This window comes from Sus scrofa, chromosome X (assembly GCF_000003025.6).
Source record: "Sus scrofa isolate TJ Tabasco breed Duroc chromosome X, Sscrofa11.1, whole genome shotgun sequence".
Taxonomy (NCBI): Eukaryota; Metazoa; Chordata; class Mammalia; order Artiodactyla; family Suidae; genus Sus; species Sus scrofa.
The window spans coordinates 37,791,450-37,935,628 of record NC_010461.5 but is presented as its reverse complement, the minus strand read 5'-3'; the positions used below and the strand labels follow the sequence as shown (position 1 = coordinate 37,935,628).

Genomic DNA, 144,179 nt, shown 5'->3' with positions numbered 1-144,179 from the left:
ATTTTGGAAATGCTAAAAAAGAGCATCTGTTGGTTAACATAGAGGAAAAACATGTTTGCATAAAATAAAAATGGCCACTTGCCACTTGCTAGCACTGACACCAACCTCCAGGGTAGGGATATAGCTCAGTAATCACTTCTCTATATAAGATATAGACTGATGGACAACTAAAAATTGAAATATGATAAACTACTATGGATATTAACTAGAATAAAGTATATATGTCATTGAACAGTGGTCTAGAAATTCGTACCAAGGATTTTTACTTGAAGAGAAAGACAAATGTTTTATTCATTGCCAGAGTATTACTTAAAATAATTTTAATAATATATATATGGGAGGCTTTCTAAGTTATTAAAATATGTATATATTAAGTAAATCATTCATTTAACAAATATTTATTGAGCACCAAGTGCCAGGGCATCATAATTTTTATTTCGTAATGGGAAAAATAAAAGAATATATGACACGACACATTAAATATCACAATTCAAATGCTACCTCAAATCCTTTTCAAAAGGAGGTTGTGAATAAGTACACATCTTAAGAGATCATTTTTAATGACAGCAGGTTTCTGTTTGGTATAAGGTCAAAATCAGACAACTTTCATAAAAGTGCCCAGGAAAATGCCCATGGCATCACATCACTGAAATGGTACCTTCTCTAAGCTACCAGGACAATGTGTCATTTCCTTTATATTTATGTTGTGCTTTGAGTTCCACCCTGAAGCAGACCCTGAGACAAGCATTCAAGTAGAAGGAGTATATCTGAGAGATGATCTCAGCAAAAACTGATCTGGAGTAGACAACTGAAACTGGGGAAGGGAAGGACGCCAGTACCAAGTTCGTCACACTAGTTACCACTGTGCAGAGCTGGAGTTAAATTCTAGGAGACAGCATAAGACACACACCTCGAAGTCACCGCACCCAAGGAGTGAGGGGGCTGGTGTCTTCATACATTCACTCCCATCAGTCCTGACTTAACAATGAGGATGAGAAAGGAATTTTGACAACTCTAAAAAAAGAGCATCTGATTGTTAGCACAGATGTTCCTTATCTCTTCCCAAGCACGACTGGCCTAGCCTGCTCAACAAGTGGACAAAAGTAGGTCTTGGCAGCCAGAGGAAGCCTTCTGGGAAAGAAATACAGATTTTTGGCAGCTGGAAGTCCTGCCCACCAGCATGCACTGGGGTGCAATATTATTCTCCTAGAGCTTTCATAACAACGTATCACAAACCATGTGGCTTAAACACAGCAGAGGTTGATTCTCTTCACAGTTTGGAAGTCCAAAAGTCTGAAATCAAGGTGTTACCAAGGTCACACTCCTTCTGAAGGTTCTGGAGAGAATCCTTACCTCTTCCAGGTTCTGAGGGCTCCAAGTGTTCCTCAGTGTTCCTTGGCTTCTGTCCTTTTTTTTTTTTTTTTTTTTTTTTTAAATGGCTGCACCCACAGCATGTGGAAATGCCCAGGCCAGAGCACGAATCTGGGCTGAAGCTGTGATGTACACCACAGCTGCGGCAATCCAGATCCTTTAACCCACTGCACCAGGCTGGGGATAGAACCTACACCTCTGCAGCAACCTGAGCCTCTGCAGTCAGATTCTTAATCCACTGCACCACAGCACCACAGCGCCACAGCGGGACCTTCTCTTCCCTGTGTCTCTGTCTTCTCTCCTCTTCTAAGGACATTTATCTTTGGATTTAGGACCCACACTAAATCCAAGATGATCTCATCTCAAGATCCTTAACTTAATTACATTTGCAACGACTACTTCCAAACAAGGTTGTGATGCCTCATCCTTGCGTCTTTTCCTTCACACATTCTATGGGCTAGGACATGAGCATATCTTTTAGGGGGCCACTATTCAACCCTCCACAGGTGGTATGGGTGAGGGGACATGAGCAGGACCTCAATGGTGTCTGCTGCAATCTAGTCATTCTTAACAATCACCATCAACCTATTCTGTAGCCTCTCATTCCTGGCCCACTAGCACAAACCACACACCTCAGATCAGCTTTCAGCTACTATATGTGCTAACTGTCAATTTGTTTCCTCTTCCTCTATATATTTATATAATGTGAATGCCTGTCTTACACAGAACTGTGGATTTGTTGGTTATTTATCAGACATAAATTGATCTTTAAGTGCCATAACCACAATCAACAGGGAAGGGATGCCCCTTACACTTAAAACAAATCTTTCTGTGAACAAAACATGGTGTGATTATATATATATATAGATAGATAGATAGATAGATAGATAGATAGTCACTGTATAAAGGCAAAACCCTAAAATTCTTTCAATAAAAGATAATTTCATTTTGGGAATGAAAAAATTAGGCTGCATGTCACAAAATAACTTAACTGAAACCCCCAGAGTTTCACAGTTATGACTGCAGCAAGTCAGGAGAACTGTGAAGCCACATGCAATGGGTTAAACATTAATTGGGGCCCATGCCTTGAATATTAGAGTATGTTTCTCCAGGTTTACCACAGACTGCAAAATTAAAACAATTCCCTCAGCAAGTGAAACAGCTAGCAAGCAAATCCACAACACCGCCCCTGCTGTTCATGAGCAAGTGTCTATCAGTTTTTGACGGGTGCTGGATTTATTTTTTTCCATATCAAAAGGGTTTGTTTCATGGTTACAGTTTCTCCTCCTCACTTGTCTGGTAAGATTTTCAGAAAGGTCCCTTTACAGAGTGGTAGGGAAGGATCCTGAGTTGAGTGGCACTCTGGGAGGCAATAGGGATGAGGATGCTGAGAAAACCAGGGAAAATTCTGAGAAGTGTGTTGTGGGATAAAGGGTGGGATAGAGAGGAGCAGGCTCACAGAGGAAGCCACAGGCAGGGACCCACTGATATGTCATCCCTGACCCTGTCCCAGCCTGGCAGCCCATTCAGCAGCTTCTGCAACTGGCATTTGTCCAAGTCTTTCCATTCCAGCACATTTGGTTGAAAGCAGAGAAGCTGAGAGGGGAAGACTTTCATAAGACAGAATGTACCATTTAACCACTCAAAAGTGGGACTCCCTCAATTCCAAACACAAAAGCACATGACGTGCATTCATTTATTCATTCATGCACTCAATCTCTAGTGAGTGTCTGGTGAGCGACAGACAATATACTAGGTAACTAAGACTTACCCTTGTGATGCCTTATCCTTGCGTCTTTTCCCTCCGAATTTGGTGACATTATCTCAGTCTTTTTATTTGCTGAATGAAGATAGAAACTCCTGTTTTCTTTCCAAAATATTCTATTTTAAAAAACATAATTGGAGTTCTCTTGTGGCACAGTGGGTTAAGGATCCAGTGTTGTCACTGCAGTGGCTTGAGTCACTGCTGTGGTTCAGGTCCCACCCCTGGCCCAGGAATTTCCACAAACCATTGGCATGGCCAGAAAAATAAAATAAAAGGTAAATAAAAATAAAAACTCTGATCACACAATACTTGTACCTAAGATCTCATAATTACCCTATATGGTGTTAAGTCTAGATACAACATTAAGTAGATTGTAGAACCCGGCCACAATTCAACAATAAAAAAGAAATGAAAATTACAAGCCAAAATTTGTTTTTAACATGTTTGTTGAAAGCAAGAGAAATGAAGGATTAAAAATATATCTATTCTAGGAAGCTGAGACTTCCATTTAGTAAAAGATGATTTAAGAGCTACGGAGTACTTCACAGGTGAAAAGTTATGCAGCAGAATGCCTTTAACCATGAATTTGAAAGATGAATTATAACCTCTTTTGGTTTAATCACTCTGCCGATTGCCCTCCAGCTAGACACTTAAGGATGACTAAAACTTTTCAGTCTCCATCTAAAGTAATAAGTGTATAGACATCAATGCCAGAAAAGCAATAAAATCTAGACTTCTGGAAGGTGAGGCAGGAGTGCAAAGTCTTGCAGTCTCTCCAATCCCCACCCCCAGAAGTTTCTCTTTGTCTCTGAATTATCTAGTAGTTTTTTTTAATGTAGTGAGCATTTGCAGAGCTGACTAGAAGCATATCCTTAGGATCTCCCTCCCGCCCCCCGCCGCCAATTTTGGTTTAGTAGTTCTGAGATAGGAGCCAGGAAATCTACCTTATAAACAAGCAATCTCAGATAATTCTGTTGCAGGGGGACTGCTGATCACATTCTGAGAAACAGTAACCCAAGGAAAATTCATCCTAAATCTGCTACTTTTGCCCTCTCTAACAGCAAGGTGATAGCAAAGATATTTTCTTGACTTTTCAAATTTTTAATGATTTAATGAACACTTACTTTATGCCAGGCACTGTGCTAAGAGATTTTATACATATATAAAATATATGTATTTTATATATGTATATCTGATATATATCTGTATGTCTAATTCTCACAAAGACTCTGTGAGGTAATATCCCCATTTTACAATGAGAGAATGGAGATTCATGGAAGCTACGCAAATTGCTCAAAATCAAACCTATGACATCTGACACTGAAGCATTTATTCCAAATTGTTACACTTTTCTGGCTTCCCAAAGAGTTCCATGAGAGTATAGTATATTTCTGATGCTCACCCAGTTAACCTCATGACGGTTGATCAATACTTATAATAATTCACATTACTTTAAAAACATCATTCCCTTAAGCTCATATTGTGCTGAAATAGTTACTGTAGGTAGGCAGATAAGATGGGCAGGAAATAGCTGGCGACTGAAGACCAATGGCCATGGTCAAGCATTCAAATACAACTCCAGCTTCTATCTTAGAAAATGTACTAATAGGCAATGAAAGTTTCATGCATAACCACTATAGGAATAGTTTACAACATCAAAGAGGAGGATCAGGACTCTTGGCAATAGTAGTGTAGATGATGTTGGACTAACCCTTTTGCTAATAACTATAAACTCTGAACAACATACAAAATGATGGTTTGGAGACACTGGAAGGTGACCTAAAGTAGGAAGACAAAGAAATTTGACCTATGAAACAGGGGGATCACACTAGATGAGATTCACATCAGTGTGTCTTCTTTTGGGGCACCCTTTAGTCTTCACAAATATCTTGGATAAGGCTAAAGAAGAAATCTGGAGTTTTATTGATCTGAAGATTTAGAGGACAAAGTTTGGACCTGACAGGGCTATTGGGAATTGAGGAGGGAGAAATTCCAGAAAAGAAGGAGATGCTGAGAGGGAAGCACAAAATCTGCATACAAACACTCCTCAAATCTATGACTGACTTCTGAGTTGTAACACATGGAATAAGAGTCCAATAAGCCTAAAACAGAAATGATAGCTAGAGAGCTGAAAATCTGAATAGCAATTTTAACAATTGTTCATTGAAGAGGAGAGTTTGGAGTTAGAAGGGCTTGGTAAACACCTCAAACTTTCCATTGTAATTTCATCAGGGCCACATCTTTGAAAGAAATGACACATGTTAGGATTAAGGGATTCATCCAAGGGCAATAGGCAAAACTAAACCAGACCTGTGTTAAACCAAATCTCCAAAAGATCAAGGTGATCCACCAATAATTTAAAACAAACTCAACACTCCTCAGAGGAACATAAGAGAATCCAGAATCTTTATAATGTATCATGCATTATATAGGAAAAATAACTAGACTTGTGAGGATAAAAACCAAGCATGAATATGTGAAAAAAAAATCAGTCAGTATAAACAGACCTATTCATGATGCAGATGTAATTGACATGAAAGAGTTTTTAAGTTACTGTGATAAATGCGTTAAAGAATTTACAGGGGAAAACATAGGTAAATGGTAGAGGAATAGGGGACTTTGAGAGATTCTCAAACTGTAGAGAGAGAGAGAAATAAAAATTCCAGGACTGAAAATATATAATACCTAAATTGAAAAGTCACTCAATGGCCTCGATAGTAAATTATATCCAACAGAATAAAGAATCAGTAAACTTGAGAACAGGACAATAAAACCACCTAAACTGAAGCACAGAGTGAGCAAAATTTTTTAAAAAGAATGAAATTAACCACAGTAACATGTGGAATGGTATCCAACAGTCTAACAGAAGTTTAATGAGTCTCAGATTGAGATACAATGGTAGGCAAAAATTATTTGAATAAATATTGACTAAATTTACCTATATTTAATAAAAATCAAAACCCCACATATTCAGGAAGCACAGAGACACCCCCCCAGCAGCATAAATACAAAGGAAGCCAAATATATGCACATCATAGTCTAAATGCTGAAAACCAGAAATAAAAAGAAAAAATTTTAAATAGCCAGAAGAAAAAAGCATATGTACATGTATGTATGTATGTGTATATATATAGGGAAAGAGAGAGAGAAAGGGACATATATATATATAGGAACAAAAAAAAAGAATGGCATCTAACTTCTCATAAAAAGCAGTGGAGGTCAGAAGACAATAGAAACAAAATGCTCCAAAATTCTGGGCCTTAAATTAAAAGGAATGAAACAATAATGATAACGTTTCTGATAGTTAGGCAGTCAGGATGGGATAAAATATTGTTGGGTGGGGATCTTTTATATTCTCCTTCAAATTCTTTTGGAGAGAAATAGTAGTTTCTTGAGTAGGTGACATGATAAAAGGCTAATTTGAGGGAAGAAGCATTTGCAGTTAGGTACAGGATGGATTAGATGGGAAAGAAACAAGACACAGGAAAATGGGAAATTAAGAAGGTGATGTCACAATCTAGGCAAGAGGTTATTTTTTTGTTAAAGTTAACAAGCATTGAGTAATAGTGTCATCAAATAAGGCCTAGGCCTTAGGTAACAGACCCAGGAACCGCATTTGTCTGGACTTTTGTCATGGCCCCCACTCTAAGATGCATCTTCATACTCATTGAGCTCATGAAACTAAAATAACAGACCTAACAATTTGCTGACTAATTCATTTACCATGAAAAATACAAATATCAAGAGTAACAAAAGACTCAAAGTGGCAGATCAGCACATTCCCTCTCTGTATGGGAGGCCAGAGATCTTGATGACTATGGATTCAATGCAAAAGAATTTTAGGTGGATCCTAGGAAATACTCCTCAGCTGAAGCAGCCTGAGTTTCCTCATCAAGCACAAGGAGTCTTGCTAAGGAATCTCTACCTGCCCCTCTATTCGACCCAGATTCCCTCTCTACTGTACTGTGCTTGGAAGGATCCTAAATGGTGTGAGACTCCCTTTCTACCACTATCCAGGCTGTTTTGTTCTTCATACATCTTAACAAGGTAGTTCTGTTTGCTGTCCAGCCTTGCTGGTCTGAGAGACACGCTGCCTCTTTAAGGAACTAATTATCTTCTCTGATCTAGTGCATAAGACCTTTAAAGCCTAACTCTCAAATAAAAATCTTGATTCAACTTTTTAAGTTTCTAAACTTTTTAAGTTTCTAAACTGGCATCTCATCATGGCCTCCAGGAATGACAACAATGTGGATCTGCATTATAGTGGATACAGGAACAATTGAGAAGAAGGAGCTAAAGAAGCTATTAACAGAGAGTTAAATGCATAATGCAGAGTCAGGAAGGGCTGACCAAGAGTAACAGGACAGTGAACAGATTTTAGAACCAAAAATTGCTTTTGCCAGCACTAAAGTCCAATTCAGCGCCAAAACGCCTTGCCTTCCACAAATACTTAGAAAATATTTGTGGAATGACAATGGAGTGGGAGCTAAAGCTCCATCAAAGCTCAGGTCTTGTAAACCCTCTGCAAATTCCAGGAAGTACTCAAGTCGCTCATCATCTTCATGGCAGGAAGCACAGACTAAAGGTAAACAAAGCCCATAGATTGCACTGGAGTAAAGAGATTTGGGGTAAAGCAGAAATAATGTAGATTAAAATCTTTGGAGGCTCAGAGTCATCTCCCAAGGGGATTTTTATCAAAAGGCTAGTTATTACTTAGATTTAACAAGGACAGTATGAACTATTTTGCTAGTCATTCTAAACGGTTTTTTTTTTTTTTTTTTTTTTTTTTTGTCTTTTCTAGGGCATATGGAAGTTCCCAGGCTAGGGGTCTAATCGGAGCTGTAGCCACCGCCCTATGCCAGAGCCACAGCAATTCGGGATACGAGCCGTATCTGCAACCTACACCACAGCTCATGGCAACACTGGATCCTTAACCCACTGAGCGAGGCCAGGGATCGAACCCGTAACCTCATGGTTCCTAGTCAGATTTGTTAACCACTGAGCCACGACGGGAACCCTCATTCTAAACAGTTCTAAGAGCACATATTTCCAGATTGCATATAGTGCCTTTACACATCTTGTTCATTAATGTCCAATTCTGAAATAATTATTTCTATTTTACAAATGAGGAAATAAAGACTCAGAGAGATTAAGTAACCTTCCCAATATTATCTTGTGTTTCCCAAGTAACACAGTTACTGGCAGAGCCAAGCACCTGAACTGTGGCAATCTGGCTGCAGTGCTCATACTCCAATCCGCTACACTATACCTTTCTCACATTTTTGCCATATCCAAGACCTCCAATCCATCAACATCAGGTCCCCCTGGAGCAACAGAGAAAGCTCTAAAGAAACGTTAAAGGAGAGCCATTGTCTAGTTTGGTCTGAGGCTCTTTTTCAAAGTCGACCAAATGGCCTCTGCCTCCAGAACTGACTCCTGACCCAGGACCAACACCATCTTGATATGTGTTCTGCACACAGCATGACCAGAGCCACACTATGTGCAGGAGCAATGGAGGAAAGATGCAGCTCATCTGTTTTTGGCATTATGCTAGCTTGTGGATTTGAGGTCCCTGAACCAGTAAGATAAAGTTCTTTTTTTCTTAGCATACCTAACTTGGCAGATGCTAGCATTATAACTGAGCAGATGTTTTCCCTAGAGAATCTGTTTCCAATACCTTATGATGAAGAATCACCTTCAGAGAATAAACAAATGTACATATGTGTAAGCTCCAGCAAGACAAAACCATCTATTTCAGATGAGAGACAACAAATGCTCTGTGCTTTGGGAAATAGATATCAGACAGGCTGGGAGTCACTCAAGGATTTATTTTTTGGTGTCATTTCTATTTCGGTTTTTTCACTGTCCTTCCCTGCTTCCAGCAATTGCAATTTGGAACATTAATTCTAGATTTTATTGTTTATTTCCCCCAATGTACTTTGCATCACACTGACAAAAGGCATTTTTATAAACCAAGTATGCTAAATGTGCTTATTTAACATATTTCTGCAGTGCTTGAATCTAAACCACAGAGGAAGTAGGTAACCAATATATCACAATGCTTCTTTTTCTAAACATTTTGTAAGTTTTTCTATTGGTTTATTGTTTCGCTATCTTCTTTTAATGGCCAAATTATTCCCAGAGGTGCTAAGACGCTTATGCAATTCCTTTCAATGTTTACAAAGGGTTATAACTGATCAAGCTTATCTGTCTCAGAAGCATATTGCATAGTTAGTAACATCATTTTATTGAATAATTACATTTCATTGTTTACTTACATTGTCCAATCAGCTGATATTTACATGTTAAATCATTCTTAGTTTCACGAGCTTCTATGAATAAAGAAAAGGCAAGTAGGATGGAGACATTACATAATTAATATCAAATTTAAATTAGCTATGTGTGGTAGGCTAAATAATCATCCCAAAGATAGGTCCATGTCCTACACCCCAGAACCTGTGAATGTTATCTTATATGGCAAAGACTTTGCAGATGATATTGTTATAGATCTTGAGATGAGGAGGTGATCCTGGATTATCTTCAGGTATTATAAGAAAGAACCAGAGGGAAATTTGACACACATGGAAAAGGAGAAGGCAATGTGACCATAAAAGCAGAGAATGGAGTGGTAAGTTACAAGCCAAGGAAGGCAGGCAGCCCCCAGAAGCTGGAATGAAGTCTTCCCGAGAGGTTCTAGAGCCTCAGGCTGGCCCTGCCAGCACCTTGATTTCAGACCAGTAAAACTGATTTTGAACTTCTGGCTTCCAGAAATGTGAGAGAATACATTTCTGTTGTTTTAAACCACAAAACTCATTGCAGCAGCCCCAGGAAATTAATACACTATATTTCTATGTGTTACCTATAAGCTAATTCTTTGGACCATAACGCATTTATTGATAAATACAATATTATGGAATAAGTTAGATCACTATATTAGAGCACCCATGGCATATGGAGGTTCCCAGGCTTGGGGTCCAATCAGAGCTACAATTGCCGGTCTGTGCCACAGCCGCAGCAACGCCAGATACAAGCCGTGCTACAAAAGCCTTTTTTAACACTCATATATTGAATTATACCATGCAGTGGGGATTTGAAGGACTTTTTTTTTTTCATTTTTCTAGCAAGAGAAATGTCAAAAATCACTTTGGTGTATCCCTGAAGATGGTATTTCCCCTTCAGGAGGGGAGGAGGTGTCCAGGAGCTCAGAGGCCAGAGGCCAGAGAAAATGTATATCATCATATACTGTGTTTTGAGACCTTAATAGTAAAAGACACCCAACTTCTAGGCAACAGATTCTCCAAGGAACAAAACAGAATTGTAGTACAGGTTTCACTAGGTAATGGATGGCTAAAGCAATCCTAACCCTCTAGGGATCGATTTGAACTTTGGGGAGGACAGGACTATGAATGTGTGTGCAGTGTGACCAGTCATCATAGGGTGGGCGCACTTGGTTGGCTCCACATTGTGATAATGGCATGGTCTCCCCAGAAAGGACTGGGCGTCCATTTCCCAGATCCGCTCATCAAGGCCTCATTGCATCAGGGGACAAGCATCTGCCATGGACTTTGCAGGATGAGTGTTCAACAACATGCCATAGCTTCCAGAAGCATGGCTGGTAGTAGATGGATCACGCCCAGCTCCTTTTCCACTTGGGCATGAAAGCCAGGCTGACTCCCACTTGGACTGTGTAAGCCCTTGCATTCTGAGAGTACTTGGGTTCAGGCAGGGTGGTGGGGGAAGAGATGGAGAAATAGAAGGAGTCTTGAGAGTAAGAGAAAGAAACTGGATTTCTCAGAAATGTGTTCTTGAGCAGTTAAATGGAGATATACAAGGGATACATCATTTATACCATGTTTGTGGAGTACATCACATGAGTTGCAGCCACTAACAGGAACAGTGAAGTCTACTGAGGGTAACAGCTATTGAAATAGTATTAGGGGTAAATGCATTCTAATTTCTGGTAAGATCCCTGGAAATACGGCTTTCTTTTAGTAAGTGATGGAATAGGGAAAAGGGCTGACCTTTCCTATTAGTCTTGGCACTAATGTCTTGTTCACTCTTATCATCCTCCTAAGAGTTGTATGCACCTTTCTAGATCACTCACTGTCTACCAAGGTAAGGGGCTCCAGGCATCTTTGTCATATATTTATACATACAAATTATCTGCAAAACAAATGGTGATGAGTTGGGAACTTTCTGTAAAGCTTACCCCTTCTTTTCTGGCCAGCCAACTTGTTAACGGTTGGTGCGGATATAGAAGGCACTCAGCAGCCTTATGTTTGGCAATTCTTCACCCCTCTCCAGATGTTCCTCACTCTCTTTGCTACAAGCTGAGGCACGTCCATTCCAGAAGTGTTGAACAAGAGAGAATCCAATAGAGAAAACTTAACTTTGGACAGGTAGGATGAGAAGGAGTATGGGGCATACATAACACAGACAGCTTTCAGTAAGGTTAGATACAATTATTGACAGCATCAAGAGTAGCTTCTTTTCCATAGGAAACTCAGTAAGAGTAGCATTGTCAGTCAGGTTGCTACCTTTACAAGAAAATCATGTTAATATTAAAAATAGTAAGAAGCTCATAAACATCTACTCTCCCTTACACTTTATATCAGCAATTACTGCACAACAACTTTATAGAATTAATCAAATGTATCTGCCTAAGGCCATCTAGTTTCTCTTTTATTGTAATCACTTTCACCATTTTTTTTTTTTTTTTTTTTTTTTTTTTTTGCTATTTCTTGGGCCGCTCCCACGGCATACGGAGGTTCCCAGGCTAGGGGTCTAATCGGAGCTGTAGCCACCGGCCTACGCCAGAACCACAGCAACTCGGGATCCCAGCCGCGTCTGCAACCTACACCACAGCTCACGGCAACGCCGGATCCTTAACCCACTGAGCGAGGCCAGGGATCGAACCCGCAACCTCATGGTTCCTAGTTGGATTCATTAACCACCGAGCCACGACAGGAACTCCTTTCACTGGTTTTTAACCTGACTTTTCTGTAAAAATGTTTCTAATTCATCTTTGAAAATTACCATGACCTGGATAGAGAGGGATAAAGGGAGACAGACCATGAACAGAGAAGCTGAAATTCTGAAAAATATATAAAGATAAATGAAAACATGAATGATATCATAATTCAAAAAGCAACTAGCTCAAAGGAGAGATGGTTCTGAGAAGCAGAAAGCATATAGCAAGCTTGAGTTCTCATTTGTAAGCATGAGAATTACCCATGCTTGGGGACCACTGCAGCAGAGGAAGCCAGAGATAGCTCTTGGAACCCATACTTTTCAGGACCTGGGAAGCCCTGCCCCATGGATGAGGAAATCTCCATCTATGCAGATAACCCCAGTTTTCAAGGGCTGACAAGGCTAGTCTGGGTTTGGCTGCTGGGTTATGGTTCAGGTTCAGGCTAAATTTACTATGGGAATGGGCAAGCTCCTGGTTAAGAATTTTGTCACAAATGACCAGAGGTTGAGGCTCTATTGTGAGCCAAGTGACTGTGACATCTAGAGAGGCTGCAGAAATCTTCAGTCAAAGACTCACACCACAGGCGACCACGAGGTTACCTAACCCTAACCCTATTCTTAAATTGGAACACCGCAAATAAGGCCTTTTGTTCTGGAAGAAGTCTCATACTATTTGAGTCTCTCTGTCTCTGAGGTCATGATTGATGGGTATAAAAGAGCCACATCCTTTTTATTATCCACAGAGTCTTATTGACATAAGGGTAAGTCAATCTCTAGGTAATTATTCTTAGCAGTTGTGTTTTGCATGGTTAGTTGTCTGTGTTTTGGTAAAGTTGATGTGGTTTAAGTGCCCTTCAAGTGGATGGAGTGGTCATCCATTCCTTCAATTTGGCTTATCTTAGCCAAAATATATCTCAGTTGAGTTATTTACCCCAGGCTTTCCATTCTGTGAATTTTTATAAACGGATTTTTCTCCACTCATTGGCTATGAAGCTTCTCCCAATGGAAAATTTTTATAACAAACCAGATCCAACTATCACAAGTATCCATTTTTACTCATTTTTTTCTCCTCAATTGCCTTGTGGTTCAAACATCCAAGGTTGCCTTAATGAGCCTGGCCTCTAATAGTGGTAAAATATTTCCTATTAACACAAAATAAGGCACACATGGTGAAAATAATGGACAACAAAAAACAAACTGCATACAGAGTGTTAGCTAAGCTTCAGTTTTCTCATCTATAAATCAGATGAGAAATAGTAGGTCTATAACATGATTCTTCCTTTAGAATCACACAAGGATATTTCATAAATTCAGATTTTCAGTCTACCCCCAGAATATTCTGGTGTATCTTGTCTAGGAATAGGGCCTGAGGTTCTACAATTTAAATAACACCTTTTTTCTCTCTCTTTCTCCCCATCTAGATATTTTTCTTTTTGTCTGGTTCCTTTCTATCTTCTATATCCTGACTTGAGCTCTGTAACAGTGCAAAACCAAAACTGCTAGTAGGCATAAATAAAATCAGATCCAGGCATTCTCTCTAGCCAGAGAAGCAGGAGTGGGGGTCATTGTAGCACCAAGCCTTTTTGACTTTCCAGCATAAGAAATAAAACAGGAGTAGGGGACAGCTGGCAAGATGCATATGGCCCTAAGTCATTTTGAGTGCCAGCAAAGAAAAGGCAGCCCCATCCCCCACTAGTATGGCAGAGAGTGGCCCTGTGGAATAGAGGAGCTCTTTTTGACTCTCATTACACTACAATGAGCAAAAGCGGTGGCAACAGGGGTGTGGGGCCAGCAGCGGCAGCTCCACAGGCTCTTTGCTTCAAGTACTTTGCCCCGACTTAGGCCTAGTCACAAAAAGAACATGAAAGTGCAGAGACATTAAAGTTCTGGCTTTCTAACCACTAGGAAAAGGATCTCTGGGAGTCAGAGAGAACTTTTGAGATGACAAAGCTAGAAAAAGAGATTTTAAAATTTCTGTATGAAATACTAGCTCAGTCCCAAACTGCTCATGTGTAAAACCAGCTATAATGAACACAGCAAAGGTTTTTAATACTCGACTATGGCACATATCGCTGCCCAGGTCCAAGATTGACACTAAGAACGTGTTAAGGGATACAAACTGGAAGAGCACTGCAATGGCTATGAATATTAAACTGACATTGAAACCATATCCCACAGAAGCTAGTTCAGGACTTGTACTCTAGATGCAACAGGGGAAATAAAATTTTAAAATGACATTCTCTGGAAGATATTTTATAGGAATCAGAGTCTCGTGGTATTCAAAATGTCCAAATACTGTCCAAAATCACTCAGCATACAAAGAATCAGACAAATCTAAAAAGAAAAGGAAAAGGCAATCAGGAGATGCCAACCTTGAGATAACCACATAGTGCAATTACCAGACAAGATTTTAGAACAGCTATTATAGCCATGCTACAAAAAGTAAGGGTGAATAGTACTGAAAGAAATAGAAAGATACAAGTTCCCATCTGGGAAAGTGAAGCAATAAATTTTAACCCAATGGAAATCCTAAATTGAAGGCTGCAATAACAGAAGTAAAAAACTGGAAGGGCTTAATAAAAGAATGGAAATAATTAGTAAATTTAAAGATACATCAATAAAAATTATACAATCTGAAAAATAGATATTAAAAAAAACAGAGCCTCAGAGGATAATATTAATGTGTAAAATAAGTGTACATCATTATCAGATGGGATTTATTCCAGGAATGCAAGGCTGGTTCAATATTCAAAAGTCAATCAACATAATCCATAACATCAGCAAACTGAAACAAAATCATACAATCAAATCAACAGATGCAGAAAAAGCACTTGACAAATCCAGCGCGCATCTGTAATAAAAACTCTCAGCAAACTAGAAATAGAGGGGAACATTCTCAACTTGATAAAGAACATATACAAGGTATCTACAGCTACCATCATACTTAAGGCTAATCTTAAGTATGGACACTTTCCCACCAAATCAGGAACAAGGAAAGGATGTCCTCTCTCACCACTCCCATTAAAGAAACTAGTGAAAGTCCTAGGTAGTGCAAGAAGACAAGAATAAGAGATAAATGTATACAGATTGGGAAAGAAGACATTCTTTGCATATGACATGATTATCTATGCATAAAATCCCAAAGAATCTACCAAAAAAAAATATCCTGGCAATAAGAAGCAAGCACAGAAAAGTCACAGGATAGAAAGTTAATATAAAAGACAGTCGCAGTCCCATATACCAGAAACAGTCATCTAGAATTTTAAATTTAAAGAAAAATACATTGTCTCTGTGGCAGAGTGGCTTTGATCCCCGGCCTGGCACAGTAAGTTAAGGATTTGGTGTTGTCACAGGTGTGGCGTAGGTCACAGCTGCAGCTCGGGTCCAATTCCTGGCCTAGAAACTTCCATTGGCCATGAGTGCAGCCATAAAAAGAGAGAAAGAAAAATACCATTTATAATAGCACTAAAAATATTAAATACTTAAGTATAAATCTCTAAAAAAGGTATAGGATCTGTATATGGAAAACTACAAATCACTAATGAAAGAATTCAAAGAAGAGCTAAATAATGAAGAGACATACCATGTTCATATATCAGTAGAGTCAATATATGAAAATGTCAATTCTCCCCCAAATGGTCTTAATATTTTAAACAATCCCAATGAAAATGCCATTAGGATTCTTTATATATAGACAAGCTGACTCAAAATTTTAATGGAAAAGGAAAAGAAGTAGAATAACCAAAACAATTTTTAAAAAGAATAAATGTAAAGGACTCACACTACTCAATATTAAAACACTCTAGTAGTTCCCTTGAGGTGCAGCAGGTTAAGGATCTGGTATTGTCACTGCAGCAGCTCGAGTAGTTGCTGTGGCAAGGGTTTGATCCCTGGTCCAGGACGTTCCACATGCCACAGGTGCAGCCAAAAAAAAAAAAATTAGAATAAAATAAAATAATTTTTAAAATAAAACTCACTCTAAAGCTACAGTAATTAAGACAGATTGATATAGACCAAAAGGATAGATAAAGCATAGACATATAGGTCAATGGGAAAAACAGTAAGTCCTAAAATAGATCCATATAAATGTGGTTAATTGACTTTTGACAAAACTACAAAGGCAATTCAGGAGAGAAACAACAATCTTCAACAAATGGTGCTGGACCAATTACACATCCATATGAAAAAAATGAACCCTGACCTGTACAAAAAATAAAACTAAAAAACTCAAATTGGATCAAATATCCAAAACTCTTAGAAGAAAACATAGGAAAAATTTCTCGTGGCCTTAGGTTACACAAAGATTTCTTAGATATGACACCAGAGGCATAATCCATAAAAGAAAACATTGAAAAAAACTGATATCTTCCAAATTTAAGAATTTTGCTCTGTGAAATAGAATATAAAGTAAATGAAAAGACAAGCCACAGACTGAGAGAAACAGTTGAAAGTCACATATCTGACAAAAGACTTATATCTCAAAACTCTGTAAGAAAGTAAATAACCCAATTTTTAAAACTGGACAAAATATTTGAATAGACATTTCACCACAGAAGATACATGGACAATAACTAAACACAGGAAAAGATGCTCAACACCTGTAATCATTAAAGATATGCAAATTAAAATGAGATACTATTATACCCCATCAGAGCATGTAAAATAAAAATACTGATGATACCTAGTGCCAGTGAGATTGCAAAGCAACTGAATCCCTCATGTTGCTGGTAGGAATGCAAAATGGCACAGCCAACTCTAGAAAACAGCTCGGCAAATTCTTATAAATTTAAATATATACTTAACAAATGACCCAGTATTCCCATTCCTAGGTATTTACTCTAGAGAAATGAAATTTATGTTCACACAAAAGCCTGTACATGAACATTTATAGCAGCATTATTTGTAGTTGCCAAAATCTGGAAGCAGTTCAAATACCCCTCATTAAGTGAATGGATAAACATACCATAGTCAGCAATAAAAAGGAACAAACTACTGATAGCTGCAACATGAATGAACCCTCAAATACATTATGCTAATTAAAAGAAATCAGTCTCAAAAGGTTATGATTCCATTTATATGGTACTCTCTAAAAGGCAAAAATATAGGAACATAGAACCCTTCAGTGGTTGCCAGAGATGGGGGATAGAAGGAGTGTTTGAATGCAAGGGGTAGCAAAAGTAAAGTTTGGGGAGTGTTGGGATTGTTCTATATTCTGTTAGTGGTGGTTACAAAAATCTGTGCATGTGTTAAAATTCAAAAGTGAGTTTTACCATATGCAACTTACAATAATACTAAACAGTCTGAGCTACAGATATTTTAATAAATTCAATAAATTTAAAAACAAACTCAAGATAAGCAGGAAAAGGCATCATAGGAGTATATATAAAACCACGTGGTTGGTTCCAGTTGCCTCTTAAAAAGAAAAGGTCTGTCTCTTTTTGATTAACATGTCTTCCTTATTTTCAGGTAATAATAAAGTTCTAACATTGCTGTTACTGACTTGCATGTGTTCATAAATGAAGGTTACAGGCTTAGAATTCCCCTCTAAAAACTGACTCAATGTTAAGTGAATTAACTCTATTGCATGTCAATCTACTTAACTTTGCAGAAACCTATCAAGTCAACCCTAAAACCCTTGAGTCAAAAAGTGGCAAATTCAGAAGCCATGCATAGACACAGCCTAGGATTAAAGAAAAATTGTTCAGCCCGGTAGTATCTCAATTTTTTTCTTATTTGTAGGGTTAATGATATTTTCTGCACCTGTGGTCTTGATTTCAATTTCTGAAAGTAACCAAACATTGCGATTTTTTAAAGGGTTTCCAAACAACTATACGAATTCTTCCCAATCCAGAGGACGAAAATATTTGCAGTGAATCCAGTTTGAATAACGTGGTGGCCTTGTTTTTGCACTTAGTAAAGATGGTTTCATCAATCACAGGAAATGACACTTCTGACAGAAAGAAAATAAGATGTAAATTAGCTAGAGGAGAGAACAGAGCAGTGACTATTCCATTTGGAATAAGAAAGGCTCAGAAAAGCAAATTGTCATGCAGGAGTTATGATCCTATTGCAGTTTCATCACCTAATTTCCAAACGACTTACAGCCTTCCTTCCAATTATGAAATCTGCATTATTTGACTCGTTACAACTGACCTAGAGGGGAGAGAATCATTTGGCAAAGGCTGAAAGGGAGCAACCCTTTAGGAACCTTGTGCTTCTCCTTAAAGAAGTACTATCCAATAAGAATAGAACATTAGCCATGTACATAATTTAAAATTTTCTTCTAGGCATGCTAAAAACACCTAAAGAAACAGGTGGGACTAATTTTATTAATACGTTTTGCGGAACCCAATGTATCCAATATAGTATTATTTCAACATGTAATCAATATAAAAAATTGAGAGTTTACATTTTTTTCATGCTAAGTCTTCAAAATCCACTATATATTTTGCATTTGTGGTACATTTTAGTTAAGAATAGCCATGTTTCAAGTATTCAATAAATATATGTAGCTAACGGCTACCATATTGAATGGTAGAGCTCTAATGAGCTTTTACATCCATGGAAAATGTGAGACAGGATCATTTGCTTCAACTGGTCTTTGGAATTAAGAATATATATTTTAGAAAAGAAGTGAAATTGGAATCAAGTTGACCAAACTTACTTTCCTGGAGAAGATGATAAAATATATGAGTGGGCTTTAGGGCAATTAATGTTATTGTTTAACCTTATTAAGGGTCACAAGAAATAATACGGTATATGCTCTGTTTCTTTCAAGAATAAGCTAAAATTCACTTGCACTACAAACTTTTCCTGATTAGACCCATCTCTGTATACACCAATTGATCACTTGATCTTTGTCTCTTTACCTCTTCATTTTCTGCCTGCCCCATCCATGACAATGGAAAGTAACTAGGGTACGAAGGAAAAGGACTAAGAATTGCCCTTCCAGGTTTAGCCCCTGCCTAATGTCTCTTGCCCTAATTATCCCTGCCCACGGCCCTGAAAGTGCCTACCCACAGAGACAGTCAATGGAACAGAGGCAGGATACATAACGGAAGTCTCAGCATACCAATGGGTGGAACCTAGAATTAGCATCACCAATAGGCATTTCCCTGCCTCCCATGTTGGCCCAGTCCAGGGCACTGAGCTTCTACCTGGAATTCTTTTCTGAACACTCCAGAATACCTCAGTGCCTAATTATTTCCACTGCTGTGACTTATCAGCTAGAATAGCCACTCCCTTGATGCTGGTTATCACCTAAAGCATGCCCAAACTTGCTCTACCTGTCAGCTCCTGGGATCAGCCTGTCTGGGTGTTCTTACAGGGACTACTCCCAGCAGAGTTTGCCACACTTCCATTTCTTCCTCTAGGAGGTCCCAATCCCCCAACTCCACACTAGCTCTGAGCCCACTAACAATTCAAAAACTTGCAAGACATATTACATTGAGCAAAGAAGTTAGCTTCAATTTCCTCATTTGCAAAGTGAGAGTAAACTAAATAGTATTTACAAGGTTATTTTGAGGATCAATGATATAATGCGTGAGGAAATGCATTGTAAACTATAAACAGCCAAGTGTTATCTATTAAGTTTGCATAGTTTATACTATCCTCATGGCATTGAACTCAAAAGTAACAACCACCAATTTTGTAGAATATAGCACTTTAATTCCTAAAGTTTTTATATAACTTTCCTTGAATGGGAGTGTAGGGTTTTATTTAAGTAATTATTATATAGGGGATTTTAAGTAGTGTAATAGAGAGGAAGAAGAAAGATGGGAAAACAGATTATTGAAATCAAGATCAGCATATATGACTTTCATACTTGGGTATTTCTCATTTTCAAATGCTGTCCCTTTCATAATCTTCCTTGATCCAGTTTATGTTCTGTAGTCAATACTTCAGATGGCAAACCTGATAGAAAATGTCAAAATTACGTTTTTTATTCTTGGGAAAACTTTGGAGCAACCCAGGTTATTGTCAACACTGTAAAAAATTAGTTTCTTCTGTAATGTCCAGAGAAAGAAATGCCCGCAAGCACAGATGATCTGGATAGTAAGACAGGAGATTTGTAGGTCATGTCATCAAATAAAAACTGTTAAGAAGTCCGATTTAGAGTTGTCATAGCATCCCAATCCCAACCAAAACCCTACAAGTCTAAACAGAGGCTCGTTTGTGCTTCTGATAGTATGACTTCAAAGAAACTATTTCAACTCGTTTTAGAAACAATTGATCTGGACTCCAGCAGAGAAGTTAAAACCAGCTTAACTTATGGAGATTCCTAAATTCATCATATTTTACTAGAGAAAAGGATAAGATTTACTGACCTCTTGTATAATATATAAAAGACTCAGCCATTGAGCATGCTGGGACTTTGAGAATGGTTCAACAATGGAAACAGATTAGCTATTCTTAAGGACAGAACCTGGACCGGAGACACTAACTCAGCAGTGAAGATCACTGAGTTAGCCAATAGGCAAATCACCTTACCCACGGCCACGCAGCAGACTCTGGCCCAATAATAAACTAGTGTCCTTTGCCAATGGGGTCTTTTCAAGTATGTGGCCAAGGTGAAGCCTGTAGTCATGCTGCGTTAGTCAGATCCTGGCAGGAAAAAATCATCCCAGGTAGCTCAAATGAAGAGCCTTTAATTAAGGTCTACTTACAAAACTGTGAGAATTAAGGGGAAAAAACAAGGGAAACTGAGTTACCCAGAGACTAGCAACAGCAGGAAGCCACTACTATCCTTAGGCCTCTAGCTCAGGAGAGCTGGAGCCCTGGAGGAAAAGCCTTCTAGAGGAAGCTATAGTCCAGGAGAGTGCTGGTTCCAGAGTTGAGCTCCAATGGAATGCCAGAGCTTCCACTGGGCTAACCCAAAGGTCAGTAGACATTTTCCATAAAGGGCCAGAGAGTAAATATTTTAGGTTTTGGGAGCTATATAGCCTGTGTTAGAACTACACAACTCCGCCATCATAGCATGAAAATAACCATAGAAAATATGTAAGCAAAGGAGTATGGCTGTGTTTCAACAAAACTTTATTCACAAAAACAGGCAGTGGACTGGATTTGGTCTGTGGGCCAAAATCCAACACAAAGAGAGCCAAGGTGAAGCAGTCCACCAGAATCGGCCTCCTATAACACAAAACAGGGCAGACAAGTAGGTAGAGAATGGACTTAAAGGCAGGAGAAAGACACAAACAAAGAATAGGAGGCACAAGATTCTTCAGGTGGTCCATCTGGGTACAGCAAGAAGCCAGTTTTTGCATGGGATATGGAGAGTAATATCTATTGCCAATGGCAGAGGGGGTGAAGCTAGGGGGGCTGGGGCCAGGAGCGAAAGTCTAAGTCAAGGAAACTGGGGATCAGCATGGCATCTAGACCTAGAACAGTAAAGCTGGCCTAAATCAGGAATCAAGCCAGAAACTCAGCCACCCACCTGAGACCTACATGAGGGACCTGACAAGAAAGGCTAAGGATGAATGAACCCAAGGGTGCCTGGGGCTTTTGCCAGGCCAGTGTTTCTGAATTCCTAACAGTTATTAATCTTTGGGATTCTGTAATAAGAAATCAGAATTCCAGGGTATTCTCAAGAAATCTTGAAATCAAAAGCTGTTTGTAAAATACTTCCAACATGCCTTACTCTTTACTCATTATTGCTGATATCCAAAAAGAAATATTTAATAACTAAGAACTATTAAGTTCTGTAATATTTATAAAGGACTGTGGCCAATAGCAGATATTCAAACTGGAAAATGCCAGAAAACATTATTGGGTAGTATTCAAATAACATGATATTTCTATCTCCTAGCAAAGTTAACAGTGCTACATAGAATCACATGTCCAAATTGCCAATTTAAGGACTTATTTTGCTCCCCAAACTTGTTACTTCTTGGACTACAACTCGTAGGACTTGTTTAACATATACTATGCATATAATCGACTAATATTTCTTTCATTCACAAGCATGACTCACTGCTGGCAGCAGATAGGGCCACCAACACACACTTACTAGGTGATAACGGTTGCAAACAAAACCGATAAGATCATGACCACGTTTCTATGTGATCCTGCCCTCAAAATGTTGACTTAACCACCCACTCTGTATGTCAGCATTTCCTGCTCTTGCCTTTAGCTTTGACGTCAGTGGATTGCTTCCCAACAGTAGCACCTCTTTGTTGATTTGTTAAACTTTAATTCCTACAGGGGAATAATAATATCTTTTCTCATTTGCATAATATCTCAAATGACAAGGTTCTAGATTTGAAAAATACATTTCTTGGGAAATGTCAGAAAAGCATTCCCACATGGAAACTCAACCATGCCCATCATCTATTGGGCTGATGTTAACTATACTTTTATCCACCCTGCCAGCCTGTGGAACAGGTCTGAATGACTGCCAGGCTGGGCCTCCTGGGTTTAGGATCTGGGTAAGAGGTTTAAGATCCTTCTGTTTCTGTGGGGCGGGAGCAGATATGTAAGGACCTGAATCAGGTTTATTTCAGGGCGAATCACACTGAGGGCCTGGGCCTTAGATCTCGTGATGTACAGAAGCTCCTGAAAGAAGGATTACAGATTATTGAGCTTTCTGACAGTCATGATATCATAATTTCAGACAAAAATTTCCATGAGGTTTAATGCTAAGAAAGTAGAACTCTAACCAGAACATTTTTGCCACAAAAATGGCTTACGAGATCCCAAATATATGTTCGGTTCAATAATGTTGAGAAAATGAATGGTGATCTTTTAAGAATAGAATAACTTGCATTTTTAATTTCCGAATGGAAAATGTATGCTTTATTGTTGAAGAGCCAGCTGTATGTACCAATTTAACACGGTTCCATCTTTCCACCAATACCCTTCTCCTACCTCCGGGTACTTCTTTCAGTAGGAACTCAGAGCCTCCCACTGAAAATGTATGCTTTTTCAATCATAAATTTATTTATTCATTCAACAAATGGTTGTGAAGTATTTTTATATGCTAGGCATCCCACTGGTCTCTGAAAATAAACTATGCATAAACTTCCCTCGGTGAAGCTTAAGGTATAAATAGTAGGGGAGATAAGCAGAATAATTAGTCAAAAATCTATACCCCTAAAAAGTACAAATTGCAGGCTATGAAAAGTGCTATGAGAAGTTACCAGTATATAATAGGGAGGGGGAGTGTTTCAAGTACAGGAACAAAAAACACAAATGTAAGACGTGAGAAAGTGTTTTGTGAGCTTTGAGGAAGTGGGTCTTTATTCTAAGAGCATTGAAAGCCATCAAGGGTTTTAAGCAGACAGAGGTCATGATTTGATTCAAGAATTGAAAGACTGACTTTGGTTGCTATATAAAGGTTCAGTTGGAAGAGAAATAAGAGTCGATGGCAGGGAAGGGATTAAATTATGACTTCTGCATAGGACACATTGACCTTGAGGTACCTTTGTGCCATCCAAGTAGTGGTGTTGGATGGGATTTGGATCCTATCTGAAGTCCAGAGATCAGCAAAGTGCCTGTGCTACCAAAATGCTTACCTGCTAAGTTCAACTAAAGTTGAAAAACAAAAAATTAAAATGAGCAAAAGGATAGGAGGAAGAAAGACTGTAAGATAGAAGTACTTCCTATCCCTGCCTTAAAATACACCCTCTATCAGAGCTTCCTTCTTTCTTTCACCTTTGAATGCACAAATTCTCCAAAAGTAAGCTTCAAGATATTTTAATGTAGCAAAGGGGCCTAATAATACAGAAGTGGAACAATATGAGTTAACAGCCATTTCTATAGCAAGAATTGTTGCCAAAAAGGATTCTTGTTAGTTGGATGTTGGCTGTTTGAGCAACTTCCTATGTAAATAAATTCTTAAAATAAATTAGAAGCCAAAAACAATATTTAAGATGCCATTGGAAGTACTCTGCACTGTCCCTTACAGGATTGGGCTCTGTAAGACCTTCTAGAGTTTCCTTTAGGTTTTTCCAAGGTCCGGAGGCACCCTGAGCTACCACAGGGCCCCTACACTGGGCCTGCTGGAGAGGTGGCAGGAGCAAGCAGAGGGAAGCTGTGAAAGTCAGCCTGACAACCTTAAACATGCAGCAGATGCCTGATTCAGGTGGCCTTCATTAACATGTGGCACTATCAGCAAACAATTTAAGGTCATGTTAAGGCAGAACCTGTAATCTCTTGAATGTATGTCTTCAAAAAAGGACCAGATTTTTCACCACCCATTGGTCATTTTCTTCTCCTTCTGAGTCCAACATTATGGGAAACCTCTAACCTCTGAAATTCTTAATGAGAGTGTCAAATCTTGTAGCAATGACTCCCAAAATGACTTTTTGCTCACCCAAAGCAGTGATCCAGAGTTAAGAAAGCTATGAGCCTTCCCACTGTGGAGCAGACAGGAGGGCACACACTACACAGAACTCCCAGGTATCTTATGCCAGGTCTCTTGTCTTTGATGACCCACTCTGATTCTATCAAATCTTCTAAAAGTATCTCCCTGCACCATCACAGTAGTTCAGTTGTGATTCCTGAGTTGTCTCTTTTTTTTTTTTTTTATCTCAGCCATGTAGGCTGTCCATTTTCAAATGAAAAAGAATTAAGAAAAATACCCATCAATTTTAGAGTTTGCTTTTGAATTAACTTTGGGAGGACTCATTTTTCTTGGCCCATACATTTTGTAATAATCATAACAATCAGTTCTACAGTCTTTTTGATCTGGTCCATGAGGTGATGGAAAAAGCCAAATCAACCATTTTTTTCATTTCGGTGTTTTTCATCCTACTGAAATTGCTTTTTTTTGTGAGATTTCAGAGAGGGAAATACAGTAGTGTGTTACTTAAAATGAATTATCTGTACCCTTAGCCACAACTGGGATAATTACCACATCTTTCAACTCCTAAGGATTAGCTTTCTAATTTCATGATATTTTTTTTGGCTTATAAGCTTCAAGGACACGCTAACCATAATATATAGTTTGAATATAATATTCCCTTGAATCTCATTCCCCAATCTACCTTACAAATTACCATTTTTCCTCTTTTAGACTATTCATAAAAATTTTTCCTTTGGAGTTTAAAATTTCTTGTTTAGTCTTACCTTAAAGTTGCATTTTGGGCAGTGTTATCTATGTTGGTTGTGGCATAATTATATTCATGAGTGTGAGAGAAGCTTGTGGTCCCTTAAAATAATTAGGATTATTTTTCCTCATAGAAGTCCAAAATTACTTTACAAATTGACAACTTCCCACCTAAGTGGTTCTTAATAACTACTAGGATCCTAGTGTTTCACATTATTTTGGCAGTGAACCAACTCCCTTCAAAAATTGAAAATATTAAATATAGTAGGGCAGAGAGTTACTGCATCTTTCTGGTATTCTTCGTGTTTTGATTTGCTTTAAAATGTTTACTACAAGTGAAAGTCTGTACTGTGTTTTGTTTCTAGATGGTTCCTGGAAAAAAATCACCAAAGAATCAGAATCAGTATTATTTTCAGAAACCATTAGCCAGCAATGCTAATGTCCCCTAGGAAGAATTTCTACAGGAAGAGTATCAAATTTTCTCAGGGCTTTCTGTCATCTCTGTCAGATGCGGAGATCACTTGTATGCTCATCTGTTCATCCTCCATTAAAGAGAATTTAGCAAGGAGATTTTCCTAAATCATCATGACCTAATCTGAAGATCCTTTTGGCTATAAGCAGAGGAACTGAGAGTAGCACCAAAGCAGTATTCACTGAGCTGAGGTGAGTGGAACTCTCAGAGTGAGTGCTGATGGGACAATAGGCAGATGACAGCTTCATTTTGGAACAGTTGCTGCAAATGGTATAGCCTCACTTTCAGGGAAAGGGAGAACAAGGAGAATGGGGTGAATATGGGGTAAAGAGCCAGGACCAAGAGAAAAGATTAATATCTCACTGGTGGCTTGAGATAGAGACACTGAGAAGCACAAAGACGATGTATACCCAGGGTCTTTAAATAGAGCAGGTGGTACCTCAGTGACTCATGCCCTGAAAAACATCAGGTAACCTGGGGAAGGACCAACATCAAGTCTCACCCTCCCAAAGTCTCTTTACATGGATAGAACTTACAGATATGGAGAAGGTCATTGTAGAAGTTTTATTTTTATGGCCACACATTTTGTGACATTCTACCTATCAAGAAGCAGGATGTATATCTTCTTCCCTTGAACCTAGGCAGGCTTATGACTCACCTGTACACAATAGAATACAGTAGAAGTGACGTGACTCCTGAGGCTAGGTCAGAAAAGGAAGGGTGGTTTCTGCCTTGTTCACTACAACACTTCTGTGCCCCCAAGTTAGAAGTCTAATTACCCTGAGGCAGCCATATTGTTAGGGAACTCCAGCATGCTCCAGGTGATGACCTAAACTGGACTTCCAGCTTGTAACACCAACTGCCGGCCATGTGTGTGCATCGCAGACATCCAACCAAATCAGGACTTCACATGATGACTGCAACCCCAGATAACATTTGACTTTAGCTACAGACTAACAGACTTTGAAAACAAACTTATGGTTACTGAAGGGGATAGGTGGGGGTGGATTGGGGGTTTGCATATCATGCTGTGGCATATGGAATGATTGGCCAACGGGGACCTGCTGCACAGCACAGGGAACTCTATCCAGTATTCGGTGATAATCTATATGGGAAAGGATTCGGAGAGAGAATGAATATGTGTATATGTATGACTGGGTCACTTTGTTTATATAAGTAGCATGTTTACTTTTTATATAACTAAGAAAGGGTTCAAATTATTGGTTAAAATAATGCCACACTTACTTGCTGGCATTCTTATGCAACTTCTTGAGGGAAGATGAAGATTATAGTCAGTCAGCACACAGAAGGAATTCTTGGGTGAGTCCGTGGGACTGTGTTACTCTCCCATCAACATGATTCTTCATGTGTATCATGGTGAGAAAACAATATAAATCCTGCTGTCCATGGGATGTCAAAATCATTTTCAAACAGGATTCTTTTTTAAAAAAAACTTCTTCCATCTATTTATATCTAACCTAATCATCTTGGTTTAACAGCAGTAACACCAATAACAGAATTTTGACTTGTTTGGGTTTCTTTTTTTGTTTGTTTGTTTGTTTGTTTTTGTCCTTTATCGTTATAGGGCCACATCCTAGGCATAGGGAGGTTCCCAGGCTAGGGGTTGAATCAGAGCTGTAGCCACTGGCCTACACCACAGCTACAACAACGCCAGATCCAAGCCGCGTCCGTGACACACACCACAGCTCACGGCAAGGACGGATCCTTAACCCACTGAGCGAGGCCAGGGATCAAACTCGCAACCTCGAGGTTCCTAGTCAGATTCGTTTCCGCTGCGCCACGACAGGAACTCCCAGAATTTTGTTGAGATTAATGTTATCTAGGACTTTTTCAACTTAAAATTACATAGAAGGTAATAAATGCTAAATGAAAATGGAACCTTCACTACCAGTGTAAGGGCTATCTATATAATTTCAGTTGCCAAAAAAATGCCTGTCTGTACATTTTCATCCTTTTAGAGATCAAGAAGAATTGAAGAAATTGTCAGGAGGAGGCCTGATAGGAAACCCATTCAATTTTCTTTTTCTCTTCACTTTATGGTCAAATGTAAAAAGAGAGAAGCCTCTGAAGTAGCTTGTGCCCCATAAGGATCCACCACGATAAGTAAGTGGGCAAAGAGAGGTGATAATGAAGTGTAACCATTAAAATTTTGTTGGGAAAATGAGTTTTTATGTTTTTACTTCATTTTATAATAGCAATGGCTAATCTTTTTAGATGGTTAGTCTGTCCCAGGCAGTTTTCATGCTCTTCACTTTACCAGCTCATTTAATCTTCAAGCACACTCTGAGGTACTGACCATTATTATCCCCATACCTCATAGCAAGAAAACTGAACAATGCTATAAACCGATTCAACCTAAAAGGCATACATAGAACACTCCACCCCAAAATAGTAGAATACATATTTTTCTCAACTGCACATGATACATTCTTCAGGATAAGCCATATGTAGGCCAAAAAGCAAGTCTTGGTAAGTTTTAAAAGATTTTAATCACAAGAAAAAAATCTTCAAATACAATGAAATGAAACTAGAAATCACTGACATAAAGAGACTAGAAAATTAACAAATATGTGGAAATTAAACAATATATTCTTAATAAACCAATGAGTCAAAGAATAAATTATAAGGGAAGTTTGAAATACTTTGAGATAAATGAAAATGAAAGCACACAAATCAAAAATCATGGTATTCAGAAAAGGCAGTGCTCAGAAGGAAATTTATATCTGTAAACATGTACATTTTAAAAGAACAAATAAATCAATAATCCTATTTTACACCTTGAGAAACTAGAAAACAAGAAAAACTTAAACCCCAAATCAACAATAGGAAGGAAATAATAAAGTTTAGAATGAAACGGGAGTTCCCATTGTGGCTCAGCAATAACGAACCCGACTAGTATCCATAAGAATGCGGGTTCAATCCCTGGTCTTGCTCAGTGGGTTAAGGATCCAGCATTGCCATGAGCTGTGGTGTAGGTCACAGATGCTGCTTGGATCTGGTGTTCCTGTGGTTGTTGCTGTTGTGGCTGGTGGCTGCAGCTCTGATTCAATCCCTAGCCTGGGAACTTCCATATGCTGCAGGTGGCTCTAAAAGAAAAAAAAAAAAAGATTTGCGTGAAATTAAATGAGATAGAGAACAAAAAATACAGAAAATCAATAAAACTAAAAGGTCTTTAAAAAGATCAAAATTGACAAATTTTATCTAGATTGACTAGGAAAAAAGATTGAAAATACTAAAATCAGACACAAAAGAGGGACCATTACCACTGATCTAAAGAATTTTTTTTTAAATGTAAGAGAATTAATCAAGAATTAAATCAGTAATCAAAATCCTCTCAACAAAGAAAAACTCAGAACCAAATACTTTACTGGAGAATTTTACCAATGATTTAAAGAAAAATTTTCAACAATCCTTCTCACTCTTCAAGAAATAGAAGAGGAGGGAACATTTTATAACTCAGATATCAAAAGAAAAGAAAACAAAGAAGCAATATATTTTATGAATATAATGCAAAAAACTCAACAAAATACTAGCAAATCAGACCTAGCCACATATTAAAAGAATAAGATACTATGACAAAGTGGGATTCATCCCAGGAATGTAAGGGTGGTTCAACATATGGAAATCAATGTAATACACCACATTAACAGAACGATGGAAACACACACACAATCATCTCAATTATTGCAAAAAAAAAAAAAAACAAAAAAACATTTGACAAGATCCAACACACTTTCATGATAGAAAACACTTAAACTACAAATAGAAGGGAAATTCCTCAAGCTAATAAAGGGAATTTATGGAAACTCTAGAGCTAACAACATACTTTTCCCAGGTTTAAGGGATGGGAATATAGACCTCAACTCTCAGTGGAGGAATAGCAACATTGCATTCTTAGAAGAGCATGTGGGATGTGATATATATTAATACAGACATTTTTGGAAATTTTAATCTGCCACACTTGTCCAAGACTAATTCCCTGCAAATTGGCCACTTAGAAAAGTAGTTAGCCTCTAACAAAGTCCATGAAAACCAGCTATGGCCCAGGAATGAGCACAAGCAACCCTGCTCAGTTGCAGGCCTGGGCTCTAACTCCACAAATTCTTCTCTGAAATGAATATTCAAGTGGTGAACCTTAGTATTACTTTGCAATGTCTTGCACCTATAACTGTAAATATTGAACCCTAGAGCTCTTATACCAGGGGAGGGATTGATGCTTCTGTAATTGTATCAGCTAGGATTTGACCAGAGATGCAAAACCAATAGGAGATAGATGATAGATACATGATAGATGACAGATGATAGATAGATAGATAAATAGACATATAGATAGGGATATGAATTTATTACAGAGTATTCGTTTTCACAATTGTAGAGACTGGTTGAGCAATTTCTAAGATTGTCTCCACATCTGATGGTGGATCCTGACGTTCACAGGGCAAGTAGTGAGGAAGGAAAGACATAAGCAGGCTGGAACCCCATGAGCACAAGCTAGAAACTGATAAGGATGGACTAAAATTCATATCTATTCTTGTTGCCTCTGAGACCAGGGTACCCTGGAGAAAGCAGGGGCCCTCATCAAAGAGTTTAAAAACACATGTAGCCCCACCTATGTTTCACTCACCACCACCCCCATGAGGTAAGTAAGCAAATCATCAACAATGTGTGTTTGCTACAAAAGAGCAGCTGCCTCCTTTTTAGTCCTGCCAATCTCTCTGGGAATCTCTCTGTGGCCCACTCTAACTAGAAATACTCAAGAAAGGAATTCTGGGAAATGTAATTTAGCCTAGACAAGTTGACACATTACAAAGCCTTCTAAGTCTGATCATGTAGCCTAAAATCCCCACAGGCAAAAGTCAGGGCACCTCTCCCTGAATTGATGTCTGGCTCTACTAGATCACCATGCACTTCCCTAGGATAAATAAGCAGGAGAAGACTTGTACACCTGCTATTGATCCATGAGATTTTCCCAATAATTACAAACTGGAAGGTCTTAGCACATGTGTTGTTTGGATACTTGCCTTCATTTTATATGAAAGCTTCTGTAATAAATTTAATTTAAAGATTAACTGAGAGTGGATGTAAAGGGGGATACTATGAGCTTGGCATATAGTATATGCTCAACAAAAGTTAGATATAATTATTATCATTTTTATAACATCTCTAATCATCTCTACTAACATACAGTCTTAACCAGGTTATGCGGTTTCCGAAAACTCTGACTCTTTTAACAGATTTTGCCCATTTTCATCTAATAATTAATATTCTAATAAGTCTGACACCAGGCATTTAACAGGTTGGTCATAGCTAATTCCTGACAGTTAGGATCCATAATGTACATGGTATATTGGCATTTGGAATTTTACAATCTCTTGAGCTCTATAAAAATACAGGTTTTGTGGATTCTGAAATTTATGAAATTTGAGATACCACCTTTGAGAAAGAGAATACAAAATTCAGAAAATGAATTTACATGTAAAGGCAAATATTTACTTAAAATGAAAAACCCAAAATAAAGTGTATATTTTAAAGAGCTGAAAAATATCATAATTAAAACATAATCCAGAAAAATCAATATAATGGTTTTATTAATTGAAAGCCTGACCCACCTCTATAATACTTTTTCCCACATTTTTGATACACATGATCTGCCTGCCTTTTCATGTGATAATGCTTTTTAACATCATTTCAATAGAATGACAATTTAGTTTCCTAAAATGAGTGTTCAAAAATTTTATGATTAACAATTTAGGAAAGTTTTAGCTTATACTTATTAGTCATGTCATTTAATATATTTACTTTTAAGATTATTAAATATAGAGAAAATCTCTTTCAAGGAGAGAACTTCCATTTTTTGTTACTCATCACTAAGATCTGAATCCTCCACTTCAATTTTATACATTTGATGATTAGAAGAATTTTCTACTGACTGAGAGGCAGTCTCTGGTCTGCTGTGATAAATGTGAGGATCCATAGGAATCAGGCTGCCAGCCGGCCAGCCTGCCATTTCCTTGTAGTTAATGCTTATTCTACAGAATCTTGTTTTACACAGTTCACAAAGTGTCAGTACAAATGCTATTTGAGATGTAAAACGATTCTCAATTTTTCTTGTCTGGTTTTGATCATCTAATGCCTGTACTAGAAGATTATTCTTTGCCATATTCCTATTTCTTCCCTATTTCTTTCAAATCTGCAGTAAATATTTTTGTACACGTCTCCAAAAGAATCGCTGGCTTCTGGGGTACGTACACTTTCAATTCTGCTAAGTAGCCTCAAATTTCCCCAACTTCTAGTCTTCCTCACTCCACAGACTTAACTTCAAAGAATCCTAGTATTCTGGAACTTAACAAAGATTTAGCTTTGGCTTACCTACTCTCGTGCAGCCTTCTAATCCATTGAGTTCACCTGGCCATGTTTTTATAAATTTTGCAAACATAAGGCATTTGATCAAGACCTTGGTCCAATCCAACTTCAAAAAGGGGAATTCCCCGTCGTGGTGCAGCAGAAACAAATCCAACTAGGAACCATGAGGTTGCAGGTTCGATCCCTGGCCTCACTCAGTGGGGTAAGGATCTGGCGTTGCCATGAGCTGTGGTGTAGGTCACAGACTCAGCTCAGATCTGGTGTGGCTGTGGCTGTGGCATAGGCTGGCAGCTGTAGCTCCAGTTAGAACCCTAACCTGGAAACCTCCATATACCGCGGGGGCACCGCTAAAAAGCAAACTTTAAAAAGGTCTAGACAAGTTAAGGGATTTGTCCATGGTCTCAGAACTACTGATGACAAATCAAAACTGAGCCCCAGGCCTGCAGATTTCTCATGTTCCTTCTTCACACATTTCTCCTTATATCTAAATCCCATAGTGAAATTGACAGAACATTGTAAATCAACCATAATACAAAATTAAATTAAAAAATAAAATAAATAAATCCCATCATGTTATAGTTTTAGTTACAACTTCATCTTATTTTAAATTTGAGAAGACTCAAATCATTAGAACAGTACCCTCCTTGTAATAACTCAGTCATATCTTATCTTTTTGAAATTATGAAAGATTTTGAAAGATATAATACAAAAAATCTAGAAAGTAATGTAATGAATACTCATGCATAAGCCAGCCTAATTAAAACAGCAAATAAAGTTTACACCCTATGTGTCACCTCTCCCCTTAATGTTTCCTTCCCTCTGCCAACTCCACCAGAGGAACCATTCTCCAGAGTTTGAGTCACATTCTCATGAGATCTTCATACTTCAGTTATATATGTTGGTATCACTAAATAATACATAGTGTTGATTTTCATGTTTGAAAACTTCATAGAAATGTTATCATACTGTGTCTACTCTTCTGAAATGTGCTTTTTTTCTTCACAAATTTTAAAGATTAATCCAGGTAGCCATAGATACCACTGATTCATTTATTTCAACCGCTGCAGGCATTACACATTGCATGAATATACTATACATTATTCATTCTCTTGCTGATGACCCAAAGCTGCAATGTATGAGTCTCTGGGGGAATTTCTGGGTTCTAGGTATATACACTTTCAACTTTACTAGATAGGGCCAAATTTGCTCTCCAAAGCGGTTATGCCAAGTGTTGGTAGCATAAATCTCAGGTAGCATAAATCTTAGGCTTTTCAATTTTTATAAATCTAATATTTGTAAAATGGAATCTCAGTTCTCCTTGAAATTTCATTTCTAAAACTGGTAGTGAGTTGGAGGATCTTTTCATATGTTTATTGGCCATTTGGGTTTCCTCTTCTCTGAATTTCTTGTTCACACCTTTGCCCATTTTTATTGTTTTTTTTTTAATTTTTTGTTTCATTTTTATTGTTTGTACATATTATCGGTTACATGCATTGCAAATATCTTATCTTGACATGACATAACTTTGTAAGTTTTTCCATATTTATGGTAGCTTTGATGTGTAGAAGTTTTAAATTCGTTGTTTTTTTTTTTGGCTGTTTCTGTTGCAAGTAGAAGTTCCTGGGCCAGGAATTGAAACCGTGCCACAGAAGTGACAAAGCCAGATCCTAAACCTGCTGCACCACCAGGGAACTCCTAGTTTAAATTTCAACATAGTGGAATTTAATAATTTTTCCATTATGCCTGTGCTTTTGAGGCCTTGTTTAAAAAATCATTTCCTATACAGATTATAATAATATTCTATATACTTTCTTCCAAAATTAAAAAAATGTCTTTTTCATATTTGTTTATTTTATCCACATGGGGGTTTGGTTTGGATATGGTATGATTTAGGAATGTAGTTTATTCTAGATAAGTAGCCAGTTGCCTAAGAAACACTTATTGAATGGTCTCTCCTTTACCCACTATAGTGGGTTCAATTGTGCCCCCCAATATATTCAAGTCTTAACCCTCAGAACTTCTGAATGTGACCTTATTTATAAAAGTATCTTTGCCAATATAATTAAATGAAGGATCTGGAAATGAGATCCTGGATCAGGCTCTAAATTTAATGAAAAGTGTCCTTATAAAAAATGAGAAGATAGATACACAAGGAAAAGGCCATGTGAAGATGGAGGCAGAGATTGAAGTTATATTACAACAAACCAAGGACCTGAGGCCATCAGAAGCTGTTGAGAGGTAAGGAAGTTTTCTCCCCTAGACCCTTCAGAGGGAGCATAGCTTTGCCAACATCCTGATTTCAAACTCCTGAGCTCTAGATCTGTGATACTAATAATCTGTTGTTTTAAGCAGTTAAGTTTGTGGTAACTTTTTACAGGAACCCTAGGAAACTAATACAATGCCACTGACCTGTTGTGCCACCTCTGTCATAAGTCGAGTACATGGAACCTGTTTCTGTACTCTATTTCACTGGTCTATGTGTATATTTCCAAGATAATAAATACCATGTTATATAATCTAACTTTTAATAAATCATGTTATCTGATAAAACAGATTCTCCCAACTATTTCTTCCTAACATTATGTTAACTATTTTTGGCCTCTTTTTTTTTCTTCTATAGAAATTTGACAACTAAGCTGTAAATTTCCATGAAAATCATCTAGTCCATTTGAATGACATTGAATTTATCTAATAGCTTATAAAGAATTAATAGCTTTAAAATACCAAGTAGTATTATCAATACTTCTTCATTTATTTTAGTCATCTTCATTGTTTTTCACTGAAGATTTTATAATTTTATCTGAAAAATTACACATTTTGTTTGATTTTTCCTTTGATGTTTTATGTTTATTATTGCTATTTTGTAGTTTATTTTTGATGTGTAAAAATTCAATTTTTGTGTGATGATCTTACTTCAAGCAACACTGCCAAATTCTTTTAATTTTTCATAATTTGTGGATTCTCTTGGGTTATTTACACAGCAAAAAAATTTATACTATGCGATTTGTTTCTTTTGTTTTTCTTTTCCATTCCATATACAGTAGTATTAAGTTGAAGAGAGTAGTGATGGATGTTTGTCTTTTCCTTGATTTCAAAGGGGGTGCTTATGAAGCTACTACGTTTAATGTTCAATGTAAGATTTTTTTCTAATCTGCTGGGATGCTCAAGTCATCTTTTCTCTTTAGTGCACTAAGGTAAATTTATAGGTTGAGCCATATGAATTTGCTGATAGATAACTACTTTGTAATAATGAAAAGGGAAATTTCATACGGCTTCCGTAATACATTAATAGACTTGCTAATGTTAAACTCTCCTTTCATTCTATCATTTCACAAGGCTAACTTAGCCAAATTGGCTTTCTTTAACTTGGTTAGATTACTCTCATGAAAAAGTTGTGGAGCAGGTTCTTTCTTTTCTTATATCCCATATTCATTTATATAAAATAGGGGTTTTATAGTCTTTGAGTATTATGTACAAATTACTCAGTAAAATAATCTTTGATATTTCTGTGGGTGGAAGAAAGGGGTAGATTTTATCTACTGATTCAATTCCTTTAGTTTTATAGTCTTAGTCAGGCTTTTAAATTTTGTTTTGAATTAGTCTTTATAACTTATATTCTCTTAGAAATTTCCCATGTTATCTAAGCTTTCAACATCATTACCATAAAAATTTTCATAATAATCTTTTATATTTTAGCCTCTGCTTTATCCATGTATCTGTCCTTTTTTTTTTTCATTCCTACAATTATTTCTTTGCGCCTGCTTTTTACTCAACCAGCATTGCCTGAGTTTTACTTGTCTTTTCAAGAAGCAGCTATTGGTTGATAGTGCTTATTCATATCTTTGTTTTCTATTTTTTAAAGTTTCATTCTCAGGAGTTCCCATCGTGGCACAGTGGAAATGAATCCAACTAGGAACCATGAGGTTGTGAGTTCGATCCCTGGCCTCACTCAGTGTGTTAAGGATCTGGCGTTGCTGCGAGCTGTGGTGTAGGTCACAGAAGTGGCTCGAATCCTGTGTTGCTGTGGCTGCAGTGTAGGCTGGCAGCTGTAGCTCCGATTTGACCCCTAGTCTGGGAACTTCCATATGCCACAGTTACGGCCCTAAAAGACCAAAAAAAAAAATATATTAAAAGTTTTATTCTCAGAGTTCCTGTTATGCTTCAGTGGGTTAAGAACCCAAGTACTACCCATGAGGATGTAGGTTTGATCCCTGGCCTCGCTCAGTAGGTTAAGGATCCAGCATTGCTGCAAGCGACGGCATGGGTCATCCATTTTATTCCCTTACTTGTATTATCTTTGGGCTTACACTATTGTTCTTTTTAAAAACTTCTTGAGTTGGAATACATGGCCCATTAATCTTCCATCTTTACTTTTTTTTTATTTTTTTCTTTTTTTTTTATTTTCCCAGTGTACAGCAAGGGGGTCAGGTTATCCTTAGATGTATACATTGAAGTTACAGTTTTTTCCCCCACCCTTTCTTCTGTTGCGACATGAGTATCTAGACATAGTTCTCAATGCTATTCAGCAGGATCTCCTTGTAAATCTATTCTAGGTTGTGTCTGATAAGCCCAAGCTCCCGATCCCTCCCACTCCCTCCCTTTACTTTTTAACATGAGAATTTAAGGTTATAAATTTTTTCTTAAGTACTGCTAAAGACTGCATCTCACATTGTCTTTCAGCTCACATTTCTAATTTTAATTTTGATTTTTTTCTTTGACTCATGAATTATTTAGAAAGTTTTCTAATTTCCAATTATTTGATGTTTCATTAGTTATTTAATTCTATTTTACACATTTTTCCTTACTGATAGAGTAGATCTCCTAGTCTAAGGCCCCATGATAAGCACATTTCCTCTTGGGTAACATTGATCATGTTGTACTACAACTGTGCAGGTGTCTATCTGTCTCCTAAGTAGATGAAAAGTTCCTTGAGGACAGGTTTTGTGCCTTTTATCACTCTAACCCCAGTCCTATCACATGCCAGTGTAAATAGCAAGTGCTTAATAAATTCATGTTGACTGATAAAGTAATGAATGATTGAGTACATTGTTCACTAAATAACTTCAACCCAATTTTAGGTTGTCCAGCTTCTATTTTCCCCCAAAGCGAAACCTAAATTTCTCATTAAATTGTTTTATAGTAACCTAGAAAAAATGTCTTTAAAAATTAAACAAATATATTAAGTTAGTCAAGGTACAGTTAGTAAGCAAGAAATCAATGGCTGGGGAACAAAGAGTAGTGTTTCTTACGGTTCCCCACTTACATTTTTGTCAAATATTACATATACAGTCAAGTAAAACATAGTTTGATGTATCATATGCTTCTGAAAATGAAGCTTCCTCTGCTAGAATTCTCAGATTATTAGATGACACTGCCGTCAGGAATGACCCAGTAGTTTTGAAACATGAAAAGGAAAGCTACCATATCGTTAGGATATTAAAAATATTTTTTTCAATTAGTAGGTTGTTTTCCTATTCATGTATATTCATTTATTAATATATTCATATATATGTATAATTTGTTTTATATACCCTATTGAAAGATGCATATATATACAAAAAATCCTAGTGTCTAAATAGGAATGTTCTAAATAGACAGTAATTAAAGAAATATGGAATTATCTATTTAATTTTATCCTCATGATATTTTATATAATGAAGCATCTATCTTAGGTATTCAGCAAAAATAGGTACAAAGAAAAGCATTATTTTATTCATCAAATGAAGGAAAAAAGCATGATCTTTCAAATAGAGAGATCAAACACTTTTTCACCTATAAACTTCAATCTAACATATACATAAAATTTCAAAAATTCTTATTACATGCAATCATTTCCTTCCAAATTTAAAAATTCTTCCAGGCACCAGTTTCCTCTTTTATGAAGTGTCAAAGCCTTGTGAAATTATTGTGACACAAAACTATTCCCTTCTACTGCTGCAAACAATAAACAACTGTGAGACCTGAATAAGTAATATGAGTCCCTCTAATGATCCACCTCAGTTCCAAGGCAAGAAAGACAGCATGCCAGAGTCATTTGATCCTGGCTCTATTTTAAATATTTTCTGGTAAAATAAATGTTCATTTTGAAATGGGCTTAAATAATACACTAGTTATTAAAATGTGTTTGTGAATGTGTTTGTTGAGGAGACTGAAGTTTCCGTTTTGTGTGTGTGTGTGTGTGTGTGTGTGTGTGTTCTAGCTCCCTTAGTAGCATTACCAGCAGAAATTCACAAATATTTAATTTTGGCAGTTCATCAGACTCACAAGGACTATCTTCTATTATAAGCCACATGAGTACAAAACATACAACCTATCAATGAATACTTTAGTGAGTAAATGTAATGTAACTAGAATTTCCATAATGTGAATTCATAACACATTTAGTTCACTGGGCTACTCACTACACTTCCTTGTTCCTGCCCCATTGGGCTATAATCAATACTGCCAGGAAACGTAAAAAAATGAGTACAAGTCATTAATACTTTTATGAGTGGTTTAACAATGTGAATAAACTGGATAAATATTTTCAACAAGCATTTATTGAGCACTTGTGGTGTTCCCACCATGGTGAGAAAATAGAATATCTTCCCTTAAAACATTTAAGGTGCAGGTGCAGAAAAAGTCTATGGTTGGACGCCCCATGCTTTTTTGCATGTCATTCTCTTTGCCAGGAACACTTTCTCTGGAACATCCCTATTCATCCTTTAAAACAGGGGTCAAATAGTAAATATTTTAGGCTTTGTGGGCCATGTAATCTCTGTCACAACTACTCAACTCTGCCCTTGTATCTTGAAAGCTGTCATAGACAATATTAAACAAATGGATGTGGCTGGATCCCAATAAAACTATTTACACAAACATGCAGCAAGTCATATACAGCATGAGGACCACAGCTTACTGATCCATGGTTTAAAACCCCCTGTGAATATAGAGAAATGATAGAATTTAAAGGCTAAAACATGGACTCTGGAGCGAGATAGCCTGGTTTCTAATTCTGGCTCTGCCACATATAAGTTGTGTGACCTTGAGCAAGTCATATATGTGTATGGAGCTTTTGTGAGCTGTAAATGAGTTAACAGATTCTAATAAGGTTAGAAAAGTGGAGTTGCCATCATGGCACAGCAGAAATGAATCCGACTAGGAACCATAGGGTTTCGGGTTCGCTCGCTGGCCTTGCTCAGTGAGTTAAGGATCCGGCGTTGCCGTGAGCTGAGGTGTAGGTCACAGATGCAGCTCCGATCTGGTGTTGCTGTGGCTGTGGCATAGGCCGGCAGCAACAGCTCTGAATGGACCCCTAGCCTGGGAACCTCCATATACCGCGGGTGTGGCCCTAAAAAGACAAAAAAGGCAAAAAAAAAAAAAAAAAGGTTAGAAAAGCATCTGGTACATAATAAGTGCCTAAGTAAGAGTTAGCTGTTACGACTATCTGGCATTCTCTCTATAGTTTCTTATGCCAGATTTAATATATTACTTCTTTAGGCCAGAGATTCAGAAATTAAATAAGGGCTACGATAGAATCAACTTTAATAAAAGGGTTAAAGGGCTTTGGAGTGAGAATACCAATTTTATTTTTTTAACTGAAGTATAGTTGATTTGCAACGTTAATTTCTGCTATACAGCAAACTGATTCAGTTCTATACATATAAATACAATCTTTTTTAACCACTTTTTCCATTATGGTTTATCATAGGACATTGAATATATTCTCTGAGCTACACAGTAGGATCTTGTATCCCCTTCATGTGTAATAGCTTACATCTGATAACCAACCCCAAACTCCCACACCATCCCTTCCTCAGCCCCCTCCCCCTTGGCAATCACAAATTTGTTCTCTCTATCTATGAGTCTGTTTCTGTTTCAGAGATAGGTTCCTCCGTGGCATTTTTTAGGTTCCACATATAAGTGATATCATATGGTATTTGTCTTTCTCTTTCTGACTCTCTTCACTTAATATGTTAATCTCTATATCCATCCATGTTGCTGCAAATGGCATTATTTCATTCTTTTTATGGCTGAGTAGTATTCCATTGTATATATGTACCACATCTTCTTTATCCATCCGTCAATGGACATTTAGGCTGTTTCCATATCTTGGCTATTGTGAATAGTGCTGCTATGAACATAGAGGTGCGTGTATCTTTTTTAATGATACTTTTGCCTGGATATATATTCACAGGAGTGGGATTATTGGATCATATGGTAACTCTATCCTTAGTTTTCTGAGGAACTTCCATATTGTTTTCCATAGTGGCTGCACCAACTTATGTTCCCAGCAACAGTGTAGGAGGGTTCCCATTTCTACACATCCTCTTCAGCATTTATTATTTATAGGCTTAGTAATGATGATTAATGATGATTCTGACTGGTATAAGGTGGTACCTCATTGTAATTTTGGTTTGCATTTCTCTAATAATTAGTGATATTGATCACTTTTTCATATGCCTATTGGCCATCTGTATGTCTTCATTGGATAAACATCTATTTAGGTCTTCTGCCCATTTTTTGATTGGTTGTTTCTTTTTTGTTGTTGAGTTTTATGAGTCGTATGTTTTGGAAATTAAGCCCTTGTCAGTTGCGTCATTTGCAAATATTTTCTACCATTCTCTAGGTTACCTTTTCATTTTGTTTATGGTTTCCTTTGCTGTACAAAGCTTGTAAGTTTGATTAGGTCCCATTTGTTTATTTTTGTTTTTATTTCTATTGCCTTAGGAGACTGACCTAAGAAAACATTGGTACAAAAAATTTATGTCAGAAAATGTTTTGTCTGTAATCTCTTCTAGGAGTTTTAATAATGTCATGTGTTAGTTTAAGTCTTTAAGCCATTTTGAGTTTATTTTTGTGTATGGTGTGAGGGTGTATTCTACTCTAATTGATTTACATGTAGCTGCCCAATTTTCCCAACACCATTTGCTAAAGAGACTATCTTTTTCCCATTGTATATTATTGCCTCCTTTGTCAAAGATTAATTGATCGTAGGTATATGGGTTTATTTCTGGGCTCTCTATTCTGTTCCATTGATCCATATGCCTGTTTTTATGCCAATATGACACTGTTTTAATTACTATAGCTTTGTAGTATTGTCTGAAGTCTGGGAGAGTTATTCCTCCTGTTTTGTTCTTTTTCTTCAGGATTGCTTTGGCAAGAGAATACCCATTTTAATTTAAATAAGGAAAAAGGCAGTCCATTAAGAGAAAGAATGGGATAGAAGCACAGCAATAAGTAACCAGATGCCTACAGTGTGAGATATTACAAAAGGGGAGTAACGGAAAAAAGCATAAAAAGGAGAGAGAATGTTTTAAAATGACCAGGGGAAAGGAAAGGAAAGAGTAAATAACTTTAGTGAATAACGGAGGAGAGAGAAGGATCAAAATTACACCCCTGGAATCTCTTGAATTCCAGGTTTTAATGTAAGGTTGCCAGTTATTCAGGTTGCATGAAGATGCACTTGGCCTCATGGGATGAATGTTGAGTATAAATGTCAAGACTGATATTTGGGTCCTGGAAACCAAGACTTAAACTTCATCAAGATAAAGATAGCTTCAGCTTCTAAAAAGAGTGCCTGGATGGGCAAAGAACTCACAATCGGCTGGGACCAAATTAAGAAGACTAGCCTCTGTTAAGGACCTAAATAGACATTTCTCCAAAGAAGACATACAGATGGCCAGTAGGCACATTAAAAGATGCTCAACATCATAAATTATGAGAGAAATGCAAATCAAAACTAAAATAAAGTATCACCTCACACTGGTCAGGATGGCCATCATCAAAAAGTCCGCAAATAACAAATGCTAGAGAGGGTGTGGAGAAAAGGGAATCCTCCTACACTGTTGGTGGAAATGTAAATTGGTACAACCACTATGGAAAACAGTATAGTGGATTAAGAAGGTGAGATATATATATATACAATAGAATACTACTCATCCATATAAAAGGACACAATAATGCCATTTGCAGCAACATGGATGGACCTAGAGATTATCATACTAAGTGATGTAAGTCAGACAAAGACAAATACAATATGATATCACTTATATGCAGAATATAAAAAATGACACCAAAGAACCAACCTACAAAATAGAAACAGACTCACAGACATGGAGAACAGACTTGTGGTTTCCAAAGGGGAGGGGGAAGAGAGTTGGAATGGACTGGGAGTTTGGGATTAACAGATGCAAACTATTACATTCAGAATGGATAGACAATGAGGTCCTATCCTCAGCACATGAAACCGTATCCAATCTCCTGGGATAGACTGTGATAGAAAATAATATATTAAAAAAAGAACATATATAAAACATAACTCAAATTGACAGTTAATAATTGTATGAAAAACAGGCAAAATGTAAATGAAAATAGCAAAAAAAAAAAAAAGAGAGAGAGAGAGAGAGCAAGAGAGATACTAACCTCTGCCCTGAGACCCTTATATGAAGTAGATAAGAAGGAATAATGTCTTTTAGTATGATGCTAGATAGTGCCTCTAATATAGTTTCTGTATCATTAGGCTAGGTTAGGTAATGGTTCATTAATAAATAACCCTCAATAGAATCCCTGTCACGGCGCAGCAGAAACAAATCTGACTAGGAACCATGAGGTTGCAGGTTCAATCCCTGGCCTCGCTCAGTGGAATAAGTATCTGGCATTGCCATGAACTGTGGTGTAGGTCACAGATACGGCTCGGATCTGGTGTTGCTGTGGCTGTGGCATAGGCTGGCAGCTGTAGATCTGATTTGACCCCTAGCCTGGGAACCTCCATATGCCATGGGTGTGGCCCTAAAAATGAATGAATAAATAAATAAATAAATAACTCTCAAGGAGTTCTTTTGTGGTGCTGTGAGTTAAGGATCCAGCATAGTCACTGCAGTGCTCAGGACACTGCTGTGGTGTGGGTTTGAGCCCTGGCCTGGTAACTTCCACATGCCATGGGCTCAGCCAAAAAACAAACAAACAAACATCAGAAAGGAGAAATAAACAAACTCACACTGAAGTCATATTTTGACACTCCTCTCACAGTAATTGATAAAGTCATTAGACAGAATCAAGAATCAAGGATGTTGCTATGGAATAAACTGTGTATTTCCAAAATCTGTATGTTGAAGTCCTAACCTCCTTTGGAGACAGGGCTTTTAGTAGGTAATTAGGATTAAATGAGTTCATAAATATGGAGTTCATATCCAATTGAATTGGAGGCCTTTTAAGAAAAGGAACAGAGAAGGCTCTTTCTGTCTCTCTTCTCATACACCAAGGAAAGGATATGTGAGCATATAGTGAGAAGGGGGCCACGAACAAGCCAGGAAGAGAGGCTTTCCTCACGGGGAACCAAATTGGCCAGCACCTTGATCTTGGGTTTTCCAGCCTCCAGAACTATGAGAAATAAATTTCTGTTGTTTAAGACACTTAGTCCATCGTATTTTGTTACAGCAGCCTGAGCTAGCTAACATATAGAAGGCCTGAATAGCACTACCTATTCAATTCAACATGACCTAATTGACATTTTTAGAACACTTCACTCAACAGTAAAATAAACACTCTTTTCAAGTACACATGAAACATTCAAGATAGACCATATCCTGGATCAAGAAACAAAGCTTAACCAAATAAAATCAAGTGAAATTGTACAAAGCATATTATCTGACCAAAACAGAACTGAACTAGAAATGAATAACCTAATAAATGACACACTTCAAAATAACTCATGGATAGAAAACATTTTGAGTTAGTTGAAAGCAAATAAAAATACAATATATCAAAATGTGTGGCATGGAGCTGAAGCAGTCTTTAGAAGTAAATTTATAGCATTAATGCTTGTATTAGAAGATAGGTCTCAAATCAATGATCCAAGCTTCAAGCTTAAGAAATAAGAAAAGCACTGAATTCAGAGCCAACAGAAGGAAGGAAACAATAAATTTAAGATCAGTGAATTTGGAAATAGAAAAACTATTCAGAAAAATTAATGTAATCCTTGTAAGAAATGTAAAAGAAATTCTTTGGAATGAAAATTATATCAGAAACTCAGATCTATATAAATAAAGGAAGAATATGAGAAAATGAAGAAGTGAAAGTAAAAAGCAGTTGTCTATACATGTGTGAGTCCAGTTCGTAAATCTCTATTGTGTTTCATTGATCCATTTGTCTATCTTGATGCCAGTACCACACTGACTTGATAACTATAGCCTTATGGTGTCTTAAAATTAGGTAGTGTTAGTACTCCAACTCTGATCTTTTTCAAAGCCGTTTTGCCTATTCTAGGTCCTTTACATTTCTATTTGAATTTCAGAATCAGGTTATCAACATCTACCAAAAAAAACAAAAAAACAAAAAAACAAAAAAAAAACCCTGCTAAGATTTTAATTTGGATGGCATTGAATCTATTAATAAAATTGGAAAGAATTGATATCTTACCAATTTAAGCCTTACAACTCATGAACATAGTATCTCTCTCCATTTATTTAGTTCTTGAATTTCTCACAAAAATGTTTTGAAGTTTCCAGTAGAAAGGTTGTGGTTGGCAGAATTCAAAGATGGCCCCAAGATTAGCACCTCCTGGTATCCATGCTCTGTAGTTTCCTCCCTTTGAGTGTGGAATTTCACTCTTGCAATTAGATTACTAATCAGTTAATTTGGGGGTTAATCAAAAGGGAGATTATTGGGGGTGGGCCTGACTTAATTAGGGGAGTTTATAAAAGAGGATGAAGCACTAGAGAGATGGGCTCCTAATGGCCTCAAAGAAGATGAAAGGTACCATGAGTTCTACTGCTGCAATAGCATTAATTGTCTGTAAGCTGAATGAGCTTATAACAGGCCTCCAAGCATCAGATAAGACCACAGTTTCAGCTGACGCCTTGACTGCAGCCTTGTGAAACCTAAGCAGAGTATTCAGCTAAGCTGTGTCCAGACGCCACAAAAACTGTGAGATAATAAATGAATCAGTGCCTTTCCAGGCTAAAAAAAAAAATCGATGAAACCAAATCTGATTCTTTAAAAAGTGAAGAGGAGATCAAGCCTACACAATGGTTTCCTTGAGGGGAGACAGGTGGGGCTGGAGACATAGAAAAAGCATTTCTTGAGTCTAGGTTCTGTCACTAACTTTGGTAAGTCTTCTGACATGCTTAGATCAAATTTCCTAATTTCTCAAATATTTGCTTGCCTGCCTTATAAGAGAGATAACATCAATGTCAGTGGTTTGAAGATAGTAATACTTTACAAATCCAAGGCATTATTAATATCCATTAACAATATGCTTACACGTAACAAAAGAATGAAGAATAAGGTTATCAAAATTAACTCAATCTCTGTTTGAAGGGTAGCACAGATTTATCTATTAATGGCATAAATTATCACACTGAATTCAAAACCATCTAACTCCCAAGTGTGCTTGGGTCATTTTTACGCATTCATTTAATAAAATTCTAAAATGAAGTCATACACTTACGCTCTGAATTGGACACTACTGAAATCAATTCAGCAGCTACCCTGAAATAACAAAAGTAGAGACCCTTATGACAATGAAGGTAAAGGTTTCAGTGAGGCCCTCCCTTCCTGTCTTCCAGGATTTAAAATATCTATATCTCCATGGCATTCAAAGGAAAAAGAGTTTTATTTTTCTTCCTTTTCAGCAGTGGCTGGTCAGATCTGAAAACTGTAAACAGTCCTCCAGATGACCTGCAGTCATAGGCAAAGAAAGACAAACACAAAGCCTGTTTCCTGGGACCAGGGTCACGGAGTGCTAGGCTTTGTCAAGAGAGAAGCACTTCAGAAGAAATCAGGGTATTGGTAGATTCTGTCTGAGATGACAGTGAGGCAGTCAAGGAAGAGATTGCTGATGGGGACAAAGGTCCTAGGAATGTCAGGGATAAAAGAGCAGCCTTGTATGCCATCTGCACAGGAAAGTTTTGCTTAGTAAAAGATGACAAATGAGCAGTGTTTGTGCTAACACCCATCAAGACTTACAGAGAAATAAAGCACACAGTCTACAGCAAATATAAGTTATCTAAAGCCTGGGCTACTATCAACTATGCACTCTGATACAAAAGATGATATAGTACAAATGGAAATGTCACCTTTTCTAACAAGTCCAATATTTAGGATTATACTCTTCATTACCAAACAGAGTCAAAATTCATATTTCTTATGGAAGTTCTCAGTTCTAAATGGTAATTTTAATTTTTAATAGAGGCAAAAATGAAATAAACTGTATTTTAAAAATCATAATAGCATCTTAGCATCCTTACAGATTACTCATGAACTCTGAAGCAGATTGGTAAACTTTAAGGAAAGGTTTTTCTATGTTCTACTCTTTATATTTAAGAGAATTAAGCCTGCTTATCATGATTTGGTTATGCCTGTAGTCATCACATCACTTAGCTTAACAAATAAGTTGTGGACAATCTTGGTTTCTTTATCTTTTGCACTTTATTTTACTCTCTAAAATACTTATTATGAACCTTTACAAACACAGAGGAGACAGAATGGCATATAAGTTACCTTAGTATAAATGAAACAGATATTTTGCCATTGTGCCTTTCTTTTTTCCTAAAGTATATTAAGGTAAATGTAGACAACAATGACATTCAACTCTAAATATCTGAGTGAGCATCTGTAAAAAATAGGGACAATTTTCCCACATAACCACAAAACCATTGTCACAACAACAGTATCTACTTTTTGGCCGAAGCATTTTAAGGTAAACTGGAGACACTGTATTTTTTAATCCCCAAATATTTCAGTGTGCATCTCTAAATGATAAAGACATTTCCCCACATAGCCACACTACCATTATCCCTCCTCGTAAAACTAACAAAGACCCTATATTATATAATAATCAGTGAAAATTAGACAATCTTATTTCATCCCTAGTCCATTAGCTGTCCTCCCCATCTAATGCCCCTCCAGTATTTTGATTCAAATCTGAGATGTTTCTATCATGCCATTTGCAAATATCTCAGTGTTTACCTCACAAAAAGCACTGGCAATACCAATATCATATATAAAAATTAACAATAATTTCTTCATATTATCAAATAGTCAATATTAAAATTTCCCTGATTGTCTCATATTTGTATTTTTGCAGTGTGTTGACTGAATGAGAATCCAAATAAGATCTATAACTAGTAGTTGGTTTATTCATTTTAAGTTCTCTTTTATTTCTCTCACCTCTTTTTTTCTTACAATTTTTGTTGAAGAAATTAGTTTGTGAGCCCACAATATTTTCCACAGTCTAGATTTTGCTAATTGTATTTCATGATATTATTTAACTGTCCTCTATATTTCCTATAGATTGGTCGTTAAAGCTAAAGTTTTGATCATATTCAATTTCTCTTTTTTTTTTTTGCAATACTTCTTAATAGGTGGTGTTGCAGGCATCCATTAGAAGGCAAAACAAGATTAATATTTTCTTTTTGTGTGTTTTTAGTAGTCACTGATGATCACTGTCAGGATCCAGTATTTCATTAGAGGTTGCAAAATAGTAGTGTTAAAATTCTATAATTCTTCCTTCTTCAATTATTAGCTAATATGTTTCTCTAATGAAGAACCTTCCCTTATCAATTATTTGATTATTATGATATAACTTTCATGAAGAAAAGGCAAGAAAAATACAGGGTTTCCCTCCATTATATTCTAGTTTTCAAAATACCTGTTTGTTCTCTAATACAGCCAAAGGAAATCCAAAGGTGACTATGAGTTTTACTTTTTAAAAATGGGACCTAATTAAGCTTAAAAGTTTTTGCACAGCAAAGAAAATCATAAACAAAACAAAAAGACAACCCACAGAATGGGAGAAAATATTTGCAAATGAAACAATCGATGAGATTAATCTCCAAAATATATGAAAAATTCATGCAGCTCAATATCAAAAAAATAAACCTAATCAAAAATTGAGCAGAATACTTAAGTAGACATTTCTCCAAAGAAGACATATGGATGGTCAAAAAACACATGAAAAGATGCTCAACATTGCTAATTATTAGAGAAATGCAAATCAAAACTATGATGAGGTATCACCTTACACCAGTCTAAATAGCCATCATTAAAAATAATAAATGCTAGAAAGGGGAACCCTCCTACACTATGTGAGAATGCAAATTGGTACAACCACTGTGGAAAACCATATGGAAGTTCCACAAAAAAACTAAAAATGGAACTACCATATGATATAGCAATCACACTCCTGGGCATATATTTAGACAAAATTTTCATTCAAAAAGATACATGCACCCCTGTGTTCATAGTGGTATTATTTAAAATAACCAAGACAGGGAAGCAGCCTAAGTGTCTATCAACAGAAGAATGGATAAAGAAGATGTGGTACAATACCATGGAATATGACTCAGCCATAAAAAGAATGAAATAATGCCATTTGCAGCAATATAGATGGGCCTAGAGATCATCATACTAAGTGAAGTAAATCAGACAAAGAAAGACACATTTTATGGTATCACTGACATGTGGAATCTAAAAAAAACAAGAGGACACAAATGAACTTATTTGCAGAACAGAAAGAGACTCACAGACTTTGAAAACAAACTTATGGTTACCAAAGGGGACAGGTGGAGGAAGGATGGGGGGTGTGCATATGCACACTGTGGTACATGGAATTATTAGCCAACAGGGATCTGCTGTATAGCACAGGGAAGTCCACTCAACATTCTGTAATAACCTATATGGGAAACACGGAGGTATATAGAATGATTGGCCACGGGGGACCTGCCATATAGCACAAAGAACTCTATGCACTATTCTGTGACAATCTGTGTGGGAAAAGATTCTGTGAGAGAATGGATATTCATATGTGTATGACTGGGTCGCTTTGTTGCACAGCAGAAATTATCACAACCTTGTAAATTAACTACAATTCAATGAAACTTAAAAAGGAAAAAATTAATCTGAAAAAAATAGATGTGTATATATATGTACAGCTGAATCACTTTGTTGTACAGCAGAAATGAACACAACATTATAAATCAACTATACTTCACAACACTTTAAAAATAAAAAAATAAGAATTAGTACATGGATTAAATACATATAATTGTTTTGATTCATTGCAACTGTTATTCTTATTGATAATCAAATTACCCTTCTTTTAATAGTTCTTGTGTCCTTTTGACAAGCCCGCAGAAGTCTTTGAAAGATTCCTTGACTCCTACCATAACAGCAAGTTCTGGGTTTATCTTGTACATTTTCTGCTTTGGTATCAGCTATTTCCCCAACGCACCCTGGTTTCTTTTAACGGAAAATCGTACTTAAACACCACAACTTAGGACATCATTGCTACTAGCCTTTGTTTTTAGGCCAGTATTTGAATATCTTTTCAGTATTCAAAGCTTGTTAGATAGATTTTTTTAAGATGAAAAACAACACAAGTTTTTACTGATATTTACATTTCAAATTCAGGAATACAAGGTTTTTACTTAGTCTCGTCTATACTGTTATACCTAAATCTTTTTTTTTTCTTTTCTTTTTTTTTTTTTTTTTAGGGCCGCACCTGCAGCATATGGAAGTTCCCAGGCTAGGGGTCCAATCGGAGCTACAGCTGCCAACCTACACCACAGCAACAACAGATCCAAGCCACATCTGTCACCTACACCAGATCCTTAACCCACTGAGCAAGGTCAGGGATGGAACCTGCGTCCTCATGGATACTAGTCAGATTCATTTCCACTGAGCCATGACGGGGGCTCCTATACTTCCTTTTTTAATGCCAAAAATCCAGATTCCAAATACCACCAATATAAATACTCATTTGCTTTATCCCACACTAACACACAACAATGTCAAAATTACAACAACCCCACCAAGATACTTTTACAGTTCTTTCTGTCCTTAGCAATAGCCCTCTAGGAATGTAAAATCAAATTACTGTGTTTAATTGAAATCATATGGAACAGTTCCTCTCTGTATGGTTATTCCAAAACTTTGTTACATAGTTCATTTCAGCTGTTTCACATTGCCTTTCTTATTTTTAAGAATTGCCTTTTAAATTTAATTTTGTATTATAGTTGTGTGGAATAACTACATGTTTCCAAATTCAAATCTATAAAACAAGGTATACTCAGAAAAGTCTCACTTGTCTCTCTTTCATTTTTGTTTCCTGTCCTCCTTCCCCATTGGTAGTCTCTTTCTTAAAATTCTTATGTTTAGGCTTATCCTTCCTTTTTAAAATACGTAAATAAACATAGTAGGAATATACTATATGAATATATAAATTCATAATCCTCTTTTTAAAATAAATAACACACATTTCTCCACCTTGCTTTCTTTTCATAATAAGGTATACTAGGAGCCACTCCTAGCAATAAACTCATTCCTTTTTATTGCTGCATAGTGTTCCCTTGTGTAGATGTATGACAATTTTTCAATTTCCCATTGACAGAATTTGGATTGTTTCCAATCTTTTGCTGCAACGTGTTGTAATGAGTAACCTTGTGGATATGTCTTCCTATAGTTTTTGTCATCTTATTTTTGGGATGGATTCAAAAAATAAATGCAGATGTAATTTTGTTAGAAACGACCAAATTCTCCTTCATAGGTACTATTTTACATCCCCATCAGCAATGCATGAGGGCAAGAACATGTGTTTTATGTGGTAAAAATTTGTGCTAAATTTAGAGAGTAGAGGAAAGGAAAACAAGTTACTCTCTCCAGTTGGGCTCAGAGTTGGAAAATAATCTCCCTTGTTCTTTCCTACAATCCAGTTAGTTTAATACTTTCTGTTGGCAGTCTCTGGGCATTACCCACAATGCCAATAAATTGCTCCTTTTGGTTTTGTAGACAGAGAGCAGTGGGAACTAATTATTTCAAGGGGCTAGAATTGGCCCACCTCAGACCTTCCCAGTGGGACAGGATGTGATACTAGCTGCACAAGCTGCACACAACTTCAATGGCCAGACTCCGACAGGGCAGAAGCCTAGCAGGCGTGCTCTTAGAATGATCACACTAGATAACGGGAGCTGCAGATACACACAGGCAGTAAAATAATGTGCTTTAAATGTCCTCGTCTTTATGTCGCTCTCCTGCTGGGAGACCTATTCGGGACCCTTTCCATCTGTGTTGTCAAAGTCAGGCTTGTCTGCCCCGTGTCCAGGCCCTCTAAACAAATCAGCCTCCGGTCTGTTCTCCCCTGCATGGCTCCTCTGCTCTTGCCAAGCTAGCTGTTTGCCATTAAAGACGTTTTCTGCCTCTGCACATGTGAGAACAGCATTTCTTATCCTAAAGCTGAGCCCTACAGTTTGGCCAGTCCACCCCATTCACCTCTCCCCCAAAGCCAGCCAGGGCCAGACACCACCAGATCCCACTCTTTCCTCGGCAGTTGTTTCATGAACTGCTGGTTGCTGGAGGGCTAATGTCTCCCTACATCCACAAGAAGCTCTACGACAATCAGCACCATATTCTGCATGTTGCATGGGATTAATACATGTTGGAAGCCTAACTACCTAGCATTGAAGTTTATGGCCAAATACACACCAATCTTGGAATTAAATCTAAAACTGCAGAACTGGATTTGGCATCCTGTCTGGGAAGAGTAGCAAATGAAAGATCTTCATACACGCACACAGGAGAGCGTTTCGCCACACACTATAAAGCCAGACTGAAAATACTGGGCTACAGAACGCTTCCTAATCACAGCACTAAGAGGAAAAATAATAAATCTCCCCATCAACACAAGTACGCTGAATTGAGTACCATCTAGTTCATAGGATGATAGCTTACTTTCAAAAAGAAAATTCAAAATTATATGACCAATATAATGAATAATTCTTAAGGAAAATTTATATGCATATATAAGATTTACATTTATACATACTTACCAAAGATATAGATGCAGATGCTAGCTAGCAGTGTTTTCTGAGTGGAATGCTTACAATTTTTTTCTTTATTTACCCTTTTTCTGTATACAGTACAACTTTACAATAAGAATGCATCACTTTCATGATAAGAAAAAAACCTAAAGCATAAAATATTTACCTGAAAAACTGTATGGCATTTGTTTGTCAAATACACTTCAGAGACATAGGTATAATGTGGAAACTTGAACTTGATTAGCATCTAATGCATCCAAAGGAGGAAAGGGAGCTTTGGAAGTGAAAGATTCTAGAAACAACTCAAAAGCGATTGCTGTCTTAATCTTGAGCCAATATTTGAATAGGCATTATTTATAGTCATAATTTTTGAAGATCAAAGCAGCCTTTCCTTCCCCGTTGTCAAAACAAAGAGATGAACTTGCTGAATCCACATTTTAAATACACACAGAGAATGAGCACATGGTACCTTACCTCATCTGTAAGGACATGTCGTTGACTAGAAGAAAGGCGAAGGCAAAGGAGTGTCAGAAATAGAAGCACAGTGTCACTCTTTAATCTCCTGCCTCAATGCTAAGGAGGCGTATGGCCATGCAGACCCTTCCAAAAGCACTTGATGATTCCAGTGTGTTTCTACAAGAAAGAAATGGATTTGGGGAACAAAGAGATTTCAGGAGTGGGCCTTTTTGAAGAATAAACTACCTTTTCCTCTGAAGGCGATAAAGTGGAATGGTGGGAGGCACTGGAAATTACAGGGGTTTCAGTACTGTAGTCAGGTGCTTTTTAATGAGTTGCCCTGGGCAAACATACCTAATCAGCCTCCACTATTCATTCTGCTACTGCCCACATCTTTGCAAATTGGTTCGCATTTTTATGCCTTAATAAGCTAGAAGCACTGGAAACCTTTTTCCATTTTTAATTTTTCAGAACCTACCTAGCCATATGTCCTTTCTAAGGACAACTTGTTCTTGTTTGGGTTATTGGCTCCTTGAAAAGAAACAGGACAGAAACAATTCAGGAGCCATCCCAGTCTTTCCCTTCTCCTTCCACTGTTTTCCATTTCGTTGCCTATCCATCAGAATGAATATCTAGAAAACTTGATGGCTGACTCCAAAGTAGTCACATTTCCTCCTTCTCATGAAAAGATAAAATGCTCTCTAAAACTGACCCTTACCTCCTCCCACCACTGCCCCAACAGATTTCGGCTGCATCTACTCCTAAAGATATTGAATAAGATAGCAGTAGTCTGGAACTTGTTAAGGTTCTAAGAAACTGCTTCCTCTCCTTTATCTCTCATTCCCAACCTACCACTATATATAGTCAGCCCTTACTATAATAATTCTGTGTAACAAACAAGCCTCAAATGTAATCAAACCACATGCATTTATTTCTTATTTACAGTCCATGGGTTGGCTATGGCTCTGCTGGGAATAGCTGGAATAGGCTGAATTTTGCTCCAGACTGTGGGTTGGGTTTGGGTATAATCCATGAGTATCCTTATTCTAGGAGCAGCACTTACTCAAAGCACCCTCTTCTCATGGCAAATGGCAGATATAAGAGACCAGGCCAAACACACAAGCACATTTACTTTGTGTACATGTCTGTATTAGTTTGCTAGGTCTGCCATAACAAAATGCCACAAACCAGGTGACTTCAAACAATAGAAATTTACTTTTTTCATATTTCTGAAGGCTGGAAGTCCAAAATCAAGGTGTTGGCAGGGCTATCCTCTCTCTGAAGGCTCTAGGCAAAAATCCTTCCTTGCCTCTTTTGAGCTTCTGGTGGCTCCCGGTAATCTTGAGTGTTCCTTGGCTTGCAGCTGCAGCCCTCTAATCTCTGCCTCCATCATCACATGGCCTTCTTCCTTGTGTGCATCTCTGTAACCAAACCTCCCTTTCCTTTCTCTTATAAAGTCAACAAGCATTAAATTTAGGGCCCACCCTAATCCAGTATAACCTTTTCTTAATTTGACTATATCTGCAAAGATGCTGTTTCCACGAATCCGACTAGGAACCATGAGGTTGCGGGTTTGGTTCCTTCCCTTGCTCAGTGGGTTAACGATCTGGCGTTGCCATGAGCTGTGGCGTAGGTTGCAGACGCGGCTCGGATCCTGCATTGCTGTGGCTCTGGCATAGGCCAGGGGCTACAGCTCTGATTTGACCCCTAGCCTGGGAACCTGCATATGCCATGGGAGCGGCCCAAAGAAATAGCAAAAAGACCAAAATAATAATAATAATAATAATACAGTATGTTGGCTACCAAATTCCAGCTGTAGAAGAGGCTTCAGGGCTAGCTGATCAAGGATAACAGTAAAGACACATTTTACTTACATCTTTCCATTCTGATACCGACACTGCTTCATCCTAAGCCTGATTCCCATTGTGGCTATAGTACGCCCCTATAAGAACTAGGGCTAAATGGCTACTCATTCACATCCAATGAGAGGCTGACTTCCTGTAACTATGCTTCATAGCATGAAAAGTTGCATTCCCAAACACTCTCAGAGAAATTTTTTTTGTTTCTCACTGGACCAAATTGATTTGGGTCAGACTATTTACAAACTAGGGCAGAAATGACTGGATTAGACTAATTAGAACTCCAAGGCAGGGGTCAACCAGCATCCCCTAAGGCATATGGGCCATGTGTGGGAGTGAATGACACCTGAATAACATAAGGATTTAGTTAGGAATCAAAAAGGAGGGGACAGGTGCCCAGATGACAATCAACATTTCCTGCTACAACTGGTGCAGATTCTAGGAGGTGGGTACCTTGGGTGGGGATAGGGTCATTCTGCTCACCAGGGAAGAACACTTCCCACTGGAACAGAACACACTGGCATTCCATTTATGCATCTGCCTCCTGGGATTTGTTTCCTTTAATCAACTCCCATATATTAGAACCGGGTCTGACAAAGGTGAAGGCCAAACCCAAACATTGGACCAAGTTACATTCACTCAGGTTAAGCTTCTACTCCCCATTATGCTCTCTTCAGTCTACAACACCATGAATTAACTCAATCTGAATAAGAAGAAAAAGAAAATGCAAAAATCTTGATTGTGCAGTATGTATTAACAAACTGCAGCCACAAATATCCAACCACAAAATGAGAGATTCATAAGCCAACACTGATAGCAAATTCTCATGTATTTTGCTTATTCTATCAGCAACTTCTTTATACAAAATTTAAATTTCTTTCCTCCACTTTAAACTTATTTCCTCTTGCTTTTTTTCTGAAAGTATTATCAAACAGATTACGTACTGTCATCTATATCACATATGTACAAAAGTTCCCACGAAGAGAAAAGGATTCAGTCCCACATCAATAATTGGGCTCTCAAAATCCCTTCCAAGCCTAAAAGCCTATGAAACAGTGTTACCTTGATTATTAAGACAAGTAAACCTGAAATATCCTAAAGTATAAATGTCAAACATTGAGTCCATGGGCCAGCTTCAGCCTGCAGAAGGTCATCATTCAATGACACAACTCTCATTGTAAATAGCTTTACTTCGGTTGGCATTTTTTTTTGTGAGATATTAGTTCAGCCCACCAGGATTTTCATGAGGGGAAATTGGTCCATGAATAAACTTGATATGACACTCTTATCCTGAGGAAACAAAATGGCATTTTTAAGAATGCAAGATTAATGCACTAAATGACTATTATTTACCCCAAACTAAGCCTTTGGAAGTTCCAGAAAAACTGATGCATCAACTGTCAGAAGCTGCAAAATATCAAAGGCAACATACACATTGCAACTCAGTGCTGTCTGTGTGTGTGTGTGTGTGTGTGTGTGTGTGTGTGTGTGTGTGTCTTAAACATCAGAATCCTCCAAACAAATCACATTTGCACATTGAGCAACATGGTATTCTGGTCCTGAATTTCTCAATCTGCTTTTTATACACTGTTACTCATAGCTTTTCCTGAGACTCTTCTAAGTTAAGGCAAGCTTTTTCGAGAACCAATTCAAATTGAAGACTGATTTTTGCATGATGTCATCAAAAGGTGATGTCACTTTCTTTTCTTTCCCTTGTCTCAAGAAAAATGGATACTAAAGTTGGACTTATTTCACCTTTAACACACAGACAATGTCTATAGACACAATCTCTATAGACACAACCTGAAGTTACCAGTTAAACTGTCAGTAGAACCCTGGATAAACTTTGAGGGATAGGCTTCGTAACTCCCATGGGAAATTATTCATATTTTCAATTCTCTTTTAGATAATATTATAGTGATTATTATTACCAGTCATACTAAAATATGCCCTTTTACTTTATTTATAGGGAGCCAATCAAAATTTCCAAGTAAAAATTCAAAGGAAGTTTTGTTCATGATAAAATCCAAACCTTACCCCTAAACTCTTTAGTTATAAGCAGCGTCTATTTTTTATGAATAGATAGGACTGTGTCAAGATCAGGAGAAATTTTTCTGGAAAGAATTCTCCTCACCCACACCCTACAGTGAGCCTTAGAAGTATGGGGGGAAAACTTGCCCTTTCTCCCACCAAGGCCTGTATTAGTCACCTACTGCTGAAATAAAGCTACATAAGAAATCACCCCAAACTCAGTGGCTTAAAACAATAATCATATACTTCTGACTCATAGGTCTCTGGATTGTCTGTGGTTGTGCTTGTCTTTGCTGAGATTAGCTGGCCTTGGCTCCAGGCTGTGCGATGAATCAAGTCTGTTTCATCAGTATTTACACAGGCCATGTTTTTCTTGTGGCAGCAGCAGAAGCCCAAGAGGAACCAATAGAAACATGCCATATCTCTTAAGGCCTTGGCTCAGAACTGGCACATTGAAACTTCTGTCCACATTTCCTTGGGCAAAGCCAGTCACATGGCAAAGATCAACATTAACAAGATGTTTAAATGTAGTCCACTCATACTAGACCATGAAAAGGGTAGAGAGGGAAGGAAAGAGTATACCAAGGAATTTACCAAGATTGAGGGCTCTACTCCAGAGAGCCCAATGTATCCGGTCACTTCTATGCAACCTTTGGCGAATATAACCAAAATGTCTATCAACAGATGACAGATAAACCAAATGCAGTGTATATGTACAGTGTGGTATCATTAAAAAGGAAGAGAGTTCTGATACCTGTTACGACATGGATGAACCTTGACAACATTATGCTAAGTTAAAGAAGCTAGATGCAAAAGGACAAAATTATATGATTCTATTTATATGAGGTCCCTAGAATAGGCAAATTCATAGAGACAGAAAGTAAAATTGTGGTTGCCAGGGGAGATGTGAAAATGGAGAGTTATTATTCGATGAGTACACAGTTTCTGTTTAGGATGATGAAAAAGCCCTTGAGATGAGGAGTGGTGATGTTTGCACAACAATGCGAATGTAGTCAGTACCAATCAATTGTACACATAAAAAAATGGTTAAAATGGTCATTTTTTTGGCCATGCCCATGGAATGTAGAAGTTCCTGGGCCAGGGATGGAGCCCACAATGCAACAGTGACCCAAGACCCTGCAGTGACAACTCTGGATCCTTAATCCACTGCACCACAAGAGAACTCCCTTAAAATGGCAATTTTTATGTTATAAATACTTTACCACAAAAAAGAAGACTGTGAATAAGAGTAGTTAACACTCCTAGAAGAGAACATAGGCAAAACACTCTCTGACATCAACATCATGAATATTTTCTCAGGACAGTCTCCCAAAGCAATAGAAATTAGAGCAAAAATAAACCCATGGGACCTCATCAAACTGAAAAGCTTTTGCACAGCAAAGGAAACCCAAAAGAAAACAAAAAGACAACTTACAGAATGGGAGAAAATAGTTTCAAATGATGCAACGGACAAGGGCTAAATCTCTAGCATATATAAGCAACTTAGACAACTCAACAGCAAAAAAGCCAATCACCCAATGGAAAAATGGGCAAAAGACCTGAATAGACTGTTCTCCAAGGAAGATATACAGATGGCCAGCAAACACATGAGAAAATGCTCAACATTGCTGATTATGAGAGAAATGCAAATCAAAACTACCATGAGATACCACCTCACACCAGTCACAATGGCCATCTTCATAAGTCCACAAATAACAAGTGCTGGAGGGGCTGTGGAGAAAAGGGAACCCTCCTGCACTGCTGGTGGGAATGTAAACTGGTACAGCCACTATGGAGAACAGTTTGGAGATACCTCAGAAACCTATACATAGAACTTCCATATGACCCTGCAATCCCACTCTTGGGCATCTATCCGGACAAAACTCTACTTAAAAGAGACACATGCACCCGCATGTTCATTGCAGCACTATTCACAATAGCCAGGACATGGAAACAACCCAAATGTCCATCGACAGAGGATTGGATTCGGAAGAGGTGGTATATATACACAATGGAATACTACTCAGCCATAAAAAAGAACGACATAACGCCATTTGCAGCAACATGGATGGAACTAGAGACTCTCGTACTGAGTGAAATGAGTCAGAAAGACAAAGACAAATACCATATGATATCACTTATAACTGGAATCTAATATCCAGCACAAATGAACATCTCCTCAGAAAAGAAAATCATGGACTTGGAGAAGAGACTTGTGGCTGCCTGATGGGAGGGGGAGGGAGTGGGAGGGATTGGGAGCTTGGGCTTATCAGACACAACCTAGAATAGATTTACAAGGAGATCCTGCTGAGTAGCATTGAGAACTATGTCTAGATATTTATATTGCAAGAGAACAATGGGTGAGGGAAAAAATGTATACATGTAAGAATAACTTGATTCCCACGCTGTACAGTGGGAAAAAATAATAATAATAAAAAATTTTTAAAAAATAAAATAAAATTTCTCACAAGTCAAAAAAAAAAAAGAGTAGTTAACATATTTGTGGCAGCAAACAATAAGATCACAACTGAATTAGTCCATTTTATCCTCACAACTATCTTAGGGTAGGATTCATTCTCATCCAGGAAGAGACCACATGCTAAAGAGGCTGCTTGAAGGAATAGCCAAAACATAGAAAGAAGCCCACATCTTTCCCTTCACACCTGAGTAAAAAAGGTCAGAGTTGGCAATGACTTTGAGTTAAGGTGTACTTTAGTACTACTCAGCCTATAGTTACATGTCTAAGACATTCAGTGTCACCTTTGCCAATAAGGTTACATTTGCTCAAGTTCTGTATGCTAATAGACACCAGATTGACCTACACAACTCTAAGATGTTATTGTTTTACTATGTAACTCAAGTCTTAAAAAGGAATTTTACTGGAGGTATAATCAGTTGAACAAAAGACACTGTACTTTATTAATCTATTATTGTTTTGTTTTGTTTTTTCTTTTTTGGCCACCCCAAGGCATATGGAATTCCCAGGCCAAGGATCAGATGCAAGCCACAATTGCGACCTGTATCACAGCTGCAGCAATGCCAGATCCTTTTAACTCACTATTCTGGGCCAGGGATCGGATCTGAGTCCTGGTGGTGCAGAGACACAACCAATCCCATTGTGCCACAGCAGGAACTCCAGTACTTTATTAATCTAAGGATCACTTTTCAAGTCACCAAGAAATTGGCATTTTCCTCAAAAAAGAAAGAGTCCTGTTGAATTTTTCCCTCTACTTCAGTACTGAGGCTATTAGTAAGCATTTTGTGTTACCTTTTAGATCTCAGCCTCACTGATTCGCCAAAAAGCATCTTTGATACAGGAACAATGTCAGTGCTTGATGTTCTTGGGGATGGTTCTGTAGATGCTTCTCTATTTAAAGGGCTGCTGTTTAATTCTAAGAGACTATAATTCAAGGCCAGAAAGTGTAACTCCATCCTTAGTGATACTTGAAGGAAATGGAAGACATTCTTAAGCAAAAGGAAAGTAAGAAAAGAGGGGAAAATCACTTGGATTTTCACATGAGCTCGACCTCATTCAGCCGTCGCTTGAGAGCTTTCCGCTAAGAAACAGCAGGGCAATCTTTCTATCCTCTGTCTTTTTCATAACAAACACTGATGAAACTTTAAACTAATTCCTAAATACACTGTACTGCAGGTCTGCAAATTGAATGAGTGCTTCATTATTCAGTTATGTAAACCAATATGCCAACAGATACCTGAAAAACACAATAGCAGTATAAATCATAAGTAGATTTGATGCTATCTTATGAATGCCTGGAATAGATTTTATTTAGTATACTATGAAAGAGTACCTGTCTTCATTAGAGAGAGAGAGAGGTCCTGGCACTGATATCTTGATGCACTGCTAAATGCTCTCCGCTTTCCTTACCTTCCATCTCCACCCTTCTCTACTCAGACTGCAGCATGAAACCTTAAAAGATCCCAGGGTTTCCTCCCATAACAACAATCAACAAATTCCAAATATTTCTGTAGTTGCATTCAACATTATAGTTCAAATGTAAATGCCACAGGGTAAGAGAGAAGCTGTATATAGGAGGACATGATCTTAGTAATAGCATTTGACTGCTTACTATGTCAAGTACTGTTCTAAGTACTTGAAAGCTGCTAAGTCACTGAATCATCACAAAGGTAGATACTACTCCTACCTGGATTGTACAAAGAAACCAAGGTATAGAGAAGTTAGGTAGCTTGCCTAAGGCCACAGGGCTACTAAGAGCACAGCTGGAATGCAAACCCAGGCAGTCTGGAGCCCTGTTCTAACCTCCATGCCACACTTCATGTCTAAGGAGCACAGTATTCTATAAGCTACCCACCCTGTCTGTTCAGCCGTGAAGCACAGCTTTATCCAGTGGGAGGAATTATTACACAGTCAGCATTCTCAAACCAATAATTCCTGTTACCATTATATCCCAAGTCAGCACTTTAGAATTACATATATAAAACACTTCATCACCCATAAAATGGAGGAGAAATCCATGACAACATCAGTAACTTGGTTTGTGGTCAACTACCTTATGAACATGGCCATTCACTCTGAGTATTAACTGAAATAGGAGGAAAACACTTAAAAGGGAGCTATGGTTTCTTAATGTTTTCATGAAATCTCTCAAATTCTCTTTTAATTAACAGTCTCAGACCAAACATGAATATGAAAAACACCTATTTGAGTTCTTCCATAGTCAATAATTCCTTTGATTCACTGAACATAGAGAAAGCTGGAATGGTTGAATAAAGGATAAATAACTTTATAAAGCAACTTTTAACCATTAAACAGCTTAAATTTAAAGCAAATGTCCAGTAGATCATATTTCTATAAGATTTCAAAATCCCCAGTAATACTCTTTGAATTCACATTACTCAACTTCAAATTGTAATCTATGTAAAACTTTCAGTGTTATCCTTATGTTTCTTTCTTTTTGTAGGGGGGTATTGGTCACACCCACGGCATGTGAAAGTTCCCAGGCCAGGATTGCACCCACACCACAGCAGCGACCCGAGCAGTGACAATGCTGGATCCTTAATCCACTATGCCACAAGACAACCCCCAACTCATTATGTTTTAAATAAAGATTTATATTTTTAATTTTACATTTATGGAAAAGAAAATATATATGAATATTTTAACAAAGTTTTACTAGAAAGATCCTTTATAACATAATACTAATATTTATTCTTATACTAGTAACTAAAATTTAGTGAGCATTAGTGTGCCTGCCAGTCATTGGGCTAAATACATTTTTTTTTTTTAAAGATATTTATTTATTTTTTTTTTTAATTTTTTTTTTTTTGTCTTTTTTGTTGTTGTTGTTGTTGTTGCTGCTATTTCTTGGGCCGCTCCCGCGGCATATGGAGGTTCCCAGGCCAGGGGTTGAATCGGAGCTGGAGCCACCGGCCTGCGCCAGAACCACAGCAACGCGGGATCCGAGCCGCGTCTGCAACCTACACCACAGCTCACGGCAACGCCGGATCGTTAACCCACTGAGCAAGGCAGGGACCGAACCCGCAACCTCATGGTTCCTAGTCGGATTCGTTAACCACTGCGCCACGACGGGAACTCCGCTAAATACATTTTGTACATGATTCACATATACTTTTGAATGAGGCATTATTTTCTTCATTTTATATATGGAGGAACAACGTGTTTGAAAAGTTGAGTCATTTTCTCAAAGGTCTTTGCAATCACATCATGGAAAGAGCCAGGATTCAATTCTATGTCTAGTACCTCCAAAGACCCAGATATTAAACACTAGTTATACTACCTCAGAAGCCATAAGAGAAAGATGTGATTAATTTATGTAAAAATTAAATATTTCTACAGACTCCCATAAATCAATAACAAAATGAAAAAAGAAAACACAAGCTGAAAAAAACCGTGAAACATATATATCAAAGAATCGATGTCCTTTACATATAAAGGGATTCACACAAATCAACTTTAAAAATAAGCAAAAGGAAAAAAAAGTTCAAATGGCAACAATGGCAAATTTATTCATGGAAAATTTTTCACCTAAAATAAAGGTATAAATTATACTAATTTATCACTTTTATCTCATAAGATTACCAAAGATTCCAAGGATTGATATACCAAGTATTGTTACAGATATGAAGAAATGAACATTCTTGAACACTGCTAAAATAGTATATGGAACAACCATGAACATACGAGAAACAAACAATTTATCTAGATCTAGTTTATGGTTTTAGCATGTCATTTAAAGCATATGCTTCATGTGAAAAACAGCAAATTATGTCATAGACACAGTATGATTCTCTATCAATTTTGAGAGTGGGGAAAAAAAGCTATTTTTTAAGCATAGAAAAATTCTGAAATGCTCTAAGTCAAAATGTTAATAAACATTGTGGAGTTCCCATCATGGCTCACTGGAAACGAATGTGACTAGCACCATGAGGACACAGGTTAGATCTCTGGCCTCACTCCGTGGGTTAAGGATTCAGTGTGGCCCTGAGCTGTGGTGTAGGTTGCAGGTGCAGCTCAGATCCCATGTTGCTATGGCTGTGGCGCAGGCCAGCGGCTACAGCTCTGATTCGACCCCTAGCCAGGGAACCTCCATAGACCACGGGTGCAGCCCTAAAATAATGTTTTTTAAGTTGTTTATTTGGGGGTTAATGGGATGACATTTTATTTTATTTATTTTTCAATGTTATGTAAATTTTTTAATATTATGAACTAATTTTATAATTACACACACACACACCCCCAGTCAATTTAGCTACTGAGGCATTTTTCATTTTACCCACTCTTGGAGCTGTCAGTTCAAACTAATTCCACATTCTTTCTTGCCCTGATGCTTTTGGGTGGCAATGTGCCCAGTCCCAGGGATGAAAAATGATGAATCCAGGCCATCCATGGAAATTCATTTCCCTTTGCTAGTAATTGATGTAGGGGTAGTCATGTGACCCAGTTCTGGCCAATGAGACATAGATGAAGTTTGTTGATAGCTATGTAGGTTAAGATTTCTCCCTACAAGAGAATGGCAAACACAGAAAGCACTTTAGTTACTTGTACCTCCCCCACTTGCCTTTCTACTTGGAATGCTGTTTATAAGGATGAGAATTTAGAGCTGTGGCAGGAGGAGACCAGGAGGAGAGATGTCACTGACACACTAAGGAGGCAGAATGTAAAAGAAAGAACTCAGCTCAGGTGTTTGGTGATGTATGTGAGCCATTAAAACAATTCTAGAAGTGTCAACTTCTGAGTTTTGTAATGATGTCGATTAATTAAATATCCTTATTGTTTCATATTCTGTTGGTGACACATTTTGTTCCTTGCAACCAAATATGTCTTGCTTCAAGATTTCACATAAAATAGAGATATATAAACGTGTAGGTTTTAACTACATAAATACATAAAGACACGTACATAGATCCCACTACCTCCTATTTTCTGAAGAGCCTTAGTATTTCTTATACCATCCCTCATATATAAAAACCCTTCCTCTCATCTAGATACTTCTTAACAGCTGTAAGTCCTCTTCATCATCTCAACCCTCCTTTAGTTGCATCTCCTACTTCATGTTCTGTCTACTTCAAAGCCAAGCTCTTTAAATAAATGTTTCTTTTACCCAATATCTCCATTTTCTCAACTCCTACTCCTCAACCCACTGCAATCCATCTACGTTCATCACTTCAACAAGGCAGTACTTGGTAATTTACTTATAAGCTATGACCCAATGTTATCAAATCCAATTTAACGTCTTCAGTCCTCTTCACCACTCCCCCCTTGTTGAAATACTCTGTTCCCTTGGCTTCTGGTCTTCTTTCTTCATTTGGGGGTGTTTTGTTCTGTTTTGATTTCTTTTGTTTTACCCCCCTGATCTTTCTCATCTTCCTTTATCATCTCATAAGTGCAACCTCCCCTGCTGGCCCACTAAATGCTGATATTCCTCAAGGCTTATTCCTAGACTCTTTACTCCTCCCACCTCATATTCTCTCTTATTAATGTCTTTGGCATCAATTACCATTTATGTGCAAATAGCTCATAATAGCTCAGACCCACAAATCCAACAATTATTTTTAATTCTCTCGAAAGCATCTCAGAGTCAACGTTTGTACTTGTAGTCTTTCTGCTCAAATTTGGACCTTTCTCTGTATTCCCTGTCTCAATGAATGGTACCAACATTGATCCAAATACATAATCCTGAAATCTAAGAATAATCCTTGATATCTTCATTTGTCACCACTCCCAAATATAATTGATCATTAAATTCTATTTTTATTTACTAAATATTTCTCAATTTTAGTCACATCTTTTTATTTCCATCACTCCCATTCTAGCTAAATTATGATCTACTCTAAGCTGAACTATGTAGTAAATTCCCAATTGATCTCCCTTCTATCCATTTTTGAATTTCCTCAATTTGTCTTCACCTTATAGCTAGTGTGACCTTCCTTTAAACTCAATTCTGATTATATCACTACCTTGCTTAAAAGTCTTTAGTGACTTCTCATTGCTCTTAGGATGAAGAATAAAAGCTTAAACTTGATCTGCAAGGCCCTGAATGGTATGGTTCTTATCCTCTATGGCCTTGTTTCCCATCATGCTTACCACCCCCTTAAGACTCTCAGACCCACCCCCCAAGCTCACTCTTCTAAAAAAACCTTTTATGCATGTTCTTATACCTAAAATGCTCTTTAACTGTCCTCTTTGTGCAGGTAATTCCTACTCATCCTTGAAATTTCAACTCAATACTCATTTCCCTGACTTCCCTCTCCAAACAAATCTCTTATAGTTTCGAGCACTTACGACATTTGTAGTAAGACAGTGAAGCAGACTGCAGTACGACTGTTGGTTACCTTGCTAACTGCCATTTCATTTCTCCATTCATGTTAACATAACCTCTTTTTTTGTTCAGACTTTGAGCACCTGTGTTTCAGGAATCATCCCCTAGCCCCAGGGTGTAAATGTTTTCTAGTACAGATCAATCATGTCAATTCTATTCTCCCTACCAGTAACTGGATTAGGAACACGCATGCAAAGCAACCCTTGCTAATAAAAAGTAGAGGGTCATGGAGATGGGGAGTGGGCCTTCTGGGAAAGAACAAGATAGAACTAATCTCTTCCTGTCTTTGGATGGTATCATGAGAAAATATGATGCTTAAGAACGTTTCAGCCATTTTGTGACCATGAGAAGAAAATATAAGTAACAATTTTGGTTTGTGTAATGTGGTATATTGAATTACTGATCCCAATTCTTCATGCCTCTGTAATAGACATACACAGCTTTACTATGTCCTCATGGTGGGAAGACAGATCTTTCTGGCCCCTTGACTTTGGGCTTGTTCATGTGACTTGTTTTGGCCAATGGAATGTTAGCAGATATGACCAAAGCAAAGGCTCACCATGTGCTTTCATGGTTTGGACAGCTCTCTTTTTCTCTCCAGTGATCCACCATGAGAAAAGCATCCCCCAGGTAGCTGCTTTCCCTTTCAGCCTGATACCAGAATCAACACACAAAAAGTATACCTAAGCTTAATCCACACCCTAAAACAGAGCCACCCCTTCCAGTTCAGGGACCCATAGTCTAAACCACAGCTGTTCCAGCTAACCTGCCGAACTATGATCATAAGAATAAGTGCTTATGGTTGTAAGCCATTGAGTTTTGGGGTGATGTATTATGGAGCATTATTGCAGCAATAGCTGGCTGATGCATCAGCAAAAGCATCTTAACTGTTGCAGACATTATTTAAATAATCATACAATTAAATATAATTCTTCCTCACTAGATTACAAGGTCCAGAGGGCAGTAATTGCGTCTATTTTTTGCTCTCCTTTGTATCCCAGCACCTAGCACAGTAGATTGCATAATAAATATTTATTGAATGAATATTATGAATGAGAAAGAAAGGCTGAAATAATATACTCCAAAAATCTTAAAATCAGATGATAGGATAATAAGTAATGTTTATATCTTCATTTTTCTAGATTATAATAATACTTTTCTGTATTGTAATAATGCTTTTGTATAATCATTATGAGTTACTTTTATAATCAGGAATAAAAGCAAAAAAAAAGCTATTTCCACTAAAGAGAAAATATATAATTACTTCAAAAGAATACTAACTCGGGTCAAAAAAGAAGTCATTTGCCTGAGTTCAATCTACATACAGTTCCAAATTTAAGAGGCGGTAAATTTATCCAAAGGAGATAAGTATTTGGGTGTCAGGAGAGTAAATAAGGATTTGGTTAGCACCAAGATTTAAGAACCTGGCTAAGAGACACATTGTGCTTTGCTTTGCTTTGCTTCCTGGGATCAGAGAGAAATGTCTAATGTAAGCCAGTAAAAAGGCTAGTAAGCTACTTGTTATTGAGAAAATATCTCCCTCATACTTGTTTTATAAATTTATAATAAAAGATTCCCAACAATATCTCTCTAGCCACATCTCCTTGCCTTCCATCTCCTTCCATTTCCAATCCCCCTGCTCTCTGCCCTCACCCCACTCTCTAAGGTGGGAATCTTGCTCCCTTCTCAGGATCCTTCAGACTCCTCCTCCTGGTTTCACCTGGTTCCTTTGATGACTGGATCTTTTGTTTTAAGGATGCAGCGATCAAAAGCAAGGGACTAGAGTGCAAACAGCCACGTGGATCGTTCTTTAAAATATAGCATTAGATGAAAACTAAAAACTAAGAAAAAAGTCAATATATTGTAGGAGATAGTTGATATAAATTTAAAATGTATACATCCACATGTATCTATCAGGTAAGTTACCCATATATAAGGACACATACTAGACATCTGAAAGGGCGCCTAGCGGGAGAGAAGACTGAGTGTAAGCATAGAGGATAAATGGTAGAAGGAAGGAAGAGCAAAATGAGAGGGCATATTTGTAAAAAGAGAAAACATATTTCACTCCAAATGTTTTAAATGAAGGGATGTTAATGAAGAACTATCCACAGCAGTGTGGGAAGAATGAAAGTTTTAGTTTTTTTTTTTTTTTTTTTTTGGTTTGGTTTTGTTTTGTTTTTGCCTTTTTAGGGCTGCACCCGTGGCATGTGGAGGTTCCCAGGCTAGGGGTCGAATCAGAGCTGTAGCTGCCAGCCTACACCACAGCCTAAGCAACGCAGGGTCCGAGCAGAGTCTGCGACCTACACCACAGCTCACGGCAATACTGGATCCTTAACCCACTAAGTTAGGCCAGGGATCGAAGCCGCAGCCTCATGGATGCTAGTCGGGTTCCTTTCCTCTGAGCCATGACAGGAACTCCTGAAAGTTTTGTTTTTTTTTTTTTTTAAGGATAGGGAAGGTGTATTGGTTTTCTATTGCTGATATAACAAATTGCCATAAATTTAGTGGCTTAAGACAACATAAATTTATTACCTTACATTTCTGTAGGTTACTGGCATAGATCTGGCTAAAATCAAGGTGTCAGCAAGGTAGCATTCCTTCTCCAGGCATCAAAGGAGAATTTGTTTCCTTGCCCTTTCCAGCTTCTAAAGGTGGTCCACATTCTCTGACTCATGGCCCCCTTTTTCCATCTTCAAAACCAGCAATATCTCATCTCCTTGACTGTTTTTAAGGACCCATATCATTAGATTGGGTCCACCCAATAATCGACTATGATCTCCCCATCTCAAGATTCGTAACATTAATTGCACCTATAAAATTCTGCTTACCATGTAAGGTAACATACTCACAGGTTCCAGGAATTAGGATGCAGATATTTGGGGGACCACTATTCTACCCACCCTTGCGACAATAGCAGAAAGCCATTTGCATCCCTAGGGCTGAAGGGGCAAGTGAAGGGCATCATATTAAGGGAGCTCCAGGGAAGGTGGAACCTAGGAACTGTCTGAAAGGGGCTGCCATGAGGAGGGAGGCAATCGTTGTCAGAACACTGCTCAAAGTAGAGAGTGTATGGGGAAGAATACTCCAGCTTCTCCCACCTCACCCTCATTCTCCTGCCAGTGCCTCTCACTGGGCAAACCCAACCGGAAACAAAGCAGCCAAGGAGCTTGGGTAGTGGAGCCTACAGCGGGATATCTGAGCCAGAGCATGGATATCTGATATTAATGAGGGTAGGGGCTGACAGAAGAGTTTGGGGGAGCAAATGAGCAACAACCAGAACCTACACCCTGAACTGGGAAGAGTGATAAATTTAATTCCCTACAGCTGAGGTCAAAAAAAAAAAAAAAAAAAAAAAAGACAAACGCTCTTCTAGCAACATCAGCTGCTACTTCAAAGGAGAATCAAGCGTGTGGGAGGGAATGTTTCTTGTTTTTGTCTCTTAAAATGAGCAAGGAAAGGAGTCCCCTTGTGGCACAGTGGATTAAGGATCAGGTGTTGTCACTGCTGTGGCTCCGGTTGCTGCTGTGGTGTGAGTTTGATCCCTGTCCCAGGAACTTCCACATGCTGTGGGTGCGGCCAAAAAAAAAAAAAAAAAAAGAGCGAGGAAAGATTTGAACCGAGAAAAATCAGTCTGCAGGCTACACCACATTCACTCAAGTCTTCTCTCACTCTTTACCTTATGTAGTGCAGCCAAGTAGACGTCACCAAAGCAAAGGAAGGTAGAGAGGTGGTAGAGGTTCAGGAGAGACAATGAAGATGTGGCAAGAATGCAGTAGGCAAGTTAACATTTTTATGGCGGGGGGGGCGGTGCTTTTTTGAAACAACTCTTATCCAACATGGTGCAAGTACAGAAATTCTCCTTCACAATGTGAATGCTTGCATTTGACTTGGAGTCTGGTTTACATTAATTTATAAAGTGCTAAGGGTCCCTGTAGCTGCAACAGGGTTTTTTAATTCTATGAACTGCTAGTTTAACTATAAGCTGGATTCTGTTATGAATCTCTCTCTCAGGGGTATTGCTTCTAAGACCATTACTCCCTGTTCTCTGATTTTGTTATTTTTAGAGGACACTTGGCCTCCTTTGATATCCACTTCAGTTTATATCCAGGCTATAAATTCCTCCTTAGGCACAGTTCCTGTCTGGTTTTGAAGCTCTAAAAATCCCATCATAGCTAGCTAGAAAGTAAAATTTGACAGGCACTGCCAAAAAAAAAAAGCAAAAGCTCTTCCTGTTGCGTATATGCTATACGCCATAGGTCTAAGGCCATTCTCAAAGCCACTTCAGCTTCACCCAAAGGCTCTGAGCGTTTGGAACCATTACTACATGCAGAACAGTGACTCTGAGGGGCACCCAGACTGCAACAGCTGGTTCTGAGACTTTTATACATCCAGTTTAGGAAACTCAAAACGAAGATCAGGCTAAGACTGGGGCCTCTGAGTAGGGGTGGGGGGGGGTGGGAGGAAGGCAGCAGGGAAAGAGGAAGAAATAGAACATCAACGTTACATGCTGAAATCTGAAAGAAAACAAAAAAAAGAGCCAGAAGATCTTAGTTCCAGCTCAGCCTCAGACAAACTTCAGCAAGTCTTGTAATTAGTAAGTGGCTTATTGGTTTATATCAGGGTGTCAACCATTCAGCCCAAAGAGTAGATTGCATTCATTTTGAATGAGCCTTTACAATGCACCAGGCATAGTAAAAAGCCTATTTAATCCTTCTCAATAAACATGAAGTCATTTCTATTGTTGTCTCCACTTTAAACATGAAGGAGAATTTGAGAGCTTAAGTGATTGTGGTCCAAATTAACACAGTTAAGTGATGGAGGCAGAATCCACAAACCCCAGAGCCTAAAGGTTTAACCATTATACAACAAATGCAGTCTAGTTGACCCTGGGAAAGATTCCTCCTGAGATTTTAGTGGGAAAAAAATAACCAACAAAGAAAGAAAGAAAAATCCATTGCCTGTTTGCTCACATAAACAACAGATAAACATTCCACATGTAACAAATTTTTCAAGTTTGATCTATTTTGGAAAAACTGAGTTCACTTCCACAGAAATGACACCAGTAATAAAGGGATTGTTAGAACGTTAATTTTTTCCAATGTTCTTATTGAAGTATAATTTAGATTATATAAAATTTCACTTATTTTTAATGTACAATTCAGTAGTTTTTAGTAAATTTACAGTTATGCAGCCATCACCACTATTTAATTCCAGAACATTTCATTATCCCAATTATACCAAACAGCAGGCACTCCCAAACCCTCAGCCCACTCCAGCCCCTGTCCCTGACAACCACTAATCTGCTTTCTGTCTGGACATTTCATACAAATGGAATCATTGAATATGTGGTCTTTTGCTTCTGGTTTCTTTCATTTAGCATAATGTTTTTAAAGTTCAGTCATGAGGGAGCATGTATTAGTATTTCTTTCCTTTTTACTGCCCTGGAGTATTCAATTGTATCAATAGACCACATTTTATTTATGCATTCATGAGTTGATGGACATTTGGGTTGTTTCCCTGATAGCTAATCATATTGAGCAGTGTTTCATATGCTCACTGGCTATTTGTATAACTCTTCATATCAACTGCCCATTTTAAAAGTGGGTTATTATTTACACTGTTAATTTGCAAGAGCATTTTATATCATCTAGATAAAATGTCTTTATTAGAGGAAGTTTCCTGGTGGTCTAGCAGGTTAAAGATCCAGCATTGTCACTGCTATGGTATAGGTTTGATCCCTGGCCCAGGAACCTCCACAAGCAGTGGGTGTAGCAAAAAAAAATTCCTTTATTAGAAATAGGATTTGAAAATATTCTCCCAGTCTATCACTTGTCATTTTATTTTGGTAATGGTGTCTTAATGTCATTTTCTTGATGGTATCTTTTGAAGCAAAAGCATTTTTTACTTTAAGGAAGTCCGATCTAAGGTCCTAAAGATTTACTCCTATGTTTTAGGAGTTTTATACTTTTAGCTCTTACATTTAGGTCTACAATCCATTTTGAGTTGATTTTTGTGTATGATGTGAGATAAGGGTCTGAATTCATTCTTTTGCATGTGGCTATCCAGTTGTCCTCATATCATTTCTTTGATCTGCATGTCTGTCCTTATGCTAGTATCTCACTGTCTTGACTGCTCTCTAGCTTTGCACTAAGTTTTGAAATCATGAAGTATAAGTTCTCCAACTTTGTTCTTCTTTCTCAAGACTGTTTTGGCTATTCTGTGTCCCTTGCATTTCTATATAAATTTCAGGATCATCTTGTCAATTTCTGCAAAAAAAAAAAAAAAACAGCAAGCTGGGACTTTGATAGGGATTTATTAAATTCATAAGTCAGTTTGGGGAGAATTGCCATCTTAAGAATATTAAGTCCTCCAATCCATAAACATGTGATATCTCTTCATTTATTAAGATCCTCTTTCATTTCTACAGGCAATGTTTTATAGTTTTCAATGTAGAATTCTTGCTCTTTTGTTATTTCTAAGTGTTTCTTTTTTATATTATTATGAATGAGATTGTTTTCTTAATTTTATTTTGGGGTTGTTTATTACTAGTAAATAGAAATACAATTAAGTTTTGTATATTGATATTATACCCTGTAACCTTGCTTTAAGTTGTTTGTTAATTCTAAAAGTAGATTGTGCGGATACCTTAGTAATTTCTATATACCAAACTATACTATCTGCTAATTAGGATAATTTTACTTCTGCCTTTTCAATCTTGACGCCTTTTACTTATTTTTTCTTACCTTATTGTGCTAAGACTTCAAGTACATGTTGAATAGGACTGGTAAGAGAAGAAGAAAGACTTGCCTTGTTCCCAGTCTTTAGGGAAAAGCATTTAGCCTTGCTCCATTAAGTATGATGTTAGCTGTAGGGTATTTGTATAGCCTCTTTATCTGGTTAGGAAGTTTCCTTCTATTTCCAACTTGTTGAGAATTTTTATCATGAGTGGATATTGGATTTTGTCAAATGCTTCTTCTGCATCTATTGAGATAATCCTGAGGTTAAAATTTTTTCTTTTTCCTTTTGAGTGAAAATAGAAGGTAGTTGTGTACTGTTTTTTATACACAACTTCTTACAGCATTTGTAAGAAGAATTTATACTATTAAATTTGCAAATAAGGTTCACTGCATAAGAGATGGAAGAACTTATAAAAATCATTAATTTATTCATGTCAGTGTCCTTACTGAAAAGCTATTTGACAGATAAGTGAAAATATTCCACTCAGCAAAGCTCTTTAACAAACCTATATAGTCCAGGCATCCAAATTAATTTCACAGATTAATTATTTTTCTTATCAAAAAGTTCTGAAGAGGAGTTCCCGTTGTGGCGCAGTGGTTACCGAATCCGACTAGGAACCATGAGGTTGCAGGTTCGATCCCTGCCCTTGCTCAGTGGGTTAACAATCCGGCATTGCCGTGAGCTGTGGTGTAGGTTGCAGACACGGCTCGGATCCAGCGTTGCTGTGGCTCTGGCATAGGCTGGCTGGTGGCTACAGCTCCAATTAGACCCCTAACCTGGGAACCTCCATATGCCGCGAGAGTGGCCCAAGAAAATGGCAAAAAGACAAAAAAAAAAAAAAAAAAAAAAAAAGTTCTGAAGGGGTAGGGGGAGGCTGCCTTGGCTGCTTAGTCAAGGAAGTACAAGTTTTCACATTCAAAATGATTGAGTAAATTGGTATTAATACTGCATTTATTTTGTGTAGATTCCATTGAGTTCAGTATAGTTTAGCAGATGTTAAAAATTATAGCCCTATAAGGTAGAAATAAAATTGCAATTTCAGAAGAGATTCATTCACTTTTATGCATTAAATTACACTTTAAATTTCTACAGCTTTCTTTGAAAGGCAATCCTCACAATTATTAAGCATCTGTCCTGTAAGAGTGGCTCAATTCAGTTCAGGCTGAATGTGAACTATGCGCCACCCTCCCCTCAAAAAAGATATGCAGTGCCCAAAATTTGAAGATGCATATGATTTCCAGCATTAAACTGAAATAAGGCCAAACTCTTGCTCCACATGACTTTGAAAAATGCATTATATTTCGGAGTTCCTGATGTGGTGTAGTGGTTAACGAATCCGGCTAGGAACCATGAGGTTGTGGGTTCAATCCCTAGCCTTGCTCAGTGGGTTAATGATCCGGCGTTGCCATGAGCTGTGGTGTGGTTGGCAGATGCGGCTCGGATCCTGCGTTGCTGTGGCTCTGGTGTAGGCCAGTGGCTACAGCTCCAATTCGACCCCTAGTCTGGGAACCTCCATGTGCCGTGGGAGCGGGTCTAGAAAAGATAAAAAAAATGCATTATATTTCATAAAAGTATGACAGGAGGAATAAGAATTACCAGTCATGCATTCATTCAGCAAAAATTTACTGATCACCTACTATGAACCAAGAACTCTTGATAGGCACCAAAAATACAATGGGAGGCAAAGTAGAAACAACCCTTAAGAAGGGTTAACAAGAAAGACATATACTTAATAATTGCACAAAAAATTATAATTACAATCATATATGGTAAATCCTATGATAAATGCTATGAAGGAAACATACAGGGTACTATGGGAGAGGATAATCAGTGGGAATCCAACCTAGTCTGGAGAGGTGAGGGACATACTCCCTGAAGAACTGCCAGTTTAGTTGAAATCCAAAGTATTAGTAGAGATTTATCTGGAATATTCTTCCCTTTCCTTCCCAATGACTTAATACTTTCACTCCCCTCTTTGCTGCTGGCTAAGGCATATACAAGTGTATAGGTCATGAGATAGAAGGAGCGGGGTTCTTTCAAAGAACTCGGAGAAGGCCAGTACAGCTGAAACTTTTAGGCTTGAGTTTTGAGGAACTTCAAAATATAAAGATAAGGAGTTCCCGTCGTGGCGCAGTGGTTAACGAATCCGACTAGGAACCATGAGGTTGCGGGTTCGGTCCCTGGCCTTGCTCAGTGGGTTAACGATCCGGCGTTGCCGTGAGCTGTGGTGTAGGTTGCAGACGCGGCTCGGATCCCACGTTGCTGTGGCTCTGGCGTAGGCCGGCGGCTACAGCTCTGATTCGACCCCTAGCCTGGGAACCTCCATATGCCGTGGGAGTGGCCCAAAGAAATAGCAAAAAGACAAAAAAAAAAAAAAAAATATATATATATATATATAAAGATAAGAAAGAACAAAGAGGACCCAGGAAAAGTCACCAAGAAGTGGCCAAAGGAGAATCTGGTGTCACGGAAGCCAAGAAAGCAGAATATTTCAAGAAGGAAGAATGATAGGCTATACTGAATGCTACTGAGAGGTCAATTAAGATAGGACTGAAAAAGGAGTCCCCGTTGTGGCTCAGGGGTTACGAACCCAACTAGTATTCATGAGAACACAGGTTTGATCCCTGGCCCTGCTTAGCGGGTTAAGGAGCCACCGTTGCCGTGAGCTGTGGTGTAGGTCGCAGACACAGCTTGGATCTGGTGTGGCTGTGGCTGTGGCATAGGCTGGCAGCTGTAGCTCTGATTTGATCCCTAGCCTGGGAACTTCCATACGTCATGGGTACAGCCCTAAAAAAAAAAAAATGATAGGACTGAAAAGTAGTCATTGTGCAATAGAGAACATTGGTGACCTTATCAAAAGCAGTTTTGGTAGATGGTAATCAAGCAAAAGGTCAGGGGGAGTCGACTGAATATTATAAGATAGGTATTGCTGTTAGAAAGACCAAAATTTCACTGGTGTGACACACAAAACTTGCTTATGTAACATGTTCTATGTGGCTCAGCAAGGGTTTCTGCTATAGTCACTCAGTAATTTAGGGTGATAGAGGTTTTCATCATCCTTAAGTTAGACCAGCTATAATTTGTACCTGCCTCAGTAGTTGTTGTAGAAGAAAGTATGAAATTCATTTACTCATTTATAAAGTTTTTGGTCCATTGGCCAGACTACTTACGTGGTCCCATGCTGCAAAGGAGCTAGAAAATGAAGCTTTCCATGTGCCAAGGAAAGGGAAAATCAGATACTAGTAACCTCTAGTAAAATCTACAAAAATAAATAAGCAAATAAAGAAGAAATAAGGAAACAGAGACAGTGAGTCTAGGCCGCTATTTTAGGAAGCTTACTTTAAAACAGAGAGAGGGACATAGGATGAGAGTTAGGCATGGGTATGATGCCCAGGAAGGTAGCATGTGTGTGTGCGTATATGACTTTATGTGTGTGTCTTCTGTATCTCTGTGTGCTCTGACAGCATTGTTTAAGTCAAATTTAATGGTTAGGAAGAATTCAGCAGAGAAAGTGATAGACTATAGATATAAGAAATATTAGAAAATAATAATAAAATGAAGTTTCCCCAGAAAGCATGAATAATGAAATCCAGAGGAAAGTAGAGGGTTTGGCCTTTGGTATAATGAAGGGCACTGTGCCCATTGTAAAAAGAAGGAAAATGAGCAATTACTAAAGATGCAAGTAGAATTTGAAGTTCAATGGCCCAGAGGTTAAGGGGGTTCCCTTCTAATGGTCTTCATTTTCTGTATGACGTGTGAAGCAAGGTTATCCATTAAGAATGAAAGCATAGCAGAAATGGAAGAGTTCATCACAAGTCTGAAGATAGAAAAGGTGTGATAAGTGATTTCAAAGGGTAGAAGAGAGCAAGCAGGCTTGCCGGGCAGTGTTGAAGCCCTAATTGGGATTGGTAATAATAAGTTTATCATGGTAATTTGTTGTGCTGTGGAATTCCACCAGAGATTGCGAATTTTACAACTGACAAATGATTGAGTTCACCCAAGAAACAGTCTTGCCAGGTGATAGTGACTAAAGAAAAGGGGAAAATGGTGGTTAAGAATATTTACAAGGGAATAATTTTAATGATGAGAACCATCTAATCTATACTGGATACAGAAAAAAATGAGGTTGAAAAGAGGATGGTATGTATATAGGGGGAAAGTGAAGAGATCAATGAATTGAGGGACTTTAAGAACTGTTATAGTCAGTGTATTTGAACAATATACTGGAAAGGTAGGAAGTAGTGGATAGAGATGCTCAAAGAATAAATGTAGACATGATGTGATTTTCAGTGATGATGGTGTCCAAGGTGACTGTGGAACTGGGTGACTGAGACTCAGTGGGTGAGACCATCACTGAATACGAAGAGGTCAAAGAACTGAGCAGCCAAGGTATTGGCTGGGTCGTCCATGGGACATTTAACTTACCCCAAGAATAATGGGAATTAAAATTGTGAAACAGGAGCTAAAATCTTGAATAAATGAGGAGGAGAATACAATGGAGGTTAACAGATGATTCCAAGGAAAAAAGGGAGAGGATGATATACTCTCAAAAGAGATAGAGATGGAGTGAGGGTCTAGAAGTAACAAATGAAACTGAGAGTATTTTAATTAGGCTCTTTTGAAGAAATGTAGATCCCATTCAATCTGTAAAATGTCATTTCACATCAACCTTTTCAAAACTGAATTAATGCCCAGCACTGGACATAGAAATATGTGAATTTGTAGGAATAAAGTTGATTAAAGTATTTTGGACTGTTTTGGTATTCATAGCAAAATCCACATTCTTACACAGCTAAGAACCTATGCTTCACTGTTGTTTAATTTTAAAAATTTGTGCAGCTGTACCCATTTAGAATTCTGATAGCATGAGCACTGCACTCCTTGTGTGAACTCGCTACTCTTACTCATCATCTCTCACTCAAAAAAGATATCACAATACAAGGAATACCCTTAATCTTTCTAAAATTTATAAGTAAATACTTCTCAAAACATTTACACTTCAAGTATGTAGTAGTAACACAGTATTTGCTTCTAACCTTACAATTAAATATAGGGCCCCAGTTTGTGAAGACTCTTAGTGCTACTTATCTAGACCCTTCGGGGTATTCTTGTGAAACTCCCTTTGTTGTTCCTATAGCCCAGTATGAAGACAGAATTGAATGAGGGTAAAAAGTACTATAGGTAAACTTCTATAAGGTTCTCTCTGTTCTCTAGAGCTGGCCTATGCAAGCTTATAGTTAATTACTTATAATTATTTTTTCCTTTACCTACAATAAGACAGGATTTCAAAATTTGTCCTTAGTTGTGGTTCCTTTCAAGAAACCCAGAAGTATAACTGACTTTGGTATGGCCTTCAATTGTGTCACTTAAAACACTGTCGTTTAATTTTGTTTTCAGGAAAAAAAAATGATGTATTGGCTTTAAAATAGGAAATCCTAGTATAGTAACAGCTTCCTACTGCTGCTATTCTCTGGGTGCCTCCCCGTCCCCTATTGGTTGCCTCAACATCATCCCCAACCTTGATAAGCTCTCCATTAAGCTCTCTTCTAGTTAAATCCCTCGGAGTGCCACTTTTTCCCTACTGGGACCCTGACTCTGCCCTTACTAAAGAATTCAAATTCTGTTCATTATTTTCCAAACTCTACTAACCTAGAAAGTTGGGAGCTTAGAAACTAGTAATAACAAATCAAAATGTGCTCCACAAAACACTAGTTCAGGGGTGCATTCTGGCCAGGTCTGTGGTGCTAAACTCCACCTAAACCTCATAAAGAACTAATAAGCATGTGTGCCCATAGACCGGTCTTCCTTTTGTGGTTGCAATGCCTGCTCATTACTGTATGCACAGTGAGTGAAGGAGAAAGATGGCCTTGATGGTGTAAAAATTGTAGCCAGATGACAGATGATGGTGATGTGGTTTGCTAAAGACAGTTTTTACAACCCTATGTACAAGGTGGTGTATGAGGGCGATATCTGTGGGAACAGGAGGAGCTTATCAGTCCTGTGACCTGGTCAAAGCTCTCTCCAAAGAGACAGAATAGCTCATTACCACCAACCAGAGCAAGTGTCCTGCTAGACACTGGAGAAACTCAAAATTTCTGCCCACCAAACATTCCTCCTCAGCCTGCTACCTCCTGGTATACTCTGCTGGGGATGTATCTTTTGTGCTTATCATAGCAGACCACGACGTTTACAAGATTTATGTGTCAGAGGATTCCTTTCCACAGAACCTTCGACCTGGTCCTTTGTGAGATGTTGCAAGCTTGTTGGGAAGCTGTTAAAGGTTACTAGGGGGAAATAGGCAGTGTGATCAAACATATCTGGAAAACACTGTGTTAAACAAAATTTCTCCAGTTTTCTGCAGAAATGCTCAGAAGGTTTGATATATGGTGTACATTAGCAACCTGGTAGGCAGGGTTTCCCAGCCTGCACATAACAGAGAATGCTTTTTGTCAAAAGCACACTAGTGACACGTTGAGCAACACTCTGCTATGGCTGGAAACACTGTGGGTGATGGGATGGCAGGGGGCATTATAGAAAAGAGCAAGACAGTAAGCAGGTATTCAAAGGAAGAGGTCGGTCCCCATCAAATACCCAGCTCTTGCTGAACCAGAAACAGGAGTCACTCTGTAGCTGAATTGTACAGCTTATTGCATTTACTCTGAACACTTCATTTCAAATTTGGCAACATCCCTGATTGTCAAGAGGTTTTTTAATCTGGTACAAAAGGTTACAGAGGAACGCTGCTGCCCAAATCTAGCAGTTCAAGGAAGGCTTTTTAATTAACTTTAAAAGGTCTGTGTGAGATCTTTGCATGGCAGGATATATAAAACACCCACACCCATCACTGGAGTGAGAGAAGCAACTGGAGCCACTCCAAAGCCATTTCACTAACATTTTAGGAAGAGAAATTTTCTTGTTTTGAAATTCAAGTTTGCAAATGATTAGATTCAAAAATAAAGTCTTACCAGCAACATGAGTTTCAGGGTCAGTGAGGCCCTTATTCCAATTGGCTTTGCCCTTTCAGAATCAAATCCACACTGAACCTTTTGTTCTTAAAAGGAAGTGCTCCCCATGTACAGGTGACACAGGCAAGAGAAGATTGTCATGGGAGAGATTATAAATGATGACACTGGAACAGAGTGACCTTAAGATTTAAATAAATCCACCCAGTGAAGAGAAAACAGCAGAAAGTCATCCTGAGCAAAGCCCTGTGACTCTCTGGCCATGCAATACAGACCTGGCAGGGTGATACCAGCCTGAAAAACTTGCAGTGACCCCAGATGGGTCCTGCTTTCTCCACCTCACCACAAGTGGGCAGGTTCCAGTATCAAGGATATTTTTTCAACCTTTTCCCTCCACCTCCAGGCAAACAATATTGCTGAGGGTGGAGGTGGGAGAACAATTAGGTACAAAAAAGTTCACTCTGGAAAGCCATCTAATGCTGCATTCCCAACTACTAGGCTGTGGGCTTCATGAGGGGTAAATGGGGAGTTGGGTGAAAACTATGAAATCATATGTGGACTGGTTAAATATACCTCATATATATGCGGGATATTGATTTTTTCAAATCATTTGTAGATGTTGTGATGAGTAAAATTAAAAGCTTCAATAAAGTAAGTTTTGGGTGATCACATTTGTTATATATTTTCTCAGTCAATGGATCCTAAAAGAATAACCATCAGCAGCAGTGTCCCTAAATATTTGAATATTAAGAAGAGGTTCTGCCTAAAAAGGCTAATTGCTGGTCTAGTCCTTCTCTGGTTTTTAGTCAAATCTGCTCTGAAACTTCCCTACACAGGCTTTCTTTTTTTTTTAACTGAGGTGTAATTGACATTCAATATTATATTAGTTTCAGGTGTACAACATAATGATTCAATATTTGTATACATTTGGAAATGATCACCACAATTAGTCTAGTTACCATCTGTCACCATACAAAGTAACAAATTTTTTTTCTTGTGAAAAGAACTTTTAAGATTTCCTTACTTAGCAACTTTCAAATTTACAATGCAGTTATTTTTGACTATAGTCACCATGTTATGCATTACAACCTCATGACTTCTTTATTTTATAAATGGAAGTTTATACCTCTTGATGCCCTTCACCCATTTTACCCACCCCCCCCAAAGCCCTCCCCTCTGGAAACCACCAATTTGTTCTCTGTATCTATGAATTTTGTTTTGTTTGTTCATTTGTTTGGTTCTTTAGAGTTCACATAAAAGAGAAATCATAGTCTTTCTATGGCATACTTCACTTAGCATAATAACCTCAATGCTTTATTCATGTTGTCACAAATGACGACATTTCATTCTTTTTATGGGTGAAGAGTATTCCATTGTATGTATTTACAACATTTTGTTTATCCATTCATCCATCAATGTACACTTAGGCTGTCTATGTATCTTGGCTATTGTAAATAATGCTTCAATGAACACAGGGATGCATATATATTTTCAAATTAGTGTTTTTGTTGTCTTTGGATAAATATCCAGAAGTGGAATGGCTGGATCATAGGATAATTCTACTATTAATTTTTAGAGAAAACTCCATACTATTTTCTATAATGGCCACACCAATTTACATTCTCACAGACAGTGAATGATGATTCCCTCTCCTCCACATCCTTGTCAACACTGTTTACTTCTTGTTCTTTTAATCTTTTGGGGTTTTTTTTGTCTTTTCTAGGGCCACACCCTTGATATTTGGAGGTTCCCAGGCTAGGGGTCTAATGGGAGCTGTAGCCGCTGACCTACGACAGAGCCACAGCAACACAGGATCTGAGCCATGTCTGCAACCTACACCACAGCTCACCATAACGCCGGATCCTTAACCCACTGAGCAAGGCCAGGGATTGAACCCACCACCTCATGGTTCCTAGTTGGATTCATTAACCACTGAGCCACGACGGGAACTTCTCTTGTTCTTTTAATAATAGCCATTCTATTATTTTAAAAGGTGACATCTCATTTTTAAATCATATTATTTTGTTGTTATTGAGTTGTATGAGTTCTTTAAATATTTTGGATATTAACCCCTTAGAAGATATATGACTTGCAAATACCTTCTCTCTTTCAGTAGGTTGCCTTTTTATTTTGCTGATCACTTCCTTCACTGTGTAGAAGCTTTTTAGTTTGATATAGTCCCATTTGCTTATTTTTGCTTTTGTTGTCATTGCCTTTGGAGTCAGATCCAAAAACACAAAATTATCACCAAGAGCAATGTCAAGGAGCTTACCACCTATGTTTTCTTCCCAGAGTTTCATGGTTTCAAATCTTACATTCAAGTCTTTGATTCGTTTTGACTTATCTTTTGTGTATGGTGTAAAATTTCCTTTCATCCTTTCTCATGTGGCTGTCCGGTTTTCCCAACAGCATCTATAAAAAGAGACTGTTCTAGGAGTTCCTGTCATGGCGCAGTGGAACCGAATCCAACTAGGAACCATGAGGTTTCGGCTCTGATCCCTGGCCTCGCTCAATGGGTTAAGGATCCGGCATTGCCGTGAGCAGATGCAGCTCGGATCTGGCGTTGCTGTGGCTGTGGTGAAGGCTGGCAGCTACAGCTCCGATTCAACCCCTAGCCTGAGAACCTCCATATGCTGCAGGTGCAGCCCTTAAAAAAAAGAGAGAGAGAGAGACAGATCTATATTAACTTTATATTCTTGCCTCCTTTGTCATAAATTAATTGATCATATATGTGTGCTTATTTCTGGGTTCTCTATTATGCTCCATTAATCTATGTACATTTTTATGTCAATAACATATTGTTTTGATTACTATAGCTTTGTAATACAGTTTGAAATCAGAGATTGTGATGCCTCCAGCTTTGTTCTTTTTCCTCAAGATAGTTTTGGCTACTCAGAATCTTTTCTGGTTCCATACAAATTTTAGGATTTTTTTCTGTTTCTGTGGGGAAAAAAAAGCCTTTGAATTTTTGATTGAGATTGCACTGAATCTGTACATTGCTAAGGGTAATATGGACATTTTAACAATATTTTTTCTAATCCATTAGCATGGAATATCTTTGTATTTATTTGTGTTTTCTACACTTTCATCAATATCTAAGCATTTTCAGTATGAAGATCTTTCACTTTCAGGTTAAGTTTATTCTCAGATATTTTATTATTTTTGATGCAATTGTAAACGAAATTGTTTTCTTAATTTCTCTTTTGGATAGTTTGTTGTTATTGTATAAAATCTAACAGATTTTTGTATATTCACTTTGTACCTGGCAACTTTACTGAAATTGTTTATTGTTTCTAACAGGTTTGTGGTGTGTGGTGTAGTCCTTAAGGTTTTCTATATATAAAATCATGTCTTCTGCAAGTAGTAACAGTTTTACTTCTTCCTTTCCAATTTAGATGCCTTTTATTTCTTTTTCTGGCCTGCTTTGGCTAGGACTTTCAATACCATGTTGAATAAAAGTGGTAAGTGCGGGCATCTTTGTCTTATTCCTGATCTTAAGGGAAAAGATTTCACCTTTTAGCCATTGAGTATGATGTTAGCTGTGGGTATGTCATATCTGGCCTTTATTATGTTGAGTTACATTCTATCTATACCACTTTATTGAGAGTTTTTATCATAAATCAATGTTGAATTTTGTCAAATGCTTTTTCTACATCTATTGAAATAACCACTCAAACCATTCTTGCATTCCTTGGAATAAATCCCACTTGATGAGGATGTATGATTCTTTTAATATATTTTAAAAATATATTTGGATTGCTAATATTTTGTTTAGGATTTTTTTTTTTTTTGCATCTGTGTTCATCAGGGGTATTGGCCTGTAATTTTCTTGTGTGGTGTCCTTGTTTGGTTTTAGTATCAGGGTAATGATGGCCTAGTAAAATGAATTTGGAAGTCCTCCTGCTTTTTCATTTTTTTTGGAAGAGTTCGAGAAGAATAGGTATTAAATATTCTTTGAATATTTGGTAAAATTCACCAGTGAAGCTGTCTGGTCCTAGACTTCAGTTTATTGGGAGTTTTCTGATTACTAATTTAATCTCCTTATTAATAATGGGTCAGTTCAGATTTTCTATCTCTTCATGATTTAGTGTTGGAAGATTGTATGTTTCCAGGAATTTAGCTATTTGCTCTAGGTTGTCCAATCTGTTGGCATGTAATTGTTCAAAGTACTCTCCTATGATCCTTTGTATTTCTTTGGTTTCAGTTGTACTTTCTACTCTTTCATTTATAATCTTATTTATTTGAGCCCACTCTCTTTTTTTCTTGGTGAGTCTACCTAAAGGTTTATCAACTTTATCTTCCAAAGAATCAGCTTTAGTTTCATTGATCTTTTCTATTGTCTTTTTGCTATTTCATTTATTTCTTCTCTGATCTTTATTTCCTTCCTTCTACTAACTTCAGGCTTTGTTTGTTATTCATTTGTGTAAAGTTAGGCTAATTATTCCACACAGGCTTTCTTAAATATCCCTCAAAAGGGGAATTCTCCATGGCCAACAGTAGTATGCATCATTCAGTGTTGAGTTGTTTATCATTTACTGTATTGAATCAGCACTCAGAATTTAGTAGCTGTAAACCCCACTGTAATTAATTTCACAGGTTTCCTGCAAACCCATTAACAAAGTATATCACAATCCAAGGGAGTGTCTGGAAATGTATGGAGAAAATAACCCCACCCACTACTGTGAAACCTACAACTGCCTTCCAAATACTTCCCAGCACTGATTTAAAAAGTAGTCCCTTTTGATACGCTGAATAAATCATCATCTCTGGCAAACTGTTTGTGAAAGAGTGTGATGAAGACTGCTGCTTCCAAGTAGAGGTGGTTTTTGTTTAACCTGAATCAAGATATTTAGTGCTGACACAGAAAAGTCCAAAGCTGCAAATCAGCAGGCTCCTTTCATAATCACTTGAAGCTCTCCAGTACTTATTACCAGCCCAGCTCTCCAGTCCCAACTGCTATTTGCCTTGATGTAAGGAACTTCCTTGATTTATTAGCTAGGGTAAAATTACCCACCCTGAGATCCTTACTAATTTTCTTACATAACCAAAAGAAAAGGGTTGTCATTAAGACACAACATTATAATTTTTCCAAGGGGTTATTTGTGATAGGAAAAATGTACAAGCCTGAAGTTAGACAAAAGTGAATTGAAGCCACACACTATTAAAGCCATAAAGGCAAGGAAATGTTGAGGAGAAGGCTGGCAGGCAAGCCTCATTCACTGTCTGTAATTCTTTCTACTGGGCTCAGAGCTTACATCATTGAATATGACTTCAGTAGGCTCTACAACATTTTCTAAAACAGGGATTTGTAAGAAGAAATGAGTCCCATCTTCCACTCAAGCTCCCTGCCGCCTTAAAACTGCAGACCAACTAAAATTATGCATATGTATTATAAATGTTTTATAAAAATATAACATACAAATAGGTATATAGATGTAGATACAGATAACTTATACATAAACTTATGTACACACACACACACACACACATAATATGAAATGGACCCTGTAATAGCTACTACCATCACTTTCAACACAAATCCAAATGCCTTCACTTTCAAAACTAGCTAGGATTTTGCTGGTCAATTACAGACAGTTGCAAATAAAGCTCTCCAGCCACCTAGCATTTTCTCTGTACGTAGCTTTAGAGCAGATGTTGAATGCTAGAGGCACACTCCCACTTTAAGGTATCTGTTTGATCCTGCTGGTCTTCTGCGTGGAACTTTCATTCTCCCTAATTATCTTCACCATTCATTCCTTCATCTCCTTAAAAACTTGGTTCCAACATTACCACAGTGAAACCTTCCAGAACACCCTACTTAAAAATGCAACCCCCTCCATGATCCCTGGCAGTCTAACCACCTCTCCTGCTTTATTTTTCTCTACAGCATTTAACACCTTCTAATATGCTATGTATTTTATTTTGTATTTAATGATTATTTCCTCACACACCCCCATCATCCAAACACACACACACACACACACACTAGAGTTCACACCCAATGAGGACAAGGATTTCTGTCTGTTTCATGCACTGCTATATCACTAGCATCTCTAAGAGTACTTGGCACATTGCAGATGATTAGGCAGTGTTTGTTGGTGGGAAGGAGAGAAGTAGGCAATAGTAGTCTACAGAGACATAAAAGACTAAAGTTATTGTCTAGATGGTTTCTAAATCTTTAAAATTTGTCCTCATATTATACCTAGGCAACACAGAGACTAACAAAGGGAATGCTTGTTGAATAAATTTTCACTTCATTACCGTTATTTTTTTCTTTTCTTTCTTTCTTTTTTTTTTTTTTTAAGGCCACACCTATAGTATATGAAAGTTCTCAGGCTAGGAGTCAAATCAGAGCTGCAGCTGCTGGCTTACACCACCACAGCCACAGCAACGACAGATCCAAGCCACATCTGCGACATATGCCACAGCTGGCAATGCTGGGTCCTTAACCCACTGAGTGAAGCCAGGGATCAAACCTGCGTCCTATACAGAAACCGTGTCGGGTTCTTAACCCACTGAAACACAATGGGAACTCCTGACCTTCATTTCCAAAGCTGCCCTGTGTGGAGCAAAGTTTGAATTAAATCTATGGTTTGGTTGTTGAACTCATATGTACAAGTGAATGATCTGGAATTGGGTAGTTCTTAGACTTTAGTCCACATCTGGAAGAGCTTGTGAAAGCACAGATAAGCCCCATCCCGGGTTTCAGTTTCAGTAGGTCTGTGGTGGCATCCAAGAAGTTCCATTTCTAACAAGTCCCTAGGTGATGTTGATGGCTACTGGTCTAGGGATCATGCTTTGAGAGCCTGGCCTAGACATTTGAGAGTGAACACAGATCAGCCACTGATGTCTTACTCATTGGTTTTCTCTTGTGTATTTTTTTAAGAAACCAGTCTTATTTTCTCTCTTTTCAATTCCTGAGGGTAAGCACCTCTTAACACAATTTGGATGTCCTAGGACTTTATATCAGTACCTAATTTTTACATGACACAGAGAGAAGTGGGACCAATAAAGTGACCACCTGCTCAACCAGCTCAGCAGGCAAGTAAACAAAAGACCTTTTAATTGGTCTCCCTTCCACTTTTCTATATCCTTTTTCTACTGCTAGTTCTGTGTCACACAGAGAAACTCAGTGTGAAAAGATAAGAGTTTACCCTGGAAATTCCCCCTGTAGTATAGGAGTTTTTCTAACTCTTGTCAAATAAAAATGCTGGTGCTCTTTCCCCTGAGTAGCAGCCTCTTTGAGTGCCCACACCACAGACCCTCAGCCACCAGGGACTTTGACTGAACTCTAGTGGAAAAGGTCCTTGCAAACTGCCAAGCATCCCACCTCACACATCTGCTGGGCCTCTTTGATTTTCTATAGCAAGATACTCTCAGAAAGCCTGAGAAATGGCTCCATCGGTGCACAGGACAAGATTAGTATCCCTAGGGACAATCCTTTAATTGGGAACAACAGTATATGGATAAATGCCCATCTGAGCCATATTCTACACATGCTTCTGACATCCCCAGAGGGATCAATCTCCAGGCGCCCACAGCTGTCATGAGCTCAGTGATACACCTCTTGTTGACTTTTATTTCTTTCCTATTTCACCCTCCTGCTCCCTCGCTCTTGATACCTAGGGTCACCTCCCTAATACACCACCTACACCCAAGTCCCCCTCAGCCTCTGCTTTCAGGGAACCCAATCAAAGATACTGTCTTAGAGTGAATTCCCTGGAGGTCAACGCAGTGATGGAGAGTTGTACACAGAAGGTTAGGTGGGGAGCGACCTATAAGGAAGTGAGGAAGGGGAGACTGAGTCAAAAGGTGTTTGCAACCGAAATGTTAGCAGATCATAATGGGGTCTGGAGCTGAGATGGCCTCTTAAAGTTGTCCTCAAATGAGGCTCTGCCAGTCTTTGGACCCAGGCCGCCCTTGGGAGTTGGCCTCATCTTGGGTGAGGAAGTTCCCTGAGCACACAAGGGTTTCCAGGGAGGGGCTCTCCATGCCACCAGTGGTCAATATTCCCAGCAGCTGGGGTAGGAGTATGTTGGCCCTGAAGAGGGATCTGGGCCAACCACTAGGGATCCCCAGAATCATTGTCTTGTCACCACTTCTTGGCAATTTTCAAGAGCCTAGCAAGTTCAGTCATCTCTATCTCCTGCAGCCAGCCTTGACTTGGAGAAGAAACTTCTAGGTAGACTCAGTATTTAGAAAAAAATAAGTTACATCTGGCATACTGAGTAAATATATTAAAGAAACCTCAAATCGCAAGTGTAAAAATTGGCTACAAGGTGCTAAACTTGTGTTCAGATATAATTAATTTCCATCAATGATGTGATGTTATATTCAAAACATCCCTTCTCCAAAGGATTTTTCTTCTAAGCTGTGGTGTTTGGGGTTGTGGAATTTCTTTTTTTCACACATCGAGTGAAGACAAAAGTGTCTGTCAAGGCACTTGTTATAAAAGGGCAATTAAAACATCCTGGATCCGGTATGACTAATGGGTAGGAGCCCTAGTGCTCCTGAAAATACTTCACTAATTACAGTCTCCTTTAGTGGGAGGCCCAAACAAAAACAGGCTACGTCAGTTTTCAGATTTAAATAAAGAGCATTAGGTACTGAAGAACTCTCTTCAGGTGCAGGAAAGGGTGGCCGCCTGCATCTCTAATGCTGCCAAGGAAACCTCCACAATTGCTCTCTGAGAGTCTCTGGGGGTGAAAAGCAACCCTGACTCCCTGGAACACCTGTTCTTCCCGGAGGAGGGGTATGTGTCCACCATCTACTTCCTGTTTCTGAAATGCCCTCCTTTACTCATTGAACTTTTTATTGAGATGATTGTAGATTCACGTGCTATTTTAGGAAATGAGACCAAGAGAGCCTATGTACCCTTTACTCACGTTCCCTCAATGGTGACATATTACAAAATTCTGGTACGATATCACAACTGAGGTGGTGACATTGATACAATCCACCCATGTTATTCATACTCCCCCAATTTTACTTGTACTCACTTGTGTGTATGTGTTTAGTTTTAATACTATTTAATTCCACGTGTGGGTTCCTATGACCATCACCACAGTCAAGATACAAATCAGTCCCATCACCACAAGGATCACTCCTGTTGCCCTTTTATAACCATACCCACCTCCTTCTAGGCCCCCCATCCTCTCTCTCTACACACCCAAGTCCTGGAAACCACTAATCAGTTCTCCTTTCTAAAACTGTGTCATTTTGATATCACTTCTATGTGGAATCTAAAATACAATATGAATCAATACATCTATGAAACAAAATCAGACTAACAGATATAGAGACAAGACTTGTGGTTTCCAGGGGCAGAGGGAGGGGAGGGAAGGACTGGGAGTTTGAGATTGGCAAATGCAAACTATTACATATGGGATGGATAAACAAAGATGGATAAATAACAAGGTTCCTACTACAGCAGGGAACTATATTCAATATGCTGTGATAAACCATAATGGAATAGAATATGAATAAGAATATATTTATATAACTGAGTTACTTCACTGTCCAAAAGAAATTAACATGATATTATAAATCAACTACAGTTCAACAAAATTAAAAATAAAACAAATTTGTGTCATTTCAAAAAATGTTATCTACATGGAATCACACAATATGTAACCTTTTGGGATTGGCTTTTTTCATTCAACATAACTCTCTGGAAATTCACCCACGTTTTTTTGTATATCAGTAGTTCATTCCTTTTCAATGCTGCATAGTGTTCCATAATATGGACATACCACAGTTTAGCTAACCATTTACCAGTTGAAAGGCATCTGGGTTGTTTCCAGTTTGGTGCTTTTACAAACAAAGCTGCTATAAACATTTGTGTACAGATTTTCATTTGAAGAAAAGTCTTCATTTCTCTGGGACAAATGCCCGAGGTTACAATTGCTGGGTCATATGGTAGTTGCATATTTAGCTTTTTTTTTAAGAAGCTCCCAAACTGTTTTGGAGCTTCTTAAAAAAGAGTCATATAACCATTTTATATTTCCACCAACAATGTGTGCATGATCTAGTCTCTCTACACACTCGCCAGCATTTGGAGTCATTCTTATTTTCTGTTTAGCTTTCTGATAAGTGTGTAGTGAAACCTCATTGTGGTTTTAATCTGCATTTCCCTGCTAATGATATGAACAACTTTTCCTGTGCTCATTCGCCATCTGTATATATCCTCTTCTTTGGAAATGTCTATTCTTTTTTTCTTTTTTTGCAGAGATTTTCTATTTTTTCACTTGCATGTTGCTTGAGGGGGCAGAGGGGGTTTCCTAAGCCAAGCAGGTAGGTGTCCGTGGGTGGGGGAGGGGAGTCAGGCCCACAAGGACAGAGTCTCCCTGACCTGCTGGACCACCAATGCTGAGATCTCCCTGGCTGGTGTTGCCCAATAGGTATCTCTCTGTTTCTCTCAGGAGGGGAGGGGAGTCTCAGCCTGTGCAGGGAAGAAAAGCACTTCCCCCAGCCAAGCACTGTTGACTGTTCCCCTCGATCCCCCTTACCAGTGGTGCTGGGCTTGCCTGGTGTTGTCAGGACTTTCATCTGATCTGGGGGAGGAACAAGCCTACCTGGGCTGTCTTCTATTGCTAAGTGGGAGATTAGGAAAAACTGGGTCTGATTACCTTCTTCTGTTGGGTGGGGGAACACCCAGCAGCTGTGTGATGCTTTTAATTCTGGGGTTCCAAACCAGTTTGCCTTTCTCTTACCACCTTCAGACTTCTCCTTTAGTTGCCTTTTACATTATTTCCAGGGTTTGTAATGGTACTTAGCTGGGAAGAACAGAGAGGAGTGTGTCTACACCATCTTGTCTGGACCAGAAGTCTAAAACGTCCTTTTGAGGATGTATTTCAGTTCACTCACAGCTTAGTTTCACCTTCTGCCATATATAAGGAGAAAAGAGAGGTGAGTTTTTCACCCAAGATTTCTCTTCTGTGACCTTAGATGTTGTTTCCAGAATATTAGTCATAGAAGTCTAGAAGAAGGCAAATTCTCTCACAGACTCCAAAAATTTAACAGAGTCAAAGGAATCTTGGAGATCATGTAGGCCAATGGTTTTTAAACATTCCTATTTATGGAATACTTTCTTGTTCAAATGAACTCCAATAGGGAAAGTCAATATTTAGATATCAGTGAAGCTGTCTAGATGAAGTAAGGGTGGAAACAGTTTTTTACTGTTCATTCCCCTCTCCCGCCAACCAACAGATTCAGAATCCAGAGGATTTAAGGAAAACAACTGCAAAAGACTCATATAGTCCAACTCTTTCCTTTAACAAATGAAGACTCTGAAGCCCAGAGAAGGTATATAATTTGCTTAAAGTAACAACAAATTAGCAGCAGAACTGGTATTAAAATCTTCGTCTTAACAAGCCAGCAAGTCTAATCCTAGATATTTATCAAAAGAGATAAAAATATGTCCACCCAAAGACTTGCACATCAATGTTCATAGTGGCTTTGTTCAAAACAACTAAAAGCCAGAGAAACCCATAGGTACATCAACAAGTGAATGGATGAACAAACTGAGGTATATCCTTATAATGGAATACTACCCAGCAATAAAAAGGAATGTACTTTCAATGCACACTACAACATGGATGAATTGCAAAAGCATTATTTGTAGCTAAAGAAGCCAGACACAAAAACAATCTATTTTTTATGATTCCATTTATATAAGGTTCTTACACTGACCTGGACAATTACATGTTTCTTCTTTGGGACTTCACCATAATAATTCCTTCCTCGAATGTTTCATTTACAGAATTGTTTTATTGTTATACAAGGTGACCTCAGAAACCCAACTTAGGCTATGAAATTTGAAGCTATATGCCTAGTTTCCATGTCTGTAAAATGGAGCTGCTGATCAAGAACAGCTTCCAAGGCCCTATCCTGCACTAAAATTATAGGATTACAGTGCATGGAACTGAACAATAGGCATCACTAAATGTCCAGGAACATGACTGGAAATATAATATAGGGATAGGACTTGAGGCACTGGTGCCTCCCAAAGGACACCACAATGGACTCTATGAGAGTTAGGCTCTGGAGACTCATGGGTCCTTCCACCATCTAAGGAGAAAAGTAGCCCAACCATAAGTTTCCATCTCTACTTACCATCATCAAGGCACGGTGCTCTATATCCCTATTCTATCCACATATAAGCTAAGGATAACCATATGTAAGCTCAGCAAGGAATTCAGGACACCCTCAGTAGGAGACACTCCATGGCAAATAACATTTCAAATCCTCTCTGTCCATCTAATTTCTGTTCTGGAATTTGAACCAGAATGACGTAGGTTCCTAAACTCATTGCTATGGCCCCAAGCCAACTAAGACTATTCCCCAGGTTACCAATGAAGCCCACAGCTCACACCTCAACCCAGAGAACTAAGTCTTCACAAGATCACGTTGCTTAGGGGGCAAATTCTTCTTCTGCCACAAATTCCTCTGTAACCTCAGTCTCAAATTACTTTTGGTAATGGGTATTTATTGTATCCTTTCCCTGGGAGCCTTAGAAATCTGGCCAGCCAGCCTGGAGAAGCCTAGAATTAGAGGAAAAAATTTTCCTCCAGCAAGCACAAAAAAATAGGAGAAGAGTAGAAGGATGAACTGAGGGGTTGCCAATTGATACAACTCTCTATAAACCTTCTGATGATTTTTAAAAAACAAGTAAGACTTCAATCTTATTTGTATCCTTCATTCCTCTTGGAAAGATGCATCAAAATCAAGGCCTTTTATTCTACCCACAAGGATGAATACTGATTTGCTTGGTCAAATTCCAAGACTCTCAATGAATCATATTTTCTAACTGGTGGAATCAGTGTGTATTAAAAGGTCTCCTATTTCTTATACCACTCAGGGGATGAGGAAGATCAAGACCATTCTGCTGGGAGGGTGGCAGAGGAGGGGGAGCAGGCCACCAAGTTCTCTCTCTTGCCTGTGGCAGAACATTAGGAATAAGCAGGCTCTTCCCTGTGTCTCGTCTTCTGCAACTTTTCTGCCCTCACTCTAGATCAAGCACACCACCTCTCACTGAACTATGGAGTGCACCCATAAGTGGGTTATGGAGAGGCAGGAAGGGCTCAGAAGAGGCAGCATGGAGACAAGAATGATTGTTTAAATCAATTGTGTCACAAATGGCCCATGGAAACCTAAAAAGGTCAACATTGCTGGCTTCCTAATCTACTCAGATTATTAATAATTTGGAATTTTCTCCTGTTCAGTCTCTCCTTCAGTCACAAGCCACAGAAATCAACCCTGGCTAACTCCAGCCAAAATGATTTTGGAGAATTGAAGGAAAGGCTGAACAAGCAGACCTTGGAAAGGCTGAACAAGCAGACCTTGGAAAGAGCGATTCTAGGAAGCTCAGTCAGAAACTTACAGAAAATCTCTCTACCAGGACATGAGAATGATTGGCTCTGACGGTTCTCCATCCCTAGTCACTCTGCTTAAGATTCAAATTCTTGGAGTTCCCATCGTGGCGCAGTGGAAATGAATCCAACTGGTATCCATGAGGATAAGGGTTTGCTCCCTGGCCTCTCTCAGTGGGTTAAGGATCTGTCGTTCCCGTGAACTGTAGTGTAGGTTTCAGACAAGGCTCAGATCCCGCATTGCTGTGGCTGTGGCATAGACTGGCAGCTGCAGCTCAGATTCGACCCTAGCCTGGGAACAACCATATGCCATGGGTGTGGCCCTAAAGAAAAAAAAAAAAAAAAGGAAAATAGAGATTCAACTTCTCAAGACATACACTCTGATTGGCTTAGCTTGTGCAGTGTCCCCACTGCTCGGCCACTGACCCATAGAGAATGAGGGAAGATGGTGTGTCTGGTTATAAAAAAAAGGGAGATTACACTCATGCTTATTATACTCTCAAAAGCCCTGCCCCAAGCCCAACCACCTGATGTGCTGCTGCTTGACCCATTTCTCCTACCAGGGTCCAGCACCCACAATTCATCAAACCCTTTCTTGACTCAGGTCTCCACACTTAAAATATTCTCTCTTCCTGGAACATACATAATCCCAATTCTCACCTGGCTGCCTCTTTCTTGGCTCTAAGGTCTCATAAAGACCCTCCCATGAATCTTCTCCTCTGGCCCCAGTCTAAATTAGATTCTGTATTTGTTCTTCTTCTTTTTTTTTCTTTGGCCACACCCAGGGCATACAGAAATTCCCAGGCCAGGGATTGAATCCACACTCAATCACAGCATTAACCAGAGCCACAACAGTGACAAGACCAGGTCCTTAACCCACCGAGTCACCAGGGAACCCCTACATTTAGAGCACATATTATAATTAATTAACATCTTGTGCTACTATGTTTAACATCTGTCTCCCCATCAGACTACAATACAAGCTCCAGGACAGCAGGCTCCACATCCATTTGGTCCTTACCTCTTTCCCCAGCACCTGGCAGGGAGGTAGAACCCAGCAAATATTTGCTAAGGAACATAAGAAGAAAGGAAGTTTCCTTTTCCCTCTAGTACTGAAGGTAGGAGTTAAAGCATCTTTTGCCCTTTGTAAAGGTTCTTGTTTGGAAAGAAGACAATTTCAGCCTCCAGCCAGCATCCCAAAGTCCAGAGTAGCTCACCGGGGTTCAGCATTGGAATTGGGAGACAAAGCCACAGATCATGAGAAAATAATGCCTTGCCACTATGGGGGAGCAAAACTTGCCATTCTAAAATGTATTCTTCTTTTGTGAATTATTTTTAGCTGAAAATAATCAAGGTCCAAAAGACTCAGGAAGAAACTTCGACCTTCCCTCTAACTGTATAAAAGAACGCAGATAGAGGGCCTCTTCCTGCAACAGAGCTATCACCAGAGAAATCTGCAAAACTCCTCAGCAGAGCCTGGAGATCTGAGCTCACTGTACCCCATTGCCTCTGCTTGGGCCAGCAAACACTTATTTACAAAACATTGGCTTTTCCATCTCCATGTGAATTACCAAGCTCCTCCACTGAGTTGCAAATTACTGCCCCCAACATCATCTTTTGTCTTTAGCTGAAGATGGTACTTAAAATGAGGAATTTGGCCCTTTTGGTGAGTTACATTCTTCTGGGTTTCTTCCATGTATACATGTTGTTAAACTTTCGTTTGATCTTCTCCTGTTAATCACCTCTTGTTAACTTAATTCTTAGACAAGCCAGAAGAAGCTGGAAGGGTAGAGGAAGATTTCTTCCTCCGAAACACCACAATTTGCCAGTCTTTCTCCTGGGCACTTAATTACTCCAAGCATCTTATGAATAGTGGTAAGAGACTGTGGTAGGACTGAGGCATCAAATCCCCAATGTCATCTCATAACATCACAAATAAACATAATTTTTTATCATCTGCAGCTGAATGTTTTTGCATTAAACAGAAGTAAGAGGAAAAAAATCAAGCCATGTCCTTTTTTCTTTTTTTTTTTTTTTTGTCTTTTGTCTTTTCAGGGCCACACCCACAGCACATGGAGGTTCCCAGGATAGGGGTCCAATCAGAGTTACAGCTGCTGGCCTGCGCCAGAGCCACAGCAGTGCCAGATCCGAGCCACTTCTGCGACCTACACCACAACTCATGGCAATGCCGGATCCTTAACCCACTGAGGGAGGCCAAGGATTGAACCCGAAACCTCATGATTCCTAGTTGGATTTGTTTCTGCTGTGCCACAACAGGAACTCCAAGCCATGTCCTTTATAGTACTGGTTCTAAACAGAGGATGAATAAATGCGTATATAATTTATCAACAATGACCATTGGGAAGCGAGGCCTTACCTATGGATGTCATCATTTAAAGAGACAGTTACCATTTTAAAGACAGTACTACTCACAAATCAATCAGTGTGATATACCACGTTAATGAAAGGAAGGATAAAAATCACATGATCATCTCAACAGACACAGAAAAATATTTGATTAAATTCAACACCCATTCATGATAAAAATTCTCATTGAAGTTGATATAGAGGCAGCATATCTCAATATAATAAAGGCCATTTATAAAAAACCCACAGCTAACATTATACTCAATGGTAAAACACTGAAATCCTTTCCTCTAAAGTCAGGAGTAAGACAAGGATGCCCGCTCTTGCCATTTCTATTTAACACAGTATTGGAGGTCCTAACCACAGCAATGAGATAAAAAAAAATTAAATTAAAGGCATCTAAATTGGAAGGGAAAAAGTAAAATTGTCACTATTTGAATATATCATGACACTACATATAGAAAACCCTGAAGTCACCATCAAAAAACTATTAGAACTAATAAATTAATCCAGAGAAGCTGCAGGATACAAAATTAATATACAGCAATCTGTTGCTTTTATAAACACTAATAATGAACTATGAGAAAGAGAAAACAAGAAAACAATCTTATTTAAAATTGCACCAAAAAGAATAAAATATCTAGGAATATACTTAACCAAGGAAGTGAAAGACCTATACAATGAAAACTGTAACACATTGACAAAGGAATTTAAAAATGAATCAGAGAAACATAATGTCTACACTGTTGTGTAAATATTTATGACTTAACATGAGAGCCTGGGGAACAGCAATAAATATTAGCTGGTCACTATTGTGAGCCTAAGGTGGTCTGCACGGTCCTGTGTGTAGCAGAGTGTCCTAGTTAGAGTTGGCAGAGGTGGCTGTTAAGGCAGGCTGGAAGGTATTTTGAGGTAGGTGAGAGGAGACGAACTCCTTTGCTTTAGAAATTAATAGAAATGTGGGTATTCAGAGACTGGATACCAGAGAAGTAGGAAAACATCCAAACTAAGAAGCAGCCACCAGGAATTTCTCACTGGCTGAAAGACTTATGACAACATGGATTTATGACAGTCTTAAGTTGTTTGCTATGGTGACTGGCACTCAAAAGCCTGCTACACACAACTGCTTTGGGTGAGTAATGCTTCGGGAAAATCAAGAAAAAGGTCAAAGTTGAAGGGTTAGACAGGGTAATAGCCACAGAACTCAGAATGGCTGTTAGGAGCCGAGAGCCGCCAAGAAACTAGGGCAGTGTCTTAGACTCTGTAAAAGTAAGAATTTGCCTCAAAAGGGGGCAGTTAATCTCTTGACCATGTACACAGTGATCTGTAGTTTGGTCAAGCATAAGCTATAAAGTAACGAAAGTTCAACTTTACTGTTATTGTGTCCTCACACTGTCTCTTTAATGTTAATTCAGTGGGAGTTATTTTTTTTGCCCCTAAATGAAAATGCTTGCAGGTCCACTAATTTTCTCCTCATGCTTAGGTAGAAGACAGTCCTATGCTCACTTTGAACTCCTAAACAGTCTCAATTCAGAAATTAGAATTTCCTAAGACAGGAAGCAAAACTGCTTACTTGATTTAGCCTTGTAAGTTCTCACTTTCCTAGCTGAAAGTTCAGATTGGAATCCCACAAAGAGAAGGTGTGCAAAGTTGACTTCTGGTCTGCTTTTCCACCTTACATTTCACCTTTTTTCCCTCCCAGTCCTTCCCCACCACTCCTGACAAGTAGAGTTTCCAAGTTACAACCCCTCTAGAGTACCTGTTTCAGTTATCTTTTGGTGCATAAAAAAAACACCCTGAAACTAATTTCCTTGAAACAACAATGACTTATAGCTTATAATTCTGCAATCTGGGCTGGGTTCACCTAGGTAGATCTGTTTCATGTGGAATCTGCTGAGGCTGGAACATTCAAGATGGCACCTTAGCTGAGATGGCTGCAATATCAGGGGGCTGTCCGGGGATATGTCTCACTCCACGTGACCTCTCCATGTGGCTAGCTTGGGCTTCCTCAAATCACAGTGGCCTCGGGACATTCAGAGTTCTTACCTGACTTCAGACTTCTAGAAGAAAGTTCAAACTTTCAGTCTCCTTAAAGCTAAGAGTCACTTCTGCCACAGTCTATTGGTCAAAACAAGCCAAAGGGCAGTCTAGATTCAAAGGGAGAGACAGACCTCTTGGTAAGCAGAACCCTAAGTGTGTACAAAAATGAGAGGAATTGTTGGCAGACATATTTGGAGACCGTGTACCACAATGATGGTGGTGACAGGTGGGAGTAGCAAAATATAACTTAAACAACTGTGCCCATGCTCTCTAGTCCTGGCAGATGTTTGAAAATTACTTTTTCTTTCATGACATCCTCAGAAAGTTCAATCCCTAGACAATCCTCCCCACACTTCTCATTCAGGCAACTATATCTCCATGGTGACTTATAACTACTTCCTTAGTCATTAAGAATCACAAGTAAAAGAAAAATTAATTCAAACCTGGTCTGGGACAGAATTTTTTAATGGGATATAATTCACAACTTCCTTCTTGAAAAATGCTTAAACAATTTCCTAATAAACTAAGCAGGATTAAGTCTTGGTTACCCAGTTGACTGGCAGCTGAATATAAGTCAAGAGTCTAGTGATCTTAACCCAGCCGGTCATTGTATTTTGTATCAAAAAATATTATGCAACCACTCTCTGTTCCTACAAAATATCGCTACTAAAAGAAAATCTTCGAAGTGGCCCATGAAGGTTCTCTTCCTTCACCGCATAATTGCAATAAAAATTGAAAATGCATGCTTAAACTAAGTTTAATATTAGTATGCAAAACCAAGTTGCTGCTGCAGAGGTCTCTCTGTTGGAAAAAACACTGGAAGGCTTCTTTCTGCCAAACAGCCCACATCTGTCTGGATCCTGAGAAACCTGGTCCCACATCTTACCCCGCCAAACCCTTGATAGAAAAGCCTAACCTCCTCTATCCGGGCACTGCGGTCAGCTCCAGCTTTCTCAAATGAGGGTCAGGCCCCAGATGTTATGTACCCAGATAAATGAAACTCATATCAAACTCTCTGAGTCATCTTGCAGAAGAGCTCCTTATTAGGCTGGACCTAAAGGAGGAGGCCCCTACTCTAGTACTCTCCTATTCACTGCTGAGGAGGAAAGACTTTCAAGACTCATGGGACCCATTCTTAGCATTATCATTTAAAAACTGCATTTAGGTCTTTGCACTTTCCTTTGGAACTTTATATTTGTTGTACCTTGTAGCCCCACTCAAACTTAAATTTTATCCTACCATTACTTATATAATTAAAGCTTGAGCTGTTTGTTTTTGTTTATTATTGAAGGAAAGAGTAACCCCATATGGCTTAAGTGTTGGAGAGCACCAGGCCACTCATATCTTGTTTAGGTATATAAGTTTATTTAACTTTAATCAACTTACCCAGTAAGTTATGGAGTTTATAACTAAATATTTCTAATGAAGATGCTACTTTTACCTAGTCCCAATCTGAAAAAAATTATATATTCCACTTTTCTACCAACTCTCAATATAAGCTAAGAACTGTCAAATTACTAGCTTCCTCATACCTACTTCTAACCTTGTGGGCAGGGTCCAAATTTTATATTACTGCCACTGTCTTTGAAGTTCAAAATATGGGTGATATACTCTTAGTACTTAGAATTGAGAAATAATTTATTTTCTTCCTTTCATGTCCCAGAGTTGTAGAAGGCAAATTCAAGAGTTGTGGGAGCCAAAGAAATCTCTTTAGAGTTTATAGTTTCCATCTGACGATTTTAACCACAGTCATAGATTTCTTCTAACATGCCATTATGGGTACAGGGAGCCTCTACTTATGACTTATGAATACCTAGCTCATGGATCTCTGTTTAAGAATTTTCTTCCCTCTGTGTTCTGAAGAGTCTGTAGCAATGAGAAGGAAGGGAAAGAAGAATGGAGGAAACTCCTAAAAGCATCAGAAAGGGCACCTATGGTTTCATAAAAGGAGTCTTCCATATGAAAATAGAGGTGAAGTGTTCAGAAAGGCACAGCTCCTGCCACTGGATTCTCAAAAAGAAAGAAAGAAACTAGAGATGTAGGAAAGATACAGTACTAGCTCCCAAACTGCCACATTCATGACAATCAAGGCTTCCCAATATTTGACCATTATCTTTATTTTGATCTCCTCATTATAGAAATTCAACAGTAAAAGAACCAAAGGAAGAGAAAAAAAGATACTCCATAAACTGAAAACTCATCTCTAAGTAACACTTTAGCAATAACTATTGACTATAAATTACAGCTTCTAAAGTTTCCCTCTCCCTTCATCCACTATTAAAATCATAAGATTTGAAGGGACTTTACACATTATGTAGTTTAACCTATAACTCATCCCCATTATGGCACCTCAGATCAATAGCCTCTCTTGGAATACCTTCAGAGACAGTTAGCTCACTACCTCAAAATAACCCATTCCATTGTTGACGAGAACTAACAATCACTTATTGTACCCAGCTAAGAACTTGCTTCCACATGACCCTCACCTTGGGGCAGAGCTTCTACTTCCCTACGACAGCACTTCAAGTGAGGACATTAAAAACTCCATGTTTTGGAAGTTCCCGTTGTGGCGCAGTGTAAACAAATCCAACTAGTATCCCTAAGGATGTGGGCTCGATCCCTGGCCTTGCTCAGTGGGTTGGTGATCTGGTGCTGCAGTGAGCTGTGGTATAGGCAGCAGACGCAGCTTGGATCCCACGTTGCTGTGGCTGTGGTGTAGGCCGGCAGCTGTAGCTCTGATTCAGCCCCTAGCCTGGGAACTTCCATATGCAGGTATGGCCCTAAAAAGCACACACACAAAAAAATCCATGTTTCCATATTTGTTATGTTTCAATTATCTATGGCTGTATAACTATCCCAAAATTTAGTGGCTAAAAACAACAAACATTTTATTGCTCATTGTTCTGTGAGTGAGGAATTTGGACAAGTCAACTGGATAGCTCACTGGGCCTGGAAGAGCCAAGACAGACCCACTCACATGTCTACCACCTTGGTGCTATCTACTGGGTAGGCTCCTGGGTTCTCTTCCACATGACTTCTCTCTCTCTCACTTGGCCTCTCATCTAATCCAGCCTGAGTTTCTAGGGTTTTTGCTTCCTTTTACAGCCACACTTGCAGCATATGGAAGTTCCTAGGCTAGGGGACAAATAAGAGCTTTAGCTACTGGCCTACATCACAGCCACAGCAACATAGGATCTAAGCTGCATCTGCAACCTCCACCACAGCTCAGGGCAATGCCAGATCCTTAACCCACTGAGCAAGGCCAGGGATCGAACCCACATCCTCTCAGACTCTCTGCCAGGTTCTTAACCTGCGGGGCCACAATGTGAACTCTTTGAGTTTTATTTTATGATGATTATCTTCCAAAAGGGCAAAATCAAAAGGTGCAAAATCTTTCAAATCTTACGTTGGGAAGTCACAGCATCGCTTCTGCCACATTCTCTTGGTCAAAGCAAGTCACAAGGCTAGCCAAAATTCAAATGAGGGAAAATCAACTCTACTTTTTGGGAGGAGGAAGGGCAAAGTCACACTGCAAAAGGGCAGGTGGTTGGGAGGAATTGTTACCATTTTTGGTAACAACCTAACCACCGAAGGTTACAACTTGGTTACAACTTAGAATGAAATGAAAGTCCTCAACATTCAGCACAGTATCTTCTAGAAACACTCTAGTTTACGTGCTATGTTTTATAAAGGGCTAGGGGGTTAGTTCCCATCGTGGCTCAGTGGAAACGAATCTGAGAAGCATCCTTGAGGATGCAGGTTCAATCCCTGACCTCGCTCAGTGGGTTAAGGATCTGGCCTTGCCACGAGCTATGGTGCAGGTTGCAGATGCACCTCCAATCCTGCATTGCTGTGGCTGTGGTGTAGGCTGGTAGCTACAACTCCATTTCGACCCCTAGACTAGAACTTCCATATGGCGAAGGCGCGGCTCTAAAAAGACAAAAAAGGAGGGGGGGGCCTAGGGGTAAGCAGGAAAATTACAGAAAAATTATAAATGCTCAATAAACATAGGAAAAAATGCTCAATGCCAAAAGTAATGAAAGCTGAAAGAGGCCATTTTTCATCTGCCAAAGTGGCAAACAGTTGAATAATTATAAACCATGAATGTAAAGGATCTACAGCATAAAGAGCTACAATTTCAAATATGTGAAAAGAACCTCAAAGGCTACATTTGACCCGCAGTAATTTGAAAGTATGTTGAGGCCCCAATTTGAATACCACCTGCTGAAATGCAGAATTTAATCACAAGAACTAGAAATGGAGCCCTAGAGAGACCCTAAAAAATAAATCTCAATTCATCTTTCCTATTTTCTGCTACTTCTGCATGTCGGTCTGCTTATAAGCTGGAAGGAAACATGCCAAAATGTCAAGAATGCTTGAATTGTGGGTGATTTACACTGCCTTCAAAATTTTCTGTATTTTTCTCATCCTTTGTTTCCAAATATTTTACTTTTATACTCAGTTAAAAAGAGTAAAGATTAGGCCTAGGATTGAATACAATATTTCAATTAGAGCTCCTTTCATTTTTCTTGAATAAGACAAGCACATCACATCCCCGATCAAGATCTTTGCACTTGTAGTTCCCCTGCCTGGAAGTGCTCTTCCCTTAGATAATTCATATCACTTGTTCTTTACACCCTCCAATCTTTGCACAAAAGTCACTTTTTAAATGAAGCCACCCCCTACCACCCTATTTAAAATTGCAAATAATCCTGTGCACTTAACAGCACCACCTTTCCCCATCCCTGTTTATTTCCTCCAAAGCTCTAGTCTCTTCCTAGCAGCTCATATAGCTTATTTTTGTGTGTATTGTCTCCTCGCCACCCCCGCCCCCATAGAATTAAAGCTACAAGGGAGCAAAAAGGTTGTATCTCCAGAGCCTAGAACAGTGCCTGGCACAGAGTAGGATTTTAGTAAATGTTGTTGAAGAAAGAAATGAGCTTTTAAAACTGGTATTCGGTCCAGGGCAGGGCCCAGATAGACTATGGTCACATGAGACCCACATCCTACATTTCTCTTCATTTAGCCTCCAATCACATCAGCTTTCTTAACATCCACACTAATACAGCTGCCTCTTATTAAATCTGTTTTCAGTGAAACTCCCAGGCCTTTTATACAGAAACTATTCTTATATCCTGTCCTAGTATAAATCATGACTCTGTATTTATTTTTTATTAAATTTTAAGTTCGAGCCCTCACATTCATCTTGCAAGTGTTGGCCATCCTTCTGGCCTGTCAAAATCTCTGTTGAATCTTGATTCTAATCTTAGATCAGCCATACTTTCCAGTTTTGTGTCTGCAGATTTGATTAATGTCTTAAACATCTTTATTAGGTTTTCCTGGGGCAGAGCCTAATGAACAAGTGGAAAATATTGAATAAATGGTGACTTGTACCAGATAACTTGTTAATATACACTTTCCCCTGCTTAGTCCTCTCAATGGCATTCATCGTTAAGTGGCTGTTATCTCCCATTTACAAACAACTGAGGTTGAGTTAAGCTTGTGACTTGCTCAGTACCTCACATGCAGTGATAGAAGGAGGATTCCTACTTGGATCACCAAACCCATATACTCCTGTAATATAAAGGCTGCACCACATCTTTATGGCCACCAAGAATTCTTAAGTTCCAGAAGTAGGTTGCTGGCTACAATCCTAATTGAAGTTACAAGCACTGCACTTAAAGCAATACTTCTGGGCCAATGGTTAACTTTCACTGTGCATCACAATCACTTGGGAAGCTTTTAGAAAAAGAAAAAGAAAAAAGAATGAAACATGAACACCCAGGCACCACCTCCCAAAATTTCTGATTTAACTGGTCTATAGTAAGGTAACCCATTTTATAAAATTTCCGCAAGTGATTCTTTTATTTTTTATTTATTTTTATTTTTATTTATTTTGCTTTCCCTTCATTGGTCTCCAGCTCTTTTTTTTTTTTTTTTTTTTTTTTTGGTCTTTTTTTGTCTTTTGAGGGCTGCACTGCGGCACATGGAAATTTCCAGGCTAGGGGTCTAATTGGAGCTGTAGCTGCCAGCCTACGCCACAGCCACAGCAACACAGGATCCAAGCCGCATCTGCGACCCACACCACAGCTCACGGCAACACCAGATCCTTAACCCACTGAGCAAGGCCAGGGATTCGAACCCGCAACCTCATAGTTATTAGTCAAGTTCGTTAACCACTGAGCCATGATGGGAACTCCCAGGTCTCTTTCAGACCTTTGTTTTAAACTGTCGGCAACTTGCCCAGTGCTCTGAGGCTTCCTATAAGGAATGCTTCAAGTCAAAATGCATTTGTTGCCTTTCCTATTACTAAGGATTCACTACCAACATCTTTGGGCATCCCCACGTAAACCAATAGCATTTGCTTTTTCTTGTTTACTCTTTTTCTAACAGAATTCCAGAATAAAAATAGATCTCTCTCTCTCTCCCTCTCTCTCTCTCTCTCTCTCTCTCTCTCTCTCTCTCTATATATATATATATATATATATATACACACACACACATAGCATATAGTGATCCTACCACCAGGAGGTGAAGGATCTGGTGTCCTTGTAGTGTCCCTTAACCTGGCATGGGAAGGCCAGAAGGCATGGGCACCTGAGGTGTGCAGTGTCAAGTCAGGGCCAGGAGGTGGGTGGGTCTTTAACAGCCCCCCTCCCAAGTGATTCTAATGTGCAGCTAAGGTTGAGATCCACTGAATATAGAAGCAGAGTAGAGGAAATGCAAAACTGCCCACATCCAATTTTTTATAAATAGAGAGAAACACTACATTTGCAGAACCTCCCAGATGCTCTAAAAAAACCCAAGTATATATTACATATGCATTTTTTTTTGCTTTTTGGGGCCATACCTGTAGCACACAGAAGTTCTCAGGCTAGGGGTGGAATCAGAGCTGCAGCTGCCAGCCTGCACCACAGCCACAGCAACGCCACATCTGAGCCGCATCTGCAGCCTACGATGCAGCTTGTGGCAATGCCAGATCCTTAACCCCCTAAGCAAGGTCAGGGATGGAACCTGCATCCTCATAGATACTAGTTGGGTTCTTAACCCATTGAGCTACCATGGGATCTCCTACATATGCATTTATAAACAAAACAAAACAAAAAACCCTCTATTTTCTCACTTGTCCTGACTCCACCTGGATTCCCACCATCACCTCGCTGGAGTAGTCTATACTCCTCTCATTCCCCTCCCCACAAAACACACACACACACACATAGTGGCACCTTATTGATTATGCTGGGGGGTAAGTCCTGAGCCAATACCTTTGATGTATTTTAAGTTCTTCTTTGGGGGGAACCCCAATACCATTTGGTTTTCTTTCAAAATTAAATAAAACATATTATGTTTTTCTATCTAAACTGCAAGAGAACCAAACATTTACACCAATGGGTGTTAAATGAACAGCTCTATTTCTTCACTATTTTTGTACTTTTGTTTTGCTTTTCTGCACAAATCCGTTTTATTCATCATATGCTTAAATCTACTTCTTTCTAAAATACCATTTGAATTTGAATATACTTATGTATTTTACAATCACTCTTACTTTTGTTTGTTTTATCTTTCAACTTTGTTTCCCTAGGCCACACTGCCTCTCAGTCCATCTTACACTGTAACTTCCAGAGTCAAAAATCTAAAACAGCAATGTAGAGCTAAAACTTAAATTTTTGCAAACATTGAACTAACCCAGCTATGAGATAATAACACGAAGAACAATTACCAATTCCACATTAGTGTGAACGTGTTTCTCAGAGGTTATTTTGTTCTGTTCCTCCCCTCTCTCGTGAAAGCATCAAATTCCCAACCAGATGACTTTAAAATGGTCAGTCTAAAACTATAATAAACATGTTCTGGGGTGAGCAAATAAAGGCCTTCAGAGAATGCAAAGAAACTACAGTGAACATCAATCAAAATCCTCTAAATAGTAGCCTATCTTTAATACATCTTCCCTGTTGAGGATATCAAACTCTAATACTCTGTAATGTTGAGACTTCAGCCATGCATTTTCTATGTCATGGGGATTGTAGAATGTAGACTGAGTCTCATTCTATTCATCTGATGTACAAAGAAAATTAGCTCAAGTACTGTCTGATGGAGACAAGGAGATAAATTACTCAATGTCTTTTTCTTAGACCTTCCTGCCTCTCCTTTGGAGGTTAGGCATACTCCTTGACAGATTTTTTTGTTCAAAAATGCATTTTCTTAGGAATTCTCCCTTTTGAAACCTCTTCCTCCTCATCTCAGACCCTCTAACAGACAAACACACATCAAACTCCTGTTCTCAAGTTGGTCCTTTGCCGAAGTCTGCCTTGCTCAGCTTAAGAAACCTTTCATTCAATGCTTTTGTTCAAGTAGCTATCATTGATCAGCCACCAAGTGCAGAGTACTGGGCTACATGCAGAACACAGGTAATAAAAAGAGTCCCCTGACTCTTCACATAACTGTTTTAAGGATGAGAAATAATATGTTATGTCCATTTGATAGATGAGGAAATGGAGGTATAGAGTGGTTACCTCACTTGCTCAAGGTCATACATAGCTAATAAGTGGTAGAGCAAAGGCAGAAGCTCAGGTCAGTCTGACTCCCTCGCATAAACTCCTTTCCCTGGGACTATAGAGGGGCAAACACATGTAGCTAATTTTCCTGTAAATGTTAGTAGGGTTCTGAGCTCAAAAGTTAAGATTTCCATGTCATTGAAAAGCTTAACAAGTCTTTGGGAAGTAGGTTTTCATAGGCTTCGAGGTAGAAAAATGTTGTATTTGAGTTATTTTATGAAGCCTAACTTAGCAGTGGCCTGCAGAATTAACTAGAGAGGAAAAAAATGAGTCTTAACAGATACTAGTTTTCAGGCACTTGATAAAGAAGTAAAGACATCACCTTTGGGGTTTGTTAGGTCTAGGTTTCAATCCTAGGTCATCTTGGGCATGTCTAGGTGATCTTGGGCATGTCACTTAACCTACCTGAGCCTCCGTTTCCTCATCCCCATCCTATAAAAGGGAGAATGTGGTACCAACCTCACAGAGCTGTTGAGAGGATCACATGAGGAGACGTAAATAAGACTCCTAACACAATGCCTAGCATACCTAAGAGCTTGCCTATTGCCAGAGTGTTGGCCTCTGTTGAACAAATATAGTAAGAGGGAGAAAGATACGGAAGGAAGCAGACCAACTGTGATGGAGAAACTCAGCATATTCAATAAATGATTGATGAGAAGGTTGAGGAAGAGGAATGGAGCAGAGAGGACTTGGTTTGGGGTCTTGGTGAGCCCCACCTCAATAGAACACTCTAGTAACCAGTAGCATAATGCTGATCAGAACCCAGCTGGCATCTGTATAGCACTTTTGACTTTACAGGAGCCCTTTCAAATCCCTTCTCTTGTTTTACTGTAATGTGACCCATAGTGATTTATCAGGCTCTTGGGGAAGAGCCTGATAAATAGTTGCATATCAATAAGTGACGTGATCTTTAATATTCTTTTCATCAGTCACTGCTTTTGGTCAAGGAATAAACATTGTGGTAAAGAGTCATAGTCGGTCTTCTTGGTACCTTCAAGCCCCCAACCCATCCCGTGATTGGCAGCCCAATATGAGTCCACATATAATCCAAGTGATACTCCCATAACTATGCAGGTACGTTATAAGGCTGTTCACTGCTGTATGGTTTGTACTTGCAGAGAAAGGAGAACTAACCTAGGTAACCATTAGGAAGGGACAGATTAAATAAATTATGGTATATTCATACCAGGAATACTGTATCATTGTTAAAAAGAATAAGTGATGGGCTGATATAGAATAATCTTCATGGCTCATTATTAAGAGAAAAACAAGGTATGGAATGGTATGATCCTATTAGCATTTTTTCAAAGAAGATATAAATGCACCTATATGTGCATCAAAAAATTTAGAAAGATTCTAAAAATGACCAGTGTGTCTATTTCTGAAGGGTGGGAGGGGGGTTAGAGGAAAAAAAGACTACATAGCAGCTTTCATTCTATAAAGACTTATTCTGCTTGACATATTTACTGTATGAATGTATTACTTTTATGCTGGAAAAAAGAAAAGTAGTTAAAAAAAAAACCTCTATAGTTCCTATAGGCTGAAAACACTCCATCAAATCCAACAGTTTAAATTAAAGAGAAAGATGTGCCTCTTGCCCAAGTCAATCACTATGTTTGTATTCTCTATGCTCTCAGGTGACTGTTTTCCTCCAGAGGAGCTTTACTTAATTTCAAATTAGAGATAAGTGAGTTATATTCATAGGGCTATTGTATTGATACAGAGTGCTGGAATTGAATGCCTATTGGCCAAGGCAACCTCACTGATAGATATCCTAGGAAGATCTCTTTTAAGATGTCTGAATAGTAGTATCCACAACACAACAACAACATTAAAATCATATCTAATCTAGAGTAATAACTCTCAAAAGCTAATCTTTGGGTGTGTCCAATAGGGTCCTAGATTCCTAGATGTTTTGCATGCATTAACTCATCTCATTTAGTCCTCATGACACCCTTGCAAGGCAGGTATTACTAATGTCATTTTCTCTTTTTCTTCTCCTTTTTTTTTTTTTTTTTTTGTTGGCTACAGCTATGGCATGTGGAAATTGCAGGGCCAGGGATCGAATCCATGTCACAGGAGCAACCCGAGTTGCTGCAGTGACAACACTGGATCCCTAACTCCCACTAATGCTATTTTCGAAATGAAGCCAACTATGACCTTCCTAGCTAGATAAGTCCTTCAAATAGTTTTTCTGAATGTTTTAACTTGCAAGTTATTAAAACCATATTTAGAAAGTATGCTTCATTCTCATCATAGTGTTGAGGGCTTCCCTAAGGCCCCCAAGCCCTCTGAGATACCAACTTGTCCAGGAGCTCCTCCCTCCAAAAATCCACTTCTAGGGGGCTGGAAATCAAATGCAGCATCTGAGTAGGTTACTGAACCCACCATTGCCCTTAGCCTCAGTTTCTTCATCTCTAAAACAGGTATAGAAAATACTCCAGAGTTAATTCAGAAATTGTTAAAAGGACTAAATAAGGTAATTATGTGAAAGCTCCAAATACTATGGTGCTGGAACAAAGGGGATATCTAGCTTTTCATCACAGGTTATAAGAGTTATTGTCAACAAAAATAAACTCTGCCATGCATTCACTTCAGAGAATCAAAGATTTTTAGTGCTAGTAAGATGCTGGAAACCATACATCCCTGTTTTTAAAGATGAGACCCCTTAGGTGAAAAGAGCCAGGTAGCATCATCACACAGCAGTCAGCCCTCAAGCTTCAGTCTTCCAAGTCCAAATCTCACATTCTTCACCTCCTTGACTGTCTCCTTTGCGCCCTCGTCACGGCCCTCTAAATCCTTTCCATGCTCCATGCTGTCTTAGCAAGCAGATCCCCTGAAAGTCAGAGCTACTTCTTTGGCCCTAGCTTCTTCATCAATGAGATGAGTAGTGAGCAATGAAGACCTTCCTGGCCCTATTTTTGTATGTCCATAGCTAGTCAGTAGGAGAGCTGGGGCTAAAATCCGTGGCTTCAAAGCTCTATCCTCCATCCCCAATCATCATTCCCAGAGCAGAGCTAGCTTGACTCATAACCAGAATAGGCAAGGAACAATTCACATGACGACTGAAATTGCCCCTGAGGAAGTCTCTCATACCAATAGCACCAAAACAGTCTGAAATCCCACCAACAGGAATTCATCTTTATGGGTTACAGGTTGCATCTCAAAATTCTTTGTTATGTGCAAATGTCCCTAAAAGGGATAGCATAATGGCCAGGACAAGCCATTAACTCTTAAGCCCAGAAAATCGGGAAATGGATACTTGCTTGGAAATTAAACCTGAGCTTACATGCAGTCTCTGCCACTTTCCAGATATGCAAATTTGGAAACCACTCCAAACCTCAGTTTTCACACTTGTAAAATGAGTATGATCACATTCATTTCAACAGGGTGGGGCTAGGAAGGTTGAGTGAGTCAGAGGTGTATTGTGTCTGGCTAATTAGCACTTAGTAAATGATGGTGCTGTTACTATTATTATTGATCTTGTCTTTCAATTTGCTTACTAAAAGTACAACAGAGTGCATGAAATACCCTGAGAGAAGAGGTTTGGTAGGGCTGAAGAGGATCAAGAACACTGGAATGGGAGTTCTTTTGTGGCTCAGTGGGTTAAGGATCTGGCATTGTCACTGCACTGGGTACCTGCTGTTGGGTGAGTTCGATCCCTTGCCCAGGAACTTCCACATGCCATGGTGCAGCCAAAAAAGAAAAAAAAGAACTCCAGAATATACCAAAACACTAGACACAAAAACAAGCCCAAGAATCTATTAAAGGATAATTTGCAAAGAAGGTATAAACATGACTCGCTGACAGATACAAAATAAACACATGTCAAAGATTTTATTTAACTCATTAATTAATGAGGGTCCCAGTAAGCATTATGACTGGTTCCAAGGAGAATTGAAAGCACCACACATATTTAGGCAGATAAGGAATGCTGAAATGAAATTACAAATATATGCAAAATGAGTAAAAAATCAATTGCATTCCACTAGACACAACTAATTTGCATTTCTATGGAAAAAGTAATTTGTATTATTATCAGTTTTCAACAACTTACAGAGTTGTAAAAAAAGCTCAAAGACAATGAATGGTGGAGATAATCATGAAAGGTATACCAGACAAGACACTTATTAATTTTTTTTCTATTTCAAAGACTTGCAGAATTTTTCTTGATAAGTCCTACAAAGTGATCTGGGCCCACAGCTGCACCTTGAGGTCAGGGCCCTGGGAAAGGAGGGCAGAGGAGGATTTTGGAGAGAGACAATGAAAGAGAACAGGTTTTCCCTACCTCTGAAACATAAAGACAGCCTGTAATCTAAGACCATCCCTGCTGGAGGTCTGTTCACTTTGCCCTTAATAAAAGACAAGCTGGGTGTGACAAAGACTGTTAATTATCTCTTGATATCCATTCTCCTCTTCTTTCTTAGTAACAGAATCCTCCATTTTTAGCTGGGCACAGGGCCATCCAGAATAAAGACAACACTTCTCAGCCTCACTGATGTGACCATATGACTAAGTCTTCCAGCCAAGGGAATTTTAGCCTAACAGTCCTGAGAAACTTCCAGGATTGGTCCCTATAGGGAAAGGACACACCCCTCTTTGACCCTTCCACTTTTCTGCCAGCTGAAAGGTAGATGTAATATCTGCAGCTTGAGCTGCCATCTTGGTGAAGACCACCTGTTGAGCATAGCTGAGTGTCAAGCTAGCAGGAGCACATGACTGTGATAACTTCAGAAAACTGCCCCTGTCTTAAGAGAGAAATGGACCTTGATCTTTTCCCTCTGTTCCTTGGGGGTTCTTGTCACAGGCAGCTAAAGCTAACCTTGACTGATGAGGGGAGGAAATCCTGAAGAAAGTTTGGGCTTTTTGTTTTCCTGAGGAATTTCAATTGCAACTTGCAGTGGTTCCTCTGAAAAATACCTTTCTATTTGTAGCTAAACTTCAACTCAATCTCACCCTCCATTACTACTTTCTGCTACTCACACGTACACAATTTCCTAGAGATAATCTTTGCCTGTGACCATAAGGAGCCTTTGAAAACTTCACTTAAGATTTACAGTAGCAATTAACAAAAACTATGGTGGGGGAAGTCCAAGGTGGTTCAAAGTGTTTGCCCCACACCTACATGTAAATGCCAGTGCTCTACCTCCCAACTCAGGAAGCTTGGGTAGGTTGCAAGCAGGAAGGTAGCTCAGTGAAAGCAGGGCTGTGGAGAGGTGATGAAAAGGAAGTCCTACATGCTGGGAGGGAAAATTTCAGTCCATTCCTGATTATCTGCATTTTTATAGCCTGAATAATTCCAAACCACATCCAAAAGAAAACCCAGTGGCGTCTGGCTTTGGGGCGCATTCATTCTTGCAGCAGCTGCAGATTTACCTTGGTGATTCTGTTTTTCTGGAGCTAATATTAGAGTTTGTTGGCATTCCCCAAGCACATGCTAACTAATTGCAGGCAAAGCAAGCTGAAGAAGCCATAGTGGGATTAAAATTTTGTTGCAGATAATCAACAAAGTGAATAATCCACCCACTGATAATCAAATTGAACAAACTATGTAATTTTCAGACTCTGCTAGTCCTTCATATTTCTATTTCCTGTGAGATAGTAGAATACCAGCCCCCAGATTCTTTTATACTTTCCTTTTACAGCACTCAACATTCCATCCACTTCTTTAAATGTGTTCTGAAAACTCTGCAGTCTCACTTTCATCAATGTGAAAATTATGGCATTATCTTTCAAGCTCCATTAAAAATCCATATTTTGAAGAATTGTTTGAAGATCTTTCTCAAGGAGAAAGATAATATTTTACACAAAGAAGCCTAACCCTTCTGCAGACATGGCAACCCTGGGAATCACATTTCCACTTGACTGATGCTGGAAGATTCAGATTGTGGACTTCCATAGAGATATGATTAAAACATTGAAAAATAACACTGTATATTGTTTCATTCTTTTACCTCTCATAATTCAAAATATTACTTTCTGTTCTCTTTTCTGCTTTTTTTGGAACCGAAAGAAAATCTGTCATTTGTGTCTGCTATACTCCGAAACCCTTTTATTTTTACTTTTAAAACCCCCACGGAGGGATGAATAGGCAAAGCACAAAGGATTTTTAAGGTGGTGAAAAAAAATTTTTTTGAAAAATATTCTTATGATATTAAAATAGTGACTCCATGTCATTATACGTTTATCAAAACCCACACAATGGACAACACCAAGAAAAAACCCTAGTGTAAACTATGGACACTGGATGATGATGTGTCAATATAGGTTCTTTGACTGTAATAAATGTACCACTCTGCTGGGGGATTGTTGGCAATGGGGGAAGTTAACTATGTGCGGGGCTTGGGGTTTATGGGAAATCTCTGTACCTTCCCCTCAACTTTGCTATAAACAGAAAACTGCTCTAAAAATAAAGCATTTAAAAAAACCATGTCCAGGACAGGGGCAGTGGGGGGGATGGCACCCCATCCCATATTGCCATCGTAAGAGGGCATCTAGGGATGTGATTTTTTGGTCAAACTTTGTGTCTAATCTCTTCATAGCCAATGAGAAGGCTAGGAACTGAGGCCCCAAAAGGCTGAACACCTTTCCAACTGTGGCTGAGCTTGTCCATAGCTCACCATCACTGTAGGGTGCAAATACCAGTATCTCTACAAAGCACTGGACTCAGTCCCATGCTAAAACCAACAAAAATATCCACATTATTGAAGACAGTAATCTTCACCTCTTAACCTGACCATCCACAGTTTTTGCCAATTGTTTTCTTTCACTTTCCTTACAAGGTTTATTTCTTCATTTATTTATATCTTCTTCCCTAGACTTTATCCTTTGGGTGAGAAAGTACAGTCATAGTTTAGGGTTGCTGAAGTTACCGTTATCTCCCTCTGTATTCATATAACAGGAAGCCTCAAATCAGTGGTCCTCAGAGAGTAAGCTCCAGACCTGCAGCATCAGCATCACCTTCCTGGAAATGCAAATTCTCCAGCCCCACCCCTGACCTAGAGAATTGGAGGCTGGAATGGGGTGGGGGTGGTGTTAGAGCCAAGCACTCTAGGTGATTCTGAAGCACACTCGTGTGCAAACACTGCCCTAAAGCAGTGATTATTACTGGGATCACCTGGGGACATTTCCCATGCCATGTACCCAGAGTATGGGATTTAGTAGGTCTGTCATGGAGCCAGAATGTATAGTTATAAAAAGCTCCCGGGTGATTCTTAGACATAGTGCTAAATGAGGAGTACTGCATAGTGGATCATTATAGCTTTAAGACTGCATTTGGCCAAATACCTTATTTCTACAATATTTTATTTCAAAGAAATGGATTGGGGGGAGCTGGTGGTGGGTGGGCAGGACAAAAGAAAGAGACTGGCTTTGTTTCCAGTTATAATAGCCAATACATTTTAGAAGCCTAATTTGAAACCCCAGAACCAAGAGGTAACTCCATAAATAACCAAAGATCAAGGTTAAGACCCAAACCCTCTCATCTTCTCCTCTTGACATACAGTCGTCCCTTAATTCATTTCCATCTTTAAATGTTCTTATTTTGGGTAACAGGAAAGCTGAGAAAAGAAATTGACATTTATGTGCCAGGTGCTTTATACTGAGCAGTTCATTTAGTCATCACAACAACCTCCTCAAGGAGCTAGTCCCTCTCCCAAAAGAAGAAATTGAGGCTCAGAATATTAAGAAGCATGCCTAGCTTCCAATAACTACTAATTGGCCAAGAGGAAAGGTGAACCTAAATCCATGTGGCACCCTCTCTTCCTCTCCACACTATTCACTTGTGTTTTGTGACAGTTGAAGTCATTTCCAAACAGCAATGTGTTTTCCATGCAAAAATCTGCCCTGGTTTACAGTAAACTTTGTTTCAAAACAACAAGGGTTGGAAAAATTTTAAAACTCAGACAAAAAAAGGGAGAAATCAAAGACATCTGATCTTGATTCCCCTGGAAGAGAGATTTAAAACTGAGAACACTTACATATGAGTTTTTGAGGTTCTGAAGGATAATTTTACTTCATAAAATGGAAAGCAGAATCAGTGATTCTCTATCTTCACCAGGAAATGAAAAAAAAAAAAGTACTGGCCTGGTGTTGCCCTGTTTCTGTTTTAGGTTCCAAATAAGCATATTTGGTATATGCCCTGTGAAGAAGTCCTGTTTGAACCACCTCATGGGGGTCGGGTTCCAAACACTTTTAAGAAAGAATTATTTTTTAATCTCTATTTCAGATAGTACCTAGAACAATGCCCAAGACAAGGTTGGTGCTTTCACTATATGCACATTGAATAAGCACAGTTGAATTTATGAGCAGTTGTTAAACAGAAGAAAGGATCATCCAGGATGTCCTTTGAGAAGCTGAGACGTGAGCAAATTAATGAATGAATAGATAGATATTCCTCCATCTGAGGTGGCTGAAATAGGGTTTCCACAATGGTTGGGGCTGAGAAGCTCACCTACTGCTCTAAATCAAGGCTGACACTACAAACACACACCCATCTCACTTCACCCTTTCACAGTAAGCTAATCACTTCCCTTCTGGAAGTTTACAAAGTAACCAAATAAAGACTAAAGCACTCAGACATTAGGGTGGATGCTATCCACTGCAAAGATACTGATTACTACTTTCAACAAAGAACTCATTCTTTCCATTCTCACAAATCAACATGCTTGATCTGCATCCATTGAAAAAAAAAAACCTAAAGTTCACAATGGATCGAAAGAAGCACCCCCCCCCCCAATTCCTGAATACTCTGCAGGTCCAGCAGGAGTTGCTTTCTTATGCAGATGATGTGCTGGTCTTTTCAAAGGGGTTTCATAAGTGCCTCCATTTACCTCCCCTTCCCATACCCACACCATAATAAGCTATCCCGGAAGTTCTAGGCAGAAGGAAATTGTCAACCTGCAGAATGCATATGCTAATTTCAATTGCATGTCCTTGGTAGGTCATTTGCCAACTGAAGCAGAGAATTACTAGCAGATGACCTTGCTTTTGGAGCTGGGGAATTTTACCCAGAAGAAAAACAGAGAGTAAACGTAAAGCATATGTGTGGCAGACACATATAAAGATCCTGTGAAAGACAAAAATGCAAATTCTTTGGCAACTTGCGGGTAGGGGCTGATCCTGGGCTTTGACCCAACAGGGACAAAGACCAGCACCCTCTAAAGGGCATAACTTCAGCCATATTTGAGTGCTGTATATGATCTTTCTGACTATGAGGTTGTGGACCACGTGAATGGTCATCACCTGGAAAGACAGTTATAAATACAGCTTCATTCTCAGACTTCCTGACTCAGAATGCTTAAGGGTAGATGTTGGGAGTGAGCATTTCTGCAAGCACACAGATGATTCTTTCCATGAAACACCAAGTCTGAGAATGACTGCTGGCAAAAACTGAAGAACTTCCATTCTAGCTGACCAGCAGAGCCCCATTGCCATGGCAACGTGCTGACAGCTATTTAGAAGCAATGTGCTCTAATGTCACCACTGGCTGGGAAGCACACCACTGCTCAGAGGTGGTAGAAGAATCACAGTTGAAATAATTAAGGAGTGGTCCAGTAGCTATGTGGGGAGGCTCAATCAGCACCATAAAGTGGTTTGCTGAGTACAGAAAACACAAAACTAAGCACTTTTAAGAGATCAGAACAATATAGAAGACAGGATTTTTGTCATTGAAGAATTTAAATCAGATGGTTAGTTTGAATCTATTTTTAAAAAAACAAATAGAAATTCATAATATTCTCTACTAATATCCTGAGATCTGTAAGAAAGTAAAAGTAGGAAAAGAAGGCTACAATTAAAACCACTTTCAAAAAGCTAAGTTGTCAAGTTTTTCCCTCCTATGCTTGTAAGCTGTGCCAGAGTCCAGACTATTTTTAAAGACTCTGGAAACCCACTTAAAGTGGTTTTCAGAGGATGTGGCCACAAATGGTGCCCATACTACATCAGATCCTGACTAATATACGTGTGGATCTGGGCAACTGTAAGGGGAAAATTTTCATCATGAAAGAGCAAATAAAACTGGTGTGTGCGAGGTAACAGTTAAAACTGTTACCACATTAGTCCCAGATGTTTTTCCAAAGGGACTGAGTTTTATTTGAAAGCTGAGACAGACTAAGGTCTCTACTCCCTCTCACCATGCCTTTAATATAGAAAATTTATGCCAATTAAATAACACACAAGGATTAATTACTATTTCAAGGTTATCAGTAAAATGCAAACTCTCTTTTTCAATACTTTGGTGCTTCAATTGTTTTCAGTTAGTTCAGGTATTTTCAGGAAAAAAATGCAATGAGTAGATGGAAATAAAGAATGAAGGTGTCTTCCTTAGGTGTTGCCCCCAAATCAGAAAAGAGATGAGAAAATTTGTGTCACAAACCAACAGCTTTTAAAACAAGAATGAGCCCTTGGGTTCTTAAATCTCCCAGAGCTGGTTAGCTTAGGTAGACAAAAGAAGGAAGGGGAACAATAATTAAACGGGAGGAGACTCAGAAATCATAGCCTCATACAGTGTTCCCTTTTAGCCTGTGTTCAAGGCTTTCCGGGACAAACACACACAGCTCCCTTTCCAAACTTCCCTCTGCTACTCCTCTAACACCAGATAAACTGGCCTCCTCTGTGTCCACAAAGTTCACACTCTATATCACCACCTCACCTCTTTCTGCACACCTGACATCCCTCTTTCCTCATGCCATCTTTTGAGAGTGGCCCAAATCCCCCTCTTCTTTCCTCCAGTTTCCAGGCTCTCTATGCTTCTTCTGCTCTGACCCCTGCCCAGCCCAGGCAGTGACTGTCACTACCTGTTCTGAGCTGAATGTGCCCTCCCAAATGCATATGTTGAAGTCCTAAATCCCCCAGTATCTCAGAGTGTGACCTTATTTGGAGACAGGGTAGTTGCGGATGTAATCAGTTAGGATGATATCATTAGGGTGGGTTCTAATCCAATGTGTCTGGTGTCTCTATAAAGAGAATACCATGCAAAGAAAAGGAGACTTGCATAGAGAGAAAAGGATGTGAAGACCCAGGAAGAAAAGATGGCCATCTTCCAAGCCAAGGAGGGAGGCCAGGAACAGATGCTTCCCTCACAGCCCTCAGAAGGAACCACCGCTTCTGACATTTTGATCTTAGACTTCTGACTTCCGGAACCATGAGACAATACATGACTGTTGTTTAAGCCATCCAGTTTGCAGCTCTTTGTTATGACAGCCCCAGCAAACTAATACGTGAATTCTCACTTGGTATTTAGCAAGTGAGAATGTGGAGCCAGGGCCACATTTTGATGTTTGTGTCCCTAGACACTTTTACCTTTGTGGGCCCCTTTCTCCATGCAAAATATTAAAATGCAATGAGTAGAGTATATTTTATGACTTCATTGTTATAAAGATGAGTATAGAAATATTAGATATTCAGACACATTCCTCAAGCTGAAAATTCATTTTCATGGACCCTAAAGGTATCATGGGCCCCAGGAGCTGTGCCTGTTGTGCCTAAGGGATAAGTCACCCCACTTGCAGCCTTCTGAGCAGTCACTTTGGTGACAACACCTTGTGCTACCAAGCAGACCATAAGAGACTATGCATGACCTGTAGCAGCTGTTCAAGAAAAACCTGCCAATTAATTGATCTGGTCTAACCTACTGTTTCTAGCAAGATCTATGGCATCTAAAAGTCCCAGCTCACTTCACTGTGGTGTCTTCTTCCTTTTTACATCTCCAGGGAAGATAACTCCATTTCGAAGTTTATCAGAGCTGACATCTGGAATCAGTCCCATAGGTGACCCAAATGCCCTTCAAAACCATCTAAGAACATTCCCAATTATAAATGTCCCCAACTCCATATAACCTATCATCTCACTGTGTGACCTTGGTCAATGATACAAACTACTCTGGGCCTCAGTTTCCACATATGTAAAATAGGAAGGGCTCTTCCAATAAACTAGTTGAGCAAGAATTAAAACCCAGCTCCAAATCTGGTGCCCTTAAATTCAGATATGTTCCAAGACAGAGAATCTCAAAGATAAGATAAGGAAGCCCACATAATCTTATGCCTACCAGCTCTTCTAAAACGTGAGATGGTCATCCTAGTTACAGGTTTCCTAAGCTTTACTCCCACTCCCTTTGACTTTCCTAGATTCACAGGGAAATTACGATTGACCTTTTCCTTCCCCTCAGAACCTGAAATTGGGGCCCACAGGCACCTAATGAATCAATGATTCTTCCCATGGAGCTCAGAGGAGTAAGTTGTGCAGATGGCACTGTCACCCTAGCAAATGATCCTACTATCCCTATTCCTGATCCTCAAGCACATGTTGCACTAAAGTTTATCACTATTTAACCTTCCAGAAGGATTTCTTAAGCACCTTTTTTCATGCCAACATTGTAATAGACACAGTGCAAACTGAATCTCAACAGAAGTTTTCCGCTTCATCGTTGGTGGGGGCGGGGGTGGGGAACAAGAAAATAAAACTAATCATTTTCATCGATAGAAAAGGATTAATAGAATAGGATGTCTCCATTCTATAAAATGCTAAAGATAACAAGATAAATCTATATGTACTGATATGAGATCCTGAACACTCCAATAAGTGGTGGCGCCCATGTAACCTGGTCCATACCGTGAAGGTGACAGCAGCCAGGGTACAGGTCCCTCAGGGGTCAGAAGTTATCGTGCCAAGGGTGGCATGTAGGGTGCTGAGTTCCATTCGGACCCAGGTAGTGACTCAGGCCTCGGTTCTCAGGCCTCTGGCAAAGGGGGCACCAGGCTTCCCTCCATCCAACAGGGCCTTCCTTCGTGTCCTAGAGGTCTCATTTTCCTTGCCGCCTGCAGATATGCCACCCAGAAACCAGTGCAGCCCAGCCAAGACGGTGACCCACCTCCTTCCATGCTGCTTAAGGACTACCAGATGATGTCATGAAGACTCTTATCTTTGGAAATGGCCGACCAGAAGGAGAAACTAAAAATCAAGAAAGCATAGTTGATGAACAAGGTCCTGAAAAACCCTGAAGATGCCAGCTCTCTGGAGGCTTGAATTGTTGCCCTGACTGTCAAGATACACAATTATGAAGAACATATGCAAAAACATCAAAAGGACAAAGCCCACATGCACTATCTGCTGATGAGCATTGACCAGAGGAAAAAGATTCTCAAAACTCTCTGCAAGACAAACTCTGTTGTCTTTAAGAAAATATTCAGGGAGCTGGGTATTGAGTACACCCTTCCCCCATGGTGCTACCAAAAGCCCACCACCACTGGGTGACCAAGAAGGTTCTGTGCATTCAGGTTTTCCAAGAGGCTCAAAAGCTGAAGAAGCAAAAATGGAGCCTTAAAAGCCACAGCTGCCACAGTCCAGAAATAAGGCCAGAAGAACGCAGAGAGCTCTTCCAAAGCTGGACCAGAGGCAATCAGAGAAAACCAATAAATGTTGTGAAGGTTGGAGTTCCCGTCGCGGCACAGTGGTTAATGAATCCGACTAGGAACCATGAGGTTGCGGGTTCGGTCCCTGCCCTTGCTCAGTGGGTTAACAATCCGGCGTTGCCGTGAGCTGTGGTGTAGGTTGCAGAAGCGGCTCGGATCCCCCGTTGCTGTGGCTCTGGCATAGGCCGGTGGCTACAGCTCCGATTGGACCCCTAGCCTGGGAACCTCCATATGCCGCAGGAGCAGCCCAAGAAATAGCAAAAAGACAAAAAAAAAAAAAAAATGTTGTGAAGGTTCAAAAAAATATTTAGACAGATATATTCCAGTGTGCAAACCATGAAACAAGGATTCAAGGGCAAGCAGTTTATTTGGGAGGTAATACTGGAAAATACCAGCAAGGAAGTGAAGATACGAGACAAAGAAGCAAAGAAAGCCAATAAAAAAAATATGTTACCAAGCAGGTTAACACTGTGGACAACTGGAGCTTAACTCCTCTGGGGCCTTCTGAGGAACCATAGAACACACCCTACAGTTATCCCAACTGAAAGCTGAGGAAGTGAGGGGGGGGATTTTATATACAAATGGTCATGAGTTATTGGTAGAGGGCTGCTCCTGGAGTATGTTAAGTCATCTGCACTGCCAGCTTGTCTCGCATGCAGACAAAACATGCTCCAGTGGTTGCAGAAAATCCTCAACCAGAGATCCACACTTGCCAACAGAAGTCCAACCAGTATGTTGATAAGCACCATAGGAACTTGCTATAGCAGACCTGCATTTGCTTGTTTGCAGGCACAAGAAGAAAGGATGAAGGATGCCTATTAAATGGTTGACAGAAGTTACTGACCTACTGGTCCTTCAAAATAGTTCATAGCTGCCTTCCTCCACGTTATCTTCTACTGAAGACACCTGAAGGACACTTCAAGGTCCTTTGGGCTGGAAAGACAAAACCCACTCTTGTCTCCTTGAAGACAACCATACCTGATATTCATCTCTGTATTCAGGAGTATATTGCATAATGTTGGGTATTTATCCTGATAGTTGCTTGGGAACCGTAATGGATTATGTGACTGATGAAACAGACCCCTCTAAGAATCTATATGCAACACAGTTGACACATTTATTTTTTAATCGATAATCATTTGTGTCAATCAAAAAACATTTTAGATACCGTGGTTCTCTACTCCATTCTATTCCAAACTTCCACCTCCACTTGTCTACCATTTCCTATGCTGAGCCTCAATAAATTAGCCACACTACACCCTGACCCTGTGAGTAGTGCTCAATCAACCACTCACATGACAAGGGGTGTCTGGCTGTTTAAAATCCTTCTTCCCTCTACCTATGGTTCCAGGGCAGTCAGTAACATTTCCTGGGCCTGAAGCATTGTAAGGGGTTCCTGATCACACTCCAGCCAACTTGGAAAGTAGAGACCAGCACATATGTGGCAGGTTAGCTTGACTTTTGTCTAACAAGTCCAAAGGAAAATGCTGTGAATGAAGTATAATTCTCTAGGCATTTTTTAAGAAGTCTAGTCAAACAAACAAACAAACAAAAGATGAAAATATGAGGTCTTTAACTAGAAAGAGGTCTTGGCAGTCCAAACAGGTTTGGGGTATCCTAGCTTTTAGTATTGTTTTTTTCACTCATTCATTCATTCATTCAAACATTCATTGAGGATTGTGATGTGCCAGGCACTATGCTGGACACTTTGTCATCTCATGGTGAACATAAAGGTATGGGCCAGACTAGCGGGTGACTTAGAGGGGGCAATTTCTAGAAGAAATTCTCTTTCAATCTTATCTATTTTATAATATAAAAACCTGGCTAACCTTTCTTTAATTTAGCCTGCTTCTGTATTTGTCAGGCAGTGTACAGTTCTTATTTATGGTTATATCCTAAAACCCAAAGACCAGAGGGCAGCGGGCTGCAGGGCCTGCCCCTGTACCCAGAGCCAGCACAGGATTACGTCTAGGAGAGCAGTGTTGTCACTGCTCTTGTCATTGGTGTGGCTGAGTTTAATCTTGAGGTCTCTGCAGCTTCTTGCCCAATCCTTCCTTAACTTCTAAAGGACAGCCCCCAAATCCACTCACACATAACAGAGCAGCCCCACATAAGCCAGTGGTGGAGTTGCCTCTTAAGTTGACACTATGCCTTTATGGAAAAACAGGCACTGGGAAGGAAATGGGAAGCAAGCACAGACTGAAATCCAGGGCTTTGAGCAAAAGCATCAGGCCCCCCAACGTGTGATTTATTATAGAACACAGACCAGAGATGCTTAGCTGAGCCACCAAAGACTTTATCTCCCCCGGCTTTGTAACAACATGATTCAAATAGCATGCCTGGATGTGAAAAGATCCATTAATCCATACAGCCTCCATATCACATCTTGCAGTCAAACATGTGTTTGGGGCTTGTGACAAAAGGGAGCCTAAAATGCTTTATTCTAAAGGGACAGTTTCTTTGAATAGAATTGCATCCTGAACAGGAGAGTGGGACCAAACAATGAAAATTGATATAATTTCCCACTCTTTGTGAAGAAACATTTAATTCGATATCTTTTATCCAGTGGAAGTCTAGAAACTAATCACTGCTCATTACTGGTTCTTGCTTTGATGTACCCCTCCCACTGCTACTTTGAAATCCACCTCTCATCCCCCTCAAGTGGGAGGTTGCAGGTGAATAATGAAAAAAATAATTGCCCTGGTTAGAGGGGAACATTAAACTGGAGACTGAATTTAAGTGACTAGTTCTGAATTAAGCAAGTAGAAGCAGGAAATACTCTCAAAGACCCTTCCATCGATTCTTAAGATGTTAGAACCACTACTTACCAAAAAAGTGAAGAAAATACATACTTTAAGAATCTTTTTCCCCCTGTATCATATGATTGTTCAAAAATATCACTAAATAAAGTTCCCATATATAGATAGATTTATAACAGGAGTTTATTTGACTCTACAAACCCAGTCATGCAAATAAAAGAAATCAAATTGCATCGAATACTGAGCTCCCAGTCCCAACTAGACTGAAAAAAAAACTAACTCAGTTGCTAGGGATTTAACCTCTCCCTGCCTCCTGGCTGTTGCTCAAATGCCGGCAGGGATTTGGTCTTCAATCCAAGTTCATGATCACCAATGTTGGTGCCTCCATGGTTCCTGGAATGTAGATCTGCCATATCTGTGCACCACTTTGGCACCTCAGTGCCTGGGGACCTAATTCCCCTGCATACCTCCTGTTCATGCCTCTCTCAGGTCTTCCACCTCTCAGGCACTGTGTGAAAGCCAAGGCTAGGGGCCTCCATTACACATGAAGCACCAAACCATCACCCGCTTTCCAGTCTTGGAAAGGTTCCTCCTTTTCCTTATGCTCTTATATCGTCTGCTTCCAAAAAAAACCCCAAAAACAAAACAACAAAAAAAAAAACGTGCAGCGCTCTGAGTGGATGGAAGGATGGATGATGGTGACAAAGCAAGTATAGAAAAATGTTAATGGCAAAATCTAGATGGTAGGCAATGGGTATTCACTGTAAAATTCTTTCAATTCTGCCATATGCTTGAAATTTTTCATAATCAGCAGTGGAAGAAAATGCAAAATCCCTAACATTCCATGCTGTGGCTTTTGAAAACAAAAGCCAGAAAGGGAAGTGGAGCACAGTGGGATACTTAGCCCTGTGACATAAATCTCTCCAAGACAGAGGAAATGATCTGGCTAGCAAACCTTCTTGGAACCCAAGAGGCAAAAATATAGTGAGTGAGAACGAAGCACAATTTAATATCTCAATGGACTTTCCAACCACACATTCTAAATGAAAGAGAACCAGGTTTGATTGCCTACTCCCATACCTTACTGCCACCCCTACCTGAAATCTAGTTGTCCACTTAACATAGCCACCTTCTTTTTACTCAAAGATGTTCAGAAATGAAGCAATTATCTAAGCTTCCTCACTTATGACTCCCACAGACAAGATGTAAAGGATGGGTTTGGGGCTGCAAGACACACGAATTGAAGACACCCCAAATTTTGATAGCCAAGAATTCAAAGAAACTATCAAGTAGCTCTTGACCTCTGGAAATATCCTTCCAACTGGTTCTTAGAGCTGTGTGGTAAGGATCTTAGCATTGCTCTGAATGCTGAGAAATGCTGAGCTCCAGAAGCACTACTCACTCTTTCTGTGTCAGTTGCAGCTATTGGAAAGTTCTGAACACACAAAGCATAGAGGAAAAAATCAAAAGTTTCTCATATAAATAAATAAAATCATGTTTCTGTCTGATGGTTGTCACATCATGTGGAAATGACTGAATGGATTTTCATCAGATTTGGAAGATATGTTTTCAATTGCCTGATAAAATATATGCAGAACGGTGTGTGCAAAATCATATTGAGTTGCCCATCAGACCTTCTTTTCCATGAGAGAAGTACTCAGTCTCTAGACCAGGCAAAACTGAGGTGTGACAAGATGTCTCTGGGCCTCCCAATGGGAAGAGAGACAACTGGAAAAGATTGATTTCAACTCTGAGTCCTTAATTGGATTCTGTGACCTGCAAGCACTGATTTATGATTTGGGATGTTTCTAACTTTGACAACTCTAAGAAGATGCTCCATGATGAGTTGCAGCAGAGATTAATTTATTTATTTAAAGATGGCCAGTGATTCTCCTGATTATACTGGGAGACTAGCTGGTTAATACGTCAAAGGAAGACTATAAGAGCAGCAGTCATAGATAGCATTGCAATATACTAAAAAAGTCCTTAAGTTATACCTAGGTGTTTTATTTCATTTACTCTTGTTTTCAGCTACATTCCTCTACTATATGTATCGATTACAGATTACCTAACCACTTTACCAATACTAGAATAAAAGTCCTCTCTCTGTCTCTGTCTCTCCTTCTCTCTCTCTCTCTCTCTCTCTCTCTCTCTCTCACACACACACACACACACACACACACACACACACACACACAGAGTTGTCGGACAGATACTATAGCAGCTTCTTTTACCTCCTCTTCAGGTATGGGTTGTTATATATGTCTGCCGACCTCTCCTGGTAGCTCCATGAATTGCAGGGATTATCACCATCATCATCCTCATCATCATCGTCACGTGATAACACATCCTTACTCCTCCAATAATAGGAGTTCAGATATAAATCCTCATCGCAGTCCAATGTGACTGGCCCCACACCAAGGGAGAGAGTAGGCATTTCCACTTCTACCATAAACCCCTTTTTTGCCTCTCTTCCTCAGCCTCAACCTTCCCTAACCACCACCCACCAGGGTTGGTTTTACTTCCACTTTTGTTTCTTGAATAGGCCAAACTTTCCAAGTCAAAGAGGGACAAATGTGAGTTAGAGGAAGAGAAGGAGAACAAATAATGGGCAAACTATAGCAGTTTACCACTGCTGAGCTGCCATGGAAAGATTTTCATTATGATGACATGAGTACCAGAAAGAAATGCATTGTTTAAATCGTTCCCCTCTGGGAAGGTAGAGGCAAAATGAAATTGCCAAACAATCTACTATTAAGACAAATGAGTATGAAATCAGGCAGTTTCCAAATTGCAGAGGAGTGTGTTCTATATAGTGCATCTTCTTTTGCACTGTGTTAAGCTTACATCCACTCAGCGTCTCAGGATGCACATTTAGCCATCCTTCCTGTTTACAATGCACTTGTGTTCACTCCCATTGGTAGACAGCTCCGGAAGGCAACACTGAATATGAACGAGAAGATAACTCCTCAAACCAGGTCAGTGAGCATGTTAGAATAATTTAAGAGTATAAGCAAGATCTGTCATTGTAAGAATAATGTTTCAATTAGCATATCATACTCTGGATCTTAATGTGTGATAAAGAATAAAAGGAAATAAGAACCCTCTTGATATTAACTATAAGATTTCACCTTTCCAGAGATAAGGATTCCCCAATTGCTCAAGGAAGCAACAGTGAGTTTGAATTCTTTAAAAAGACTGCCACCTGGCAACAGGACCAAACTGTGTGCCCCTGATTCCGCCATTATTAGTGAAGTCACTAAGTGCAGCCTTCAAAAATTCTTCCAGTCTGGGTCAGGATATTCCTGGGAAAATTAGCAGGACTCTTTCAGTTACTTGCAAGCTACATTCACAACATCTACAAGACTGCTTACTCAAGGAATATTGAATGAATGAGCATATGAATGAATGTCCAATATCAGCGTATGCTAAAAAATAAAATATATTCATTGCATGTTCTAGCAATAAGCAAACCAGAGCTCTGAGAGAGTAAAATGTCTTGCCGAAAATAATCACAGGGCAAACCAGGACAGGAAATAACCCTGAGGCCAAAACCCAAAACCAGAGACCCAGTTCAATGTGGGAATCCATCTGACAGATTCTGACTTCCTGGTGCTGACGGCCACACAGTTATGGACCCCGGCACTATTCTGCCTTAGAACCAGGAACAGACAAACTGAATGGCAAAGTTAGGCCTCTCACTTTCACTCTATATCTGTGTATCTTTCTGCTAATGACGAACCCACTGAACAAGAACGCTTCCCACCTAGCACCCTGGTATGGTTCTGCCATGCCCTAGGCCCTCCACGTGGCAAGCACATCCATCTAGCAGGACTAGAGAAAGGGGGCATGGCAGGGGTTAAGAGAAAACCCCATGTAAATATCTCATCTGCCCAGTCCAGTCATAAAGCTGAAGAGCACCCGCCTGACATCACCACTGCGATTTTACATAAATGACATTCAGGCTAGCTACAAAACCCCATGTGAGTCTCAACAGTAAAGGGCCTCTGGGTAATTCACCAGCTGGCTAGCCGATTTTAGCACAGTTAGTAAAACACTGCATTAACATTTAGCTTTTGTGTGTAGAACAAGCTGTGCAGTAAATTTTTCTAAATGTTACTGAAATATATTACCTGCAAACTATGGGCTAAGCTGAAGCAGCAATAGGAAATGTCTCCGTTCTCAGAAAACCCAGGTTCTAGAACAAGTTTAAAGTGCATTTGGAGGATGTACATGCTTGGCCCACAGGAAACAGCACTTAGTAATGGGTGACAGGCATGCCTGGAATGAAGATCCAACTTTTGCCACAGGGCACTCACTCATTTGATCCATCAGTTTGTAGGTAGTGTGTGCTTACTGTCTGATATTGATTGAATTATGTGTCCTCATATATTCATATATTTCATATATTGAACACCATACCCACGGTGATGGTACTAGAAGGGAGGTGATTAGGTCATAAGGGTGGAGCCCTTAGGAAGGGGATCAGCGTCCTTATAAATAAGAGACCCCACAGAGCTCCCTTGCCCTCCTGCCATGTGAGGACACAGCAAGAAGGCATCATATATGAGTATGTAGGCCCTTCCCAAACACCAAATCTGCAGGAGCCATGATCTTGGATTTCTCGACTTCCAGAACAGTGAGCAATAAATAGTGGTTGTTATAAGCCACTCAGTTAATGACATTTTTGTTATAGCAGCCGAAACTGACTGTCACTGCCTGCACAGCCCTTTAGTTAGGAGCTGGGTTATTTGAGGAGCATCAAGACCAAGCTTGAAAAACACTGTGGAGGAGGAAGTTCTGTATCTGAATATATGTCTTGGGGACTCTAGAGCCATATCAGTGGCTAGCAGTCCCACCTGTATCTCCTCAAGCACATCTCTGATTCCCATCCATGTAAGAGCTTCTTACTGCAAACACCTGCAACTTCTGTCCGGGGGCTTTTCTGGCTCAGAAAACAGCCCCGAGCACCAGGAAGTGCTGGGCAGTTAGCATCCCCAGAGGCAGCTCTCAACCAGCTGCAGACAGGAGCACCCCAGCTGCCTTACCCTTCAAGTGGGATCAAGCTGAGGCACGCCCCTCAGTATCTCTCAGAGTTCCAGTTACCCACATGGTAAGTGGCTTGGGAGTACACCTCCCCTGTGATACTTCCTTGGGTTTTGACCTCTCAAATAAAACCTCTGACCTCCAATAACATCCTTGCCTTAGAGTCAGCTTCCCAAGGACCCCATCCTAAGGCCACTTCTTCTCCTTTTTAGGATCTAACTCTCTCACCCTTTCAACACAAATCATTTTGGAACCCCAAATGTGCAAAATCATCTGAGAACATCCCTGGACTCCTTCTAAAAGTTAATTGTTTTATTAATTAGTTACTCTAACTTTCCTTTGGGGAAAGAGCCCCAAATGTGTTTATGCTGAGGTGTGACTGATGCGCAAAGTCAAGAAGTAACCCCTTCCCAGAGTTCCCGTTGTGGCTCAGCGGGTTAAGAACCCGACTAGTATCTATGAGGACACAGGTTTGATCCCTGGCCTCACTCAGCGGGTAAAGGATCCGGGTGCTACTGTGAGCTCCTTGAGTTGTGGTGTAGGTCCCAGAAGTGGCTCGGATATGGCATTTCTGTGGCTGTGGTGTAGGCCAGCAGCTGTAGCTCCCATTAGACCCCTAGCCTGAGAACTTCCATATGCTGCGAGTGTGGCCCTAAAAAGACAAAAGAAAAAAAGTGCTCCCTTCCCCTGCTGGACCAGAATGCTGGGCCCAGCCTGAGAAGGCCTTCTGACAGCAAGGAATTCAACACAGAGACATCCTTTTGCTCTGATTTCCACAAAAGTAACCATGAGAGGCAAGAAAGGGGGATATGAGAGGACTTAGAGAAGGATGCTGGGTAGGACCCAGCCTGGTGACTCCCCTAGAGTTTCTGCTGCTGAAGGTCAGAGAACTCCCCTGGATGATGGCCATGACAGAAAGTACTGGAAATATTGGGACTGAGAAGTTGGCCTTAATAGCAGAGTAACTGGTAACCACAGGAGAGAATGGGAAGATGGGTTGGAAAATGTCAGGCAAGGCCAGGAAGGGAGCAGAACACTACTGCAGCAGGTGAAGAGGGACCTTGTGTGTCATGAGACTTAGCCTCCAGAGAGGTTAGAACCAACATAAATATCTGCACAAATAAACACAAGGCAGGCCAACCTGGAAACAGTCCATCTACTCTTAATTATCCTCAGCTGAATTATCTAGCTGGTGGACAATCAATAGCACAATTTATACCCTAGCCTGGCTTTCCTATCACATCCACGCTGTACCCAGTAACCTTCCTGAACATGCGCTGATAATATATTCAGGGAATGCAAAGCCATTTTAAGAGCAATCTGATGAGGAGGCAAAGATATTCATGTGCATGCAAAAGCCCTAGAGAAATGATTTCTGATTATTCTCAGTCTTTTTAATTATTTGGGCTCACAGATGCCCTCCATTTGCACGGTAGCTCAGGAAGGGACTCTATTCACAAACAGCTCTGCCAGGAGACACACACCTATGGCGAGGGTGGGCCACGTTGTTGAGGCTTCCCATCCAAGGCTGACTGCAAATATTCAGCTGGCTAAATATAGAAGTCACAGCATATATAAAAGAAAGAGCATACATTAAAGGTTTGACCATTCAACAAATACCTCTGAAGTGCCTACCATGTGCTAGACGTCAGATGTGCCAGATTAAAGAGGCTGCCTGACCTCAAGGGGACTTGAATTTAGTAAATTTGCCCTTCTTCCCTAGAAAAATTCATTCTGCCTTTTTGCTTATGTTTTTAAAGCCAACTTTTCTAATATACATACATGTAAATATGCACACACATATATATGAAGCATTAGAACCTATTATTTTGGAATTCTTTCTTTTTTCTTTAGCAAGCAAGCAAAGTCTTTATTACAGGAAAGCAAATAGCTCCCAGAACAGCTGGGAGGGGAGGAGAAGAGCCCCCCTTTCTATTGTCTTATAGGAGTTTTTATCCCTTAAATATGGGGGGAATTTTGGAATTCCAATTTAGCAGTAGGAAAGGCCTTGATTCAAAACCTGGCTCTGCCACTTGCTTGCTATGTGACCACAGGTGAGTTCACTAATGTTTTATCACCTTTAAAATGGAAAATAAGTAATAACTACTCAGAGTGGTGTGTGTAAGGTAAAGCAAAATAATACATAAAGGCTTAGCACAGGGTCATAGATAGTAAGCACTGATACTAATTCTGTTATTGCTGGAGTCCACTTGCATTCCTTGACTCATGGCCCCATAACCCCCCAACCTCTGCTTCCATTGTCACATCTCCTTCGGTGACTCTGATCCTCCTGTCTCCCTCTTATACGGTCCTCTGTGATTACATCGGGCCCACCAGGATAATCTCCCTTTCATAAAATCCTTAATTTAGTCATTTATGCAAAGTCTCTTTGGCCATATGAGATATATTCACAGGTTCTGGAGATTTGGACCTGGACATCTTTGGGAAGCCATTATCCTATCTACCACAGTGTGCAGTAATTGTTTGTTTAAAAAAATAGTAATCTTGATCGCTCGAAGCCTGCTAACTGCTTTGTACACTTTCTAACACACACATGTTAACAACCCCTGGTACATGTGACAAAGAAGGCATGCCAATTGTTGGCAACTATCCTACCCCCTACCACCTCAGCCACCTGCTGCCAACTCCAAGTGGTCAGCTTGCATTCTGGGTTTCCCCATCCCATGCACACCTCAACCACAAGAAGTTGGAAGGCCCTTTTTACCTCTGGGCATAGCAACACAAATTAATAAGCTCTTTATAATGTCTTGGAATGTGATGATCACCTCATTACTCTCACTGATAATATAGAAATGAAAACATGCAAATTGGGACATAATTTGAGGTTAATTTATTTGCTTGCCTAAGAATTTTGATCATGAGCTTTTAAGAAACAAAATATAATGGTTTTAACGAGATTGTGCTGGCATAGAAGTTTCAATATTGGTCCCAACTCCTATTCTAGGCTGCCCTTGCCCCATGCAGAAGTATGTGATAGGGGTCCTTGAAACTGTCCTCCCAGCACTGGCCAACCCAAAGGCATTCATTCATTCTTCCATTGTCCGAATGAAACAAAGATCTTTGCTCTCATGGACTCTGCATTCTACTGGGGAACACAAATACTAAACAAAATCTATTTTTAAAAGTACAAAGTATGTTAAATGATGACCAATGCTAAGGATGGGGATGGGGGTGATGGCGGGCTGTGCTGCAGTGAAGGCAGGCATGAAGGGGAAAGCATTTTAGGCAGAGAGAACAAGAAATCCAAAAGCAGGGAGCTAGGATTGTGTGTGGCAGGATCCCTGACCAACAAGTGAATGAGGAGGAGTGAGTAGGAGGAGGATGCCATCAGAAGGTCTCGGAGGACTGGGACATGGAGTGTCTAGGAAGGATAGGGCATTTATGCTGTGTGACATGGGAAAGATAGGAGACTTTTGCACAGAGGAGTGACATGCTCTGATTTACATTTTAACAACACCTAAAAGGCCCACACTTGGTCAGTCTGTTAGGGCTTTCTTTAAAAGATGCACTTGTTCAGAATTGAAGTTCCTTGAAAGCAAAGAACTCATCCTACACTTCTCTTTTCTTTCTGAACCTAAACTCTCGGCATCTTCCTCACTTAGTTGGTCCTCAACAGATGTTTATTGATTCACTCACTGTAGTTACCTGGGCAGGGTTGTACATTGGCTAACTTATCAGCAGAGATTAATGGATGCAATTAGGAAGACAGTTGGCCTGGCTCCAGTATTCACCCATTGGCGCAATGGAAAATCTCTCTCCTTGGGCAGAAGGTCAGTCAAGACCCCTTTTGCACAATATCAAAGCTCTCATCTTCTCAATATATGTAGGAATTCTTAACACCAAAAATGTCATGTTTCAGAGATGTCAGACCTGTGAACCAACGTCAATACCAAACACAATCTCTACAGGCCTATCATTAAAGGACGTAGGGCAAGTAGATGAGGCAGACAGCAGAAGAATTACTCAAAGTTACCAAGTAAATCACTAAAAGGAATTTGCTGCCTTTCTGCCTCATTGAATCATTTTGATTCAAGATCTTCCATAACCTTAACTTCAAAGAAAATAGATCATTAACTTGACATTTAATTCAATACAGCATTACACCTTATAAGACAATCCATTCCCTATGTCCCTTTTATCTGTGCCGGAAATCTAATATGAAGCCCCTTTCCAACTCAAATTATTTTTCTACCAAGAAAGAAATTCCCCGAAGGCAAAGAACAGGTGAGTCGTTCATGGAACAAATGCTCACCAAAATTAGAGGTATTAAAAATCTCTTAGGTCATCATGCCCACAGTTCTTTTTTTTCCCTACACTACCCACTTCCACCCACTTGCACAAGCAGGTGCTGGAAGAGACCAGGACAATCTTAGCAAGTGAACACAGGCAACAGTTGCACTGTTCTTGCATGGAGTGTTCTACTTCGTTTTTATGTGACCGTGTGGGCTTCTATTTGGAGGAGGAAAAAGGACAATGTTACTGGAAACAGAGGACACGAACCCTCCTAAAGCAGTGGCTCTCAAATATGAGTGTACATCAGGATCCCCAGAGGGCCCATGAAAATACACTGAGTTCTGAGCTTCATCCCAGAGTTTCTAATTCAGTAGGTTGGGGTTGGGACCTGAGAATCTGCATTTCTAACAAGTGCCGGGTAACATTGATGCTGTTGGACCACACTTGGAGAACCACTGGCCTAAGGATTTAAAAATAAGAAATATCTAGTTGTGATTTTTAATACCCAGATGTTTGGTTTTTTTTTTTGGTCTTCTTGTCTTTTCTAGGGCCGCTCCCGCAGCATGTGGAGGTTCCCAGGATAGGGGGCTAATTGGAGCTGTAGCCACCGGTGTACGCCAGAGCCACAGTAACGCGGGATCCGAGCCACGTCTGCGACCTACACCACAGCTCACGGCAACGCCGGATCCTTCACCCACCGATCGAGGCCAGGGATCGAACCCGCAACCTCATGGTTCCTAGTCAGATTTGTTAACCACTGTGCCACGACGGGAACTCCAATACCCAGATGTTTGAATACAGAAGCTGACCTGATGAGAATCTATGTAAGGCCTCATATATATGTGCCTACTGTAACATATACACAGAAGGATTCACTCCAGAAGAGCCTAGAATTGTCACATCTTTCTTCTTGAACCTCCTGTATGTCTTCAGGTCTCCTTAACATGTCTGTCTTGCTCCACATTGTATCCTCGGCACCCAATCCTTCACGCAAGGGTTGGCTCATGGAGGGTACACTTAGCCAAAGTGGCCTGGGCCCTGACAAAGAAGGCAAAGCCCTCTGAAGACTGACATTTCCTGAGCACCATCTTGTTAGGACTTGCCCAGCTGGAGGCAGAAAAAGACTTTTGTTTCCAACTATTTGATTCAATTGATGCTTCAGCACTTGTTGATATAATGTTGTGATCAAAGGCTGAACCCACATCTCCTGAATTCCCCTAACACCCTTAGGAAAACATCAGAAAAATATGAATCTGTTGAAATAGATTCAGCATCATCCCTGGCCTCCTCCCAAGCCCTCAAGGACACTCCAGAACACACAAAGTGGGCAATTCAAGGGTGGTGGCTTCTCCAGAGATTGGGGTTTGCCCCCACCCACATACACTTGTGAAACACCCTGGGAAGTACCCTGGTGGAACAGGGCATCCACTCGTTTCTGGCTCTGTGGCTGCCTCCTTTTATCCCACGGTACCTGGGGGGCTGGCACACACTCTGCTTGTATTTTCTGCTCCAGTGTGAGTGAGAAGATTTATATGCCAGTCGCATCATCATCACAGTGTCAGGGCTGCACAGGAAAGAGCAGAAGGCATGAATCAGATGTGTGTTCCATGAGAGAGAGAGATATTCAGCTCATTACAATTAACAGATTATTTGAGAGGCCTCAATGTGGTCAGCTGCCAAAAGCAACAGGAAAAATGCAATACTGATCTGAAGTAGGAAAAAAAAATCACCCTACTCATAGGCACTGCTGCTCTTTGTACGGGCTTTGCTAGGCTTTATATTGTCCTAAGGGAAAGTGGGGGATGCAAGGAAATTCTTCCAGGCTGGGAAATAGAGTAGCAGTCACTGTGGTAGAGGGGAGCGGCACTGAACAGCAGGTGTAAACAAAATAGAGGCCGGGTTTTTCCGTGGTTGCTTAAAACCAAGATGCTTAGACATTTGGGGGTATCGGAAGATCTCACTTGCTTTTTGCTTTACCAGTTGAGGTACAGAAAAAGGGCTGAGTGGTGAGGAAGGCTTCTCCTTACCTGCTTTGAAACTCTAGGAGGAAAAGCTACAAAATCAAGACAAACATCTGATGGGGGAAGAAGAGCATTCAGTATCTGACATCCCAAAGGGACCAAAAAGAATTGTAAGTGCTATCTCCCCTGGAATCAGATGGGCCAGAGAGGGGGGTGGATAAATATGATCATTCTCTGTCACAAAGAACTTTAAGGGACTACAACCCTTGACAGAGGCAAGCGCTGAGAATGGAATCTCAGGGGAAGCTGGGGCAAAAACTGATTCCAAGAGTGAGTTCGAACCATTGAAATCAGAGTGCTTGTCAAACCCTGTTTTAAAGAGACCAAGCAAGGCTAAGACTACACCCTCAAGGTCGATCTGCTTCTTGGCTGTGGTCATCAGCTCCGAGCCTGGACCACAGTAGGGCAGCAGGGAAAGTTAATTTTGATATGGGAGTGCCCAGTTCTAGTTCTGGACCTGCCACCAAGGCACCATAAAACCATGGATGCATGAATTCACTTCTCTAGGAACTATCTTCTCTCTTCTAAAATAAGGGGTAACTAATGACCTTTAAAGTTGCTTTAATCTCTAATCTGTTATCATTTTGGAAAGTGAAAACACACCTTCTCTAGGAGGGACTGTATGAACTGGATACACTCAGTACGTCAATGAGTTTAAAAACCATATGCTTTCTTCTTGCCCCTGATTTTTGGGGTACAGAAGGGCCATACCTTCATTGTACATAGAGTGTACAGCAAGCAGAACATAAGGCAAAAATGTCATATTGTGAAAATAACCTTTGAAAAGCACTATAAATTGTCCACAATGAATCAGTACAGGTGATTTTGTACATACAGTGCAATTCTGTGTAGTTACATGAATTTCTATATGTATTTTATACATATAAAATATATAGGGAGTTCCCGTCGTGGCGCAGCGGTTAACGAATCCGACTAGGAACCATGAGGTTGCGGGTTCGGTCCCTCCCCTTGCTCGGTGGGTTAACGATCTGGCGTTGCCGTGAGCTGTGGTGTAGGTTGCAGACACGGCTCGGATCCCGCGTGGCTGTGGCTCTGGCGTAGGCTGGTGGCTCCAGCTCCGATTCGACCCCTAGCCTGGGAACCTCCATATGCCGCGGGAGCGGCCCAAGAAATAGCAACAACAACAACAACAACAAAGACAAAAGACAAAAAAATATATATATAGTGGTAGAGAATATTTAATAGAACTGCAAAATAGAGTTTTAAGTATTTTAAATTACGTGAGATTAGACTGAAGAACATGAAAGAATGTAGCAATGTATACAATTGAACTCATACAAATTAAATGCCTGTGGAACCGGTTTATTAAACAGGCTGAACCTGACTGGGTATAAACAGGATATGGCTATATTTCTCTTTATTATTGCTTCAACCTGGTTACATCAAACCAGTTTCCCTACTCTTGAAAACATACAAATCTTCTGACCTTTTTAAATCGGGGTAGAGTTGATTTACAATATTGCATTACTTTCAGATGTAAAATCTCCTGACTTTTAGACCACTTTAAGAATAAGCCCTATTTTGGTATTTAAAAATCCAATCTAAGTCAATACTTTAATCTCACATCTTAGATTCAAAGCTTCTCCCTTTTCCCTGGCTCAGAGAACCAAAACGGTGGATAAGAAGTCATAACAATTCTTTCCACCCTTTCTACTATGGCGTGGCCACTGAACGAAGCTGGAACTGCTTTTCCCAGAATTCCATCCCCTTTATGGGTCTGAGTTAGGCAGGGGCACAGGAGGAATTTGCATAGGATGGAAGTGAAGGAGCTACCATTTTTAGGCTCTTAAGGTGGAAGTAGGGTGCCAGGCACAGCAGCAACTCACTTGCTTTGTTGCTGATCTGCTGGCTCACTTTGTTGGTGTAGGCAGCACCCAGGACTGCAGCTCCTCCAAATCCCAATGGATCTCCTCCTTCAGCTTCTCTAGGTCCTGGGCCAGGCATACCCACAGCTCTGCAGGAGACAATGCCAGTCTCTTCCACTGATAGTCACCTCTGCTGTCAAGTTCCAGTTTGCCATCACATGTTCATTTGTCCTTGCTCTTCCCCATTTCACCTCCAGCTTCTCATCCTGACCAGCTGGCCTTGCCGACCTATAGAGATTTTGGCCTAACACCAGACATAGAGGAAGAGGCAATAGTTCCACATAGATTTCTCCATCAGCTCCCACAACATATACGGTCTAATTCCTATAATAAATCCCTTATCCTATATTGCTCATCATAACTCTATTCTTCTCATGAAACCCAGGCTGAAACACTCTCCCTTCTTGCATGCTTCTACTTGCTTCTCTGGGATAAAGAGAAGACTACAGGAAAGGGGCAACATCACATGTCAATGTTTTGTCATGGCAGCCACCAAAGTGCTGGTTCTTCTCTGGGCTATAGCTACAAGAGGAGTGGGATCTATATCTCTGGATAATCCACAGGAACCTCTATGTGGCGGTCTTCTGGCTCTGGTGACATATTCTGCCTGATTTGTTCTGACGCCCTCTGCTTTTCCACCTGAAAGAAATTCTGAAGCCTCTTACTTCTAGAATCCCTTGTCCCAACAAGCCACCTTCTTGGGTAGGGTCCCTGAAAGGTGATTCCAGCTAACTTGCCCACAGTCTTCTGGGCCCCCAGGAACTGCATCCTAGCCACTAAATGGTGGGAGCGCAGCCTATCCACCCCCTACCGCCACCCCCCACCCTTGGACTGCTCTTGGAGCTGTTCCAGCCAGCCTTTCCCTTCAGACTGCTCCAAGGGAGAAGAGGGCATCAGTCTCTTTAATCCTGAACATCCCTAAATTCCAAGGGAAGCACATGAATTTCTCCCAAGAGCTGAATCACACTGTTCTGTTTTAGCCCAAGAAAACACTGGGATGGCTGGAGAAAAGCCAAGTACTTACCGATTCCTTAAATCCCCTTCTTGAATTTCTAGTCTCCTCTTAAATATGCTGCTGGGATGATAGTCTCTGGATGGTTTTTACTAAACTTTAACGAGTTCTGCATTGGTTTTTTGTAACATGGGGGTTTTATCACCTATTATACTTAGTTGGCTTTGGGTCTTTGGTATTTGGTATTCTTATACTATTTCTTTAAACCTCAGCTCTGAGTAAAATTATCCTTAAAATTAATAAGAATAGTCTACTCTATGGTATAATTTTCGGAACCCTCAAAGATCTGCTTGCCCAAATATTTTCCTCCTCCCTTCCTCCTATAATGCCTTAGACTCCACCATTTCTCCTGATTTGAAACAGTAAGCCCTCAAGGGTCCTTAGGGGAAACACCTTCAGCTCTTACCCTTTAGCAATACTTGGCCATGGATAAGTTAGTCAGATCGCCTTCCAGAGAGAAAGTAGCTGAGTAGTGGGCGAGAATGAACTTCAACACAGGTAAGTTTTGGGGAGGGAAAGCTACGTTTGTATCACAGGCTGTACAGCTGCCGAGTCTGAGTCATAAGGGACCCATATGAGAGCCCTAGAGCCAAGACCAAGAGGTTAAGGAAGGATGCTGGAAACGTAGAAAGAAAAGGTCTCCTCAGTCAAATCTTTCTAGGTACTCCTTGATACAAAGAATCCATTATGTGCTAAGTAAATGTTTATTTGATTAGGGTTTAAGAGCATAATAAATCCCCTTTCTGAGAATATAGTATTTAAATGCCTTCTTAAAATTCACATCTACAGTTTGTCTTCCTTCACTCCAAAGCTTGTTCCCCTAAAATTATTTAATTACTTAATGGATATTTGAACTGAGATGCTAAAAATTTTAGAAAACAGGTTTATTTGGGGGCTGGGGACGAGTTCATGGGTAATTCATTTCTTGAGGGAGCTCTGCTAATGCTTAGCTACAGAAACATGAAGGAGTTTGATGTGTCGAACCAGGTTTAGTCGCACAGTGTTATCCTTTCACTCATGATTTCTGCCACCGATATGGAGGGAGAGAGGACAGGAAAAAGATAACATAGACCAGAGTAGTAGTTCTCAAACTTGAACAAGCATCGGAATTACCTGGGATCTTATTGAAAACATAGATCCCAGGGCCCCACAACCAAAGACCAGCCATTGAAAAACTCTGAGCTGGGCTTACAAAGGCAGATCCCTATGTCCACCCACCCCCAAGATACGCATATGTACATTTGTCAGGCATTTGTTGAGCTTCCTGCCCAAGCACACTGGATCCTTTTTCACTGCACAACAACTCCCCAAAGTTTGGTCCAGACAAGAGCCAAGCAACTGGTTTGATTTTTTTTTTTTTTTTTTTTTGTCTTTTTAGGGCCTCACCCATGCATATGGAGGGGGTCTAACTAGAGCTGGAGCTGCCGGCCTACACCACAGCCACAGCCAAACCAAATACGAGCAGTGTCTACAACCTACACCACAGCTCACGGAAACGCTGGATATCCTTAACCCACTGAGCAAGGCCAGGGATCGAACCCACATCCTGATAGATCGTCATTGGGTTCATTAACTGCTGAGCTACAAAGGGAACTCCCTTTGGTCCTTTTAAAGTTTATCCAAAATGGCATCTCAGTTTTTCAAAACTATAGTCTTTTAAATTTTTCTTCTCAAAATGATGATGCCAGTTATGCAAAGAAAAAAAGATTTATTAATACATGCAGCAAGGGAGGTATACATTTATAGGACAAGGTACTGTTAAAGGGATAGATATTTTATAAAGAATTTGCAAGGGTGAATGAATCTTTACCTCTGCTGACCCAAGCTTCTAGTTTCCTTTGCGGTGCCTGGAATCCCTTAACTCTAGACTATGGATCAGTCCCATTGATATGGCCCCTTCTCTACTGACCAGCCTGAGCCATTGATATCTCCTTGTTGCTATGTACCAGCATGGCCCAGAGCCCACAGGCACAAATATCTATCCAAGATGACACTTTATTACCCAGAAAACACAGAACAACAACAAAAAAATGACTATCCTAACCACCCTAGAAATGTCTCATTTCCAGTATAAAACAGGAACTGAGCAAGGCCAACGTCCCACTACTGTCAACAGGCTCTGAAATCAGGAGTTTTAAGACCATAGCTACAGACATTCTCACCTCCCTCATCCCTGAAGCCTCCCAGCAGCTAATACCCTGGCCTGTCACTGTGTGCTGGAAGCTACCATGAAGGGACCAAGCCCTCATTCAGGCACTTAATCAAAAACCAATAATAATATTGGTATCTACTGAAGCATAGCCCAGGGCACAATTCCCATCCCTCTGAACAGCTCTCTGTTGTGAAGCCCAATAATAAAGGATCACCCCACCTGTGATTCCAGAACAAAAGGGATGAGTGGAAATTCAAGGCCGCTGTGTATTTGAGTCATATTCTGCTTTGCTTTTTCAATAACTAAGGCACATCTATAATTGAAACAGGCAAGGAAACAGTTACAAGGGTTTTCTATTCAGCACAGAGATAGAGCCTTACTCCTAATTTACACTCTGCCATCAACTTGCTGTGTGATGCAGACAATTTCCCCTCTCTGGACCTCTGATTTCACACCTGAAAATACAGGGATTAGCCTCACTGACCTTTAAAGTCACTTCTCAACATAATAATCTGTGTTTCTATAAAATAATGGCTAAAATGGAGGAATCATGATATTAATGGTATCAGAGTGCTTGGTGCTTAATAAAAACATTTAGTCCTTTTCACATGATGTACACCATCTCATTTAATCCTCCCCGCAACTTGCAAGGAAGGTATTGTTAACCTCATGATTCTGGTTGCAATTGAGGCATCAAACAATTTTTAGTATTAATAAATAGCATGATAAGTGTTACATACACATAAATAATGACAATAAGATGTTTTAAATATTTTTCTTTAACAACAAAATTATTATATCTCACAGTTTCCCAGGGTCGGGAATCTGGGAGACTTTCTTTTTTTTTTTTTTTTGTCTTTTGTCTTTTTGCTGTTGTTGTTGTTGTTGCTATTTCTTGGGCCGCTCCCGCGGCATATGGAGGTTCCCAGGCTAGGGGTCGAATCGGAGCTGGAGCCACCAGCCTACGCCAGAGCCACAGCCACGCAGGATCCGAGCCGCGTCTGCAACCTACACCACAGCTCACGGCAACGCCGGATCGTTAACCCACTGAGCAAGGGCAGGGACCGAACCCGCAACCTCATGGTTCCTAGTCGGATTCGTTAACCACTGCGTCACGACGGGAACTCTGAGACTTTCTTGAATTGTCTGACTCAGGGTTTCTCACGCAGCCACAGTTAGACAGTGACTGGCGCTAGAACTGCTGGAGGATGGAGCTGCTGGGGGCTGATTGAGCATCCTCCCTGTTCATGTACAGTCTATCCTCATTATTTGAGGTAGTTATGTTCTATAACGTCACCATAAACACTAAATTAGTGAATGCTGAACCATTGCTCCTGCGGGAAACACCAGTTTAGGTTCCTGCGAGCCTCTTGTCACAGTATTTTCAACAACTGATCAATAAGTAACCTTGTTTTATGTGTGCTTCTGTTTCAAGATACCTTGTATGATACATATTGTTGGTTCATTAACATTGAACTCAAAGCCAACAGCACAATAACACCTGCCTGAAGGAAATTTATTTAACATGTGTGTTTTCTCCGTAGAGCGCATCATGGCCTTTCTGGCACTTAAGAACGCTGGCCAACACTTGAGCACTATGCTTGGGGACCAAGTTAAACAGCAAAAAAACACAAAAACACACCCCAAAAAGGCACTAAATATTAGGCCACAGAAAGGACACTTGTTTGCAGTGTGAGAGCACTGAAGGCAGAGCATTGCCTTGTTCAACCTGAGCTGGGAAACGTGCATCGGGCAACTCAAATTATTTCTTAATATGTACATGTCCCCAAAGGACCACAAAAGGCCTGCAAGTATTGATTTTGAGTTACACATAAATTTTGGGAAGTAAAGAGATGCACCAATTCAAAATGTGCAAATAGTGAGGATCAACTGTACTTTCAGAGCTTCTCAATGTGATTTCTCACTTGAATTCATTTGGGCTTCCTCACAGCATGGTGGGTTCTAGGCAGTCAGACAGCTCACACAGCAGCATTTGGCTTGAGGGTGAATGTCCATACAAGGTGGACACTGCATCACCTTTGCTGACCTACCCTCTAAGATCATGTAACATTATACCCACTGCATTCTTTTGGTGACAAAGTCACAATCCTATTGAGATTCAAAAGCAAGAAGCACAAATCCCACCTTCTGAGAGGAAGTGACAATGTTCTAGAAGAGAATGGAGGATGGGGGAAATTACTGTGACCATCCTTGGAAAATACAATTTTTACACCTATTTTACATATGAGGAATTGACGTTTGGAAAGTTGACCTGCTCAGTGTCCCCTGGTTAATATGTAGTGGAGTCAGAATTTGAACCTAGGCTCCTCTGACTCCAAAGCCTATGCCCTAACCACTGTGCACCCTGCTCCACGTAGTATCCCTTTGATTTATAAGCCACAGTTTCAACACAGTGCCAACAAGAACTGGAGGGTACCAGTCTGGCTAAGAAAAGGGCTTGATGATACACGGAATTTTAGGAGGAACCTATAGAAGGGAAAGGAAGTTTCTTGGCAACTGCTGTGGGGAGATTGATCAAAGAATGACATTGAATATGAAGAAGTCAAGGAAAATAGAATAAAGGTTGAACAAAGTAAGGATTTAGCTTAGACACAATATAAAGAAAGGATAAGAGAGGGAGTTCCCATTGTAGCTCAGTGGTTAATGAACCCAACTAGTATCCATGAGGATTCGGGTTCGATCCTTGGCTTCTCTCGGTGGGTTAAGGATCCTGCGTTGCTGTGAGCTGTGGTGTAGGTCACAGATGGGGCTTGGATCCCATGTTGTTGTGGCTGTAGGCTGGCAGCTGTAGCTCCAATTCGACCCCTAGCCTGAGAACCTCCATATGCCATGGGTGTGGCCCTAAAAAGACAAAAAAAAAAAAAAAGGATAAGAGAAATGATGGGTCCTGAGACCTAGTAAAGCACACAGAGGAACAAAGCCACATGGACAGAAATGCAGTAGAATTTGGACACCAGAGGCAACACAGATACCCACAGATGAGCTGGTCAGCACAGAATGACCTTCAGCCCTTTGAAAAAATTCTGTCACAAGACAAGCCCCTATTTTCACCCATTACTTGAGAAGTACAACTGGCTCTGAGGCCCCTAGAATAAACTAGGAAACTGAAAGCTGTGGTGTAAAATTCAAGGCCTGCCAGAAACATGACATATATAAGGTCATTGCCTATAACATAGGGGACAGGAAGTACCTGCTTCTTGATGAAACAGAAGTTAGACAAACTAGCAGCATATTTTCTAATGGCAACTTATGCTTAGTTCAGGCAAAGCAGCCTGTTGATAATAGAGCAAGCTGGGCATCACTGCCTTCAATACAACAATTAACCATGATTATCCCTGGCACAACTTCTCCCATGAAAATTATTATCTGAACATTCAGATAATGTCACCATTTTTGGTCACTCAAATGTAGATTTACCTCAATGAAACATCTCAGCATGAAGGAGGGACCCCCACCTTCGGTGGAAATCTGGAAACACAAAACCTCTGATGAAGGGCTCCATGGGGCTCATCTTCCTGATGGTAATTCTCTCTGAGCCTCAGATTCCTTACTGCTCTTATTGGCTAGCCAATATTCATTTTCTTTTTCCTGCTGATTATTCTAGTTTTCTATTGATGGGCAACAACTTACCAAATTTAGTGGCTTAAAAACAACCATTTGGTTTTGTCATGATTTTGTGGGTCAGGATTTCAGGAAAGGTTTGTCTAGGCAGTTCTCACTTCGAGTCTTCATGTGGGCGCAGTCAGATGCCAGCTGAAGCCGCAGTCATCTGAAGGCTCAAATAGGCCGGGTGTCCACAGGGCACAGGTGGCCAGAGCTCAGCTGGCACTAAAAACAGGAATGCCTATATTTCTAGGACAGTGACCTCAGGATTGTCAGACTTCTGACATGACTTCTTCCAGAGTTTCCCAAGAGAGCCAAGCAGGGATGTAAGGCCTTCCACAACTGAGCCTTGGAAATCACTGCCATAATACTCTATTAATAGACATAGTCATGAGCAGTCAGATACAAGGGCAAAGATGGTGAAATCTTAGGCCTCAGTACCTGTGAACGTGACCATATTTGGAAATAGGGTCTGTGCAGATGATTGAGTTAAGATGAAGTCATTAGAGTGGCCGAATTCACCTAATCCAATACGACTATGTCCTTGTAAAAAGAGGAAATTTGGGAGTTCCCGTCATGGCTCAGTAGAAACGAATGTAACAGTAATGAGGACACAGATTCAATCCCTGGCCTCTCTCAGTGGCTTAAGGATCCAGCGTTGCCATGAACTGCAGTGTAAGTCGCAGACATTGCTCAGATCCTGCATTGCTGTGGCTGTGGTGTAAGCCGGCAGCTGTGGCTCCAATTCGACCCCTAGCCTGGGAACCTCCATATGCTGTAGGTACAGCCCTGAAAAAAAAAAAAAAAAAAAGGAAATTTGGACACAGAGAACACACACATAGGGTGAATACCATGTGAAGATGAAGGCAGAGATCAGGGTAAACAAGCCCAGAAATGCCAAAGATTGCCGACAAGCCACCAGAAACTATGAGAAAGACGTAGAACAGATCCTTCCCTCACAGTCCTTAGGAGGAATCCATCCTGTCAACGCTTTGATCTCAGACTTCTGGTCTCCAGAACGGTGAGACAATAAATATCTATTATGTAAGCCACCCAACATGTACTACTTTGCTACAGCAGCCCTAGAAAATGAATCCACTCCCATACCAGCTACAAACAAACTTAATTTTATTTAAGGAAAAAAGCCCAGGTGAAAAAAAATCCACCTTCCTAGACTCTCTTGCTACTTAGAGATGGCCCTATGACACTGAAGTGCCAGGGATTTCTGTTTACCCAATAAAAAGTCATCCTTTCCTCTTTCTCAACTTCTCCCTCTCACTGCCCGCAACGCAGATATGAGCCATAGGAACAAATCGGCCATTTTGCAACAATGCGGACACAAGCAGACCCAGAAGATGGAAAGAACTCAAGGCTCTGAGGTCAGTCCTCTCAGCCCAACAAGCAGGTCACCATTGACAGAGCATCTCTTATGTACCTGGCACCTTTGAGGTACTAGGGACAGTTGTCCCTATCTGCCTTTAATGATCTGTCTTTTTTTTTTTTTTTCCTACAGCATGTGGAAGTTCCCAGGCCAGGGATCGAACCTGTGCCAAAGCAGCAACCTGAGCCACTGCAGTGACAATACCACATACTTAACCTGCTAAGCCACACAGGAACTCCCTCTAATGACCTGTCTTTAACTGCGGTGGCAGACCATTTCAGCTTAAGGAGATAAATGCAGGCCTAAGGTGTGGATGTGATGTTATGGACTCCCAGAGGGACACCTCCTACTCAGCCTGCCAGGAGAGCTTCCTGGAACTCCCTTCAGGGAGGAACCCAAGGGATGTGCATCCTTAAAAGTCTCTGTCAGTCTCTGGGGAGCTGAGAGCCAGGAGAAGGTCCTCCTCTCCCTCAACAAGAAACACTATTTCCTGGAGTATCAGGTGGTCAGACGGCAGCTCCCTGAGCAGCCCCAGGGTGCTGTGCACGGTGCGGCTGAGGCTGCCCGCAGTTCTCCTGGCAGCCACCACCTCAGGACACCTAGCAACCAGGGCCTCCCAAGCTGTCCTAGGAGACACCTCAGGCTGCTGCAGAGTAGCCAAGCTTGAACTGTTCTCAAGAGGGCTAATCAATGGCAACCTGAAAGAAGCTACATCACAGATAAAACCAAGCGGGCCCAGAACCTGGTTGCTAAACTTCCTTTTAGCTGTAAGGCTCTGCAATCAGTCCATTTCTCATAATCACTTCAAACAGCACCAGCAGCAGCAACATGGTTTCCAGGGTTTTCCACAGAAAGCTAGGAGAGTGGGTTTCTTCCTTCCACAGAGAGTCCATCAGATTATCAGAGTGGCCCTGAGAAGCCTAAGAGAGGATGTCACTCTAGAAAGTTCACTGCTCTTGGTCCTTCCTGAACTTCCACCAGTCCAAGGAAATCACTACCCTCCGAGACCCAGGCCAATGCGCATGACTCCTTTCTGAACCTGCTCCCCACTCACTTCTGGAACCCTCCCCTCGCGCTGAGTTATAAATGAGATCATCAAAACAGCCAGAGAGGGATGATCACGGGTTTCCATGTTCCCTCTGCCAATGGATGTAAAGATAGTGAGGGCAGAGTGGGGTCAAGTGTCAACCCAATAAATATGTCTTCCAATCTCTAATGTTATGGCCTTGCACCAGGTACCGAAACTTTCTGAGCCACAATTTTCTCATCTATAAGATGAGGTAATAATACCCAATACTGTGGTTGAGAGGATTAGACAAGAAAATGTAGGTACAGTGTCTAGCATGCTACCTGGTACTTAGCAAGAGGTACTCAACAACCAATGGTCTCCTTCTCTACTGCCTTCGTCACACTGTGACTTTCGAAGTCTTCTGGGAAAAGAAGGCATGAGAAGTGGAGGGGCCCTGCCATGTCCCTTTTAAGAGTGAGGTTCATGTTGTCTCTTTTCTCCATCCCCATGACACCTGGCATAGAGTTCGCCCATAGTACACACCCAGCGGCACAGTAATAAAGGAGTTCAGAAGAGTGAGAGGAGAGGAAAGAGGGAGGACAAGGAAAAGACAGTCTCAT

The 144,179-nt window shown here is 39.6% G+C and overlaps 1 pseudogene; it reads left to right on the top strand.

The window, feature by feature from the left end:
* LOC100517987 lies at positions 34,181–118,419 on the top strand (annotated as a pseudogene).